The sequence below is a fragment of the Thermobia domestica genome, chromosome 1 (assembly GCF_964235325.1).
Source record: "Thermobia domestica chromosome 1, izTheDome1.hap1.1, whole genome shotgun sequence".
Classification (NCBI taxonomy): Eukaryota; Metazoa; Arthropoda; class Insecta; order Zygentoma; family Lepismatidae; genus Thermobia; species Thermobia domestica.
The window spans coordinates 117,636,351-117,780,529 of record NC_137454.1 but is presented as its reverse complement, the minus strand read 5'-3'; the positions used below and the strand labels follow the sequence as shown (position 1 = coordinate 117,780,529).

Genomic DNA, 144,179 nt, shown 5'->3' with positions numbered 1-144,179 from the left:
TTGTCGCATATCTATAATTGTCTTCTTGTAAAAATATATATTTGATAATGATTTGGCTGGGTACTTTTAATAGTAATACTATGTGTATAATCGGGAAATGTATATTTGTGGTAAATTTCATAGGAAAAGAATTATAAATACGAAAATTAGAATGAGTAAAACAAAATGTTGCTAAATGGGCAAGAAAGTTTTATTTTCTTTTTATTGTTCTTATTTACTGCTCTTTTGACATGAAATTTGCTACATACATGTCTTTGCCGATTATACACATACTAACATTATAAGAAATACCGGGCAAATTCGTTATCAAATTAAATTCCTACAACAAAATATTTATAGACATGCAACAATAATTTTGGATATGAGTGTACATATTTTACAACAGGAGATTCAGCGATAAATGCGAAGCTACCACAATTAACAGCGGATCACCGGACTTTTCCTCTGTCACAAACTGACTAACAGGTGCTCAAACAGTAATACACTTTAACCATATTCAACCACACCTCTTGAGAAGCGAAGACCTTCGATTGGAGAGTTACAGTGGCACATTCTCTTATTTTGCTGCTCCTAGCCAACTACACTCCAATATCACACTAGCGGATAATCTACGTCCTCTTTGTACCTTGATTGCCGTATGTACGGCGATACAAAGAACCTTCTTTATACTTCGTTATACGTATTTTGCAAACAACCACGTTCCTAGATCCTTTCCCTACTTCTTGCGGCGTTGTACACAATCGCAAGCCAAAACTAACAGTAAGATTGTAGGCATGCCCCTTACCCTTGTTACTCCCCGCGTGTTAATTCTAAACACTACCAGTGTTTTAATCCTCCTGCATGTTCGAATTCTCAGACGGATAGAACAATACTACGTCCATATTCCCATTCTATGTATTTTATGCAGTGCAGATTTCTACGTAGGTAGGTGACTTTACAAAATCATTCAGGGATGTATCCAGAGGGGAATCACAGGAAGTCTAATAAGAGGGAATCCATCTAATACTTTGCTTCTTGTCCATGTGATGTTTCTTTGGAGATCACCTGTCGCTGCACCTCTGTAGTATTGTTGTCTTGCCAGAACTCTTTTAGAAAGTTCATGTTTCCTCATCTTCCAAAGTGTCTACGTCCTTTTATGTTACATAACTATTTTGTTTGTTTCCATGTGTAATCACCTTCGAAATTTTGATCTCTTTTTTCCGCCATGGGAGGCACGGTATCTAAAATGTAGCATACCCAGAGCTGGTACACTGGGTCTGAAATTCGATTCAAAGCCAAATGAGTTTCTAGTAGACAACATATTGTCGATGGTTTTCTACATCGCTGAATAAAAATTAGTATCATGAATCAAACTAATAAAAATACGCACTTATATTTGTTATAAATATTGTAGAAACATTCATGTTATTACTAATATGAGTGACCATTAGGGTGCAGCGTTTTACCACTTTTTTTCGGAACAAAATGTAATACCTGGCAAAAGTGGCCCACCCACATGGACATTACAGGTATAGCTTTTTTTTAAATCGGATAATATTTTCTGTGAGAACTGTTGCCTCAAAGTTTCAAAATTTCACTGAAAATTAGAAAAAATACCAAAGTTCTTCATGAATTTTAGTTATGTTAAAGTAAACATTTTTTGGTTTAATACATGTCAATTGCTTAGAAAACTGATATTGAAGTATAAAAATGCTAGTTATGTGCCCTTGGGGGGATAGGGTTGCCTCCTCTAGGGCCAGAAAAGGGGGCAAATTCAGTACATTTAAGTGGTTGTGCAGGTCCTCGCTCAACTGACCATCCAAGCGTTCCAGAGTCTACCACGTGGAGGTGGCTGTACCTAGGGCTCCTAAGCCAGCCCTACCCAACCAACCAACCATATATAGGGACGGATGAACTAATCCAATTCGTCACTGTCAGGAAAAGTTGTCACAAATTGGGACTTTGATTGCAATTTAGACACAGCTTGCCTGGAAAGTAAGGTTGACCTGATCATCCCGTCCCTAGCATCACTGCCACATACTCGAGAGGCTGCTGCAGTGACTAATTTCACTATCCGTTCTCCTGCCATCGTGTGGCATGGATAGACGGTGGAGGACTATTCTGGCACAGTGTTGTCAGAAAGTGAAAGTTTGTTCATGAGCTATTTGTTTGATACCGTCCTCAGAACTGGTGATACAGTTATTGAAATATCAGTGCTTTCCCAAAAGATCATTTCAGTGTAATGTTTCGCCTCAAAATTCAGTCTGGGAATGATGTTATATCTAATAGTGTTACGAAGATTCTCTGCTTCGTGTTTTCGAGTACTAAGAATCTTATGTAATGCATCTTGTTGGACAGCAAGTAGACCATCAGTCATCATGGCGAAAAGAACATTCTCTGGGAGTGCGAGAATGCATTCGTCTGAATGGATGAACGGATTACAGCCTGGTATTCATTTTGTAAGTATCTAGACCTGTGAATGTTCTCAAAGACATGACGAGAACCATTAGCAATGGAAGATTTGAGATAAGTATCTCAGGTCTTTACTGAGTTTTCTGACTATGATGAGGTAAGTCACATTTTATTGGTTTGAATGACACCACTGGAAGCTTTTCACAGTCAGATAGTTTTGAACCTACGGGACCTGTGTAAGAATAGAGGCTTGATTAGCACCAATATGCGTGAAGAGACCTCGGAAAGGCAGTTCATTAAAATGCAAGAGACAAATGGCCTGTTAGTTGCTTTAATTTTCGACGAATACCTCCCTTCCAACCAGTGTTAGTGTTTGTTCCATCACACCCAAGAACCTCAACTTCATCAAAGCCACCTTCGATTTGGTTCATGATGTACTCGAAAATAGCCGTGGTCTCGTCATGGTCAGAGCCAGAGGATGGTGTCATGTCATCAACGTATTGAGAATTAGGTACAGCCACAAGTGATAAGTGTTCTTCTCTAACGATGCCTGCGTGTGTTTTAGCGTCTTCCCTTTGACCATTAAAGTATAGGCTTTTAATGGGATCATCATTTCTAGAACTTTCTTTTAAATTCCGAGCAACTTTAATTTTCGCACGCCTTATTTAATACACAATTAAAGTAGAAGTTATGTTGCTAGATTGTTGAGAAGTTATAATTCCAGCCTTTAAAGCTGCCTGAAGCACAGTTGATGTTATATATGCCGCAGCCCTTTCGCTTACATTGTATCTCTGAGCAATCATAGCAGTTTCAGTCAAATCTAGCTTCGGTTTAGATGTTCTGTCTCTGGGTTTGGTCTCTTCCTCAGAAAAGCTTTCCTCTGCTTTCTCTTCAAGGTTTGCTTCGTTGTCACTGAAGTCATTTTTTGTGATATAATAAATAATATTGACTTTTTTTTTAAAAAAATACAGAATTTTCTGTGAAAATAGTGTTTAGCAAACTATTACCTGTAACGGCCAATTCAAATAAGCTGAAGGCAACAGTAACCAAATATAGCGCTTGAGAAATGGCGCCCAAATTGAAGCGTATCCGGCTCGTTCCTGATAGTGACGCTGAGTTACGCAGATCAGGACAGGAGAAGGGCGTTGCAGTATTGTGAGGTGGAGGGGTGGGAGTGTCATGGTGAAAAATAACAATGCTCTGCTACCACTATGAATCACCAGTAGAAGGAAAAGGCAAGGACAAAAATAGCTGTAGAAACGCTTAATTGTACTGAATTTGCCCCCGTTGCCGGCCCCAGGGAAGGCACCCCTATCCCACCGCAGTGGCATATAATTGGCATTTTGAGACTTGAATGTCAGTTTTCATAGCATCTGGCATGTATAAATCCAAAAATATGTTTACTTTAACATAACTAAAAATAATGAACTTTTTTTTTTTTTTTGTAGTTTTGAAACTTTGAGGCAATAGTTCTCTGAGAAGATATTATCTGATTTGAAAAAAAAAATCTATACCTGTAATGTTCATGTGGATGGGCCACTTTTGCCAGGTATTACATTTCGTTCCGAAAACAAAGTGGCAAAACGACCCACCCTAGTGACCATCATAAAGACAAAAGTTAATCTGGGTTAACTTGAGCCACATTAGACAAACAAGGCTTAAGTGTTCTCTTTTCTACCTACAAGAAGCATAGTGAATGCAGGGTATTCGTAAAAGTTCAACATTTCGTAAGTGAATACAGGAACTGTTTATTTTCTTATATGAGTGAAACTTATAGAGAACAACTGTTTAAATTTGAGTTGGCGTTTATCATAATATTTTAGTATGCACGTCCTTGTTCACGTAGTACACACTCGGAGGTAAATAAAATTGCCATGGTCGACAAATTGTGTCCAGTGCACGTGTCATATGGTCACGAACATCTTGGAAGAAAATTTAGTAATGATAAACTGACACCCGAAAGCAGAAATCACATGCGGTGAGCACCAGTAGAATGCTGTTGCCATCACCTGTAGCAAATTGATCTAGAAATGACAATAGATGACCATTAACAAAATGGAGCAATTGATGTGTCTCAAATTAACTGCTCTTCCTAATGAAATATGTTACAACATACAAAGTAGCAAAATGCTGTTTTGTGCAGTTTTTATTCATTTTATTACTACTGTTTTGTGCTATGAATACCGTATACTACCACTACCAGTTTCATTTGCGATTCAAGTTTAATTAAGATTAACCCTAGCTTTGTAGCACACAATATTTTCAACCTCCTCTCATTGCATCCTCACTTTACCTCTCTCTGTCTCTTTCTGCGTTCTCTGCACTGAAATCATGTGAGTGAAGACAAGTTCGTGTTCTTTGAGGGGAAGAGCGCGGTGGCTCAGTGGTAGAGAGTTCACCTCCGGTGCTTGGGGTCTCTGGTTCGATGCCAGCTCGCGCCGTGGGGACTTTGTGGTGGACAAACACCGTGCTCGTGGGTTTTTTCTCGGGATTCTCCCATTTCCTCCCACTTTCTTCATTCCACCATTTCATTCATTTCTCATCATCACCGTCTCCTTTAGCCTAACCGGCATAACCGTGGGACATAAAACTCAAAGATTTCATTTCATTTTTCGTGTTCTTTGAAGCAAGAAGTATCTATATGCATATTAAGAAAATGTGCATTTATATTCGAAGATTTCAAAGATGTGAACACTTGATAGTAAGGGAAAGCACAGCTCATTCCTTGAAGATAGAATTTCCAAGTCTCATGTAATAAGTAAATGAGATATTCGTATTTTGAGCATTAAAAGGAAGTGGGGCAAGGGGAGCATTAAAAGGAAGTGGCGTTGTGGTAGTGTTCACCTCTGTGTAAGGGGTCATTCTTCTATTCCAAGCTATGTGAGCTTATGGTGGGCATCTTCGTGTGTAAGTTTTGTGTGTTTTCTCAAGTTTTCTAGTTTCCTCCCACATTGTCATTCCAGAAAATATTTCGCAACCATTTGATTTCATAATAACACGTCTCCTTTAGCCTATAAAGCATACGAGTGATATGTAAAACATTCAGAAGGGAGAAAATATGTTTTATGGTCCTTGAAGAAAGAGACTTTAAGATGTTTCGTGTGGAGTGTTGTACTCACATGTGTATTACTCATGTGTATTAATCAAAAGATATTAAAAAAGACTGGAGATTTTCACAATGTGGGTGTGGAAAAGAATGAAGAGAATTAGCTGGGTAGAATGGAAAACGAATGGTGAGAGAATGGTGAAGGAGAAAAACAATTTAGAAGTAATTGGAAAGAGAAAGAGAAATTGGTTGAGACATCGACCAAGAAGAAAGTTTGGAAGCAGTCAAAGTATTATGAGGTACAATAGAATGGAAGGTGACAGGAAGAAGAGAGATGTTATTAAAACAGAAAAATCGTACGTGAAGACGAGGAGGTTAGCTGAAGACCGAGGCGCATAGAAGCTTCTCAGTTGTAGCAAGAAAGCTGTCAATAATGTTGATGATAATTGGGAAATATTGATAATGATTATCCTTATTGTATGTTATTTCTTAGTATAACACAAATAGTACACTTATTTGCTTTCAGTATTCAGAAAGATAGTTCAACATAATAGGTAAGTACAGTCAGGGGCGGATCCAGGACGGACTTCTGGGGGGGCTGTGGGTTTTAATAGTGCTACTTAGAGCTACTTTTAAGAGCTCCAAACTCTTGGATAGGTTTTATTTATATATACTAAAATAAGAAAGTTTCCTCTCCTGGGGGGGGGGCGATTGCCACTAAGTACAGTATAGAGAACAAATCCCATATACGTGTGGTCAGGGCCGCTTTTAACCTCCTCGGCGCCCTAAGCACTTCAAATTGTTACGCCCCCCCCCCCCCACTATTTCACGAGCATCCAGGTCCAGCCGTGTGACCTTGACTGGGCGCAGCCATGAGGTTGCTAACAAACACTGACAATTGCTGCTTAATAAGCAAGTGACACGATAATCCCATGCATGTACAGGAGATTGGAATTTATTGAACGCGCTTTTAGTAATAATAAATTGAACTCATCAGAAGTATATTATAAAGGTAACCAAGAAAGTTCTGTCACTTTTTCACCCACCACGTTCGAACATCGATATGTCACCTAAGACGTAGCAGGAAGATCAAAAATAGTCCCCATCAGCATCAACGACTTTCTGCCAACGTTCTGCAAGGTCTTGGATTCCATCGTGGTGGAACTTGGTGGGCCGTGAAGCGAAGATGGTATCAAGTGCATTTTGCACCTCTACTAGGAATTTGAACTGACGTGATCTAAGGTGATTGTCCAAAAATTGGAACAGGTGTGGAACAGGTGATAATCAGATGGTGCAATATCCGGGGAGAATGGCGGATGCAATAGTGTTTCCCATCCAAAGCGTAGAATGGTGTCCCGAGTCATCCTGACCACATGGGGATTAGTGTTGTTCTGTAACAGGAGGACCCCTTTGCAATTCAGAATTTTTTTTTTTTTTTTAGTTTCTCTTGAACACTGCTCAACTCCTGACGGTACACAGTTGCATTGATGCTCTGACTAGCTGGTAGCAGTTCCCGATGCACGATGCCGCAAGCAAGTCACCAAACACACAGGAGGACTCCTTTCGGTGCAGTGCTGGTGTCGGCTGTTTTGGAACGGGTTCATGTAATGCTAACCAATAATGACGGCGCCGTAGAGTTTCGTACGGGGCCCACTTCTAATCACATGTCAACACCCTGTCCAGAAGTGACTCTTTCCTCAGACGAGACAGCAAAGAAACACAGGAGTCAAATCATGTGGGATCCATCGACCCAACTTGTTATGCTTCTCAAGTTGATGAAGGTGTTGTCGAATGGTTTCTCCACTTATACTGAATTGTAGTCCAAGTTCCTCACATGTCTGGCCACTGTTTCACACTCAATTGCTGCCTGAAGATCTTCATTTTGTACATGTGTTGGTCTTCCGGCACGTGGTGCGTCTTCGAATGTTTCATCACCGTCCTTAAACTTATTAAACCAACGCTGCACTGTCCGCGTAGTCACGACACCCCTCACCAAAGGCCTGGCATATCTTCCGTCCTGCTCCAGCTGCGTTTGACCCCAATTTGATCTCCTATATAATACACGCCCTTATGACACTCTGTGGAAATCCCATGTTCACTCTGTTCTTACAGAAGTTTACGATGTAACTGAACAGCCACAAGCAGGATATACCCATACCAACAACTGACCTTCACTTTATCTCCATTAGCATTCAACCCCCGGTGTGAGGTGTAAAGACCTAGTGCGTACGTTATTTAAATTTTGATATGCAAATGTCATATCAAAATTTTTGCATATCAAAATGGAAATTATATGTAAATATGTAACCACATATATTTTATATCAATCCATTTAAATATTTAATCATGCATAATTAGATGTTAAAAGCTAACAAGATGTAAATGCTTCGTAAAGAATTCACATCATTTTCATGGGAAGAGATGGAAGAACTTCGAGTACTAAGTTTTTTTTTTTTTCTGGAAGAGCATTTCAAAATTTTCAAACTGAAGTTCAGCAAACTCTTAGCCTCCAGCGGAACACACACGAACAGCAACTAAGATGGTACAACTGTTTCCAGCTTACTATGAGTTTCCAGACTAGATTTTGGACTATCCAGAGATAGTTGTACGCAGGACTACAGCTATATGTCAAGGACTAGTGGATGAGAGATGGGTTGGCTACTCTCCAATATAGCGCCGTTCAGTCGTGTACCTGGCTATTGTATACTAGTCACACAGCAATGTTGTTTTTTGGGAACAATAGGGTGCGAGAAACTCTCTTGATGACGTATTTTGTCACCTTACCCGCCCTGCCCGCCACGGCTCTAGGCCGGTAAAAACGAAGCTATCGCCAGCTTCAACGCGGAGTAATATGTTTTTAAAATTGTGATTTGGTTTTCGAAAATTCGTGCTTATTCAAACTTAAAAGGTTCTTGGATGCACCCGTTTATAAATTATGATTATTTAACACGGTATGTCACATGTCCGACAGTATCACGTACTCTTTCAGTACGTTTTAACAGTACTATTTACAGGCAGTTGTTTGAGCTCGTTGAGCGGTGTTCGTCTGCAAAGATGGAAGGGGTTTTCTGCCCACCAATGTATTCGGAAGACATATATATTAATTAACCACCCCTAAGGTAATGACAGTCATGTAATATAATGTAGGTATATAGTAAATTGTATAATGTTATTAATCTAAGGTTTGATTTTGCAGCATATTTGTTCAATAAGCAGGGATGAGTGAAATTCAGTAAAAGTTTGTATTGAGATTACACCCCGCTGCAGACTGTGTTTGTGTATAGATGTCACTACCTATCACGTGAGTTCTTGATGGAAGGGGGAACATGTATTTTTTCTAATATGTTTTGTTTTTCTAATTGTTTAAATAGTCTTCCGGTACATGACATGTGTTGTGTTATATATCAAAATATTCAGAGAAGATCAAGGAATCATGTAAAGTATGTCAAACTCACCAGAGATTGTATATAAATGTAATATTAGGGCATAACAGTGGTGACCTATTTAGGAATTTCGGTTGTCACCAAAAGAGAGAGAGAACGTTGACCATAAGAAAACCGGTAGACTGAAGGTGAGTCTAGGTTTTTCAAGTTCCAGCGAGCCTAATGACTAGGATCGCAGGAGAGGTCACGACACTTCGTTCCATGTCAGGAGACACTTCACGTCGCTCAGTGAGACTTTACTTCGTTTGAGTTCTTAGTGCATAGAACACTTCATTTAGTGATATAATATTACCATGTCTTTGCTAGTGTAATCGCAACTACTATGACATGTATCACATAATGCTTAGATAGCAAAAAGGGGAAATATCTTCTCTATATGACCCCATCGGGAGTGTTTTTTTTTTTAAGTAACTTGCTATAGTTACATATGCGTATATATAGTTAGGGGTGTTTCGTTGTACACCAAGACCAACTATTATCTAAGAACATGTACGTATTATAGAGAGATTAGTAACGAGTGTTGGTGGACTCACCGTGTGGCTCACATTTACCATGAGCACACTTCCAACCAGTTTGTTTTGTGTCTAATACACAAATATGTCAGACGATATGTCATCAGAAGAAACATTTATTTTTTTTTATTTTAACCTGTGCATAGCAAATTAGTGCACCACAAACATATTTTTTTTAACCTGTAAAAGTTAAATAGTGGGACTTTTAGCACCACAGAGCAACAAATACAGTAAGGCGTGACGAGCCTATGTCACCTTTACTGTAATAGTGATGACAGTTACTCTCAACTTGTAACAGAGAGATACCAATGCAGAGATCGACGAAGACAACGCGATCTTCAAGACGGATCATCAAAAACCGTAATATGTGGGATAAAATTACGTCACGCATATACGGAAGAATGCGTGCAGATGGGAGGATCCAGACAACAGTGAAGACTGGACTCATGCAGGACATATCTGTGAAAACTACAAATTAAATCACGCGTGGACTAGAACTATTGGTATAAGTAAGACATATTGGCCACTAAAACGAGTATCATTTTTTTTTCTTTCTTTTCGTGCACTAGTGTTGTTTGTGAAATCGAGTGTAAATAGTTCAAATTCAATTCCGCCGAGGATATATTAAATAGTTATGAAAATCTACTTATACGTCTGTTACATACTACCATTCCCGTACGAATCCTGAAGGTTTACTTGCTGCCTGGTGAGTACAAAAATATCTAAAATGTTTTGTAACTTCTGTTCTTTTCAGGTGGACTTCGTTCGGCGACTTCATGTAACTTACTGCTAATAGTACTCCTTGTTAATGTATTCTGTTGGTATAATTAGACTCAAGCTCAATGTTACATGAGTCGCTACTATTTCTGTAGCCCATGAGTCGCTTTGAGAGAGCGTACAATCAGGGTAGGGAAACATGAACTATGAGACCTGTGTAGATCTAAAAATCGGTTTTTTTCTGTTTAATTGTAAAAGTAGCATAGATCTACATAGGGGCAATTTTGATTATTCTATCAAAATTAAATTTTTGTTTTTTTTAAGAGTCTCAACATTTTTTTTTAACTCAGTCTCTACCGCAACCCAACAGTTCATAGTTCATGGAACCCACGAGGGCAGACAGTCTTCTCAGGTGCGACGTAAGACTGCTGTCAAATGTAGAGAGAGAGACACACCTCACCATCACTGGTACGCCTTCCTCTTCTCTCTACAGAGCCTCACGCAAATTTACATGCTAGACACTTCATGTCGTATGCAGATTTCAGCACACCTGTGCTTGGAAGGTAAATTCTTCATGTGTCACTGAGCCTGGGGCTCATCACACCTTATTCAATTGACTCCCAAGCGTGGGGATTGATGGACGTTTCCGTCCTTATACAACGTGGCGCCCAGCGTGGGGCTTGATGGACGTTTCCGTCCTTATACAACGTGGCGCCTGAGCTTTAGGGGCTAAGCATACGCTTGCAGCGTAAGCCGAAAAGGGTACCTACCTTGATACACCAACAGAAGTACAAGGGTAGAGCAGTAATTTTTCATTTTTTTTATTTATTATCTCTTATGCCGCGTGATAGTTTGAAACATAGTCCCCATGGTATCCAAGAACCTTATAACAGTGTCTTGTATTTGTTTTTAAGAGTGTGTATTATGAGTGAAAATTTTGTGTCATGTGTATTTGCATAAAATTAGGGGGGAAAGATTTTGTGTTTAATAACCATTAGGCAAATTAGAGTTTTGTTTTGTTTTTGATTAAATGCCGGTAACGAGAGCTCAGACGCGTAAGATGGAAGAGGAATTTAGATCTGACGTGTACGCTCAGCGTATTGAGCTGGATGAAGATATAGCTAGAAATAATGTTACCGTCAATAGCGTAGAGAATGTCAATGAACTAGAGAAAATGCATAGTGAAACAGGCGTAGAAAGAACCACTGAAGATGTAGTAGGTACAGGAACCGGTGACAGTCACGTACGTTACGGTGACATCACAGAGAGAGAAAACAGTGACCCAGCTGATGGACAGTGTGGCCAACCTGTCCAGGAAAACACAGCTGAGGCAACACCCAGGGAAAAGGATGTAGTAGCTACCGGAAGTCAAGTCGTAGAGACCGGAAGTGGGCAGTCTGGAGCTCAATTCGTCACGACCGCTGACTTATCGAGGCTGCTGAACGGGTTATTAGATTCTATTTCGGCTAAGATTGAGCAATCTAGTGCGTTAGTTGCTGAACAACATAGAGCTAGTAACCAGTCTGCGTGTGAAAAACTGGAGAAATCGTTTACGGCGAAAATAGACTCTTTTGTAATAGAGAATAATAAAAAAATTGAGCAATTGAACGAGTCAATTGCGTCAGTCAATCGGAGACTTGACACCTCCAATTTAGAGTTACAGACACAGCTCGTAAGTACTAGTCAAAGGATACAGGCTTCATTAGAGCAAGTTAACGACAGGGTACAATCTAATGAAGTCTCGATCGCATCATGTAGTGATGAGATCCGAAAAGTTGAACAGTCAGTGAAAGATGCTCAAAGTTCACTGACAGTTCAAATAAGCGATGTCGAGAATAGATCGAAGGACCTCAGTGATAGGTTAGGCGACCTCTCCGCCAAACAAACAGACATCGATCATGCAGTTGAAAGCATGCACTTGCGAATGGAGAGAGTCGATCGAAGTATAGATAACATTGTAGGCAGTCAGGCCGAAATCAGAGCTGAACTTCAGACAGTGCAGAGTGAATTTGCACTGAGATCTGAATCCACAGCACAGCTGGGAGACAAAATCAAGGATCTCCGAGACGAAATGTCTCGTGAGATACAGAAAGTAAAGCAAAGCTCACGACTAGAGATAGAGACACTACTAACTGCACGAGACGGGTTGTCGTCTCGTTCTAGCGAGAACGAGACACAACAAACAGAGGAGAGAGTAGTTGTCGACAGTGGTCCCAGCACGAGCTATTTGATAGCCCCGCCTGTACTGTTGTCGAGTAATAGTAGGGAACCTGTGCCATCAACATCGCGTGTGGGAGGACACGGAAGCGTTCACACAGTTCAAAGTAGTGGCGAAGCTGCCCAACTTGCCACTGCCATGAACTCGTTTTTGCACAGAGACCTGAAACTACCGACATACAATGGGAATGAGGACGAATCAGCTACCCATAATTATCTAGTAGATTTAGATAATTATTTCGAGTTAACTGGAGTAGCGCCAGAGCATAGACTGAGCTTCTTAACACGCTCGTTAAGAGGAATCAGTCTACAATGGTACAAAGTGATGCAACACAAGATCACCGACTATACTAGTTTCATAGAGGAATTTAAGAAAAACTACTTAAGCTCCGATCGTTTAGCGTCCTTGCGTGCAACCCTGCTCATGAGTCATTATGACCCTAGAATTTTCAGACAGCCTAGTGAGTACCTTCTCACTCAGCTGCAGAGAAATGCTGTTTTGGACCCTCCCTTGTCCGAGCAAAATCTTTTAAAGTTACTACCGAGACAGCTTCCTCAGTGGATCTGTAGGTGTTTGATTAGTGCTAAACCACAAAGCATCTCAGAGCTTCTCGCGTTAGTGAATGAAGTACAGTTAACGCACAGGGAGAACGGTAATAACCAGCAGCGTCGAAACATAAATATGATTGAAGTGACAGAAAACAATCAATCAGCAGGGGGGAACTTCAAACGTAACACGAGACGTAACAGGGCACAGCAGGGGCCGTATACTAGAAATAGTAGGGGCAGGATAGAACGATCTAATGAGAATAGAGAGCCTAGTAGTAATCCTCGAAATGAATCCCGACAGAATCGGTTCAGGGGGAATGGAACTAGTTCGTACCGAGGTACAAGAGGTAACAACAGAGGCAATAGGAATAGGCCTAACCATCAGATGAGAAATAGTAGAGATGAACAGATACAAGTTCTTGAAGTGTACGATACACGAGACGAGACTCGGGCAAGTACTTCGAGACAAGTACAGTCCGACAACAATGGGCGTGTCCTGAATGTATCTCGTAACTGAGGACATTCGGCACACATTTGGAATCCCATTAGCGTGGAATCTCAGGATAGCGATTACACCCCAATGAGGTCGGATAATGTAACTGAATGTGTGCTGGAAATTTCGAGAAATGAAATAGATGAAAATGAGACATTGGTCAAGGAAGTAAATGTAAATGCTAGTGATAATTGTAATCAGTGCCAGGAAATTATTGAGAAAAATCATTTTAAGGAAAATTCAGTAAAGTTTAATACAAATAGTGAGAAATTAGAATTAAAATTGAGAAATGGTAACGTAATACTGTTGAATCGAACAGAATATGATCAGGCAAATGCTATTTTTGATAATTTATTAGACACTAGTGATGACCTAGTTGTTAGAAATAATGTGATAACTTTACCTGAAATTGAAGTTATCGTATTCGCTCAGCCGGTACTTGGTTTGTTGGACTCAGGTTCGAGTATCAACGCGATCAGTAGTGAATTGTGGCAAACAGTACAAAATATTAACCCCAGACCTGCATTCCTTAGAACAAATAATATGAAAGTAACATCAGCATTCGGAAGTAGTGTGGCTAAGATTCTTGGTCAGATTTTATTGCAAGTAACTATCAATGGAGAAGAGTTTGAAACTGTGTCATTAGTAGTGCAAGGGTTGAATAGAAAGCTGATTCTTGGTTCTCAGTTCTTTGCTGAGACTGACGCTGTGTTAGACTATGGGAGAGGGGTGTTCAGTTTGAAGAAGCCAGTAGAAGTAGATGTAAGTTTCAAAGACGTCGAAATATCAAATGAAGATCTAGTGCTAAGAAATATTGAGGAGATTTTTAGTTTTGATGATCTCGAAGGCGGAGATCCAAGTAACGGTTATTCACTTGTAAGAGGTAGACAAGTTGGCAATCATGAGATGGGTACGGAGATAGGGAAGAATAGGCTAATTGAGAGCAACCCACCCGTAAAGTCGCAGGTTAGAGGATACCCGACGCCCACAGAATTGGCCAGAACCGTATTTTCACCAGAAGAGTGGAAAAATTTTCAAACGCGCGCGAGTGAGCGTGATATAAAAGAGCACGTAGATGGCTACACTGATCTCACTGATTCTCAGAGAGCAGAACTCACCTCCCTCCTCATAAGACATAAACAGCTGTTTGATGAGAGACCCGGTTGCATTAGTGGTTATGAACATGAGATACATCTAACCGACACAAAACCGATTCGTTCAAAAATGTTCCCGTTTGCACATTGTTATCAGAATCAGGTCAGGAATGAGATTAATCGTTTTCTAGCATGGGGAATAGTAAAAAAGGCTGCCACGCCTTATAGCAATTCACTAGTAGTAGTACCGAAGAAGAATGGGAAGTTACGCCTTTGTATCGACGGGCGCCCTCTTTCGCGGGTCACTTTGGCAGAAACAGACCAACCAATCCCCGCCATTGACGTTTTACAAGAGTTGAGCGACAAAAATATTTTTTCTGTTTTCGATGCAGTCGATTTTTTCTTTCAAGTACGTGTAAAAGAGGAATTTCAGAAGTATCTAGGATTTGTGCACGAAGGCATTTCATATTGCTTCGTCAGACTACCATTTGGGACAAAGACGTCTCTGTCTTCCTGTATAAGGGCACTTGATTTAGTACTAGGAGATGATGTAAAGAACTTTTGTCAAACATACGTCGATGACCTAGCGGTAGGCTCATACAATTTTACACAGCATTTAGACCATCTAGACCAAGTTTTCACTAGGCTGGAAACTGGCGGAATAACGCTCAGATTAAAGAAATGTGTTTTTGCACGCACACATGTCAAACTTTTAGGTTTTGAGTTGTCTGCTGAAGGAATCAGAAAAGACAGGGAAAAGATGGAGAAAGTAGTAAATTTTAGACCTCCAAAAACGGTGAAGGAAGTTAGACAGTTGATAGGTTTCCTCCAACATTATCGTCCCTTCAGTAATCGTTATTCTGAGGTACTAATTCCACTTTTTGATCTTCTGAAAAAGAATACGAAATTTAAATGGGAAAAAGTGCATGATGATGCCTTGGTAAAAATAAAAGAGATTTTTCAAGAAGAAATCGTTTTAAAGAAACCACTTCCTGATAAAGAATTCATTTTAGAAGTGGATGCAAGTGATAGGAGTTGTAATAGTATACTATATCAGACAGACGACAATGGTGAAGACAGAATCATTGGGATGTCTTCAAAAGTCTTCAATAGTGCGCAGAGGGCGTACTCGATTACTGAAAAGGAACTTTTGAGCTTAGTAGAGGGTGTCGCTAAATTCAAATATTATTTGATAGGAAGGAAATTTAGAGTTCGCAGCGATCACTTATCATTGAAGTTCATTTTACATTGTCGATTGACGAATCAACGTATCACACGTTGGGCCTTAGGGCTCGCGAATTTAGATTTTTCATTCGAATTTGTTCGATCAAGAGACAATAAAGCGGATTATCATTCACGCTACCCAGCGCAGACTAGTAACGTGACAAATTTTGACAGTAAGCCTGTGTTACGCGAGGCATTAATGTCATTGTTAGAGGAAGTTCCGTGTGAACTTCGGAAGTTAATTGCAGTGTTGCCAGAACTGCAATCGTCAGATGCCTTTTACGGTCCTCTGAAGAAGGCGACACAGAGTGCCGAAACGTCGAAGAAAATAAAAAGTCTGCATCACGAATATATTTTGTTTAGTGGAAGATTATGTAAAAGAGATAAGGATGGTGTAAAGATTTGTATACCAGAAGTTTTGGTTCGACCACTTCTGCAGTACCACCACGATGAAAGTGGGCACCTATCCGCTTCGAAGCTGATACCACAGCTCGTCGAAACATACACTTGGCCAAAAATGAGAGAGCAGATAAGGAAATACTGCGGGTCATGTGTCATTTGTCAGAAGGCTACTGCCCCACACACCTACATGTGTGGGCCACTAAACTCTATTATTCCTGAGAAGCCTGGTGTGTTCATCGCCGCAGATTTCTGTGGACCACTAGTGCGAGGTATAGGTGGTGTCCAATACATACTTGTATTTGTTGACATTTTCTCCAAATTAATTGGTCTTTTCGCATGTCGTCGCGCAACCACACACACAGCCTTACAGAAGTTGAAACAGTTTCTCAAACTGTGTCCGCGAGCTGAAATTCTATTGACGGACCACGGTTCTCAATTCTGTAGTAATCAGTGGAAGAGAGAGATTCAGGCTTTAGGACTGAAACATTACATGTCTACTGCCTATTACCCTCAAGCGGAACCTGCAGAGACAGTAGTGAAAAGTACAACCAGGATGTTGAGAAAGTATTGCCATAACAATCAACGTTATTGGCCAAGACATTTAAGTAAAGTAGAAAGATGCTTGAATAGTGCTAAACATCTTAGTACAGGGTTTTCAGCTTATGAGCTGCATCTGGGAGTTTCGTCCACAGCTGACGTTGCCAGAATATTTGAAATACCCGAAGTTGAACGGCCAGTAGATAAGGATTACTTCGTGGAAGTAGCACATAAGAACTTGAAGAAGAAGGCAGCAGCCAGGAAGAAATACTTCGATGCTCATCATACTTTAGTACAATATGATGTAGGACAGTTAGTGCTAGCACGTGTATTCCCGAAATCGGATGCTTTGGCCGGAATTTCGAAGAAAATATTACTGGTGTATTCTGGACCCTGGTTGATCCTCTCTAAAACTGACAAGAATGTGTATACTCTCGCTGACCCACAGACTAAAGTGGCAGTGATGAAAAGAAACGCTTACTTGCTTAAGCGGTATAGAGAAAGAGAACCTGAAAGTCAGAGAAAAATACCAGCAACTGAAGAAGAGATTGCTGAAACACCGAAGAAGAACTGAGCTCTTCGTGTTATAGTCATGTAAATATTTTGTTTTACGTGTAACATTAATAGTTTAAAGCTTTTGTGTATGTATTATGCCATTAGATTATTATGGGAACAAGTTTTCTTTCATGTTTTTATTATGTATTAATCAGTATTGTTGTGTTAAAGTATTTTCTATTACGTCCGCACTTATTGTATATACTTGTGTGTAATGATGTATTTCGATAAGCTTTGATAGCTAAAGTATCTTTACTCTCAAAACATATCGAAAGGGGGGAATTTGTAAAGACCTAGTGCGTACGTTATTTAAATTTTGATATGCAAATGTCATATCAAAATTTTTGCATATCAAAATGGAAATTATATGTAAATATGTAACCACATATATTTTATATCAATCCATTTAAATATTTAATCATGCATAATTAGATGTTAAAAGCTAACAAGATGTAAATGCTTCGTAAAGAATTCACATCATTTTCATGGGAAGAGATGGAAGAACTTCGAGTACTAAGTTTTTTTTTTCTGGAAGAGCATTTCAAAATTTTCAAACTGAAGTTCAGCAAACTCTTAGCCTCCAGCGGAACACACACGAACAGCAACTAAGATGGTACAACTGTTTCCAGCTTACTATGAGTTTCCAGACTAGATTTTGGACTATCCAGAGATAGTTGTACGCAGGACTACAGCTATATGTCAAGGACTAGTGGATGAGAGATGGGTTGGCTACTCTCCAATATAGCGCCGTTCAGTCGTGTACCTGGCTATTGTATAATAGTCACACAGCAGTGTTGTTTTTTGGGAACAATAGGGTGCGAGAAACTCTCTTGATGACGTATTTTGTCACCTTACCCGCCCTGCCCGCCACGGCTCTAGGCCGGTAAAAACGAAGCTATCGCCAGCTTCAACGCGGAGTAATATGTTTTTAAAATTGTGATTTGGTTTTCGAAAATTCGTGTTTATTCAAACTTAAAAGGTTCTTGGATGCACCCGTTTATAAATTATGATTATTTAACACGGTATGTCACATGTCCGACAGTATCACGTACTCTTTCAGTACGTTTTAACAGTACTATTTACAGGCAGTTGTTTGAGCTCGTTGAGCGGTGTTCGTCTGCAAAGATGGAAGGGGTTTTCTGCCCACCAATGTATTCGGAAGACATATATATTAATTAACCACCCCTAAGGTAATGACAGTCATGTAATATAATGTAGGTATATAGTAAATTGTATAATGTTATTAATCTAAGGTTTGATTTTGCAGCATATTTGTTCAATAAGCAGGGATGAGTGAAATTCAGTAAAAGTTTGTATTGAGATTACACCCCGCTGCAGACTGTGTTTGTGTATAGATGTCACTACCTATCACGTGAGTTCTTGATGGAAGGGGGAACATGTATTTTTTCTAATATGTTTTGTTTTTCTAATTGTTTAAATAGTCTTCCGGTACATGACATGTGTTGTGTTATATATCAAAATATTCAGAGAAGATCAAGGAATCATGTAAAGTATGTCAAACTCACCAGAGATTGTATATAAATGTAATATTAGGGCATAACAGTGGTGACCTATTTAGGAATTTCGGTTGTCACCAAAAGAGAGAGAGAACGTTGACCATAAGAAAACCGGTAGACTGAAGGTGAGTCTAGGTTTTTTCAAGTTCCAGCGAGCCTAATGACTAGGATCGCAGGAGAGGTCACGACACTTCGAGCCATGTCAGGAGACACTTCACGTCGCTCAGTGAGACTTTACTTCGTTTGAGTTCTTAGTGCATAGAACACTTCATTTAGTGATATAATATTACCATGTCTTTGCTAGTGTAATAGCAACTACTATGACATGTATCACATAATGCTTAGATAGCAAAAAGGGGAAATATCTTCTCTATATGACCCCATCGGGAGTGTTTTTTTTTAAGTAACTTGCTATAGTTACATATGCGTATATATAGTTAGGGGTGTTTCGTTGTACACCAAGACCAACTATTATCTAAGAACATGTACGTATTATAGAGAGATTAGTAACGAGTGTTGGTGGACTCACCGTGTGGCTCACATTTACCATGAGCACACTTCCAACCAGTTTGTTTTGTGTCTAATACACAAATATGTCAGACGATATGTCATCAGAAGAAACATTTATTTTTTTTTATTTTAACCTGTGCATAGCAAATTAGTGCACCACAAACATATTTTTTTTAACCTGTAAAAGTTAAATAGTGGGACTTTTAGCACCACAGAGCAACAAATACAGTAAGGCGTGACGAGCCTATGTCACCTTTACTGTAATAGTGATGACAGTTACTCTCAACTTGTAACAGAGAGATACCAATGCAGAGATCGACGAAGACAACGCGATCTTCAAGACGGATCATCAAAAACCGTAATATGTGGGATAAAATTACGTCACGCATATACGGAAGAATGCGTGCAGATGGGAGGATCCAGACAACAGTGAAGACTGGACTCATGCAGGACATATCTGTGAAAACTACAAATTAAATCACGCGTGGACTAGAACTATTGGTATAAGTAAGACATATTGGCCACTAAAACGAGTATCATTTTTTTTTCTTTCTTTTCGTGCACTAGTGTTGTTTGTGAAATCGAGTGTAAATAGTTCAAATTCAATTCCGCCGAGGATATATTAAATAGTTATGAAAATCTACTTATACGTCTGTTACATACTACCATTCCCGTACGAATCCTGAAGGTTTACTTGCTGCCTGGTGAGTACAAAAATATCTAAAATGTTTTGTAACTTCTGTTCTTTTCAGGTGGACTTCGTTCGGCGACTTCATGTAACTTACTGCTAATAGTACTCCTTGTTAATGTATTCTGTTGGTATAATTAGACTCAAGCTCAATGTTACATGAGTCGCTACTATTTCTGTAGCCCATGAGTCGCTTTGAGAGAGCGTACAATCAGGGTAGGGAAACATGAACTATGAGACCTGTGTAGATCTAAAAATCGGGTTTTTTCTGTTTAATTGTAAAAGTAGCATAGATCTACATAGGGGCAATTTTGATTATTCTATCAAAATTAAATTTTTGTTTTTTTTAAGAGTCTCAACATTTTTTTTTTAACTCAGTCTCTACCGCAACCCAACAGTTCATAGTTCATGGAACCCACGAGGGCAGACAGTCTTCTCAGGTGCGACGTAAGACTGCTGTCAAATGTAGAGAGAGAGACACACCTCACCATCACTGGTACGCCTTCCTCTTCTCTCTACAGAGCCTCACGCAAATTTACATGCTAGACACTTCATGTCGTATGCAGATTTCAGCACACCTGTGCTTGGAAGGTAAATTCTTCATGTGTCACTGAGCCTGGGGCTCATCACACCTTATTCAATTGACTCCCAAGCGTGGGGATTGATGGACGTTTCCGTCCTTATACAGAGGTCCAATTGAACACAGAACTCCACAAAAAGCGACAGAACTTTCTTGGTTATCTTTATATGATTTTTGTTTTCTTTCTTTTTTTTAATTCTTTCATGATGTTGATATTCAATTTATCATATTGAGTGACAAGCTAGTAGTTTTAAATGGACGGAGGTTGTATTTATAGGATTCTTGTTAATTTATTATAATTAAAAAATGCACAAGGAATCATTTCCACAGTCTCGGCTTTTGTCTGCTAATAGCAGAAAACACGTATTTTTTCACATATTAGTACAGTTACTAGTTTGTTTTCATCCCCCCATTTCAAGTTATCCTCAGACAACTGTTCTTAAGTAGGTCTATTCTTATTTATCAAGTAATATAAATCTCTATTTTCAATCAACAAAAGTAAAATTATACCTACCACATTTACATTAGCTGCGGAGACCTAGTATGTTTGTAACCAGGTAGCTCAACCGAAACGGAAATGACGTTTTCTGCAACAGCGTATTTTAATTTTTCTCTTTTTTCTCCCTCCAATTGTTTGCGCCAACAAATCTTTTGCGCCCTAGGCACGTGCCTTGTGAGCCTAAGCAGAAAGGCGTCCCTGCGTGTGGTGTCAGTTTTGATAAGTTTGCAAATTGTTAAGATTGATATAGAGTAATCCTTTAAATCTGAAGAAACACAAATGAGTAAGAAAGATTAGCTTTGCATTATTTTCTCATACAAATAATGTTTCTTTTTGCTAAATAAAATCCAGAAGTTTGGAGAATAGCTACGAGCAGCCGTCAGAGCACATAAACGTACAGTAGTCAAAGTATGGTGCTTATAACATTCATCGTATTCCTTCATAATCATAAGATTTTTCCCGTAATCAACGACGTAATAGCGAATAGAGACACGTTCTTCTATTATTGCTCGTGCTACCAAATAGAATAAGAAATATGGATATTCCAGAACTGAGTACAAGCATTAAATTTTGTCAGTGTTTGAAAAAAGAAATCCAAGACCTTCACAATTCTAAGGGCAGAGAACGGCCACTTTACCATACAATGATAAGATCAAGAATGGCATCGCCGATTTAAAGAGGGCCGATAATACATTGTCTATAATAAGGTATGTTCTGGACGATCTGGTCTATAAGAGACGAGGGAATCTAGGCCGGTGGCGCAATGCGTTCGCAAGAATCGTCGTCAAACTATTGAAAAGATTGCTAACAGTACACTGCTATCTCTGACACATACACACACACACATTTTGAGTGATATCAAGTTGTTTAAAAATGTATTGAGCCTTTGAAGTCAAAATTGTGAATGAAAATAACATTGTGAAACTACATATGCACCATTTTGATCGGTACTGTCATTTTTTCGAGAACAGGATAATTTCACCGCTACAGAATTTCTGTGGTTTTTGATCACAAAATTATGGCGCGTGGTTTTCACAAGCGTCTGTTTTGAAACCAACTTAGCAGCCTTCAGGAAGTTCTGCAAAGACCGAAACAAACGCTATTCTGACGGTCCAGAATATATGATGGATACATTAAGGCTCGGTTCAGACGTGCAGAAAAGTCTGTTGCGGGCCCGCAACAGACTCGCAGCAGACTCGTGCGGGCGTCAAAGATCAACCAGTTCAGACGTGCAGAAAAGTCTGCTGCGGGCCAGCAGCAGACTCGTGCGGGCATCTCAGCCCAACCACTTCACATAAACATAGAAAACAGCTCATTTTATTTTCAGCTGCAGTTGAATGAAGATGGAAATTGAAAAAAGAAAACGCTGTTTTTGTATGCTTAGCCAGTAAAATCCTAAGGAAGAAACAGAGACGATACTGGGTTCATCCGTACGTAAGCTCACGACTGCTTAAAGGTGAATTTTCTTCCATGTTTATTGATTTGCGCAATGACGAAGAAAAGACCTTTAATAATTTTCGCATGAGCATCACTACAGTTGATGAACTCTTATCGAAAATAGGTGATAAAATTAAAGCAGAAGATACTTTCATGAGACTTGCGATACCACCAATTGAAATGTTGGCTGTTACATTAATGAGTTGATTTTGAGTTTAACGTCACGTTCAGCAGCGGGACTATATGAGACGTGGACCTACTGATTAACGTGGAATCCGAACCACATGAGCTCCCGGCGAGAATCGAACCCGCGCCTCCCACGCCAAAGGCGGGTACACTAACCGCTTAGCCACGGAGGAACTCTGGCTGTACATTAAAGTAAGTTAATTATGTTAACTAATTATCGTTTGTAAGAGCACAGAAAGTTACACATTCGGGGACCTATTCATAGACAATTTCAGACGTTATTAGCGGCCACTGGCGTAGTTTAACAATCGCGTGATTAATTTCGATTTTTTGACATGGTGGCTTTAAATTAAAAATTAGACATTTTTTTAGACTTCCCGAATATCCCGCTCAAGAGGGGGCGTTTCAATAATACTAAAATTTCCCTTTATTTATTTACAAATTACCAAATGTGAGGATTTGCTTCAGTTAGAGATGTAAAATTCGGCATGTAAACTCATATTAAAAATAATGGAGCACAGGTTCCACCATTTCATTCATTTATCATCATCATCATTATTTCCTTTAGCCTACTCGGTATAATCGTGCGACGTAAAACTCAAGGATTTCATTTCATTCCTATAGTAGTGACATTTCCCGTTATATATTGGACTCGCTTAGATTGGAGATGTGAAATTCTTAACGTAAACTCTTAAATAAAAATAATGGATTTAGTGTTTCCGAATAATCCATTTCTAAGGTGAGGAAAAGGAAACATTTTTATAATTGTGGCATTTAACGATAGAAGGTTTTGAGGAAATCCCCAATACGTGTAGCACACAAAAAGGAGGCAACACAGCAAACGGAAGCAAAAACAGATGGGCTGATTATTTTGTAAGCGACATAGGTAGAGTTCTATGGCAAGATAACTTTGTTTAAATTGTTCTTTATGTAAGAAAACATTCAGTTGTTACCTCTGAATACGCGACAAAACGTACTAGCGACAAAACGTACCACCGACAAAACGTACCACTTACCCTGAGGGATGCTTATGAAGGGTTTTCTAAAAACACTTTAAATAATGACAAGCGACAAAACGTACCACTTGCCTGGAGGGCTACTTGCGAAGAGTCTTCCAATCAGTCATCAAATAATGACAGGCGACAAAACGTACAACTTGATAGGACAGCATATAAGTAAGTATATATATATATATATATATATATATGTATGTATGTATGTATGTATATCGGCCAAAATAAGGTTAAAAGTTGAACAGATTGGTGGTGAGAAAAGTACCATTGCAAGACCAAGACTACGACTAAGGCTAAGACTAAGACCATGCCTGCAAGATTCTCGCAACACCAAAACCATATGTGCTAGATTCTCGCCAGACCAGCAAGAATCTTGCATATGCAATATTTGAATATTTGCTGATTTCCACCACACTTTATCCAGGCTTTGGACCAGGGACGGATAGGTATTATTAGAGGGGCGCGGGCGCTTTCTCCCACAAGGGCCACCAGCATCTCAATGTCACAAATCAAGTTGCACAGTTTTCTTTCTACAGTAAGTCAATAGTATTAACAATTGACTATTAAAACCTGATATTCTTTCATCAGTATATTATTCTGAATTGTTCAAAATATTATATGAAGTTCAAGGAGAACGTATACTATATTACAAAATTAGCAGATGTTTTAGTGTGCTAGTTTTTGATGCTACTGTATCTATCACTTTTGTATTCGAAATATTTTTTAATAAATCTTTTTCAATAGACATCAACATAAATGCTTTCAAATGTTCCTGAGACATGGTACTCGTTAGCCTATTTTTAATGTATTTCAGTTTATTTAAGTTTTGAAAAAATTCTTTTACATGTTACCTGAGTTACGGGCAAAGTCAATAAAAATTTGTATGCTGGAAACCTGGATAAGTATTACTGCAAAATTTACAATTCTGCAAAATTAAAAAGCAGGACATTGGACAATTTTGCAACACGTTTTGCATTCGCTTTCCTTGTAAACAAATGTATTTTCTCCTAATTCTGAATCACTTGCACCATCAGGACAGTCATTTTTTCTCGGTTGTGCTCGTCATCAAGACTGACTTTCAAGGATATCCACGTCCTTCAAAAGTCCAAGAGAATACATTTATAGTATCCTTGGAAACTTCTTTACTGAAGTTTTTCAGAAAATATTTAAGTTTATCGAAAGGCACGTCTGGAAGTTCTGTTACTTGGTTGAAGTGTCTAGGGTCCAAATAATCCATAAAGTACATTGCTTCTTGAATCTTGAAGAAATGCTCGAAACTACCATGTCTAATATTGTGTTGAATGCTTCGATGCAATATCTGGTCATTGGATAGAAGCAGCTTCATCTTCATATTCACAGGAAAATCTTTGTCCATTTCTGAAGGCGAATTGTCGACAGGTCAATAGAAAAAAAAAATCACGTTCTAAGTCTTCAAATTTGTTATTGGCCCATTCTGCAAAGCTTAATGCTGCATTCTTAACGGATTTAAAATCATCTCTCTACTCTTTCACTTGGAACGGAGTAGTCTGCACCATCCAATAGGACTACACTAGCAGCACCCTCTATTTGTAGATAGTTTGACAGAGAGGTCGTCACTTGAAATATCTTAAGGAACATTTGTGCTGTCCGAGTTGTTTTGAACTTGAGAAGATCTTTTATATATCATTTCGCTTTACACCTAGCTTTTGGTTTGATATTTTCTGTAGAAGCAATTTTCTTTATTATGGTCAACTCTATATACAAAGCACTTTCTGGGTTCGAAAAATAACCAAACTTTTTCTGAAAAACAGTATGTTTTCTACCATCTTGTTTCCGCAATAACTGTAAGACGCCTTTGTTAACATTTGATCTTCCAATTGTCCATTCGCTGATAAGACTCTCGCATAAATATCGCACAGTCATTCAGCAGAACAATGACACAGAATCAATGCATTTTTTTGTCAGATCACTATGACATGATTGAGTATATGAGCGTAACACCACACGTGTAACTAGTTTCTTAGTGGTTAAGCGGTTAGCGTATGCGCCTTTTTCGTGGGAGACCTGGGTTCGATTCCTGGCGGGAGCTCATGTGCTTCGGATTTCCCGTAAATCAGTATGTCCCGTCTCATATAGCCTCGCTGCTAAAAGGGCCGTTAAACTCAACAACTGAATCACAGTGTAACTGATGATAGGTAAATTGAAAAAAATTCGAATATTGTCCTTGCATGTTACTTGAGCCATCGATTGAATTTCCAATACACTTCTTAATATCAAGGTTCAACTTCTGCAGAATTTCCAGCAGTAAACCGCAAGGACACTGGCCTGTGGTAGATATACATTTTACAATGACAACAATACTTCGTTTAACAACCATTTTAACAACATACCGTAAAACAACAGAGCACTGGCCTGAAACTACTATATCTTGAGTAGTGTCTAATAGAACAGAACATATTGAAGCTTGAGAGACTTCTTTCGAAATATCTTCTCTGATAAGTGTGTTGATAGCATTCAAAACAAAATTCACCGTGTTTAGTAAAAGTTATGCGACCACTATCCTGCTTACTTCCTCGTATATGACTCTTCTCGGTGACCTTATCTAAATTACTTTTCAGCGGAGGATCAAATTTGCTTAAGAAAGGAATAATACCCAAAAAGTTTCCATGATCTATAGCTGTGTCTTTCAGTTTATAGGCTGCTACATTTCCTCTGTAAATGAGCCCTCTTTTACCAATGAATTTCTACACTGACAACTCGATACATTACCTGTCTGTTCTTCTCAACCTTATACTGCCGTTGTTTTACCTGTTCATGAGGAAATAGTTTCTTAACATTATGTTCTCTTTTGTTAGATATGTAAGCACCCACATTGGTCTAATGTATTTTGGAAGACTCGTATTCTCTTACTCGCTGATAAACGTGTTTAATGTTACATTTGTCACGTACAGAGCCTTTAAGAGAAGTTTGTTCGATCTGGAGAATAATCTGTGAACACGCTGAAAAAAAAATACTTGAAGTGGTACGTTTTGTCGCGGATTAAATATCCGAAATGTTTTAATTAGTCCAAGACAGGTTGTAATTTATATAAGTGGTACGTTTTGTCGTGGAGTAAATATCAGAAATGCTTTAATTAATCCATGACAGGTTGTCATTTATGACAGGTTGTCAAAAGTGGTACGTTTTGTCGCGAAAATTCAAGTGGTATGTTTTGTCGCTGGTACGTTTTGTCGGGACACCGTTATCTCTAGAATAGCAACGACGTGCACAATATTATCAATTGCACGAGAAACAAAAATATTTCTGTTACATCTCGAGCATGTTTTTTTTTATTTTTTTAATCACATGAGTACCCTGATGTTCAACAATTTTCGTGTTAACTCTATTTTTTTTAAAAAAAATTAGTACATTAACAAATAAAGACAATTGTCAGCCGAAAAACGATGTTTTTTCTTTCTTTTCTGTTCTGCTATTATGTTGGTAGTTGTTTTGGACTTCAGCGTCCCTTTTGAGCACAGAAGCTATATAATACGTGACCTCGACCCAAGAGCACCCATGTTGTGGTTTTCAAGGGAGGGGGGGGCAAATATAAGCGACTTTTCAAATATAGTTTCATTTTTTGCTGCAACTAATGTAAAAATTCTATTGGGATTTCGATATTCCCAAGTACAATTTGCTCTTAGGGGGGGGGGGCGAACCCCCACCTTGCCCCCCTGATGGGCACCCTTGCCTCGACCTAAAGTATAATGCAACGTACGTTATAAACAGTCGGTTCATTCCGGAGTGAGTGGCAAGAAATCTCATCAAAGAAACTGCATTAACAACAAAGGCTTTTTCTCCAAGCGTATTTGTTGTCTATTGTTATCACAAAAAAGTATTCATAGCCTCTCTGCTGGAAAAGGACGCTAAACGAAAATCAAATGTAAACACTACATGAATATTAAATTTTTACATTGAAAAGTAATAATAATGCATACCAATGCTGCTTTTTTCCTCTTCTTTTTTTTTATTTAATTTCTCACATAAAGTTTCACACACCTTATTCCATGCATCCCGTTTTTTATTTCTATCTCTATACATTTCACACTTTAAATTCCATATCTCGTGATATTTTTGTATTTCGTTAATGAATAGTTCTTCATTCAGTTCTTCGCTTTCCATTTCTGCGGGCGCGGGAAAGTCTGCACGTGTGGCTTGCCTCATTGCCAGCAATAGTTTTCCGACCCGCAACACCTGTGCGGACTCGCTGCGAGCCAGCAGTCCCCGCAACTCAATTTTCGCCCGCTGCGGGCCCGCAGCAGAGTCGTGCGGGAAAGTCTGCACGTGTGGCATGAATGATAAGAACCAATGTATTTTTGGCTCGCGCGGGTCCGCAACAGAGTTTTCTGTTGCGGGCCCGCAACAGACTTTTCTGCACGTCTGAACCGAGACTAAGTCTCGGTTCAGACGTGCAGAAAAGTCTGTTGCGGACCCGCGCGAGCCGGAAATACATTGGTTCTTATCATTCATGCCACACGTGCAGACTTTCCCGCACGACTCTGCTGCGAGCCCGCAGCGGGCGAAAATTGAGTTGCGGGGACTGCTGGCTCGCAGCGAGTCTGCACAGGTGTTGCGGGTCGGAAAACCATTGCTGGCATTGAGGCAAGCCACACGTGCAGACTTTCCTGCGCCCGCAGAAATGGAAAGCGAAGAATTGAATGAAGAACTATTCATTAACGAAATACAAAAATATCACGAGATATGGAATTTAAAGTGCGAAATGTATAGAGATAGAAATAAAAAAAAAAAAAAAACGGGATGCATGGAATAGGGTATGTGAAACCTTATGTGAGAAATTTAATGAAAAAACAGAAGAAAAAAACAGCATTGGTATGTATTATTATTACTCTTCAATGTAAAAATCTAATATTCATGTAGTATTTACACTTGATTTTCGTCGAGCGTCCCTTTCCAGCAGCGAGGCTATGAATACTTTTTTTGTGATAACAATAAATAAATACGCTTGGAGAACAAGCCTTTATTGTTCTTCTTTCTTTACAGTTTATTTGATGAGATTTCTTGTCACTCACTCCGGAATGAACCGACTGTTTATAACATACGTTGCATTATACTTTAGGTCAAGGTCACGTATTATAAATAGCCTCTGTGCTCAAAAAGGACGCTGAAGTCCAAAACAACCATCAACATAATAGCAGAACAGAACAGAAAGAAAAAACATCGTTTTTCGGCTGACAATTGTTGTCTTTATTTGTTAATGTACTATTAAAAAAATAGAGTTAACACGAAAATTGTTCAACATCAGGGCACTCATGTGGTTAAAAAATAAAAAGCATGCTCGAGATGTAACAGAAATATTTGTGTTTCTCGTACAATTCATAATATTGTGCACGTCGTTGCTATTCTAGAGATAACAACTGAATATTTTTTTTTACATAAAGAACAACTTAAACAGAGTTATCTTGCCATAGAACTCTACCTATGTCGCTTACAAAATAATCAGCCCATCTGTTTCTGCTTCCGTTTGCTGCATTGCCTCCTTGTGGTGTGCTACACGTATTGGGGATTTCCTCAAAACCTTCTATCGTTAAATGTCACAATTATAAAAATGTTTCCTTTTTCTCACCTTAGAAATGGATTATTCGGAAACATTAAATCCATTATTTTTATTTAAGAGTTTACATTAAGAATTTCACATCTCCAATCTAAGCGAGTCCTCATATTAAACGCTTTCTCAATATATAACGGGAAATGTCACTACTATAGGAATGAAATGAAATCCTTGAGTTTTACGTCGCACGATTATACCGGGTAGGCTAAAGGAAATGATGATGATAAATGAATGAAATGGTGCAATGAATAAAGTGGAAGGAAACGGGAGAACTCCGAGAAAACTCACGCACACGGTGCTTCTCGCACCACAAAGCCCACTTGACGCAAGCTGGGATCGAACCAGAGGTGGACACTATCACTGAGCCACCAGACACCACAACTATAGAAATCCCTCATCTCCCCTTCAAGAGAAAATTTTCAAAGACGCTGAAATCTGTGCTCCATTATTTTTATTATGAGTTTACATGGCGAATTTTATATCTCTAACTCAAGCGAATCCTCACATTCGGTAATTTTTGAATAAATAATGGGAAATTTTACTATTATTGAAACGCCCCCTCTTGAGCGGGATATTCGGGAAGTCTAAAAATATGTCTAATTTTTAATTTAAAGCCACCAACTATGTCAAAAAATCTAAATTAGTCACGCAATTGTTAAACTATGCCAGTGGCCCATAATAACATTTGAACATGCCTATGAATAGGTCTCCGAATGTTTAACTTTCTGTGCTCTTACAAATGATAATTAGTTAACATAATTAACTTACCTTAATGTAACAGCCAGAGCTCCTTCGTGGCTAAGCGGTTAGCGTACACGCCTTTGGCGTGGGAGGTGCGGGTTCAATTCCCGTCGGGACCTCATATCGTTCGGATTCCACGTTAATCAGTAGGACCACGTCTCATATAGCCTCGCTGCTGAACGGAACGTTAAAATCAAAATCAACTCATTAATGTAACAGCCAATATTTCAATTGGTGGTATCGCTAGTCTCATGAAAGTATCTTCTGCTTTAATTTTATCACTTATTTTCGATAAAAGTTCATCAAATGAAGTGATGCTCATGCGAAAATAATTAAAGAACTTTTCTTCGTCATTGCGCAAGTCAATAAACATGGAAGAAAATTCACCTTTAAGCAGTCGTGAGCTTACGTACGGATGAACCCAATATCGTCTCTGTTTCTTCCTTAGGAGTTTACTGGCTAAGTGTACAAAAACAGCACGTTTTCTTCTTTCAATTTCTATCTTCATTTAACTGCAGCTGAAAATAAAATGAGCTGTTTTCTATGTCTATGTGAAGTGGTTGGGCTGAGACGCCCGCACGAGTCTGCTGCGGGCCCGCAGCAGACTTTTCTGCACGTCTGGACTGGTTGCTCTGTGACGCCCGCATGAGTCTGCTGCGAGTCTGTTGTCAGCGTGGATTACGACACCTTTTCTGTTGACCATTACTTTTGACATATAAGTTGCACTCGCGCTAATATCGGCTGTACAATTCAGAGTCTATTATTCTGCCTGGTGGCAGTAGACAGTGAGCAATTCCTCAAAACGCACAATATAACGATTATGTGGGATTTGTCACGTGAAGCTTTAATCACGATCTTTTTCGCACATTGTTGTAATGGGTTCATCAATTTTTATCACGCGTGATCATCCGCTTCAGAAATGACTCCATTTTGTTACCTTTTAATAGAGATTTGCAGGTAGAATCTCGATCAAGTAGACGTTTCTGAGTAAGATCATGTGGCGTCGAGCTTCTTTCTCTAATAGAGAAAATTTAATTGAATCGGTGAGTGGAAAAACACTACTAGTTCACAAAACGCATTTTGAGATATTTGAAGAAAGAACTTTCGTTTGTTAATGCAACAAATGTACAGTCGACATTATAGCATTCTGCTATAAAGTGCGAGGTCTTGCAAATTTTACTGCTCTTCATTACAACTTGTAGTTCTACATCTTTAGTGTTATTTTTGCTTTTACTTCAAAATGGCTTATTTTGCACTCACAGTTTTTCCAGTTGCCGATTCAATTCTAACGTTGAGTTATTTCCGAAAAATTCTTCTTTTTTATTTACATATGCACAACCAGAATTCTAAATACACATAAATTCACATGAATAAACACATAATACTTATTAATGGGAATTGAAAAAGTACACATTACGGGGCCTATCATGCGTACAAGATAGCCCCCAAATGTCATCCCCTCTTTCTCAAAAACTATCAGGGTACAAACAAAATTTTTTCGGTACATACGGTGTAAACGATTTGCTTTCGAATGGTGTTTTTCAATTTTTTGTGCTGTGATACGGGGGGGCTATGTTGGCCCCAAGATAGCCCCCCCCAGTTGACCTCTCAAGTAACCCTATAAGGAAAATGGTACAAACGAAAATATTTTAGGTACAAACGGTACAAACGTAGAACAAACGAATGACCTAGCCATTGTTTCAATTTTCTAAAGTGGGGGGCTATCTTGCCATACGTAAAATTTCAGGGTTTTTGTCCATTAGTTTAGAAGTTATAAGCGCGTATTAAGATAATGGTCCACCCTGTATATATATATATATATATATATATATATATATATATATATATATATATATATATATATATATATATATATATATTCATACGAGTATTTTTAAAAAGTAGAACTTTTGGACTCGGTTCATTCTTCGCTTTAAAAGTATTATTTATTTTATCTTACAAGTTATGCATACTTTAAGTTGGTTATTAATTTGACACTGATTATTTTATAAACATAATTAGAACTCCTAATCAACTATTTTAAAATACAGTAGAATTTTAGTAATTCGAGTTGGACGGGACCGAAGTTAATTGATTTGGAGTTTCGTTGCGTCTTGTTCAACACGGAGGTTACATGAAATGTGGACCTAGAGGTTAATGTGAGATTCAAACCACATGAGTCCCACTGGATATAGAACCAGGATGGGACGGAAACTAATTCAGATTATGAGAAACTCGGATTATGCAGGAACGAGACATGGTTTTTTGTACAATTTATGTATTTTGTAAAATTTAGTATAGTATGCTATAAATAAAAACTAAATTATTATACGACTAATTCATAACATAGCGTTATCAATTCCTTATTTTTTCAACTGGAGTTTGCAGGATTTTGCGGACAAATATCGTTATATTCATTCATATATGGCTGCTGTACTGGTTTTGATCATTTTTGGTACATGATTGGACCACAATATAAGCTAGGTTTCTGTAACGTTACAAAATTTATTTGAAAAGTTGAGTACCTCAAGACCCTGTCAACTTAGAAAGATGAAACTTCGTATTTATAAATTCTTTGTTAAATAAATGAATCCGTATCTCAGCGTTTTTGAAAATTCTCGTTTTCAGGAGAGCAACGGAAGCATCAATCAATATATATGTATATATATATGTATGTTTGTGTATATATTTCAGCATAACTCTGGAGCACTTGGAGAAATTTCAACTAAACTTGGAAAAAATAAGACTTAAAAATTTAAAAAAAAATACTTTGGGACTAAGACACCTCTAGCGGTAAAAGTAATCGAAAATAACTGATGTTAGTATCGAGTCCACAGTTTTTTTGGGGGGGAGGGGGATCGCTGATATGAATGTAGATACACTTTCAATGCATTGAAGTTCAAGTATACCTCCTTAGGGGCTGGAAAGGAAGTGATATTTAAAAATAATCAAAAACGGCAGATACTAGTGTTTAATCCATATTTTGTGGGGTTACTAGGGTGATTGGTGACAGTTCCGATGGTAAGAAGGGGCATATTAGGTGAATCTTCGCCATTTATTTATTTATTTCACTCGTATTGACAAGAGCAAAGTCGAAGGCGTGCCTCTTCGTTATATATTTGTTTTACTTATCTCTTTACTTTCAAGTGTAAATTTCTAGCACTTCCGGGCATTGTAGAGAGAGATTAGAATGAAGATGGAATGTATTCTTGCGATCCTTAATTGATCGCAAGGAAACATTTTTCTCGCTATCTATTACTGTTATTACTCTATAATGATTAATCTTAAAACCGAAAATGGTTGATTTCTACAATATCAAGTTTCAGCATCATCTCCATCAACGAACGCAAATTCTAAATTTTTGACCTACATCTTGCCAAAAATTGATGGTCATCCATCAAGTAGCTCTTGAGATACGTGTGTAATATTGAACTTGAAGGCATCATAAGAGAAAAACCATCGTTTTAGAACTGTGAAATGAGTTCAGAAGTTGTTACTTTCAAATACATTAATATTTATCTATATTATAAAAGAGAACGCACAAATCCTTTGTTAGCTCATCACGCTAATACGGCTGAACCAATTTCTTTTATTTTTGGGGGGTTATTAGGATTTGGACCCTAGATGGTTTTTATCATATCACTTTAATTTTTAATTACCAGTGTCTTGAGATAATTGACCATTCAAGTGTCCATACGTACAAATCCTTTGTTATTAGTTCATCATAGGTAAAAATAAACGTATTTATATGCAACCCGCATGACCGTGTCACTCGGCGGGTTAACATAAATGACAGGCGCTATAATGTTAACATTTACTGCAATTTGAAAGCGAAAAAGTAAAAATTATCTAAGTAACAAAGTTTATTGCGTTCCGGGGTGACCGCAGCGAAGCGGGGTGAACGCTGCTAGTATGTTAATATTGCAGAGCGCATCAGGAATTTTGACTCAGTGGTAGAGCGCTTACCTCTGATGCAAAACTTGCTAATTCAATGCTACGTGAGCTTGTAATGGTAATTTAATGTCTATGCTTTCTTTTAGAGATTCTTATGTTACTCTTATCTTATTATTATCAAATATTTCATCATCGAGTTTCTTCAGCCCACAGGTACAACAAGTAGTATATCATTTCATAATTTATTTATTACTTTCCACAGAGCATATCATTGTTCTTCGAAACCCATGGTTAACTCTATTTAATTATGATGTTAAGGTTGACTTAAAGCTAGTGCCCTTCTTTTATACGAAGCTTATTCAATTAATAACTTGAAAAGTATAAAAAATCTAAAATACTACCGTGATTGTCATGGGTTCGTTATTTTGTTGTGTCATCCTAGGGTCATTCATAGCTAGGACTGGCACTAACGCGCCGAGCACAGAATGCTAGGAAACAGATACACAAGATGACCATTACAGGATTGCTCGAAATCTGAAGCAGAGAAGTGTCGTTAGTTTTATGTTGAGTGAAGTTTTGAGACGTAAAGGAAATCACTGCCGAAAGACAGTTTTATGCGGTGACAAGTGTAAGAGTCGAAGTTTATAAGTTGGTTGAGGAATTCAAACAATGCATAACTAGTGTTGAAGTTTTACGTGCAGAATCCGTGTTCTTTTCAAGGGTTGAAGTATGTGTACTGAATTAGAGAACGACAATGTAGTCATTTCGGTGCTTGTAATATTCTCCAAAAACATATTTCCGATTATTCATTAAATAAGTCCTATATTTGGTCAATCTCAGATAGAATAACACGTAGTTAATACGATTCTGAAATCAAACACTTTATTATTTAGTCTTCACAGAAATTCATACATAGATATAGGCATCGCTAGAACTTTTCATATAGATGTGCACAACGGTAATTAAAGCAGAATTGTTCAAATGGATGTGTACAAAGGTAATTGAAGTAGAACTTTTCCTATGCGTGTGCCCAAAAGTAATTAAAACAGCATTCTCATATGGGTATGAACAAAGGTAACTAAAGCAGAATTATCATATGGATATGCACAAAGATAACTAAACCAGAACTTTTGATGTGGGTCAGCACAAAGGTAATTAAAGAAGAATGTTTCATATGAGTGTGTACAAAGGTAATAGCAGAATTTTAATATGGATTTGCTAAAAGGTAACTCAAGCAGAATTTTCATATGGGTGTGTACAAAAGTAACTAAAGCAAAATTTTCATAAGTGTGTGCACAAGGTAACTAAAGCAGAATTTTTATATGGGTGTCTACAATTGTAACTAAAGTAGAACTTTTATATGGGTGACCACAAAGGTAATTAATGCATAATTTTCATATGGATGTCTACTAAAACAGAATTTTTATATGGGTCTCTACAATGGTAACTAAAGTAGAACTTTTATATGGGTGACCACAAAGGTAATTAATGTATAATTTTCATATGGATGTCTACAAAGGTAATTGATATACTTTTCATATGGGTGTGCATAAAGATAATTAAATCTCACACACATCCTCAGTGTAACATTCTCACGTTCTCATTTTACTTAATTTTAAAATGTATTAAAAATCAGATAAAGTGTTATTTTTCATTAATTGAATCATTAAGATTACAGAAACAAAATTTTAGAATGCATGGCAATTGAAGAAAATAGAGAATCAAACAATTTAGGGTGTGCATAGCAATCTACGGCACATCCTACAGCTATGGCTATGCATATCATATTTCATTGTACTGTACGTAGCTTCAGAGGCATGTTATAAATTGCTTAAGCATATATATTCATTTCGAAGTTATGGTTTATACGGTTCGCAACCGTTCAAATTATTATTGATGCATCAAAATATTAAGATCTCTTGTCCTTGTTTACAAATATTTTCTTGCAGAATTTGAGCGTATATTAAGAGGACCGTACTTCAGCAGAGTAATTTCTAAGAAGGATACAATGGAGTATTACAGTGATAGAGCTCACCTCTGGTTTGATACCAGAACAGATGAGTTTTCTCAGGAGCTACCGCTTCCTCCCACACTATCATTCCACCAATTAATTCATAATTAGCCACTTACATTAATCATCCATCTCTCTCAGTCTAAAGGGGATAAGGATGAGAAGTAAAACTTGAAATTTCATTTAATTTCATTTAAAAGTATAAAACTTAGTGAATTTTTCACTGCGTGATTTCTTTAAGTATACATATATCAGTAATTAAAGTATTAAAGATACAATTACTCATACTACATATTTTTTTCTTTTAGGAAGAAAATTTAATACAAAACACATACGTCGAAACTTCAAAAGCAGTTAGAGGAAAGCGCATAAACCTGCTCCTTGAATTTGTTGCCATTTCAAAATATATTATTCAAAGAGAACCTCATACATTAGTTGAAACTTCCAGAATAACAGGTATCGCATTTATATTTAATATAAAGTTTATATTAAATATAGTAATAAGGTCTCGATGATGAATGAGTAAAATTTTGGATTTCCTGTATATCATTTATTATCTGTTACAGTAAGTATACCGTTTATAACTGGTTGGAAAACTTAAGATCATCTCTTATAAACTTTTCTGGGAATAATTTGTAAATGCCTTTCATGAAATTTTAATGCATATGGATTTGTTTGATAGAACTTTATCTTTTCTAAAGAACAATCTAATCACAAAGTTATAAATGTGTAACTTATGTCTAACTCTCATTTAAATAAATATATCTAACTTACAGAATATGTATAACTTATTCTGTAAGTTAGACATATTTATTTAAATAAAACCACTTTAAAAATACTCAGTTACGTCAATAATTTCTTCAGAGAATTCGCGTTAGTGTTAACCATTTGATTCAATTTTCAGAGTAGGTTGGTACATACACCAGGTTACTTAAAAAGCAGAAGCGGATTTAAAATACTTTCTAATGATCGACAATAGATAGAGACAAATACAATACATTATTGAATAGAGGTAAGTTCAAAGTTTTAAACCCCCTTCTACGCCTACAGTGGCGCTATGGTTTGTGTACGAGAAAATGACGACGCCCTAAGAGAAGTCGTTTTGTCTGCTGCAGTTTGCAAAGAACGAATTCATTGTTGTAGTACAAAGTGCATTTCGTTGTAAGTTCAACAAAGAGTGGCCTCGTCAAAACCAGATTTACAATTGGTACGAGAAATTTGTAGAGAATGGTTGCATGTGCAAAACAGAAAAAAAAAACATTGATCATCCTTGCACGTCAGATGAAACTGTTGACCGTATCCGAACTGCTTTTGAACGTAAACCTAGAATATCTACGAGCAGAGGAATCAGAGAACTTGGAATTCCACAACCAGTGGTATAGCTTATACTTCTGTATCGGAAGCCATATAAGTTGCAGTTAATCCAGGCATTGCATCCTGACGACCATGAGAGAAAATTAGAATTTTGCACTTCAATTTTGCAAGAAACTGAAGATAACACTTTTTGTATCTTCGGTAAAGTGAATCGCAACAATTTCGGAATTTAGGGAACTGAGAATCCTGTCGTAATCATCAAACATGAAAGAGACTCTCGAAAGTTCCAAAGTTGAATGTGTTTTGCGTCGCACATCAACAAAGTTTATGGCCCTTTCTTTTTTAAAGGACTGGAATTACATATCTAGTCATGCACCAAGACAGTTTCCACAAATTCAACAGAATTGGGACAGTTTTATCTTAATACAAGACGGCGCTTCATTTCGCTCCCACCACGAGGTACGGCAGTATCTGAATGAAAGAATTCCAGGACGATAGCTTGAAAGAAATGGGCAACATGATCTTGTTCTTGTTCATCTTAGGTGGTCTCCGAGATCACCAGATCTTACCAGTTGTAATTTTTATCTGTGCAAGTAGGAAAAGACTGTGTGTATATAGCCTACCACCTATGCCTGATACCCTTCAAGATCTACGAGATTGAATTGTGAGTTCAATAACCAGGGATCAGTAAATTCGTGTGTGACAAAAATAAAATTGACTACCAATTCGACGTTTGTCGCATATCAAATGGTGCTCATGTTGAATGCATAAAATAAGACTTTGAACCAGCCTGTTAATCTTGAATGCATAAAATAAAACTTTAAACTTTTCTCTATCCAGTGAAGTAAAGTCATCATCAATATCCTTGGTATTATTTATTACCGAGTAATTTGCCATCCGGTTAATTAAAAATGTAGTTTTTTTTTTTTTAAAAAAAAGGTAAGTCAGTTCTAAAGTCTCACTTGTTACCACCACTTTTCTAATGTATTTTTATAGACCAACAATATTCAAGTCGGGCTAATTCAAGAGTTTGATGTTGAAACCGCTCAAATAAATTCAATTAATAATAATTATCACAGGATTACCAGTAAAACAAAGCATTCGTGAATTATATCGTAACATGAGATACAATCTGTCACTTGCTAATACTTATTCCCTATTGTCTTTGTCATGGACTCTAATCAACTCATAATTCCTCTCACTCGAATCCGTTCCACGAGCCTCCTCTTTCCATATCAACAACCTGGTTCTCTTCTTTTCCCTAAATAGCAGTTTTAGTTTCTAGTTTTGAATCATATGGGACGACAAACATTTCTCCGACTCGGCAAAATCTGGGTATTATGGAATTTCCTAGCTAACGAAATGTAGAAATGTATTTTAAATTAGGGATTTGTGCGTGTATGCTCGTGTTATACTTGCAGAAGTTACGGAAGTTCATATGATTGACCTGAAGGACCACTTCACAACAAAGATTTATTATAAAATTGAAAATGAAAATATTTTACAAATCACTTTAAACATAACATATGAATAAATTTTACTCTGTGACAGACTTTCATCATGTTGCAATATTTATGTAGAGAAGTACAGTGAAACTTCAATGATCCTGACTGGTGGGTTTTGGACGTAATCCGAATATGAAAAAACCGGATAATTGGGACAATAATCAAGAAAATACTACGTAGTGAAATATTTTTTTTTTCTAAAATCGTTTGTAAAAGCGAATTCTTCGAATTTTCTTAAAATGTGAGAATAAAGAAATACACGTATCTCTCAAATTGATGAAATATCGACATAGAATTATCTAAATACATATATACTTCGAAAATTCCAATTAAAGATTTATTTTAGCATTCGTTTAAATAGGAATTTTCACGCAAAATTATATTTTTACAAAAGAATAAGTATAATCAGCATTTCAATAAGTTTTTAAACTATACTTTTTAATAATTTCTTGACATCAATCGGAATGACTGGAGTTCCAATAATTGGGGTTTTACTATATGGTTCCTTTGTTCATTGCTATTACAACAAAGCTAAATTTTTGGATTCAAATTTTATTTAGACTTTTGTAGTGTTTTAAAAATATACAATGGCATTTCTTCAGCATTTACAAATGAGATTTAGTTCCATGAATCATTTAAACTTATTTATAACATGTAGGGTTATGTTATGAACCAAGAAAAGCAAAGAATACACAACTTTTGTGGCTGGTTGTTCGTAGTTTGGGTAACATCGTTTTTAAGGTCAATGTAAGTGATAGCCAATCAGCAATAGATGTCATCACTTTTCCTTATCTATCCAAGTATCTTTTATAAAAATATATACAGTATACAAAGTTTATCAGTCAACTTTGAGAAATTCACGTTAAAACTTCTTCTAGAAACAAATAGAATCAATGATGATAGAGTATAATTCGTGGAATTGAAAAAAAGAATATTTCATCCTATGTTAAAACCTCTGCAACACAGTTCTAATCTTCCAATACAAACAATACAAATTAAATAAATAGTTTGGAAATTAACTCCTTATGGGTTGATTCCATTTGAGTAAAATTTCCAAATTCATTTTTTTAGTTCTTCGACGGGATGATGAACGCGAAGATAAATACTATATAACCTGAGATCTTTCCAGTAATATCAACAGAAGAAAGTCTAAACAATGTTATACGTTTATATTATGTAATATATATTACACAGAAAAGGTCAAAGGCGGTAGAAGATCGAGTTGTCAAAGAGGGCCGAGTTTCAGATGGTAAAGGAAGGAAATTTGAAAAAAGTCGGGCACAATACATAATGCAAAGAATATGAATGAAAACTATATGTTTATGGAGTGTGTAAATATACGTATAAAATAGTTCAAGAAAACGCTCTATAATGGATGCCAAAAATGAAACTGTGTTATATGCCAGTTCGTAGATTCTCATTCACTTCATAATTCTATAAATGTTACGAAGAAACTCAATCTGTTAAATTTAATGAATTATTATGAATAACATAACTTTGTAAAAATCAAAATATTGAAAAGATAAGAGGACGACTTTGATTTACCCTCCTTTACAGTCTCTTTGGAGAGAAGATAATGAATTTAGCTGAAAAAATAAATATTATAATCGAAATTAAAGAAAATTCAGAGCTGACTGATCACAGTGAAGAAAATATGGAACCTCTACATCATAAATATTATTATTATTGATTTTATCATCTACCTCACTAAACATTACTTCCTGTAGGTAGATTGAATTCGAACATCATTCTTCTTATCGCTTCCTCTAGAACAGTGGTTCTCAAACTTTTCGATAACGCGGACTCACTGTTCATTCGCAAAGTGATCCGCAGACCACCTTGCAATACTGTCTGAAATTTAACATGGTATTAAAAGATATACTGATTAGAATTACCACAGACAAGGGAAAGATCTGAAAAATAATGAAATAAGTAACTTATTCTAAAGATATACGATTGTTTCCTAGTAAACGAAATTTCAATTGAAAATACAGTAACTTTTTTTTTTTTTTTTTTTGAAAGGAAATCCACTTGATAAATAATATTCTCAAATATGGGATCACTAGTGTGAGGAATGAAATTCTTTCTGTTTTTCCATGATTGCATTGTAATCCAGAATAAGTTTTGTCACCGTCAGTCTTAGGTCCGATTCCACATTAAGACAATTTCGCTTTAAGGTTTTAATACTGCAAAGAACAGAAAAGGTCTGTTCACATAAGTAAGTGGTAGGGAAAGACATTATATGTTGGAATGTCTTTTTAGACAACTGTTCATACTCACAGGACAGAAATTTAGTAAAGTAGGAAAACATTTAAATTTACAAACGTGGGTATAATTTCTAATTGCTTTCTTTTTAGTAGTTGAAAAAATACTTCTTGCATAAGAACTGTGAGTTCCATTTTATTACAATACATTTCAATGTTTAGGCGTCGTTGACCCTCTGTTCTGCGGACCCCACTTTGAGAACTACTGCTCTAGAAGAAGCAACATCAGTTTAAAAAGCTGCCTCTCAATTATTTAACTATACCTAATTTAACTCAATCTAATCTAATTAGCTAAAATATACCAGCAAATATTAGCTGCACAGCAATGATTGATCAGATATAGTTTCGGGAAATTAAAATCCCCTGATCTTGCACAGATGTAAAAAACCTGAACCACTTTATTATGATTGCATGACATGTTATTTTCCATTGTTACTAACAGTGCTCAAAAGTGATCTGTGGAAAAGACTCTCCCTCGTTTTTCTCCCTTCCGTTAAACGATATTACGTCATACATTCTCATACATTATTCAACTCAGAATGCGCCCATAATTACTCCAGACTGCATTTGAGGCAGCAGCACATACATAGTGGACGAGGGCTAGCGACCCCAACTACCAATTCGCTGCTTTATACAAAGTTCTCTCTTCTGTAATTTGCTATATAACTAGACAAGAAACATACTGCAAATCACGAGAAGCACTTAACGTAGATCGAATCTCTTTCTCGTTACATTAAAAAACAGAGATTTTTGAAATGTATCATGCTGTAATTAACAACATATTCTTATAGGACGGATTTCAAAAACTGGAAAACATTTTAGGTAATGGATTTACTTCTTACTGCTTCTTAGCTACTTATTTGGATATGGTACAAGATTGTTCTCACAAATAGCCGCAATAAACTTCAAATGCCCAAATTTATGTAAAAATGTTTGCATAAATTTTTAATCTTGTTCGTTAAGTCTCGGTTTAGAACTTCTGCGTGACTAAATGGCAAGAATTTTTGTCTTTGTTGCTGGAGACCCGGCTCTGCTTTGCAATGGAAGTACACATTTCATAGTTCGAATCCACGTAATTGTAGGTTCTTATCTCACCGACGAAAAGAAACATTAATCTTAAAAATGAAACGAAAAAACTACATCTATTATATCCTTATATAAATTTATCGCAAAGACTTAATTCAATATTTATTTATTTATTTATTCAGTTAATTTTATTTCTCAATATTATTTCCTTATGCTAGTGGAGGCATGTTGTTTCTTCAGTGGGAATCAGTCGTGGGACTACATGCAAGAAATCACAAATTCGCTAGATACAAGGCACATTTTATATTTCGATATCAGGTTTATCTATACACAATTTTGAAGTCACTCCTATTTTATAAACTTTATGCTCATCAATGATTATTCCTGAAATCAATATATACGAAAATCATTTCATTTTCTATACAAAACTGTATCACAATTTTTGCATGAGTAGCTTTAACTTTTTATTGTGTTTCGTAAATAAGCAATTGGTTCCCTCCGCAAGATTGATATGAATGTAAATGTTAACTTAGTTTAACCCTATATTGGGCAGTGTTACTCTCAAACAACATTGCATTCTATTGCGTTATCCGCACGAATTATAACTTCAGTGATCATTTAATTGGCATTATTGCTTTCATATAATATTCATATACATGATTTGCGGGTCGCTTCTTTAGATACTTCTAATCTTCGTCAACAGGGGACAGTCAAATTTAGTATTGTAGAAGCTTGATCTCCTACATTCAGGGAAAGTTTTTTTTTATTTTTTTTATTTGTGGTTTCTAGCTCTGTAGGAAAATATGTCAACAAAACTGTTGGTAATTATTGAGTGTATTCATATTACCATAATAGGGCAATGCTGCTCAGTAAGACATGGCTCAGCCATAAAAGCAAACTAAATATTTTAATGATAATGCCCATTAAAGGGTTAACAATCTTCAACTGTGTTTCTTCTATTGGAGTCTTTTCTTCTAAGTTTTAATTTTAATAATACAGAGTTATGTTTCTATTTATAAGGTAAAATGCAGTGGTCAATATATCAAAAGATTAACAATATGTCAAAAGTTGTTGAATAATATTGTAATGCCAAATGAGAAAATAATTCTTAAAAACATAAATTCTCATCGAGATTATTTTTTATTTACAAAGTGAAAATTATATGTTTGCTTTGTAATTCTCTTAATGTTGAAACTTTAAAATAATTTTGAACGATTGGTTAGTGAAAAATATATTTATATTTTTATCATATATTCAATGAATATTTGTAATAAGTAAACTCGTCACAGGATATATATATATCCTGTAACGAGTTTACTTATTACAAATTTAATACCTTTGCTAAATGCCAGTTGTTAGTCAATAGTATCAAAGTTTATTAATAACTTTATTTCATATACTAAAAAAAGTAAACATCTTAGAATCCATGCAATTCAGTAAACGTTTCAATATAATTTGAAGCTTTATATGTAAAATTTTCCAGTGTCTATTGTTAATTAGTGACCCAAGAATTCAAACTCACTGCATGTCGGAACAATAGATTTTGTGAACATTAGAAATAAGGTATCATAGTAGAAAATAATTGTAAAGAAAATAGTCCCGTTCTCAATTCAGAGCACTATTCTGAGTTTTGCTTCATACGGTTAAAAAAAAAAAGCGGAAAAATCATTCAAATTGTAATTCCAACCCAGCACCTCCTGTATTTTCGATACGATTTTTTTTATTGTACTTCGATGTGTAACGCCATCACGGAACACTAATTACAATATTCATGAAAGTAACAAAGGTATTAATTGACATTTAAAATATTATTAAATCCAAAGCTGAAAAACAAAACAGCTTAATAACCAATCTACTACACCTGAAATAAATTAGCTACACATAATCAAATAAGATTTTATTTTATTTTCTCTTTCAGGTGTCTTCGAGTTCGGCATTATATTTAGACTATAAGAATTAATACTAGTACTTGGATATTATGATTAGCTATAGCTAATTATGTTCGATGTTCCGGTGAGTATATGCACAGTTGTCTATTTCTTTACTTCATTACTAATCTAATTATAACTTTCTTTTATAACTTAATATTTCATTTTATTTTTATTTCGCTATCGTAACATTATTTGCAATTCGAAATAAATAATCTTTCTTCTTACTAGCTGTTAAAATTAATTACTTATTCATGTTTTAATTATCTTCATATTTCATTATAACTATTCTTCATTAAGTTTATCGATTGAACATACTCATACCACAACCTTAGCATCAGCAAATCGTGATATCTAATCTCAGTACTAATATTAATGAAACAACATGTACCAGTGTCCATTTCTGTAAGTTAGAATATAACACATACATATTCCACTGTTAGTTAATAAGTAAATCTGGACATGAATGCTCATCTAAAACTTTCAATAATTTTCTTCTATAAAGGTAACCAAGAAAGTTCTGTCGCTTTCTCATCCACCAACTTCGAACATCGATATGTCACCCACGATGTACCTGGAAGATCAAAAGTAGTCCCCATCAACAATGACCACCTTCTGCCAACGTTCTGGAAGGCCATGGATTCAATCGCGGTAGAACTTGGTGGGCCGTGAAGAGAAGAAAGTATCAAGTGCATTTTAAGCCTCTACTAAGGATTTGAACTGGCGTACTCTAAGGTAATTGGCCTAGGAATGGAACAGGTGATAATCGGACGGTGCAGTGTCCGGGGAGTATGGCGATGCAATAATTTTTCCCATCCAAGACGTAGAATGGTGTCCGGGGTCATTCTAGCTACATGGGGCTTAGCATTGTATTGTAACAGGAGGACCCTCAGCGATTGAGAAGTGCTGGCTCTAAGTTTTGAGTTTTTCTTGCACACGGATAACTACTGACAGTATCTATCATTGACATTGATGCTTTGACCAGCATTGATGCTTTGACCAGCTGGTAGTAGTTTTTGATGCACGATGCCGTGAGCAGTCCAACAAACCCACAGGGGGACCTTCTTCTGTTGCAGTGCTGGTTTCGGCTGTTTTGGAACCGCTTCATGAAATGCTTAACCAATGATGACGGCGCCGTGGAGCTTCATATATAGGTTCCACTTCTCATCACATGTCAACACCCTGTCCAGAATTGGCTCCTTTCTCAGACCAGACAGCAAAGAAGCACAGGTGTTTGCTCGCGTTGCCTTCTGGCCCGTAATCAAATCATGTGGAGCCCATCAACCAAACTTGTAGTGCTTCCCAATTTGATGGAGGTGCTGCCGAATGGTTACTCCCATTAAATTGTAGTCTAAGTTCCGCATATGTCTGGCCACTGTTCGCCTCAATTGCTGCCTGAAGATCTTCATTTTGTACATATGTTGATATTCCGGCACTTGGTGCGTCTTCGAGTGTTTCGACACCGTCCTTAAACTTGTTAAACCACCGCTTCACTGTTTGCGTAGTCACGGCACCCTCACCAAAGACCTGGCATAACTTTCGCCCCGCTGCAGCGACGTTTGACCCCAGTTTGAACTCGTTGATTGATTTTCAATTTTCTAACGTCCCTTTCAGCAATGAGGCTATATGAGATGGGACCTACTGATTAACGTAGAATCCGAACCACATGAACTACCGCCGGAAATCGGACACGGGTCTCCCACGGCAAAGGTGCATACGCTAACGAAGTTACGAAGCTAGCCACGAAGGAGCTCCAGTTTGAACTCGCATAGCATACACGTCCTTATGATTCTCTGGATGTCCCATGTTCACTCTGTCCTTACACAAGTTCAAGGTGTAACTGAACTGCCACAACCAGTTAGTATTTTGGATATACCCACACCAATAACTGACCTTCGCCTTATCTCTATTCGCATTCAGACAAGCATTAAACAGCATACATAGAGATAATTCATAACATTTATTTGTAATTTTAATGTAGATGAAATCAGAATCAAAACATAATCTTAAAATCGGATGGGCTGGGGAGACCCCAGAGTGAATTTACTGGATTAGCCCTCTATATCTCTCGTTGTATTATCACAAAATAGCAATAACGAATGAAGGACTAACTTGATAGTGACATTTGTATTGATTAGATAAGTTACTTGCGCTGTCTTTTCCCTTTTCACTTTGTAATACACAGCAATTATCGAAGAACTTTCGAATTCCAATACTTTTCTTTATGAATTCAATTAGAAAATGTTTTATATGAAATTGGAAGTTTGTTTTAAACCTTAAATTTCAATACATTTTGTGTTTTGGGTAGAATTTTGTACTTTTTAAATTTTCTTTTTCTTCCTAAGAGTTTTGTTTTCAAACGTAGAAATTAAGATCTTTCTTGCAAATGAATCGAGTGTTTAATTGCATGTAGATCTAGAATATATCGCACGCAATAATGTTGTAAAATAAGTTCAGAATATGTAATGTAACTTCAGCATATGTCATAATAACATTAAATAACTGCTAATAACCAACGAATAACCAAGATAACTTACGACATAACCAAAGGTGGGGGACATTACAGTAGCTACGATTTAAACTTCAAGGAGTTATCAAGATCCAAATGCTGCTATAGATTATTTCCGAAAGATATCTCTAGAATTGAAGAACTTAAGTAAGGAAATTTTCATTTCTATGTTGTTCATGTATATAATTAAACATCCTACTCTGAAATTGACTAGGCCATGGATAAAGATTATTAAAAAATGTATTCGTTACAAATGTGAGAATGATGCTGCTAAAAAAAAACATTAAACCAGAGGACATATTAGTAGGAAATAAAATAGACAAATAGTTCCAGTAGTCATTTACTGTTCGATCCCGGTCGATGGTGGAAATTGTATCTTTCTCTCAGTATGAGATTGAGTGAGGATTGTTGTTCGAAAGTTTCACATTAAAGGTCATTGAATTTTAAACTATGTTTTCTGTAGTTATATCAAACACCGTAAAGACTACATATACTTAAACACTATATGATTGTGATTCAGTTCAATAATGTTCAGGCATGCAACCAGCCGTAAAAGTTTGGGGGCAAAAATCATTAAGAATTATAAACTGCTCCATATCAATAATTATTAAAATTTATTAGGTGTGGCAACCATAATTTTAATCATATACGTCCACTTAAACTACTTATTGTAATAATAATAATAATAATAATAATAATAATAATAATAATAATAATAATAATAATAATAATAATAATAATAATAATAATAACAACAACAACAAACGTTTATTAATCTGTACAAAAGGCTAACACTTCTGTTATGCATAAACTCCTGAGAGATTTCCTATAACGAAATTTTATTTATGGAACTATTAATTTTCTTTATCAATCTTTTAAGTTTTCTTTTTGCCACAATTGCTTCCACTCCAAATGTCCATTAACTGTTTTATCCTTAATTTGGGCATGGTAAATGTGGTTGGCTCTTAATACTACTCTTACTAATTTAATGACTTAAAATGGAGATTGATTATATTAGATTAAGCAAACAGTATACTTTTTACTATTTAAAACTATTTAATTAATGATATCCCAGAAATCTATTTAAAACACATATTTAAAGAGAAATGGAATAAACGATACGCATCGCACTAATCTCTCTCCTTTCCATTTATAAATCAAGTTAGTTATTACTAAAACGTTCTTTTATGAAATATTGACAAAATTATAATAGATATTTTGAGAAAACGTCGAAGAATCTAGTTCTTTTTGATTTTTCACTTGAAATTACATATATCATGTGTAGGGTTGCAATTTTGTTTGTTATAAAATATGGGTAAAATTGTCTTTTTTTTTTGTTTTTAGAAAATTGTCTAGAAGAATAAACGACTCCTTGTGGACATTTTCAGAAGAAACGACTTACAACATATTATAGGATTGTTTATGAAATATGAGGAAAATCGGCTAGGGAGTTTTTTGGAGAGGATCATTTGGAAACAAAATTTAGATTTGGAATTTTGAATTTAGGATCTCTTTCAGCATTAATGTTATATAAGACGTGAATCTACTGCTTAATGTAGGATCCAGACCACATGAGTTCCCGCCGGGAGTCGAACTAGGCGCCTAGGGAGACGTGGATGCCTTTGACGTGAGACCTGGTTTCGATTCTCGGCGGAAGCTCTTTTGACAAAACTTTCCCCCAAAACAAACTATCCGTTGTAAATATCTTAAGAAGAAACTGCTTACGTCACACCATGGGGTTGTTAGTGAAATATTTATGAAATTTGAACAAAATAGCTTGGGCAGTTTTTGATAAAGCCGTCTCAAGAAACTCATCCCAAACGTACACAACCCATTTCTTTTTCAAGAAGAAATAGTTTCAGAAGAATATGACAGTAAAGTTAATGTTTCTTCGAAATATGAACAAAACCTGTTGAACATGTTTTGAGAAAATCACATGATTAAAATTTACAAGAGTAAACTATCCCTTGACCTTTACAGAAAAAACGCCTTACGCCATGCTATAAAGTTGTTAATGAAATATATATTTATGAAACATGAACAATATTGCCAGATAATTTTTTTTTTTTTTTTTTTTTTAGGAAATCATTCGAAAAAATCTTACTTCCAAGAATAAACTAATCAAGAATAAATAACTTAGCGTCATTTCCATAGCTATATTTCATCTATGATACCAGTGAGGAATTGCTTTGTAACAAAATTGCTGAAAAGATTTGTGTCTCTATCATTTGTCCCAAACTATTTACATTTCTTCATCTCGTATCTTCATAGAGGGATTAAAATGCATTTAAAATAACCAGCTTTTATATATATCTAAATTGTATTTTTCTTTATGACATAACGATGCACTCTGGTCTGAGAGCAATGAGAATTTTAGGGGGACCTGGCCCCCCTAGCCATCCTGGTTGCGGGTCTGATAATGTTTAATGTTCGTTGAAGGAATGCCACACACCGAACATGCTAAAGACTAAAGCCAGGGATATGTGATTAAAATACAAATAAATTGCAAACTGGTATTTCGTTTACTTATTAGGTTGGAAATCCATATTCTTTCCAGAATTATTCATCATGTTTTCATGTATGCTTTATACAGGGAGTTTACAAGCAATTAACTTGTAAAATGTAACTAAGTGATGTCTCGTCACTTGTCCTAACGCTTGTTGCTACCTAAAATTATATGTGAATCTAATGTGAAGGTTGACCGCTCGTAGGGTGGCCCAATGATCTCACTACCGTTCATTACACGAAATGACAGCCAATCTATCTACGATCTCATTTCTCAGGGATGCTCGAATGAGATGGGATGTACTTGGTTGCATATGCGCGGAAAACTTTTGCGCAGTTACAGTTCTACAAGCAAAAACAAAACAGTTGCAAAAATGTGATTGGTAACAAGAAAAAAAGTTCCAAGTGATTTTTGCTTTGAAACCTATCATCGGTAAATTCTAATTATTTTATTTTACCTGTAATAACTAATCAACACATTCGGAAATGAGACTTCGAAGGATACTTGACAAATAGAAATAATTAACTATATAGCCGGGATTTTAAGTGTATCCGGTTTAATTTTATTGAGCAAAGAGCGCAGAAAACTGGTGGAGCTTACACGTGCTGTTTTACACGCTACAGAGACACAATTTAACAGCTACAAAATGAACCGGACTTTCTTTATACTATTTTTTGTTGGTAAGTGTCTAATTTTTTTATATATGTAATTAGAAACAAACAATAGTTGTTTATAGTTTTTGTTATAATATTGTAGCGTAGAATAAGTGTACAATTAAAAATAACAGTTTGGGACAGCGAAAACAAACTAATGCCTTTTTTTTGTAAATCCTTTTTTAATTTCATTATGAACAGAAATCAGCAATTTTTAATAGGATGAACAAAAAAAATATGCAAGTTTTGTCATGAGATGTATTAGAATTAAAATCTCCCAAACGATGTAAACCAGAAAATGAATAAAGTTACATGAAAAAGTGAAAGTTCCAAGAAAACAAAAACAACGACCGTAGAAATTTTAAAATATATATACGCAAATGTTAAAAGGAAAATAATATTAATTTTGAAAATGGTCATTACGAGTGGAAAACAACAGCATACAGTTTTGAAAAAAAAAAATAGTACAGTAAACTTTCTTTGCGATGACACTGATTTGTCTGTTAAAAATTTTGATAATATTAACTCAACTTAATAAAAAAGCAAATTATGAAATTAAATAAACTAACCTGTTACTTTATCACCTTAAATAAACCATATTTTCCATAACTCCTTAGGCAACATTGATGCTTCGATCATCACTACAACAGCTCATTTCCAGGCCACTTTACACAGTGGTTAGAAATACTGCTATATAAGAAATCTAAAACAATTGACTGTGTTTCTCTAAGATAAAAGGTCACTATTTCTCTTCGAAGCACAGTAGTTTGAAGTTCGATTTTTATTCTAATTGGCTGTAGGTGTCGGCAGCATTATCTTGATGGACCGCTTCCTCCCTTGTCCAAATGACCTTTAGCAGAGCCCTGCTAGCTCTCATGAATAGCATCGCATTGAATTAAAATGCAGGAAATACCATGTTTGTTTGGCCTTCAACTTTCATTTTCTAAATCGATACACCTTATTTCCTGTTTATTTTCAGTAATTTTCCTTCAAAACAAGCTAGTGATCCCTGTAATTTGGCTAAAATTTCTATAGGGTTGCCAAGTATTAGATTTTTCTTTGCTTCCAATTACAGTATGTTTCCAAAAGATTCTAAAATAGGTCGATCAATAAATACAGTGATATTTAGCTTATTAGCATACAAATTGTTATATACCGTATACGTTTATAGTAATGAGAACATTTTATAAATTGACTCGTTACTGCACTTTTAAAGTAAATACTACACTAATAACAGGTAAAGCTAATTCCATTATCTGAAAATTATAATACACTCTAAATCTAAAATTTCTGAATCTAATAAATGTAAACGTTAATTAAACAAATCATTAATTTTTCAGCGACTGGGTTTCAGTAAGAGAAAAGATTATAATGGAATTATATTGTCTTCGCTTCGAAACTAGGCATCAGTTTTGTTTATATATATATATATATATATCTGTGTGTGTGTGTGTATGTGTGTGTGTGTTCTTTTCTCGATTCGTTTTCTGAAACCAACTAAGGTGCTCCTAGAGGAAATCTCCAGATTTCAAAATTGTTGAAAATTTGGATTGGGGCACATGGGTGTAAATATTACTAATTGCAACTTATTCAGGTGATAGATTTGCTGCAAAATGCATACTTCTATACTAGGATGGTAAAACATGATAGAGGGTCTATGTAAATTTGTACTTACTAACTAATTAACTAATTCTATATCCTATGAAACTCGCAGGTTCAATACCGTGTTTACAATAGCTTTCCGTTGACTTTCGTGCTTAGCCCACTGGATCCAGTTTCTAATTTGTATTCATATTTCTGTAAGATCCATCTTCATATTATCCTCCCATCTGCGTCTAGGGTTTCCTAATGATCATTTTTCACTTGGATTTTCAAACTTTGAAAAAGTTCCTACTTTCATCCATTCTGTCTACATGATCTGCCCACCTGAGCCTCCTAGATTTGATGACTCTAAAATCGTTTGGTAAACGCTATAAATTATGCAGTTCCTGATTATGATGTTTTCGTTATTTTCTATTCCCGTTTCTGTTGGGTCTAAATATTCATCTTAGGATTTTATTGTCAAGTGCTTTCAGTTTCCGTTCTTCGCTCAAAGTAAGAGATTATGTTTTGCTACCATACAGCACGATAGGCATGATTGTGGTTTTATATATTTTCATCTTTAAATTTCTCGATAGAATTCACGACAACAAATGAATGTGAACCGAATAATAATTTCAATAACATGAATTTCCTGTTTTCAGTCGACATTTAATTTCTTCGTGAATATGGTTTTGGTCTGTTAACATTCATCCTAGATATTTGAAAGTACCTACTTTGTCGAAAGTACTATTTGATATTTTGACGCAATCATAATTTGTAATATTACGACCCTGGCGAACTTCCATATATTTAGTTCTTTCTTTATTTACTTCCAAATTTGTACACGTAAGCAAATTAACTTATGAATTACATTTATAGTCAGAATGGGGAAACATGGTACGTCTTTTAGGCCATTTTCTGACTTCTCGCACTAATGGTTGGTCACATGCTGGCCACATGGCCACATGAGAATTATGCTGGAAAATATTGATAATGGTCTAATTACAAATTCATTATTTAGGAGCATACACATAAACACCCACTCATCCATATATACCAGTATATATCTTATATATATATTGAATTTGAAGCTATATTAATAATACTTATTTTAAAAAGGAAGAAGAAGGCCATCCACCTGTCTTGCAAAGATTTGTACTTATAGCGACAGTTGGAATAAAGTTTGAAAGAAAATACTTAAAAATGAGAGAGAGTAAGAAAAATCTTTGACATTAATCTTTGAATGGATAATGATCGCACAATGCTTTTCAAAGGAGATAGATGGCTAGATGTTTTTAAAACATTATTCTACAATGAAGGCTTTAGACAATCATTTTCGCACCATATATAGTATATATAAAATTTATACGTATTATTTATGCTGTGTCATTTAATGTTTCACAAAAATAATGTCAATCGAAAATACTACAAACGTGTTTTCAGCCAATACACGTAGGAAAGCAGTAGCCAAACATTCTACAATTAAATTTCTCGATCACTGACAAAACAGCACTTCAAAATAGACCAGCTTTTTTTTTTTTTTAAAAAAAAAAAAAAAAGCGTTGTTGCTGTTCTCGCTAGTCTAGTATTAGCGAGTGGCGTAATCGTGGTCCCGGGTTCGATTTTCAGTCTGAAAGCACAACAAGTTTAATTTTACAATTATTTATTTTCATTAATGATCCGTCTTTATAAGGTATAACCATGGCAAACTAAACTCTAAAAAAAAGAAATTTCAATTTTTATTTAATGACTTTTTAATTACAATCATTACTGCAATCGCATTCACTTTTTGATTCAAGTAGTCGGCATTGTGTGAACGTTCAGTACAGTTACAAAATTTTATTTAATGAAAGTTGATTTTGATTCTGACAGAATATAAGCGTTCATATTTAAATAATTCTCTTAAAAGCTCTCAACAGAACTTTTCCTCCTATTTGAAACATACCTAAGAAATCACTTTTATTTTAATTAAATCAAATCAAGATACTTCTCCTTCATTGCTTGTTCTTTGTTTTTATTTCTTTTCTTTTCTTTTTTGATGGAACAAGTATTTACAGCGAAAAGTACGACAATAAATTGTTGGTCGACGAGTAATTAAAAGAAGTAGCAAGAGCAAAGCAAGTTCCTGAGCAACTTAATATTTCTGTAGAAGAAAATTTTTATTGAAAGGTGATTGACATTGCTGCGTAAACTGATTTTAATAATTCAAAATGTATACGCAATATAATTAATGGTCATGCAGGCCCGTAGGCAGACTGATTTCTTAGGGGCAGGGGGGGCAGAAATGAAGACTGAGGGGGCATTGACAAAGACATGAAAGAACACCATAAAATTGAACATTTATCTTTTACAGAATCTGTAATTTTTTTAAATTATCGAAACAGAAATTTTTGTTTCATTTTTGTGGGCTTAATACAAGCTATTTGCGAGGTACTTTGTTTCATATTAATAATTAAAATTGAAGTATTTATTTTTAAACATTAGAATAAAATTAAATTAGAGCAATTTTAGATTATATCAGTACAAAATAGGAGTATATGTTTTATTCAACGTTTGCACTCAATTTTCTACCTTCCAAAATATGCGAGACACTACAGTTTATTTATATTCACAAGTAACATTATGGACTATGATAAAGTTGTTTGGAAGTGCACCTGGTATTCTTGGATGTTTGTCATGGTTGCAATAATAGGGCACAGTTTGAAATTCTTGAAATGGATAAAGGCAATGGAAGATGTTTGGTGCCATCTAGCAAGGAACATAATTTTACACAGAAATGAGTAGAATTTGCAAAGTTGAAGTTAATTTGGTAAATATTATCACGAGAACATCGAGATTGATCGAAATTTTTATAATTTTGGGCATCCATTACAGGATTGCTCAGTATTATTTTTTTAAGTGGGGGAATATCACGAGAACATCGAGATTGATCGAAATTTTTATAATTTCGAAGATTATACATTGTATTATTAAAAGTGAATGTCACCCGGAAAAATACCAAAGTGTGAAAAATAAGTTATTATTGGTTTGGTTAAAAACAGGAAGAAGGACACCAGGAAACTGAATAATACCCATACGACAAAACAATTTCTTCAGTGAAAGTGTAAAAGCTGTGTTTTCTATGCATACGTCACAAAACTATTATTTCATAGTCTAGAATGTACTGGCCCGGAAGGACATGAGAAAGAAAAATAACAAATGAGGCAAATATAAAAACTCCTGGTTTCTAACCAGGTGTGCAGTTTCGGATGCAGGCTCGTTCAGTCACGTTCAGCCTTGTTCAGTCTTAGATCGAGTCTCGGTCGGTCTTGGCTCGCATCTGAAAACGCGGTTTAGTCTCGTCTCGAGTATACGTGAAAGTCTCGTATTAACGATTCTTGGTTAAGTCAACAGTATTGATGGACCAGAACATGTAAGTTGTGTATTTTATGGTTTTTCTTAATTTTACACATCAGTATGGTCAGGCAATGCAATTCTCACAGTCCTCGTAACCGTAGGTTATGATAAACCCGAGTAGTAGTATAATAACAGTAACAATCATAATAGTAACAGCGGTATTCTATTGTAATGCTATGCACTCTTGATTTGTTTGTCAATCCATGTATTGCTGATGGATAATCACGTCTGTTATTTAGAACATTGAGATAATGCTAATAATCTATTCACAAGTGGGTGACTCACATATTAATCCGTCATCATTATCGGGTCTAGAATAGCCCTGTAAGAGTCACACCCACATCTTGTATAGATAAGCTCACATAATAAAATGAGATAGCAAAAGGTAGATTACTGAGTAGTCATTGTTTCTCATAAATAACTATAACCCCATTCTCCTACGTCAGGTTGAGTGAGTATTAGTATTCACATAGTAAGTAAATACTATATGACCGAGGTAAGCACGAGTAAGTGATAGATATGGATGAATAGGTACTGAATAACCTTAATCATCAAGATAATTACCAATATAAATTATCACAATATCAGTGATATAATTTTGATATTATCTGTGATAATATAATTGCAAGAATTTCACTGGTTTTGAGTCAGTTTAAAAATTATCTTCAGCGTTATTTTTAGAGCGGGCAAAAAATAATTTATTGGGGCAGTGCCACCTCTAGCCCCTCTCTAGCTACGGGCCTGTGATTATGTGTACTTGTAATATAAAATTTGAAATTGTATTTAAGTTCTATCTATTCATTTATTTTTAAATATTACAATAAATTCCACATTCAGAGGGAAACATACACTGCTGTTTGCAAAAATTACGCCAAGAAGGAACAACAGCAATACGTATAAACTGACAGGGCGTACAAAAATGTATGATGTATAAATAACTACAATTTCAGAGAATGGCATATGTTTGCATTCTCTCTGTCTTATTATTCTTGCCTCGGGCCTGGAGAGTTCATGTAATGGAACTTAAATAAGAGATTCAGAAGAGTGAGAGCAAGCGTCACTGTACCAGTACCTTGCTGACGTCAAATGCTGCGTATGTTCAAGGAATGGGGAAAATACAACTATAAGCAACGACGACCGGTAGTGACCACACCACAGAATGACAGACATTCTGTCCGCATGGTAGTGACAGACCGTACAGTGTTATCTTTGTCTACAGTGTTAACTCGACGTTGAAGTACGATAGCGATGTGAATGTAGCTGTACGAATACTTCTGTGGCATGAACTCAGGGGTGGCTTTAGGATTTTAATTTTGGATAGGCCCGCTCCCTCGATTATGGATACATATATACATTTGATTGATTAATGACACTAGGAAATTACTTTTTACAGTAGTGGTTAATGCTATTTGTTAAATAATTATCTATCATTAGCATAAATAGTGGAAAATATATTTACTCTTTATTGTGTCTTTTAGCGTTTATATATTTTTCAAAATTTTTCGGTAGGCCCGTGTCTACCCCGCCTACCCGCTAAAGCCGCCACAGCCTGAACTGAGGGCTCACATCTCTCTGATTCGCCTTTCATTGACCCAACACCACAAACAACCGAGACTACACTGGGCGCGTGAACCCTGCTGCTGAGTGTCAGGCTTCTTGTTGTTGGATTAATCCCACCGCAAACCATCCTATAGTGACGCTATAATGATGAGCATAATCTGCTTGCATGCACTGTTAAATGTCCAAGCTGCCGAACAACAGATGTGATGGTGTTCATTAAGTTCATTTTCTTCTTGCAAGTAGTTGTGGATCTCATATTTCAGCAGGACACACAAGTAACGTGAATCTCGGAATGTACACGACTTCTTTCAGGAAGAATGAGTACCGAATCAAACTGCTTGCCTGGATTGCATTGTCTATCTAACGTATGTAGAATATATTACTCGGTACCTTGTGCACCACGATCTTGCAGCAGACATAGTCAGTGGTTTCGCATAAAAGTAGCGTGGCCTAATTGATTCGATGCTATCGCGTATAGTGTAAAGGCTCTGATTGTCGCACTTGGAGGGGGCAGATGGCTTAGTGGTAGAGCGTTCGCTTCCTGTGGAAGGATTCCTGGTCCAGTTTGAGGTAGACAACATCGTGTCCAAGGATTTTCTTGGAGCTCTTCCTTTCCTTCTTACTTTATGATTTCACCAGTTATTTCATAATTATTTACTTCCATTAATCGGCCGTCTCCTTTAGCCTAAAGTACATTCCGTAAAACATACTAGAAATTTAATTTAATTTAATTTAATTTGTGGCTCGTTGAGGTTTTACTCCATGCTGATTCGTCAAGGTTAATGGTGCTCTATAGTTCTGAAATTTAATAATTTTTGTATAGTCATGTAGGAAATCTATGTTATAAATTTCATTTCACTCATACGCGTTTTTCTTTGTGTTGTAATTTTCATAAACAGCAGTGTATAATGAAACAAACTTTTGTCGAAAGAAGACAAAATGATATTAAGATAGACAATTTGAAACTAATAAAATTTTCTTAACTTTGTTAGACATGATAGATTCATTTCAACGCTTCAAAATATAGATATATGCCTATTAATTGTTTATTATTTTCAAAAGCATAATCTGAATTCAATAGTCAAAGTATAGTGTAATAAAACATAGTAATACACATTGCAAACTGATGTATAAAGGATATTTCAGAAACATATACAAAATAAACTTTTATTTTTTAGTATTATTTGATTATGCTTTTCATCTGAATAACTGAACATTTGAATAATTCTACATCTCACTTTTAATGTAATTCTACATCTCACTATGTAAGTTCTAAAAGACGATTGCAGGTTTTAAGGGAATTGCAAGAATTCCTCCTCCCCTTTAGTCTTTTGCAGATGGTTCACCGTTTCTTAAATAGCGATTTTATTACGCATTTCTTCATACTTGGATAGTCTATGTGATGTTTATAATATAATATAGGAGGCTGCGGTGGCTCAGTAGTGGAGTTCTCACCTCTGGTGCGTGAGGCCCGTGGTTAGACCCTTCTGTTTCTAACCACCTTCTTCTGTTTCTTGCAAAAATTCCCAAAATATCATCTCTGTATGACTTACGGTTTCCGAGATATGGTTCCTTAAATCTCTCGAAATCGGAACTATTTTTCGACCAATATCTCTGGAACGGTATGTCATAGAGAGATAATATTGGTGTTAATACCTAAAAGAACAGTTTGGTACCAATATTAACTGGTGGCCACTGGCCACCGGTTACTATTTGGTACCAAAATGGTCATTCTTTTAGGTATTGGTCAACACCAATATATTTTCTCTATAACCTATTGCTCCCAAGCTTTGGCTCCTTAATTCTCCGGGAATGGGACGCTTTTTGGCCAATATCTGTGGAACGGTAAGAGTGACGCGAAAAATTCCATCACTTGCTCACATAGTTTTTGGTGCTCTATCGAATGGACAGCTGAAAAAATGAAAATAACAGACAGACTCACACACACACACATATATACACGTACACACACATACATACATACATAGAGAATACAGTTATGAAGTTTTTGAAGGTCATTGATGACGACCATGTAACTGGTAAAAAGTGCCTAAGTTTGGATGCATTTCTAATTGCGCTTTTCATACTAATTTAAGGAACTATTTTTAACATATCTGCCATAGGGTTGTGAGAATAATGACTTCAAAAGTGGTTATTTCAAGTACAGCTTATGTCAACAGTAAAAGTGACCACACCTCGATAGATTTCTAATTGCGTTTTTTATATTAATTTGAGTATCCTGAATCCAATGGAACTATTTTTTTTCAACATATCCGTTCGTGAAGTCAAGAGGAAACCTACCTCCAAGTTGGAATATTTATATTTAGAAAAATTTGAGATCACTTTTCTAAGCACCTCATGGACGCAGATGTTTAAAAGTGAGATCATTGCGTTCAACCTCATCAAAGTATTATAAAAACTGCAATTAGAATTTTTCAAGCGTGACACTTTTTAGTAGAGACATGATCGTTGCTTTTTTTAAAAAATAAAAGAGAAAGTAATAAGTTTAAAAGACATAAAAGAAGGAAAAGAAAAATCAGAAGACAGAATTCTTAATTATGATTTTAGTACATGTAATACATTAGAATAGGAAGATGATTAAAAAGTTAACTTTTCTTCATTTTATTATATATATACATATGCCGACTACTTGAACCAAAAATTGAATGCGATTGTAGTAATTATTATAAAATAAAAATAAATAAAAATTGAAATATTTTTTTTTAGTTTAGTATGCCTTGGTTATGCCCTATAGGTTCAGATGGATCACTAATGGAAGTAAATAATCGTGAAATTAAATTTGTTGTGCTCTCACATCGAGAATCGAACACGGGACAACGAGTACGACAGACACACGCGCTCCAACTAGACTAGCGAGGAGAGCAAAAACAAGAAAAGAGTTGGTCTATGTCGAAACGCTGTTTTGTCAGAGACAGATAAATTTAATCTGTAGAATGTTTGGCTACTGGTTTTCTACGTGTATTGGCTAAAAGCATGTTTGTAGTAATTTCGATTGACATTATTTTTATGGAAGATTAAATTTATTCTTTTCTTATTTTAAATTTTATTTATTTATTTATTGAACTTTAAGTTTTGTATATTTTGTATATTTTTTGAATGTTTTACTGCATTTAACTGCTTAATGGATCTTAAGAATGAGGCACGCAGATAGTAACTTGTAATAGCTTGTAATTTGTATATAGCTATCTCTGCGTAAAAAAAAAAAAAAAAAAAAAAAAAAAAAAAAAAAAAAACTAAACATTGGTAATAATTATGGAAAACACAAACATATGGAATTATTGAAACGAGCGTAACGAGTTTCTACCTTTCGACTCAATCGGCATTTTTTTTTTTTTTTTGTTATAAATAATCCTCGTAAAATATACCCGATTTTAATTAGTGGATTCTTCCAACTTTTCGAAATAACCCTCTTGTTTTTGCAATTCATCAAAAATAAAGAAATATATCTACCTCATGTTGTAAATTTGCACATACACATACAAAATAATTTTTTTAGCATAAACTTCGTAAAAAAATATTTGATTTTGATACAGTTTGGTGTATATTTTTCTATATGATTTTCCACATTATTCCTACTACTTAGGGTTGAAATGAGATTGTGCATTTACCCCTTCCAACCAGATTTCAAAAAGTATGTTCTGCGATCATTTCGTAAAACTTCTCCGATTTTTATGAAACAGTAAAATTGTTAAAGGATAAGGAGACGTAAACTCCGTTAAAAAATTAACAAAAACCTTTCGCTCGCTTCTGTGATGTATAGTGTCACTAGTTTACACTGTAAATGATGGATAAACTGAAGAATGAAATGTACTTGAATGATGCAACAGAAAGATGTGTTGATCTGAATGATTGTCATATGTGAGATAGTAAATTGTTATCAGATGTTGCACGGAATTTTAGAATTCATCACCTCTACAGATTTGCCTGATTACTATATTCTATCCTTGACATCTGCATTGCATGTATTTTAGCGCAAACGATTACATAATGTAATATATGTAATACAGCTGTCGCACAATTAAATCTAAGTAAACAAATAGCGTAAATGGAATTTGGAAATCGGTGCCCACCTAGCGTATTTACTTGAATAAAACTTTCATCTACCTAACAGACAACGTAACTGACTACGGATCTTCTCTCACAAAATATGTGGATAATTATTGATCCTTTTTAAAAGTGGTAAAAATAATTTAGTACCATTCGTAGTTGATGATAGTTAATTAGTTGTAGGGTTTTTCTAACTATATGAACATTCTATTATATGTGTTTGGAATAAATGCACAAAAATAAACTAATAACAAAAATAATTGCCTTTTTCTTCAGCGTTATTAATATATGAGAACTTGTGCGCCGTAGCGAGATGTCCCACATGTGGTTGCCAAATGGAGTTTGTTCCTGTTTGTGCTAAGAATGAATACAATACACAAAGATGGTTCGCCAGCAGATGCGTCTTGAATTGTGTCAACAAATGCAAAAGAAAAAGTGAGTAATAACACAGTTTCCCTTTGGGAATTCTCGGTAGTTTAGAAGTGTGTTTTGTTTTACAGAAGTACTTAGTATGAAGCTCGTTGTCATACTTTTCTTAAGAAGATACAGGTGTGCTATTTCCCAGAGCTATTACAAAGGCTACTAAATAAATAAATAATAATAGTTTGCGTAAGCGGCATTTGTATGGGTCTACAACTTTGGAAAATAAGTTCACTATTTGGAGCTGAAATTTATCAGTATTAAGAGGGTGAAATTCACTCTAGGTTTCAAGTTTGCACCTGTATATTTATATATACAGTATGTATAAAATCTGACAGAAATTTTGCAGTATAACATTCATAAAAGCTATTTAATTATGATACAATGTAGTTAGTATTGCTTTCTAAGATAAGCTGATGTAAGAGGATATATTTCCCCAAGTTCAAGTTTCACTATTTTCCAAGTACAAACGATACTATAAGAAAATAACTTTCAACACTACCTTTGTTCAAAATTATACGATGCAATATGATGTATATTCGTTTAGATTTTCCAATCATTCTCATAGCTTGGGGTTGAAATCTATTAGGAATGAAAAATTAGTTTCTCTTCATTTAATAAAATATGATCCGTGATAAATTTTGTTTATCAATACAATATTTTGAAACAATACAGTATTGTTTTCTAAAATAAGCGGATACAAGGGGATAAATTTCCCCAAGTTCAAGTTCCCTATTCCCCAAGTACAAATGATACGATAAGAAAATAAATAACTTTCCCCACTAGCCTTTTTCAAAATTATACAATTTTGATACAATATGATGTATATTCTTTCAGATTTTACAATCATTCTCATAGCTTGGTGTTGAAATCTATTAGAAATGAAAAATTAACTTTTCTCCATATAACAAAATATGATTCATGGTAATTTGCGTTGTAAAAAATTTATTTTGATGCAATCTTGCGCATATTTTCTTTTCATCTTCTAAATCATTCCTACTGTTAAGACTTCAAATCAAACAAGAATAGAGAATTAATCTACTCTCTTTCGATTTTTTTAAATCGACTTTGATACAAATATGTTGTAATGCTATTCGAGGATTTCTTACAATCCACACTGATTGAAGTTAAAACACATTGATCGCCAGATTATTATTATTATTATTATTATTATTATTATTATTATTATTATTATTATTATTATTATTATTATTATTATTATTAACAAATACCTATCAAAAATTTCTGAATAGCTCTTACAGGGGTCAATCCATCTGAAGCGATCCAAAGGTGTCGAAAATGTTTGCTCTACCAACTCCGAAAATTATAGAAATTGGAGTGTGATGAACATTAAGTATGACAAGGTCAATAACACTTTTCACGTTGTCGTATGTGCAAGTGTTCCTGAATGGCGGCCATCTTTGTTGTCAGTGAAGTGTCATTTTTTGCATTTGGAAGCGTTTACGAAAACTACGGTTGCTCAGGACGTACGTATCAGACAAACACCAAACAAAAATGAATGTTTAGAGGAGAGACTGAGGTACACGGAGAATATATATTCTTGTTTTTAAGTAAAAATGTAGGGTTGCAAACCAATACATGAAATCACTAGAAAAAGTACAGAAAATTACACTTTTAAAGGGGCTGTATTTTGGAGTGGCATAAAGTGGGGAGTTCATAAGTTATGTGCTGAATACTATTGTATCTAAAGAGTATGCAGAAATATCCACACATATGATACTACTGGCACCATAGATTTATGGGGGTTCGAATGTTGAAGTTTGTGATTTTGATGCCATGTTTGGGGCGTAATATCTTAGCAGGGCAAAGTGCTAAAAATTTCTGCTTAGGCCACAAAATAATTCTGTATGTGAATCAACTATTGCAAAAAAAATCATGACTGATATTACATGGAGAAAAAAGTAAGGCCATGGTAAAAAAAAAAAAACAAAGAAAGCAGGTGCGTGACGATGGTCATAGCCCGGAAAAACGTAAATGTACGGATATGCTTCATGCTAGATCTCAGAAACTAAGCATGATGCAGCAATTAGGCCCTCTTTTGTTTGTGTTCAGTCATGTAAAAGCTTGCGGGTGGCCTTTGTTCCATCTTATTAGCTCCATGATCATTGCCACATCTATATGATAAGGGAGTTATCTCCCCCTTGCACCCATGACACCCATCGTCGAACTGGACCGCGGTATTAAGGCACTTAATGGATCAGCTGAAATCCAATCGCAGTTGCGGAAGTTAATGTGTTCACAAGGTTTCGTTACACCTATGTATCCTATCCTGCTCAAAATGTAATATTTGCGGAAAATGTCTAAAATGATTGTTGTTTCCCTTCTCTTCTATAGCATTACAGCACTAACTTTTAGTAGGTGTAATTACAACAAGTTCTCGCAATTACACGATTTAAGCAGTGTTGCAAACCTCAACAATGTTTATCATATATCCGGAACGGTTTGAGATATCGAAGCACTGTAAACGGCAAAATATTTTACACATCTATTACAAACCACACATGCAACTAGATATGATACTTATTTTAACATTTTTCGAAATAAAGACTTTCAAAAAAATTAAAAGTTTCAAGCAATGATAACTTCGTTCCTATTCACTCGAAACAAGTCATACCATGACCATAATATCCAATACTAAAGTACTTCCGATATGCACTATCCTGTGCATCTCCGTTATGCTGTATTTGCGTTAGAGGCTTCTGAACTTTGGGTGTTTGTCATACTATAACGTCCTTAGTTTGCAACGAATAATAAAAGTGATATTTTAAGTTTACGTTTGACACGTTGATTTGAAATATATAATAATCTGTCGTAGTGCCATTTGAAAATATATAACTTTATATTGGGCTGACAACACTATTTGTAGGGCTTTCTATTTAATACATACATAGACGTCCTCCATTATAATTGCTTCGTGCAAAGTTTCGCTTTTTTCTCTTTTGGTTTGTCTGTTATAGCGGATGGTCAAGTGTCCACCCTGTAGACGTGGCAATGATCATGGAGGTAGAAAGACGGAACAAAGGTCACTCGCAAGCTTTTGCACAACTATACACAAACAAAAGCGGGCCTAATTGCTGCACCACGCGTAGTTTTTGAGATCTAGCATGAAACATATCAAAACATTTAAATTTTTCTGGGCTTGACCATCGTCACGCGCGTGCTTTCTTCGCGTTTTTACCATGTCCTCACTTTTTCTCCATGTAATACCAGTCATGATTTTTTTGCAATAGTTTATTCACATACGTAATTACTTTGTGGCCTAAGCAGCAATTTTTAGCACTTTACCCTCCTGAGATATTACGCCCCAAACATGGCATCAAAATCACCAACTTCAACTTTCGGACCCCCATAAATCTACGATGCCAGTAGTATCATAGGTATAGATATTTCTGCAGACTCTTTACATACAATAGTATTCAGCACAAAACTTTATACCCCCACTTTATGCCACTCCAAAATACAGCCCCTTTAAAAGTGTAATTTTCTGTACTTTTTCTAGTGATTTCATGTATTGGTTTGTAACACTACTTATTTATTTAGAAACAAGGTATATGTTGTCCGTGTAACTCAGTCTCTCGTCTAAACATTCGTTTTTGTTTGATGTTTGTCTGATACGTACGTTCTCAGCAACTGTAGTTTTCGTAAAAGTATGCAAATGCAAAAGATGCAAATACACTCCACTGACAACAAAGATGGCCGCCATTCAGGAACAGTTCTACATACGACAATGCGAATAGTGTTATTGACCTTCTCATACACAAGATTCGTCACACTCAAATTTTTATAATTTTCGGAGATGGTCGAGCAACCACCTCTGGGCCACTTCGTATGGATTGACCCATAGTTAAGACTTATTACGTAATTTGTGGCGATAGAAAAGAACTTTCGCTGTGTATCAGGAGGCGTGGGTCAAACACGGCGTGTGTATCACTCTTCCGATTATTATTATTATTATTATTAATACAAGTAATATACTGTCTAAGCTATCGTAAGCGGCATTTATATGTTTCTCCCTCTATTTCGTAAAATTTATCCGATTTGAATCAAACTTAATGTATACCTTCCTACAACTTCGGGAAATAATTTTATTATTTGGGGTTGAAATTATCAAATTTATATGTTTCACAATAACTTTCGTAAGATACAAATTCAATTTTGAAGCAAAATAACGCACAATTTCCCAAAATTACCAGTTCATCTTCATTACTTGGGTTAAAAATCAATCGGAAATGAGGGAGCGAGTTTACTATAATTCCTTGACTCTCGATTTATAAAAAGGGAATAAATTCCAAAGAACTTTGTTCTCAGACTTATTCAAATTTGATTCAGTATATCATATATCCTTTGAGGCTGCCCAGCAATTCATACTGCTTAGGGTTGAATTCAATCAAGAACAGGGATGAATTTATCGACCCCCGTCCTCGATTTGAAAAATTTCTTCCACAGTAATTCATAACAAAGAATTCAATTTTTGTGCAATATTGTGTACATTTTATTGAGGGTTCTCAATCATGCCCAATGATTAATGTTGAAGTCAGGCAATAATGAGGGAATTAATCTATTTGCCACGTCTGATATTAAAGAGTTATGTTTTGCGAAAGTTTCATAAAATCCGCGATTTTTATGGAACATATTTTCTATTTGTTTGAGATTATATCTTACTTCTATTGTTTAGGGTTGGAATAAGTCAGAAACAGCAACAAGAACTCATCTCATCTTATGACAGCATATTAATGTTAACTTTCCTCTAAAGCAGTGATCGCCAAACCGTCGATCGCGAGCTACTAGTAGCTCGCGGTTACATTTCGGTGGATTTCGTTAACGCTCTAGTTGGCTAACCTTGATTCCTCCACTGAGCTGACGCTAACGACAGGGGACGCTGACGACAACAACTGCTTGTTTCTCCCGTGCAACTGTCATTGTCAACCTCATCTCATATTGATTGTATACGCGAGGGGTTGTTCACCTTATGTTTTTCATGTGTATATTAGACATTTGCTAACTTGAGTAATTTGATTTCATGTTTACTAGGAATGTAAGTAGGCAATAAACAAATGTAAGATTTTTTTTTAAAAAAAAAGATGGTAGTTCTTTTGGTGGGTAGCTCACAGCACAGAAAAACGGTATCGTAGTTCAGAAGCTTGATGAGTTTACCGATCACTGTTCTAAAGTATTCAATTTTCACGACATATTGGGTTTACTTCCTTTACGACTTCTAAATGAGGCCTAGAAACCGACCTGGCTTACGCCGATCTGAACTCAGATCATGTAAGATTTCAAAGGTCGAACAGGACTATATGCTAAGTTCTTATGGTTGACATCACTTAAGAAAAAGAAGGAAAATATATCCAAAGTTTGGAAACGTATTTCAAGATAATACGTTTAAAAATCAATGAAACAAAAGGTTTATTATCTTGTAAGTTTATGAAGTGCTCCTATCGGTTGGGGTTGAAATTTTAAAGAGTAAAAAGATGAAATTCTTCAACTAAAAGAAACACTTTGGCTCATTTTTACACCACATACCATCACTCGTAATACGGTACTTGTGATTCCCAATTCTGAATCCATCAAATGATTCCCTTTTTAAAAAAGTCTGTAGGAGCTTGCAAATTACTGGTTCAAGAGAAGTGGTAACATTCTGAAGTCAGTCCATTTTAATAATAATAATAATAATAATAATAATAATAATAATAATAATAATAATAATAATAATAATAATAATAATAATAATAATACCTAACGCTAATGCTTATCCTATGATCATGTCGACTATATAAACTTTATTATTTATTATCCTGACATGTCTTAAAATGCAATCATCCATATGTCCAGTAGCAATATAAAGAGAATTAAGGGGGCTCAATGGTAGAGCGTTCACCTCTGGTGCATCGGGTCCCAGGTTCAAATTCTGCTCCCGCTTTCTGGTGGACAAACACCGTGTGCGTGGGTTTCCTCGGGGTTCTCCTGTTTCCTCCCACTTTCTTCGTTTCACCATTTCATTCATTCCTCATCATCCCCGTCTCCTTTAGCCTAACCGGCATGACCGTGGGACGTAAAACTCAAAAATTTCATTTTATTTTTCATAAAGAGAATCAACAAAACGTAACTAATACCCTTCATCAACTTTGAGTGTAGTTTGCTCCTAGAATTAACTTACGATTCTTTTCTGAATTTTCTGAACTTACAACTAGTTATGCGTGAAGAGTATGTATGTCACTATTAGGAAATGATAAACAACAAAATATTTGCTAACAGCGTTTTTTGCTACACATGTAGCACATAAATAAACAACAAATTCTTTTAGCAAAAGATAAAAACAGTCAATCATTAGTGGCAAGAAACGTTAGTTTTTTTTTCACGACTATCTCGAAAACCACATGTTACATTTTACCCTCAAGTATGGCTTGATGAGGTATTGATTGATGTATTCCTTATATTCAGACAATATTTTAGTCAAGTAGATATTAAACTTTAAAACTAATGAAATTTTAATCTATATCTAATTAGCCATACTATATACTTTCGACATGCAAGTATTATAATGAAAAGTTTATTAAGGGCATATTTCAGTGTCATTCTTTTTATCTAAATAAATGGCTTGGTTCTCGTGTATAATCACTTTTTAGGTTTACAAATTAATAGTTTTCTCTTGATTTTTCTCGGAAACTTTTACATAAATGATTATCATTGTGTTTAGCTTCATAAGATCTATCGATCGGTATGTGTTTCGCATTTGGACGTTTCATTCATCCATCAATTCCTAATGTTTGACCCTCTATATCCTAGACTATGCATGGAATAGTCCTTGAGATACTTTTGTCCCCCGGACGGACAGCGTGAAACTCGTTATATAAAGAAGGTTTGGTAAACAAACTCCTTAACAAAATACAATTTGAGAGTTAATTACATTTTTATGCTATACCTCATTAACGATAGTGTGCGTATGTGTACTGTAATCTTAAGAGGCCTAATCACTGCGAAATTAAAATACTTCAAATTTTACAGTAATTATGTGTTATCTTCAAATAGATAAAAAGATAATCGAAATGTGGAACATTGAGCGACCTGGACAATATTATTTTGCATGAGATACCGTTATCACGAGTCACCTAGTAGCTTTCCGTTTGCAGCCATTTAGAAACTCGAAAATAAATGCCGCTTTTCTAAATGGCTGAAAATCGAAAGCAGATAAGTGACTCGTGATAACGGTATCTCATGTAAAATAATATTGTCTAGGGCGCTCATGTTCCACATTTCGATTATCTTTTATTTATTTGAAAATATCCCATAATTACTGTAAAATTAGTGGTATTTTAATTTCGCCGCGATGGGGCCTCTTAATGGTGTCATAATCAAAGCCTTAACGGGTGTATATTTTAATACTGCATAATTCTCGGATACTATGAATGTTTGTTAACTGAAAACTGTTTTTTTTTTTTTTTTTTTTTTGTCGGTTTTCTTGAAAACTATGCTTTTGAGGAGTTACCCTCAAACATGTTATTTTCTTATTTAGTTGATAATGCCTCATCTTTGAATGTTTTTCTTAATTATTCACTGATAATATTGCAAAATATGCAAATTTTCCAAGTAATGTGTTTTCTTTTGTTTTCAGGCTATGTGTTCCAACACATGGGACGATGCAAGAATAAGCGAGATGTGGATCCTCGATTCATGCCTCGTGACGAAGATAATCTAGATTACAACTCCTGATATACTGTGTGTTGTTTTTGTAAATATGTTGATACAGTAAAATCTGTCGACTTGGCCGAAGGTCGAAATTGCACAGGGTTACAATAGAAAAAAGATTATCGCAATAATAATAATAATAATAATAATAGCATTTATTAGAGTATTATACTTTTTCTAAATTGAGGAACCCGCAAGAGGAATCCTATATTGAAATTTCAGCTTGTGAATATGTTAATGTGAATCTATTTCCTGGGAAAGAGAATTTTTTTTTTACCTTTAATTATAACACATGCGATATGATATACCTAAAGAGTACAGTTGTTATTTTATACATATTGTTATTTCCCCATAATAATAATATTGTATATTTTGAGCAGATATAAGAATAAAAAATATAATTTTCGTCCTAACTCCTTGAGTTGTTAGCATGAAAATTAGTCTTATATTTCTAGAGCGTTGTTCAAATAAAATAAGAACTATTGACTTGAAAGAGAAAATCCTTATCCATTGTATCTAACACTGTGCCCAATTTATTGAAAATTACAAATATAAAAATATCTTGGGTCACTAATTATCGATAATTCATATTAAGTTAAATTTTGTTGTGTATATTCCATAGTATTTCAATAACACACGTATTGGTGATTTATGTATTGGCTTAATATTGACAATATAATAACTACTAATCTAGCTAATTAAGTATACTATTTATATTTAGTATGAAAGAATCAACATTACTTTAAAATTTCGAACAACACAATGGTGATAAATTACTGCCTACCTGATTAATTAAATTCTCTAATATTGACAGAACATTGTTGACACTTACAATAGCGACAGGAGAAATCTTTGAGATAGACAAAGTTAAATCTAAGTATTCAGAGACTACAAACAAGTTTATATTTAGAACGCGGAGAACATTTACTTAAAAAAAATCTTGTCTCTCAACAAAAACTTAGCTTGAATATCTACGACTTGTACTGCAGTAAGTAAACTAAAATATAGAGTACTGAGTACAAATATTGACTTATTCATAGAATTATTTCATTTTTATTTTATCTTGATCTTCATATGTATGTACATCACGCTAACTGAACATTATCTTTTATGGTCTTCATGTATTCTTTTTGTACATGCATATATAAAATCTTCCTGTACTTTTTAGTGCTATTATTTGTTAAGTTAGGTCGTAGAACAGCCTTATGAATAAAGACATTTTCAGTTCAATTCAATTCAATATTGAATAAATGTAGGAAAATGCTTAAAAACATATAAATATATGAAAAATAACTCAAATTTGTGTTTTTTGATACGTAAAAATACAAATATGGAATTTGAATTTTCTGAATATATCAACAATGATAAGAAAAGATAAACAGGATTTGACTTTAATAAATGGATTATATTTTAAATCTTTTTAACATGACATATTGATGCAAATAACTTCAACTAGTAAAATTGATCTAGTAAAATTTTTAAGTATAAAATAATATTGCTAATTCGAATTTTGTAGACCTAAATTGTTGTGTTGCCCGTCACGTAATGGTCAGGGGGGACAGATTTTGCTGTTAAATAATTATAATAAGAATATTAATTTGTTATCGCACGAAAGTCCGATACATTTAGTTTCTGTAATATCAACAATATTCCTGGTAATTTAGTAAGTCACGTAAGTGAATATAAGATCTATTATGTTTCAGCAGGAATAAAAGTTGATAAAAATAAATTGTGTCTTTTAGCAACCGAACTATTCATTTTCATTTATTGCATGCACAATTTCCAAAATACTTGGTGAAAAATTATAATTCATGGTGATCTGTCCCTTGTAAGTTCGACTTGTGATTGTTTTGACTGTTGTTGACAATTCTTACTATTTTATTATGGTACCATCAACTTTACACACACACACACACACATATATATATATATATATATATATATATATATATATATATATATATATATATATATATATATATATATACACACCAATGTGTCATCAACGAATAGAGGACTCCTTCCCCTGATAGATATCTATTAATGACCGTGTTTATTATCATGACAAGTAGTTTTCGGCGGCAAAGAATACTGATTCATGAGCTTTTGCTGTATGTGTTTCAACTGAGACACACAGCCCAAGAAGCAGCACGAAACATCTGTGCGGCGAAAGGGCAACATGCAGTCAGTTACAACACAACAAAGGTGTGGGTTAAAAAAATTCAAAGAGGGTGACTATGTCTTATCAGGAAAAACGTCATGTAGGATGATCTGCTATCAATATGGAAGCCAAGAGGTAGAGGCGAATCCGAGCATCAGCACCCTTATATTGGATGCGATGCAAGTACCTCAAAATTAACCATACATGGCAATCGTTGGCAAGCTGTACGGACGATGTCGAATTATCCCGCACTATCTTACTCATGAGCACCCATAACAAAAGAGGGAAGTGTGCAAAGTTCTATTGAACAATCTCATGGATCAGCGTTTCATTAAACGAATTGAGACGTCAGATGAAAAGTTGGTTTACTATCGTACTCCAGACACCAGTAATCAATGGCTGGAACCAGGCTAGAACGCAGCATCCGTGGTGAAACAGTGGCTGTTTGAACACAAGGTGATGATTAATGTACGGTTAATTTTGAAGGTCCCGTGCACTGAGAACATGTACTTCATGGTAGTGCTGCGAACGTTGAGCTGTACTGTGAACAACTGGAACGAAAGTATCAAGTTGTATCACAAAATGCCTAAAGTTAATCATCTCAAACGTCTGCTAATGCAGCAGGACAATGCTTTCTGCCAAAGGTCTCTTGTCACTAAAGAAAAATTCCGTAATTTTGAAGATATTGAATTGTTGCCGAATCGTGCCTAAGTCCTGACTTAGCACCTCCATATCACTACTTGTACCGTGCAATGGGGCAAGTTTTGATAAACCAAAATCCTTAAAAATGCTGTTAATAACATTGTTCAATTTCCACAAATTTCATGTATTCTTGATTTTAAGTTTTATCGCATTATAAGATTTAATATATTCCATCTCACATACATATGTGACATCATCACAAATACTCTGCTGCAAATTTATCAGCTTTCATTACTACAGTTTTTAGAAAATATTTTATTCTCCTCTTTAAAATTGAAAATTATTAGTAGTCTTTTTCTTTCTCTGAATCTTTGACTTTCTATATACATACTAAGAAAGATATTGGCTACATTGACGTGCAGAAGTGTGTGCAGACAAGTTTGTGCGTCCGAATAATTCTGCTTTAATTATCTTTTTATACAAAGCATTTCAAAATGGTGTTGCTTTCAGTGCATAATACTTTCTAGAGGTCCTGCACAATGTTCTTAGTAAGAAATTTCTACAGCAAATAATGTCCAAACTAATTCCTTACTAACTATCTTCAGTATCATTCTTATCTTCCCATTTTTCTTAACAGTTTTCATTAGTTTCTCGATCCACGAGGCTAATGTATCCATATTCACATTTCAAATGTTTCAATTAATTTTTATAGCTCTCCCAAAGTTCATGTTTATACTTCCTAGAGCAATAATGGGCAAACTACGGCTTGGACCTAGACGTAGCTCCTGGAAGGTTTTGTTCTGCTTTGAACATCATTCCTAACCTAATGAATGAAAGGAAGAAGCATTAACGAAAATAAAAACATAAATTATATTGGTTCCACTAAAATGTATTTCTTTGTTCTTTTGTTCCGTTTTAAAAAAGTTTGCCCATCACTGTTCTAAAGTACAAAACTTCACACATAATTTCTTATTTAACAACGTACGTAATCCTTTCTTCTTTCCAAGCCTTATTTTGCAGTATTATTCCTTACCCTTATTTTCCTTTTGCATTTTACTGTATTGTACACTTACCTTCATTAATATGTTTATACTACCCACTTCTCTGATTAATATGCATATTTCTTTTACCTCTCGATTTCTCAAAATTTAGAAATGTTCTAAATGAAATTAGTGCATTTTCATATCATTACAAAACTAAGAATAAAGAAAATATTGTTGATAAAATTTCCTAGTGTTAGCAATAAAAATCAAAATAATATTTATGTAGTTTATGTTTTATTTTGTATATACTTAAGTAGCATATAAAACAATAATTTAAAATAAATAAATAAATAGATATACGATATCACAAGCAGCTGTTTTAATTAAATAACATCAAAAAGTTCAGGCGTAACTGATAAATTCTTTATTCTAGTTCCTAGGACGAATTCTTCTATTTCTTCTGGGAGATCGCAACGAATTCAAATACCTAAAAGAAAAATACTATTTACAACAACTTTGACTCACACAATAAAAAATAATATTTTAAAACAAAGAAAAACGAATAGAAAATTTGTAAAATGTACATTGACTTTCCTTATTGAGGTACACTGCAAAAATCATATTAAAGAAATCACAAACACCATGCAGTTTCACCCTTGCTTATCATATAGTAGTTACCGTACAAGAGTAGAATAGACCAGGTGCTCTTAATATTTTTCACTGACATATCACCATACTTAATACAGAAAATATTAATGTACCAAAATAGTGTTAAGTGAGCACAATTTTATTTTTTTGAAACGTTGGTATATATATATATTGAGAAATCAACCATTCTTTGAATCTACTCAATGATTTTTTTTATTAAAATATACTAGTTTTTCAAAATTAAAATAGTGTTAAGCGAGAAGTATATTTGTTTTTATTATGATATTACTGTAAGCAAAGAGTGTTAAAAAGAAATACTATTACAGAATTCGCGTCCTTTCTTCGAAGCTTGTGTTTGTTTAACTAAACGTTGATTCTTAATGTGCCCTTTCAATTGTCTTAACTAAAGTCTTAAGTTGGGTTTAACATTCAACTTATTTCTGTGCTTATTTTTGGCCTGCATAATAGAAGAAGAAAATCCACACTAATAAAGGTAAGTAGCAGCATACACTAACAGAAATTTTACAATTTTAACAGATGAAAAGGATGTCGAGAAAAAATCCTAGGCTGAATTTTCGACTCAGTCACTTTCCACTTTTTTTTTTTTTTTTTTCAGGAAGATAATATTTTCACACAACTTTATAGAAACCGTGCGCACCGCCCAGCAATGACTCGTGCACTAACAGTGGTACTTGTACCACAGGTTTGGAAACCATACAGTATACATTTCTTCTTTCTAAATGCTTCTTTCGTAATTCCTTTTCTTACTTTTTATTTCACGTTCGTCTTTCATGTCTTCATAATTAATACTTCCCAGATTCCGAAAACTAGTAATTTGTTCTACTTATTTCGTTCTTACTTGTACATTTGACGTCAACTGCTTCATTTTAACCATCATTCCTTTTATTTTTCTTATGTTTACTTTCATCCCATATTCTACGCAAATTTTCCTCATGTCTTCCAACTCTTTAATTTTCTTTACAGACTTCTCAGTAGCGCCATATCATCTTCAATTTGTATACACCTAATCCTTCTACTTCCTACGAAGACAATTCTTTACAGGTCCTTTTTAGCTTTCTCTTCTAGGTAGATGCTAAATAACATTAGTGTGAGGTAACATTGCTGTCGAACTCCCCTTCCAATTTCATTATTTTGTCTTTCTTCCTCTGTTCTAATCTTCTTGTTAGATTGTACAAGTTCCAATCCTCCCATTCCAACCCACCTTCTAGATAACTTCCATCAACAATTTACAATTCATCCGGTCGAAAGTCTTTTCTAGTTTAATAAACACAACACACACCTCTTACCTTTTTTTATTAAGAAAAAAATTCCATGCGGTATATATGTACGTGCATTATATTGAAGTACCTTCGTCCACTGAAAGGTAGATATGACCAATTAATAGATCTCAAATCTTTAATATGGAATGAAGGGGGAAATTTCACTCTCACACTATCCTTCAATTATGAAAATACTGTATGTTAAACTAGTTAAATTAACACAAACTATCTGATATCATTGTAAGGGAAGTAGGTGAATCTGAAAGAAGTTTTAAGTGGGTATTGAACTTGTAATATCGAACTGTAGATGGCACGCGAGAAACAAATATGAAATTAGTTGGCTTGGGGTTTAGGGTTCCTTTCAGAACTGAGGCTATATGAGACGTGGAACTTCAGCTAAAAGTGGAATCCGAACCACCGTAATGCGTTCAAGTTTGTAAGGACGAGTCTTCATCCTTACTATTGTTCTTTTTATTTTTTTTTAAATAAATTCGATTTAGTGGAACTTTCATATATTTAGCTTTAAACATTTTAAGTTTATTTTGTATACCTATTGTTTCCTTCCAGGTATGTGTATATATGTTTACCGGCGATATTAGGCGATTTTTCCAGGGGGGAAGAAAGTAAAAAAAAAAAACATTTAAATCAACTTGCTATAATCGTGTCAACCCTGTTGAGAACAACGATTAAACTTAACACACTTGCCTTAGGTTTGGGGGAAAGTATACCAATATTATATCATTTTTATCCTAACCTACAGCAGGAGATCTCACTAAAATTTCTTTCTCAAAAAACACATATGTGCAGCTCCCAACACATACCAATCCTAACCTTACCTAACCAAATTACTTTTTACAATGAATTTTCTATTAACAATTGTCAAACGGATTTACGTTTACCACACTCAATTGAAGAATTTGAATGATATAAGAAATATAACTGAAGGTAGGACGGGAAAGTAGCATCCCCCCTGGAATTTTCTCTGCCTTCCAGTCAAGGATAAAAGCTTTCCAGAGGGGAATTTTCCCCTCCATCTCTTGCCATAATTTGCACCCTGTTTACTGGTAACTGTGTCTTGTCTTCCTTTCCTGTTAGCTTCTCTTAACGTATATAGCATTGGAGTTGTTTTATATATATATATATATAGTTTTTTATAATGACTCGATGGAAAATTTCAGGAGCTTGGGACACGTTTTCTACTTCAAAAGACTTTTTTGCGGATTTTAAGCGAAAATAAAATTAGTAAACTTAAAAAAGAGAAGGGACTCTGACTATATAATAAGGAAGCCTCAGTGCTTTTTCTTTAGACGAATGGTGGGACTGCTACAGCCTCTTTGATGAATGTTGAAGGTTTACCTAGCTTTAGTGATTTTTTTTTATCTCGTAGTAGTCGATCTGAGTGATGATCAAAGATAGATAATAAGTGATTTCTCTGGAGCCAGACTTATGGCTATAGAATATTTCCTATTTCATATTACTCTAGGAAATAATTAAGGACTGGCCTCAGTGATGGCTAGAGTAAGACATAACTGATTTCATTGGGTCAGAGTGGAGACCAAGATAGTTGAAGTGAATTTGAAATTTAAGTTTAGCCAGGAATAAGCTTGAGTGATAGCTTACCAGGATGAGTGATTCCAATTTCTTCCAGATAGGATTGAAGTAGTTTTTTTTAAATATTTTTAACCCCAGAGGCAGATAATTCTTTTGTGAAACTCTTCTTAGATTTTTCTTGTTAGAACAGAGAAGTCAGAGTGATAATCTCTTTAGAGATAAAGTTAACCTTCTTTGATCTCAGTAGTGTCCATAGACAATTACTTTTTTTTTTTTTGACAGAAAGTTGTAGTTCTGATGGAAATAGATGTGGGACAAAACTGTGACGAAATGGTGGATCAATGAACTAGATTGAAGGAAACTATAGGAGTCTGTTGGGATCAATGATAAACAGAAGACATAAGGAATAGGGTTCCGAAGAGAAAGAGCTCCAGTATTGTTTTTTTTTTTTTTTTTTAAATAGGATTTCGTAGAATCACTTTTTTTAAACTCTTGAATAAAGATTACCCTTACCTTAGTCAGATTTTACGTTTTATTTGAGAATAAGGAAAACCGTTGTTTTTTCATGATATTTTTATACTTGTTTGTGGTTTATTTTGATTGGCTTACCCTAGACGAGTCAAATAATTTAGAGAGGGGAATGAACCACAAGTTTCAAGGGTCTCCCATAGGGAATTGGACCGGGACTCTGTAAGACCTGCGCTAAATATTACACCAGCGGTGAAGGCGAAATAAATATGAAGTTATACCCCCAAATAATGATATCTATCAAGGTTAAATATGGAAGTTGTATTCAGTTATGAAATTTCCTCTTTTGCACAAAGAAACGTGTTACATAAAAGGAAAAAAAATGTCAATGATTGCTCACAAAACGGAAGGTAACATTCACTTCGTTTGTTCAATAGAAGAAAATGAAACTGTATGTAAAGGCCCTCTACAAGAATAAAATGTTCATTTTATGTACTTAAAATCGCGCTCTTTTACTTTTATAAATTATGTAGTATAGGCACGCAAATTTTAAAAAGTTGACCCACTACTAGTTTCATAGTAATTCTGTGATTCGCCTTTGCTATACTAGGTTCATAGAGAGGTTGCTTTAAAAATTTCATTCATGCTTTTGCTTATTTCCGCCCATTCAATAGAGCATGCGATTCCTGGTATTGTGTCATTTGTACACACATTTATAAACATGAGTAGGAAAACTATAATTTGAAAGAATTTATATACATTGCTAGAGTACGTGAATGGCTAACCGGTTCTCTCAACCAAGGCATAAGTTTCACAAATTGATGAATAAAATGCACACAAATACTACTATCTACAACCTGGAATCAAGAATTTTACAATAAAGCTGAATTGGCAACAGAAAACAAAGCAGAAGTAAAATTTAAGAGGAAATACCCCATAGTCTACGTTTTAGGAGACTTTAAGATTATCTCATATTTATGAAACGATACAGATTCGTTTTTACACAGAATTGAAGTGTATTGCTTCGTTGTTGTTCCAGAGATTGCTGATCTCCAATACAGCACTGCGTAGGATGGAAATTTTAGAATTCCATAATTCAATCTCTGATCATGATTGATGACAATTAAAGAACTTTCACACAAATTGAACCTGAAATTCGTTTTTACTCGAAATAGAATAAAAATTCATATCGAACATCATGGTTTTAGCCTGATTATAGATTATTTGCTACTCGGTTTCGGGACAACTCCGACTTTCGAATTTGAAAAAAGAATTGACTCATGTTTATAAGGATTTTTTTCTTGTTTTAAGATTCCCTTCACTGTCGTATACTTGAAATTTTCTTCTTTTGCGATATCTAGAGATCAGAAATTACCTGTACACAGATGAATCAGCATTAAAGATCCTTTGCAAATGACACTGAAAGTCACATCCATCGTAATCTTTGCTGCTTCTCTCTATTCCATCGAGAATTGACCGAGCCAGATCATCTAGTTGTCGGTGTTTTCCATCTGCAAAGAAAGGATTTCAATTATAATTTTATAACTTCAAATGGAAATCAATTCAATATTATTGCAGTACACTTAATAGTGCCTATGCCAAGTGAAATGAATTGGTCTTCAAAGTAGATACTGTATCCATAGATCTAGCAGATTATAGCAGAAGGCGCAGATCATTGTGTAGATTAGAAACCATATGATCACTAATTACATATTATTTTGAGAAGAAAACCGAGAAGCATCTTTGTTTCAAAATTAATTCCTTTAGTGGAGTATGTTTCTACTGCTTTGAACAAAGTGGAAAAAAAAAATGCACTGGATCAGTGGAACTCAACGTGAGCTTTAACGCCCCCGAGGGGTATTCTCATTTTCAAAAGATGCGATGGAATAAAAAGGAGTGATTAGGGAGTGATAGAATATTTACGGGGCGTTTAAGATTTCATGATCTGTTAAATCTTTCTCTTATTATTGGACGAAACAACTATCCATTTTACAAACTATCAGAGGTTTACTTTTTTCCTTTTTTTCACATATAATGATAATCAAAGTCGTACGCAGAAGATGAATCCTAAGGGTTTGGACCCCTCGAAATCCCAGTTTTTCTGTAAATTTAGTGTAGTTTTAGGTGTGATTTTCCAAATTTTAATATAATCTACTTCATATTGAGTTTGGAACCCCTTAAAAGCTTTTCACCAGTCCCGAAAAAATTCCTGCGTACATTCCTGATAATAAGAACAACCAGTGTTTCTTCCAGACTTGTTTTTGATAGGCATTGCCCCCCGGAACTTTGGGAGTGCCCCCATAGGAGATCAAAATAATACGTCTATAATATTATAATAAATAGAATATACCGTGTGAAAATAATATGTGCCCCTTCGAATAATAGGTGCGCCTCGCGGGAACATCTTTTCTGAAAGAAACACTGATAACAACATATTTAGATTCCTTTAAAAGAGTCGGTCAAAGAAAGAGGATAGCCCTTTCTTTTGGAAAGTCAGGACAGCAAGCGTTTGTTTTTTAAAAGAAACGTATATATATATATATATGTGTGTGTGTGTTTTAATGTTGAATTTAAGAATTTAAGTCTTTTTCTGGTTCTTATATTGCTTAATCCAAATCTTACATTCAGCGTTGTTCATGGGTGGGTTGGATTAAGATGACGGAGACTGCGCGGAAGAATCACATTCATCTAAGGAGGAACTGGGCTAGATAACCACTATACTAGATGATAGAACCATGCCCCGCAAAGAGAGCATCTCTGGACACATTCTTCGTGAGCGGAGAAATACTTTTATTATTAAGCGCATTTGTAGCTCTCCCAGATTCAGCATCGTCTTCTATCAAGACTCCTCATTTTAAGGTGTTAACATTAAAATATATTCCATATGTAGATTTTACACTTCATTTACGTAATTGAAATTTAAGCAGTGTAATGTGTGACTGAAACCAGATTTAGGTAAGTGCATGTTTTGAATGATTTAAAAAAAAAAAGATTGTTCTTGTTAGGCTTTGAAATCCATTCAATTTCCAAAGACTTTTTGCAGATTTCATAGCATTGAAAAATATAATGAAATTAGTCTATATGAATATACTCGTACGTACAAGGACGCCATAAACTTAAAAAAATACGACAAATTTTGGGTATGGGTTCTTTACATGTAGATGAATTAGAAAACGCTTCAAATACTTATTTTAGAACTTTCGGCAATTCATAGCTCCGAAAGGGAACATTTCCAACCATTTATTACAACTTTGGTGTGTCTTTGTTTATATAAAGAATCACCTTTATAAATTTGATGGTATTGTTGACCCGTACCCACTCGTACTTTTCAATGTTTATTAAATATTAGCCACTTTATACTATAAGAAGTCAGAAATCCTTATATCGGAACAATATTAACAGACATATGTAGGTGACTAATTGTGTACAACAAACTCATTCTTACTTTATTATACATATACACACATCGTAACCCTAATTCTTAATCTGCCTAAACTCCAGCTCATTAATTCCTACATTTCCTTGTGAACCATAAGCGAAAGCAATTTTGTCACTCTACCCCCACTTTCACAAACATTCGTAGGACTTTTTCGAGAGGCGGGGAAGGCCAACACTAACGAAGTCGTGGGTATAAACACCTTGATGCATATGAATTTTATGTAAAACAATTATTATTTATGCACTTTACAGAACTCTATTAACTACAGTAACTACAGTACAATACTAAAGTGGATGAGTAAGCAAACTTAACACGTTTGGACTATATTTCGAAGAACCAAGCCCCTTTAAAAAATCCAGGAGGTCAATTGCCCTTCTCGGCCCCCGCTGTGGGCACCCATGCTTAATTTATTTGCTTAGTGGGCTCACTAATTACTTCGGGTAGGTGGGCTAAAACTTCCCTTTGGACAGAGTACTCATTCAAAATTAAAAGATATGGATCTCAGAGCAACAATAAACTATGAACGCTACATTATGAACGCTAGTGTCGAAACGCCACTTCCTTATGTTAAGAATTCCCTACACATGCAGCGGGTAAAAGAATAAGAAGAGGATGAAAGATTCAATCATCACATGTATGTCAAGACAGAAGGCGGAAAGAGAGCAGCTGAATCATATCACGAGTCCACTACATCCATATTTGATAAAGCAGTCGGACTACTTCGTGTATTAGCACACGAAAGGGTAAGAGAAAGAACAAAAAGTGTGTCTGTCTGTCACCAGTTGAGAAAATTGTTCTCTTAATGATCGTCTTATTATTTTGCGTTGATTGACACTCAAAATTGTCTTCTGCTGCAGTTTATCTTTTTTTAAAAGAAGTTTCTTCCTTAATTAAAAAGTATGTGGAAAATAAATTTGACTTGATAAATAATGAATGAAGATATTCAGTTCGGAAAAGTTTGGAGGAAACTTCTGTTCTCTAAAAAGAATATCTAATGACGGCCTGTTGTTTGTAATAGTCAGTGACAGCTATGAAAGAGGAAATATGTATTTTCTTAGATCCATTCATATAGATTTGTATATTAGATTTTAACCTTTTTAAAAGTCAGAAAGAAGAGACAGCATAATAATTTCTCTACAGAATAGAAACATGCTGTGTTCAGAAATATATACAGTACGTTCATCAAATTATTTTAACTTCATTTCTTTGAGGTTGAAAAATGATTTGAATAACTTACACGATAATTTACTTTGTAGAATGGCAATTCGTTTCGTAATAAATGATCCAGACATAATAAACGTTGAAAACTGAACTATTAAATTTGTTTCAAAATTATTTCAATGTGATTAATGTACCTAAAATTAAAAAAAATATTTCATTTTTTTAAAGTATGACAGGATTCTCGAGCCGTCTTTTAACATATGACAAACCAAGTTAATAATTTCAATTTGTCTAAATGTTGCCATGTTTTTCCTACAAAACGCACTTCATAAATTACAATAATTAAAAATAGTTATGTATACAGGTATTTTTACAATAGAAAAATTAAGCTGATCAATATTTTCTGGAGAATTTACACATAATGATTTATGTAGTAATGGTCTCAGTTTACAGATGCTGAAATTTAGCTGTATACACTTCTTAGCTAAATTCTGTTTACCTGATGACTGTTACTGATAATCTCTTACTCATACAAGAAAACCACAAACGTACAGAAAATGTTGTTAACATTGACTTAAACACTAAATATTTATATTGTCTCAGTTACGCAAATCCAAAGTTGAGGATTCATTGTTTTATCCCAACCATTTTTCTTTTTTAAATGGGGAATCTAATGAAAATCTTTTAATTTAAAATTTTATCTCAAAATACGTTGAGCGATTTGAAGTGTGGCCTATAGGCTTCTGCACAGATCAATGGACAAAATGAAACATGAACATTCAAAAATGATTTTTTCGGTAAGTAGGGAACATGAAAATAAATCTATAGAAATGCGACTTGCGACATTCGCATAGACTATCTTCACTACGATCGTTGCTAGAAAGTTAGAATATATCAACATCTGTAAAAATTTCATTCGAAATTATATATATTAATCTATTTGATGTGTTCAGTATCTTTTTTTTTTTTTAATCTTCTTAAGGAGAAGCCAAATTTTCAGTTTAACATCTCTATTCGCTGCAGACTGTCCTCAAGCGATGAATAGAAGGTGAACGAACAAACCAATGTAATTGTTTTGAATTTGTCTGCTTCCTTATTGGATAATCAAGCTCCAACAACTTTTCAGTCTATTATTTAAACTCAAAATGTACAATTTCCTTAGAAAGTTTCTATATGACACTTAAATAATATTTTATTTTAATTTTTAATTACTAATCTGGCAATCACAGTATTTAATATGCATAGGAGCTAGTAACATAGAAAAGTGAGAATAGTCTGGTGTTATTTCTTTATTTCTTTGCGAGAAAGTTAGTGCGTGCTAATAAAGTTTAGGCATCCTTATTACTAAAATATAAAGTTCTATTTTTAAAGTCAAGTATGAAGTACGGGATGTGTATCTGAAATCCCCACAGATGCTGGGCTTCCCTAGTCATTTAAAAATTCTAGCATATCTCCTATTATCGATTATCGTTGGCTATTTTCAATGGCCTTGTGAAAAGTCGTAATCTTGTAAGGCCCGCTCATTACTTTGAGAAAATATCCTGATGTTTTTCTTTTTAAATAAAATATCTGTACACCTATTTTAAATGACATATTTTGTGTGAGGGAACCGAATTTGATTCCCAACGGGACACTTCTCTTAAATCCAGATCTACATGTCATATGGGAGGCCCGTATATCTTGTGCACCCCTCTGCTCGAAATAATTTGCTGCTCCCCCCGCACAAACTTATGTCTCAAACCTTGATTTTGTAAACATACCACTTCAAGTTGAGTAGCAGTTAGATATTACAAGTTACAACGTAATTTTAAATGACCTAATTCTCTCAATGATGATTATGATATGATGTTCTGCCCGAAGGTAAGTGTTTGACCCGAAGATTCCTGGACAACGTGAACACATTGTAGTTTGCCATTGACTTCCATGGGATAATGATGATGTACTAAGGACGCGACCTACGGCTTAACTTGGGATCCGAACCACTTGTGTTCCCACAAGGAATCAAATCCAGGACCTCTTGATTACAAGGCAACGAGCTTAACAGCCATCCACTGGGGACACATTCTCTCAATACTGGCATGTAATTTATTCATGTAGGTTTTAATTTACTGTCCGGAGAATATGCATTCTATTAATTCTTAATCAACCGTTATGTCATTTTTATATTTCACTTGAATTATGATAAATTTCTTAAATATTTACATCTGAGCTGAGATAAGGAGTTGCAACGTCCCAACAAGAATTAATATGGGACATTTAAAAAATAATCGAAAATGACCAATATTAGAATTGAATTCATAGTTGTTGGGGTCACTGAGACGAATAGTGTAAGTTTTAATCCAATTCAACTTCAAGGTCATACTCCACTTCCCAGGGAGGGGGCGAGATTTTTAAAAGTAATAGAAAACGACAGACATTAGTGTTAATCTCATAGTTTTCGAGGTCATTGCGTTTAACGGTATCAGTTTTCATGATGATCAAGTTCATCTTCACCCCTTGGGATGGGCGTGCGAGAGAATGACTTTTTAAAAATAATCAGATAAGCTAGCTTATTAGTAACTACTATAATTAGAGCAAGTTTAACATTAACACATTTTCTCGCGCTTACTTGGGGCTCTGCTAGTTTTAAATATTACTTTATTATGAATCTTTTCAAAAATCTAAAATTTTGTCGCTCTCTAAATTCTGCCGCCCTGTGCTTGAGCACAGAATAGCACTTACCTAAATACGGGCCTGCATATAGGACGTTGCTGGAATTAGAGTCATTAGATTTTAAGTAACCAAATTAATGTGCGACTTCTATTCTGATTTTAGTTCCTTTCAATGAATAAATCACTATAACAGATTTTAGTTACATCTTTCTAAAAAATGAAACAAAATGTTAAGTGCCCTAACTGTTCTATAAGCGAGAAGAGATGGATTATAGATACAAACAAATTATGATATAAGAAATTATGGTATGGAGTATAATGAAAAAATTAGAGAACTCCGATAAAACATGGTTAGAATCGAACCACTGGACTTCCTACGACTGGTTATTCTGTCTTCTAAATTGTATGTACATGTTATATCATGACACAGTCTATTGGTTTTAAATTAAACACGACTCGTAAATTGTAAGCGTATTGAATAGGATTGGCAAATTGAACTGAATTACCAGATTAGCTAGTAATCCAAAGACGCCATTATTTGTGTAATTGCAGACAAAAATTTCAAACTGAAGGTTTGTTACCACTATCACTAACATCACTACTAGCCAAACATATACTGTACCTAACTATCTGAAAGTAACGCAGAACATTAGACGCTACAGACACTTAACTTATTATTCGTATTTTTCGTTCACTGCTAAGAAAGAGGCCTATTCTCTAGAACCGTTTTGTGAAAAAAAATTGATAGTTTATTGTCAAGTTTATCTGATCACAAATTTCGGTTATCATAAGTTTTGTTAACACTCTGTTTGTATCATCTGATTACAAAGCCTTCATTAACTATACACTCTTCGACATGTACATTACTGACTTGTATAGCGGGAGTATACTGTATTAATTTGTACAAGTTTGGTAAATCTGCTCTCTAAAAATAAAACATTCCATAATTTACAACAACTATTATAATTATCCTTTTATAGAGTGTTGATGTTATAGATTTCAAAACAGTAAACTTACTGTACAGTTTATTTCCAAGAATATTTATTTTACGTTTCAACCCCATCTCTATCAAATCATTAAATAAAACTTAAGTTTTATTGGTACCACAAGTAAAACAATTAAAGTGATTAAACTTAGCCTTTTGTTATATAAAAAATATGATTCTTGTAAGTAACCAATAGCAACCAAGTACAACATATATTATAAGACACAAATAGTCTTCTACATACACAAATAGCCTAGTCAATACATAATTAAAATTTAAGCCATAGAATTTGTTTGTTGGCCCGTAGATTCTTAGAATGTATTTTGAAGTTAAATACTCCGGGCAGTATCCGAAGATCTGGCAACTCTAATATAGAATAATTCGCTCTTTAAATTAATGCATCACGTAAACATATTGAAACCGATATTTGTTGCATTTTGTCTGCCTATAATACGTAAAAATTGAAAATTGTACTATTTATAATAACCTTACATTAGCTACTTTGTTACATTCTAGCTAGATTCTGAGTGTCTGTTTTATCTTTCGAATTTGCTAATACTGTGTATAGTACCTACTAATACTCTGGGATAGCAGATTTTTTTATTAATTTCTTTGTCTCAATTAAAGTGTATTCACGAAAATTTGTTCGCTAATTTCAAAATGTAAAAATTAACACTTACCTGGTAAATAACTGTCTGGACGTAGAAGAGGTAAATTGATTTTGACTTTGAGTGGGAAAGATAATATAACGTAAATAACAACAAAATATTTTATAAATGCAGCAAAAAATAATTTATAAAGTATGATTTTGGCAAAAGTTTTAAAAATAAGTGGCAGTTTAACACCAAAAAATTCAGCCTTGAGAGGATCTTTCAACAAAATATCGCTACTTTCTTTTTGCTCTTTTTTAACTTTAGTTACATCTTTGACATCTTTCGGAGGCTTCAGAAATTGAGGTAGAGGCTTTGGTGTTACTTTCTCAATTTGCTGATAAGTAGCGTTGGAGTAACTCTTGACTACGTTATTCATCGTTTGTCGCTCTATTAATTGTGGATAATATCTATTTGCACTGGCTACTGCAGACACTACAAGCGCATATGTGTAAAATATGTATAGTAGCATATTGCACATTCACTATGCTAAAGCCAGCATTAACAGTGAACTCCTGGCAGTTCGAGAAACTCAGAATGCCATGTAAATTCCTATTGTACGACAACTAATGTTGTCTAAAAAAAATAGTGTGTTTACGTGCCAGGATAATAACTAGAAAATAGGTTACGAGAACGGATTACTTATGAAAGGTACGAAAGAAGATCTGATAAAGAGGTCAATGGATTATTGGTATAACAATAACATTTTTATCCCCAATTTTTAAAATAATACATGGTAAATACATTGTTTTGTTCTTAAGTCTCAATTTAGGAAAATTCTTTGTAATAATATTTAGACTTAAGAAGGTTGGTGTTATGTGGAGTTGATAATATTACTTCACTTCCTTAGTATTCCTAATAAAACAGAAGATCAAACACGCCTATTTCGTTAAATAAACACTTACGAAACCTCAAAAATACGAAATTGAAAAAAAAAACTTAATAAACCAGGTATAAAAATACATTCTCCCTTAAAATAAACCTACTTTCTTGTTTAGCCTATATTATATAATGGTAGACTACTTAAATTACAACCTTTATAAAACTTTAGTAATATTTGATTTGAGATACACTAGCAAATTTGCCACTTTTTTAAAGGAAGATTCATCTTGATTTAAATATTTAAGTGCATTATTCCTCATTTCTTCTATGAGTTCAATACAAATGATTTTTAAATTCAATTACCTGGAGTTAATAATTTTGAATATTAACATTGCAGTAGTTTGGTATAAAATATCTACACTAACTTAAGCTTTCTAGACAGTAAATCCAATTTATGATCTTCGAAGTTCTAATCGAAATATTTGAGGTTACTTAGAAAAAATTAATAATTTAACATCAAATTTTATATACGCTTAGCAAGAGAAACAATTTTTAACTAGTATTTTGTACATCTTAAACACTTCTGTACTTCTTTTTGTTGTGTTATTAATTATCTAACTGAGTAAAAGTACAGTAATGTCTTTTATGAATTCCTATCATTTTTGTGAATGTTTATCTTATGTTGATAGATACTATGAAGAAGTCGGTTTACAAAATAAAACGTATCTTACAAAGTGCGCGAAACATTAATTCGAAATATAGTTTGGACATAAACAAAACTGGCTTTGTTTCCTTGAAGGTCGAAAAGTACGGTATGTTTATACAAGGGAATTGGAAAACATTTGACTCATTGACTATCCAAATGTGGACTTAATGCTTTCTTGACAGTTTTACCGCTGACAAGAAAACTCGATTTAGATCCAAATTTAGTATAATGTTCCTAAATATATTACTTAAAGACAAAAAGAAAACATCTTACCTTGACCACCTGATCCATAGAAATAGGTGAAAAATGGATATCGTTTCCAATATTTCCAAAACTTTGGGATGTATTTGAGGACAACAATAAGAACGTATACTTTAAAGACTCCCCATGCACCATTAAGTAGAAGTATAAGTTTCGGTATAGTATGAAGCATAAAATGCAAAAAGTGAATTCTAGCAAATTCTGGAGGCTCTTGTTTTAAAACTTCGCTAATAAGCCACAAGAGAGTCGTCTGCCCAGAAAAGTAAGTGCTTAATCCTGGTAATAAATTACTACTTAATCGGGGATGTTGTAACTCGTCAGTATTTCCGAATGGTAGCAAATTAAGCAAAACTAATAAAGTAATAACTGGAGTGCGTTGGCAACACATTGTCATGACTCAAGTGTAAACTCAGTTACAATAAAGTTTTCTTTCAACGTCTCTTTTTCTTTCTTTTTAAATTCTTTTAAATTGGTTCAAACCAAAGATTCATTAGCAATACATCGCCTCTACTGACATGCTCGAGATAATGAATTGAAAAAACTTATGCGAGAAATAACTCTTGTAAGAACGAGTGATTATTTTTAAGAAGATTATTTAAGCATTCCATATTACAGTACGTTAACGATATCGAAATCAAACTTTAAATAAACGCTGCACACTATTCCGCGTTTTGTTTTTAAACGTTCTGATTACTTAAAGTATGTGAAACAATGTTAATATCCGCAAAACATAGTGACCCACAAACTCCTTTTCATATGATTAATCTATTTCCTTTTACCAAGAATGCATTCTTTCTTTCCTATTTTCAACATTACTTCTTTCGTTGCTGCAAAAAGTAAAATATTGTATTTTCATTGATTGCACAAGACTTCGTATATTCTTCAGAATGTGTCCAAGTTTTGTTTTTAACTTTCTTCATTAAGATAAAAATGGCTGACTCAATAATTTTATTCTAGCTTCATAGAATTTTGAGTACTTTATCAAAAATAAACGTAAAATGAAGTAAGTCAAAATCGGAAGTACCATCAACTTCTTTACAGTATTATGTATAAATCACGATATTAAATAAAATTATTAATTGTATTTTCTTAAATGGAGAAATTTTACAGGTATTTTTTCAAACGTTATTCTGTAGAATATTTCTTATATTCCTTTTATGAAATGTTTTAAGGATCAAAAATGTTTTACCTGATAATTCGCACCTAATACAAACTCAAAAGCTTTATAGAATCAGGTACCATTTTACGTATAAATTTAGCGTTTCAAATAACATGGAATTACAAGACTAAAGTTGTACAAAGTGATTTCACAGTAGATATTGCGTTAATGCTATTCTTCAAAGACTATCAAAGAGTAGAAAAATTAAGCTTTGTAAAAATAGTATAGAATTCTAAAATAATATTAACAGAAACTTTAAACAATACTCCTAATCTTACCTCCAAATAAGTATTGGAAAATTGCATATTTGAGCCAATACTTCTTGTACTTTTGAACATAAAAAACTGCGTAAACAGTAAAAATAATTTTCTTTGCAGCTAACACAGCCAACCAGATAAACACAACAGTGGGCAAAACATAGAATACATAGTTTGGTTTGATGCGTCTTAATAATTTCAGAAACACTGGTTTGTGTTGAGCCACTTCTGAATAGATTCTTTCTATAATATTCCCATTATTAGAAGCTTCTGTTATATCAGTTTCGTAAGGTGCATGATGATAACGTTTCTTTGATTCAGTTAAATCAAAAAAAGCACAAAACAACAAAAGACTAGCACTAAATGTCAGAGAGGTAATACAAGACATGCTCTCACACTTTACAACATAAATCGAGTTGTATCATTCTACAGACAACAATTTAACGGAATGTTTTAAACAGGACGCTCTTTAAGATTTTACATGTTTGTTACTAAGGCGGTTGTTTTTTCGTATAACTTGTAGATAATCAATGATAACCATAGTGACTGACTGAACTTGTAACACCTGGAGTTCAAGGAGAAACAAATGCACAAAAAAAAAACATCTATACTAATTGTTAGCACTTTGTAAGTGCCTGCCAAGCCTTTGTGCTAATTAATTCATTAGTTCTCTGTTCTCGCAGTGGCTGTAGTTAATTTTGTTTTCATGCATATCCATAAACTTTGAAAGGTAGTTAACAAATCTAAAAATATGGAATATAAACTTGGTTTAAAGCATCAGATATTGTTGTACAACATCAATAAAAGCACAGTTTTCATTATCTAAAGTAAAGCTTGAAATACATATCTGCATTATTAGTCCGTTATTCTTTATCGAATTAGAATGACTTTCAATGGTTAGTGTTTTCACCTTTGGTGTGACAAACTTTGATTCAAATTAGGGTCGAAATTTCATGTTTTGAATCTTACGTTATTGTAGTTTCACGCCGAATATAATGGGCGATGGAAAGAGACTTAACTCCAATCAACTAATCAATTATGATCGTAAATTTCGCTCTCCGTAACTTTCAAAATACAGAAAAAATATTCAGACAACCTTAGGAACTACGTTTCAATGCTACAGGATCCTCAGCATAGAATTCTATGATGGTATGAAAGATGGAAACTCAGAATATCAGTCGTTGCACTCTTTAGATACTCACCTGCTAACAACGACGAGTATTATATTCATTTGATCGCGATTCATCGGATATCAGCTATTTCTTACATTCGATTTATTGTTAATGTATATGAAATTTTTATTATATTATTATTCGAATAGTGACTAATATTATACTACAGTTTAATTTACTGCCTATGAGAGTCACGGTACTGGAAAGCCCTTATCTTTTCAATACGGAAGCAACAAGAAATGAAAATTTGATTTTGAACGAATGTTCAGAAAACAAATCTAAAACAACCTAAAGGAATGTTCTTGTTAAAACTGTATGTAAATCATCAAGATTTAAACGAACCATGCTGAGAAACTCATCTCTGCAAGAATTCAAACATATTTTTGAAACAATATTGTTTTATACCCGAGTTGTATCCACATTAATATCAAGATTATGCAAATTCTTGTAAATAAAAGTTGGCTACACAGATGTATTTCCATCCGACATAGAAATTCACTGACACGCCCACTACTTGTAACATTCTGACATGCCTATGAATATTTCTTCAGACACAATAATGGAAAACAACACCAGACACCATATATTCGCTAGTACCTGTGAATTCAGTCTTTGATTTTTCAGTTTCTATAAGAGTGTAGTATTTTGAGACTCAAGACCTTCATATTTATCATATGCTATTGCCTGTCATTTTGACAGGATTTAAATAATACAATTTCAAGTTTTTAATTTAAAACTTCAATTGTATTTACATATCACAAATAAATAAATAAATTCAGACCCGAAACAAGCACATTTATACAATTGTTTGTGACACGTAATTTACTTATGAAATAGCCTTGATATCGAACTATAATCTGAAGATCAAATAGTTTGTGCTCTAGATCCAAAACTACTTTTTTTGCTATCTTTTTTTTATTTTCGCAACATAGTAGCCATACGCGTACACTTAATGTTCTTTCTTTCAAATCGTGAGGTTCCTGATTCTGACTCCATGTCATACTAACATATGTCCATTTATCCATAAAGGTGAATGTCATCATTCTTTTTTTAGATGCATAGGTCCTGTCTGACTCTTTTATAGAAAGAAATCCGTTCAATCCTACGGCCTCAAGTATTCTTTAAAGTACAAAATTTTGCTCCAGCTGGATCTAGCATTTTGTTAAATAAAGGAACAAATAAAAGTTCTGAACAAATTGTACACATTGAGAGTTAAATATTTAGTTTTGAAATACTGCGGGAGGTAATTCTTTGATACTGATTACTCATTTTTTATTAGTAAAGATGGGTAATACTGAAGATCAAGCTTTAATTGATAAGAACATTTTTGATTGAAAATAGCTGTGCTCCCTATTACCAGCGTTGTGTAAGTGTTTAGTACACTTTGTTGTTGTAGATACTATCAAAATATCAATTCCCAAGAAATTTCACCCTCAGTACACGAAACAATTAATTAAATAAAATGTTTGAACTCACCTTCATCTTCCCGTGGACGTGGACGACCGAGTCCAAGAACATTTAATAGAAAGCTAATAACTGTATATTTTTTATGGAAGTATTTTAAATAGAAAAGATATCCTACAAAATATTTGACTATGATAATTTTGATAATTTTCCATACAACCCATTTACCAAATACAACTGCCACCCCTACATATAATACATAAAGTGGAAATGTTATTTTGTGCCAAATTTTTGCATGTACTGGATGCCTTAATAATGGGTCGCCCTCCTCTACTTCGCCATCAGGAGGGATTTTTCTGGCTATTCGCTTCTGAGAAGCATTATGGTGTTCTAAAGAGGAGTGCATGTTTGGAATTGTGAAATTTACTCCGACTTCCATTTGTGAGTCTAAATAACATTGGATAGGTGACATCGTGATAGTAGACGCAGCAACGAATAACAATATTCCAGATGTAACTCGTGCTTCACTGGGCATGTTCCCGTTTCCGCTTTAAACTGTGAGCAATACGAAAGCGTATCCTTATTTGTCAAGTCTTGAACAAACTCTGTTGAAATTCGTTGTTTTAACATTCAAGCGCAGCAGTGATGCGTTAATAGTTTCAACACACATATACGTATATACACAATCATGTTAAACCTGGTTACACTCAAGTGGATTACATTAGACAACGGAATAAGGATTTCAAGAGAAAGTTATAATCAGTTCGACACACTTTGCTTTATATACTTTGTTGATGTAAATATTAGCCAGAATTAGAATTTAGGTCTTGTTCTGGTATATTATCCTACTTCTGAATGTAACTTAAGAATAGAGGAAAGAGTAAATGCAATGAATAAAAAATAATTCAAATATTTTATGCTACCATTCACTGAAAATGTTTATTGATTCTAATATTATGATTCGACATTAAGATAATCAGTTGATATACTTTTAATGAAAAATATGAGCATATTTTTAAAATGACATGAGTCGTTGTCACATTAATGTTTATTATATTAAAATATCCATAGAGGTATATTAAAATGAAACACGAGCATGTCATAAATGATTCGAATGATACAAAAATTTAAAAGGATCGTTTTACAAAATATATTTATAATTTAATGCTTCATCTTATATTTCGACTTTAGTGCAAATTATATTTTATTTCTCTAGTTTGATCTATACCAAGTACACACACTTAATGTAAATTTTTATTATTTCAGATAGTTTGTAACTATAAGTCAAACTATGTCAAAACTTCCCAATTATTCACATTACATAAGCTGACAAAATTTTATCCTCCAAATTAATATTCTTTTAAAAAATGTTAATTATGAATTCTAAACAAACGTTAATTAGTTCTCTCATGCACTTAGTTTCAAGTGAAAGGAAAAATAGTTTTAATCTATAAATAAGTAAATAAGAAACTAAATCACAATAATAATAATTATTAGGAACTATTAAGTTATATCGAACGAGATTTTTCCGTTTGACAGAATTGTATGGTATCACTTTTATTTCTTAAATGTATAAATTGATTTTTAATGTAAACCTTTTGGATCCTTCATTATAATTTATTTATAAGTAATAAAATTATATTTACATTTCATTTTCATTCTAGCACTTTATATATTAAATCGAGAATAGTATAGCAAAATATTTCTTATATTTCACAATGATAACATGATGACATTAAGTTAGGTGATCTCAAAAAATATATAACACTATATTATATAATTTATAAATATATACTGCGCACACTTATATTGTTATAAGCTTGTTTTGTTATGTATTAACAAGTATTTAATTCCCAAAACAACCAGGTGAATTGTTAATTATCATAGTGTACTTTGAAACTTCAAATTCGATTTTAAGTTAGAAACGCTAATGGTCGAATAATGTTATTTTTAGCTATTCTCAATAATAATGATTTGCTTTTTGAATAATCAAAAGAAAGTAAGAAACTAGGAAATTTAAATAGATGATTCTAATTCCTTTTATACTACTTGCTAATATTTCATGATTAATATTTAAAGCATGTAAACAATAACAGTAAGAGCTTACCTTCACCAGGAATTCCGATTATATTCGCAACGTAGCTGTAAAAGCCATATTTTTCATAAACATACTTCAAGTATGGAAGATATCCAAGAATGTATATTATAATAATAATTTTAACGATTTTCCATACAATCAGCTTCCCAATTCCAATCTTAATAGCAAGATAAATGGCATATTTGTATAATTTATGTTTATACAAATATTTCGAATAAAAGGGATTCTTTTCTTCAGGCTCAGCTTCAATTAGTTCTTCCTTATCCCTTTTTTCACTTGGGAACAATAATTCCTCTATAGATGGAAGTACTTCTTCTAATGCTGTATTATTACTGGTACTCGTTGGAATTAATATGTCTGATGTTTTGGCAACACTAGAAACAGAACAGATGGCCGCTAAAATAACTAACAGGCCTAGAGCAAATTGTAAATGTTTCATCGTAGATCAAAACAAGAATTTCTTCAGCTGAAGGACTTTTAAGAACTATTTCAGTTTTCATGAACGAAACAGAAGCCCGTCAGTGGCTGTGGATTTGTCTGTCAATGATCGAATGATTCTCGAACACTTTCTCAACATAACTCGTCGTCAATGGTACACATCAACAGAGAAAAATCTTAAAAACTCTCTCTCTCATTTACGAAGCTGTCAATTCGTGTGTAAACATTGAACTAGTTCTCGTGATCCTTTTTTCTCCAAAACTAATACAAACTTCACGATATATACTGTGTTTCCATATTTGTCTTTTTCATCAAATTTACGTTGACATACAGACCGATAATCAAATAAAGAGAGAAGAATGAAGTTTGAAACATGCACATTTACTATACTTCGTTATGTGTTCTTATTTCTTCTGAAAAGTGACACTAATTGAAAAAAGAAGTCGAACGTTAAATAGTAAAGAACTTGAATATTGTAAAAGAATAAAATCTAATTGGTTTAAACTAAACAAGAAAAAACTTTTGTCTTGTACCCAATTGTTTCATTATTATTTAGCTAGTTAAAATTAGTTCAATTCAAACTTTCTCACTTTCAAATTTCTGTAACCTAATTTCCTCAACAATATCAGGTAAAGTACATATTTTTAAAAAGATTTTTAGTAGTATGAACATACGATTTGTGACCCTGAAATTATTGACATTATGAAAACTTGAACTTTTTTTGCAACAAATTGGAGAAAAATCTGTTTTTTCCAATATTTGTTCTTCTTTTTTCATATAAAGTAAAAAGTACAGCTCACTAACGTGTTTGCACAGAAGCGTCATTTAGAGCTGCACGGGGAGGAATTTGCTCTTGCCCCGGAATTGATTTTCAGTTTAGTGTCCCGTTCAGCAGCGAGGCTATATGAAATGTGGATCTACTGTTTAATGTGGGATCCGAATCACATCAGCTCCCGCCGGAAATCGAACCCGGATTTCCCACGCAAAAGTGCACACGCTAACTGCTTAGCCACGAGGGAGTTATCCCTGAGTTTGAGATAAGCATTTTAACCAATCGTATAATAAATTAATGAAAAACGTTAAAATTCTACTTATACCGATGGAGATTCTTGTCCCACCTAAGCCAAAATGACGCTACTGACTTTGCTATCTTTCATAATTTCTAACTACTGATGCTGTCCCTAGTAGCAAGAAAGCTTTCGGCACGTTGGCGCTTGCTTGGCTTTGGTTTTCTACGCTTGCACTTGAAACGCATGCTTTCATACAATCTGCCTTTTGTTGTACTTGCAAGCGATATTTTAGACCGTTCGCAGAGCGTCATAGCATCATTGGCTGTTCATTGGCTATTCACTTGACTTGTGAAACGCTTGCGTCCAGCTAGAATGTAACACTGAATGCAGGTTGCCCCCATATAAAGTCGTTACTTGAATCCAGCTTGCGGCATGCTTGCAAGTTTTCCAATCAAGCTTATTGCAAGCTTGGCCGACGTGCAATTCAAGCTTACAGCAAGCGGTTTAAAAGGTTGTCTCTGCTACTAGGGTGTGTATACTATGAAAGAAAACGAATGATTATATTTAAATTATATAGGCACTTATAATTTTTCCCTTCACCAATTTCAATTTCAAGCAATAAAATTGATTATTAATCTTCAAGGAAAACACACATCACAACATAAAATAACATTTATGTCTGTTATTAGACTTTCGCATAGGTAAGATTCATCTAGAGTCACCAAATTTGGTACTCACATACAGTATATCTTCATCAAATCTATTTGCGTACGAAGCCATTTCTTAAATTTTTGGCTTGGGGGAAGATTGGGAGGAGGTCAAAATGTAGGCATATGCATAAAGAAGAGGATAAATACTCGGAATGACGGGTATTACTGAAGATGGATTGGAGCGTAGCGGCCCTTTCAGTAGTAAGGCTATTAGAGACATGGACTTATAGCTTAAATCGAGATCAGAACCGTGCTCCCGCCAAGAATTAAATGTGAGTCTCCCGTACCAAAGGCGCATACGCTAAGCATAGAGTCGTGAGGGAGCTCTGACGGATATATCCATAGTATTCGGAATTACTAAGATGACTAATAAGAATCCCGACGCCGTTGAAGTCCAAAGTTTAGCCCCAATGGTCATAGGGGATGGATGTCCAAAATGACCATATTAGTATCGACTCCATAATTCTTGGTACGGGTAAGCTGTTTGGTGGCAGTGCCGATAACATTTAGCCCCAAATTAATGATAGAAGAGACATGTCAGCTAGCCCAAAAATTAACAGGGGCAACCTTAAATGCGATACTCTTCCTTATTTATTTATTTATTTATCTCATTCCTTTACTGATATTTTCAATATTCGGCTTGGGCGGGATTGGCATGGAGAGGGGATCAAAATGTATCCATAAAAGGAGAAAATAAGTATATATATATATATATATATATATATATATATATATATATATATATATATATATATATATATATATATATATATATGGTGGCCCAAAAATAGGTATACAGTACTGTACAGCATTTTACATCATTTCTTATTGTTATCCATCAGGTATACTTAGTTTCTTTATTATTTATTCTTAATGTGTGTTTACTTATATCTTGAGCTCGGAAGAACCGAAGCAAATAAACTCGTAGACTAGAATGTTATACTTGATCAATGGAGGGGTGTACATCTACTTTTGGGTCTATAATACTTGGTATTGTTTTAAAACGCTCATTTACTTATGTTACTACTCAATTTTTTTATTGTTCAGTCGTACATGCATTACGAAACAGATCTCACGTGTTTTGAGAAGGAGCTCATTAAGTTGGTGAGGGGTGTAAAGTCATTCTTGAACTTACAGTCTTCAGAACTTATTTTGTTCTCTCGCAATTCTATCTAAAAGGTTTTATGGGATCCAGCCATATATGTCGTCAACATGACCATCAGACAAAGTACACGGTTTATGGCTTCTTTTGTATGTTAACACAAGGCCGATCTAGAGGGGCCTAAACTATTGGAAAAGGGATTTTTTTTAGAAAAAATCCCATTTCCCTCGAATTCCTCTTTTTCGGTGTATGATACTGACATGCAAATGGTACCGTTTAGAAGGTTGCTTTCTTCTGAAGAGAATAAGATACGAACCGAAATCCTAGGGTAAATAGTGATGATGCAGTAGCTGCTTTACTGAAAACCTAAAATTTATCTTTAAAATCCCAAAAGGTTAATATTTTCACTCTGGATGCCGTTCAATTCCTAATTTAGTCCCAATCGTCATGGAGGGAGGCTGAAATATAAGATATCCAAAATGGCCGATATTGGTATTGAATCCATAATTTTTCGGATAGCTAAAATGATTGGTGAGTTCCAATAATATTTGAGCCCTAGTTTAGACAAGAAGGGATATCAGCTGACCCAGGAGTTAACGCGTTTGTTACTCTTCATCAATGATTTATTTCACACATATTCATAGGAGCAACTCTGAATGTGTTGCTCTTCCTTACTTATCATACCTACTTCATTCATTTCTTTACTCTCAAATAATTTACATAGTCCTTATCCTTTCCTTATGAAGAACTGGCATTTCAAGATCTTTCATAAAAATCGATTTTTGTATGACATTAGAGCAAAACGTTTTCTTCTATTTGATGAGCTTTGATTATGGGAAAGTCTCAAAGAAGATACACACTGTATTTATCAAATTTGAACAATTTTACAAAAATTATCATGCAACATTATTTTCTAACATCAAAAAATACAAACTTCGCCCTCATTCTTTACAGGTCACAATATCAAGCATTTGATGATTGTATCGCCTCAGAGAAAATACCTATATGATTTATTGTACTAAATCAAACATATTTATAATAAACTTGTCTTGAGAGTGTTGAAAAGCAAAACTAGTTATATCTATAATCCAACTTGGAATTGAATTTTATCTAGTGGGTTCTATTAGCAGCTTTAGATCGCACATTGGTACCACTCTCAATAACTTACACAATTTTCTAACTTCATTAATCTTTTGTAAATTCTTAATCATACATAACTTCTTGACTTAATGATTTAACTCCATTCCACATTAATTACACTATAAACTTTATTCAAACACCAGCCACGGACATTAAATTACTAGTGCGAACAAAGTCATAACAAACTAATAAACAAATCAACAAACTCCTTAGTAACCAGTTTTTATATCTTCTATAAAATTCTAACATTGCCATTAACCGGAAGCTTTTATGGCAAATATAATTTCAATTCTTAAAGTTAACTTTCCAACATTCTTTTTTTTAATTGGGAATGTATTTTGCCTAGAACGCCATCGGTCTTGCTCTTGTCACCATCGGTCTTGTCCTTATCATCGGATCTTACTCCTACCACTATTGGTCTTGCCCTTTCGATTTTTCCTGACCCCAGTTCCTAATCTTGTCCATTGGCCATCATTCTTCTCTCTGGTTTTATCTTCTAAACACCATTTATAGCATCTCTCAACTCTGGTACTTATGGTTCTTCGTTCTGAAAGATAGCTGGCTGGATGGATGGATACTTCGTTCTACTAATTGTACCTACTTTCCCATATATATTTCTCCAATTCGGACATAACTTATCTAGCCAATTTCGTCCAATCATGGGAGTTTGAATTTTGTCTTTGACTACAATGATCGGTAAAGACAGCTTTCTTCTTACTGTCTCAACTTAGACCATATTTTTTCCCACAACACTGAATACTCTCCGATCCGAATAATATATTCTACAACGTGTTGTTTGCAGTTCCAAGTCCTTAAAATTCTTCTTGTATGTTCCATACGAAATGATTATAATGGTCGCACAAATATCCATTTCAAACTGCAATAACTTTCCACCTACATCAACCCATATCCAACAGTTCTCAGTCGGATTTCTACTACTATGGATTTAATAGAATACAACCCGTAAATATTTCAATGCTTCTTCTTTCTCCTCAGCCATACTTATAACATCCTGATTTTGCTCATACTCTCTCTCTCTCTCTCTCTCTCTCTCGGTTCTTCTTTGTTGTTTTTTCTTATATTTCTTCTTCTTTCCCTGAATTACTACCCTCGGTAGTCTTAATCCTTCTATACGCTTTGACTTCATTACTACCACTCTCTGTTGATGTATCGGTACAAATAACCTCTGTATCATCGGTACCACTACCTGAAGTACTCTGGAAAGTACACTTTTCTTTCTGATTTTTCTTTTTCTTTGCTTTTTCTAACTTACTTTGTCCAGTTGTTAAAACTCCATCAAAGTCATCCACTCTCACCGACGATTGCGTATACTTTCCATGGACTCCTTCAACTCCCAGTTTCTTTACTCTCCGAAGTCATTTTCTTGTGATATCTCGTCCTCTTGGTACACGACTTTGCAAAATGATAATATTTCTTGCAGCGATAACATTTAACATCATATTCTGGGCACTTATTCGGTTTGTGGTATTTATATCAATTCCTACATCTCTTATCTTCTTTTGTGGTAACTTATTCCTGTAATTTGCCCTTTTTGTCTTATTGACTTACTTCGCTATACTTTCTCCTTTGCCTCCTTTATAGAAAGTATAGCGCTATTTCCAATAGTTCCATTTGAACACAAATATCTTGAGCTTTTGCCAACGTAAATGACGACCTATATAGCATCTTTTTCCTCGTTGTTTCACAGGCAACTCCGATCACAAATTGATCTCTTACAGAGTCCTGCCACATATGTTTGTTTACGTTTTTACTACAACCAAAACGTCTTGGAACGATTGTCCTTTCTCTTTATGTAAGGAATGAAACTTATAACGTTCCACAATAAAGTTCGTGGCTTGGCTATATTGCTTTCTCATTAACTCCGCCAGTTCGGAATACTTCATATCTGGAATGTTTCTCGTTGCCACAATTTGTTTTAAACGTTTGTACAATCTGCGATCCATCACCGAAATTAACACTAACACTGGGGTCAATCCATGCCAAGTGATCGAGAAAAAAGAAAAATTCCCGTTCGACCTTATCAAAAAAATATTTTTTTTTTCATGATTGTTCACACTATATCAGGGTACTTCAAAACTATAATTAATTATTTTTCAAAACATCTCGTAGCGACGCACCGGCTGCCGCCATTTTGCGTTTTCTCGATTTCAGGCATTTACGTTGTTTGTAATATCTCAGCATGTAATTATCCCAGTAGATTGAAAATTGCTGGGCGTGTCCAACTTGTGCAGAGCTAAAACTTTGTTCTTTTAACATTTTTGCCTAAAACCTCTTGAATGGGGTGAAATCAGGGCCTACAGTAGCAACGTTTTTGGACATTGAAGATGTTTGGGAAAAGGAAGAAACTGACATAGAGATCTGAAGTTGTGTGTGCGTGTAGTCCGGGGTCATAAGTTTATACTCAAAAATTTGCAAACCTGTAGCTGCTCCCAAAGTCCTTGATCCTCCTCCTTGATCTACATTCCCTAGTTAGTGAGCACACTCGCTGTAAACATTGACTGGGGAATGTAAATTTAACGAAAGGACAACAGTTTCCTGTATGAGTTGATAGTTAAAACGATAACAGAATTGAATATCATTGAAATAGCAAGCAGCAAAGGAAATGAGTACTTACGGACTATTTTAGCAAGCATGCATTTTGAATTTTCTCTCCTGCTGATAGCGGCATTCTTCACCAGTGCTGCTGTGGGTAATAAGACACTGAGTCACAATTAACGGAAAGAAAGGAGCTTGAGAGCCTTAACTGAACTAGCCGTTCATCCGACTATATTTTACTTCACAACAAAGAATTTCCAGTTGAATTTGTAAACAAAACTCCTCCTAGAGTATGTCGTCATTCCTTAATACTTTGACCAACTTCTGCTCAAAAACACAAAAGGCGTTTTGTTGTGTGTTATGGTATACTAAAGGAGTAACTATTCCCAAAATTTCAGACTTTTTATTCAGGCCCATTGGAGATATTCGACAGTGAAATATGGCAAATTGGTATAATTCCCCAACTTTACGATATTTTTTCCAGGCCTTTGGGAGCAGCTACAGGTTTGCAAATTTTTGAGTATAAACTTATGACCACGTACTAGATGCACACAAAAATTCGGAGCTCTACGTCAGTTTTTCCCCTTTCCAAACATGTCTTCAGTGTCCAAAAATGTTGCTACTATAGGCCCAGATTTTATCCTTTTCAAGTGGTTTTAGGCAAAAATGTTAAGAGAACAAAGTTTTAGCTCTGCACAAGTTGGACATGCCCAGCAATTTTCAATTTGCTAGGATAAACACATGCTGAGATATTCAAAACAACATGAACTCCTGAAATCGAGAAAACGCAAAATGGCGACAGACGCTGCGTCGCTACGAGATATTTTAAAAAATAATTAATTGTGGTTTTGAAGTACCCTGATATAATATAAACATTCATGAAAAAATTAGATTTTTTGAAGATGGTCGAGCGGCACATGATTGATCACTTGGAATGGATTAAATCACTCTCTTTCTGTCTGGTATGTCATTCGCAGAACAATATTGTTCAAAGCACTCCAGATATGCTTCCATGTCATCTTCCTCTTTTTCAAATGGATTGAAATAATGCAGTTTCGGTATATTACCATTTTCTTCAGTCATTATGCTTAATTTTCCAGTAACCTCGTCGCTATTCGTTAAAAAGTAAAATTAATTATGTCTATCATCCAACTTGGATTTCAATTCTAACTAGTGGGTTCTATTAGCGGCTTTAGATCGCAATGGTACTACTTTCAATAAATTATACAATTTTCCTACTGCATTAGTCCTTTATAAACTCTTAATCACACAAAACTTCTTGACTTAATGTTTTAACTCCATTCCACATTAATTACACTACAAATTTTACTCAAACATCGGACACGAATATTAAACTACTAATACGAACAAACTAGTAAACAAATCAACAAATTCCATAGCTACCACTTTTTATATCTTCTATAAAATTCTAACATTGCCATGAACTGGATGCTTTTATGGCAATTGTCATTCTACATTCTTAAGTTTGCTTGCAACAGGAAGTAAATACATTCCATCATTCGTGACAGATTTCAATGTCAAATAGTTATTTTGGCTGGGTAGCTTCAGAATAAACATACATGATGTTACACTAAAATCAAAAATTTCGACAAAACTTCTTATTGGAACATATTTTTCAAAATGTAAATTAACCCTTCTTTCTTCATTTCAATTCCGAGTAATAAGGTTCCGGGAGGAACCTAAATAAGAGAGGTACCCTATTACATTAAAATCAAAAACAGGCTGTTTCAAAACACCAGCGAAGACGTTCGGGAGATGAAATCTGACACTTAGACAAGAAAAAAGTCCAAAAGGATCTATGCAGAAAAGTACTTAGTTTCACTACTAGGGCTGCCCAAAAGCATGGGAAAGTAAGATTGCAACACGCTATATATCGAACAAAGGAAATAAAGGTCAGAGGAGAAGAATACCAGATTGAAGTGTCGAATAGATTCTCAGTTTTTAGAAGGTTCGAAGTGTACTAATGTAGAGAATTATTAGGTTGAAATTAGGGATAGCATTAACATTTCAGCGAAAGAAGAATTGGGGTACGTAGAAATACATAGGAACAAACCACAGTTCTACCAGGAATGCACTAAAGGAGCAGAGAAGAGAAACAGGCAAAACTGCGATGGCTAGAAAATCCAAACGATACAACTACACAAAATGTCGTTGACATCAAGAGGGAAACTTCCAAAACTTTTAGAACAAAGAAACGCGATTTTTTGAAGGTTATAATTAATGAACTTGAAGGTAATAGTAAGAACAAAAACATTCGGAAAATGTACAAGAGAATCAACGAATTTAAGAAAGACGTTCAACCCCGCGCTTATATATTTAAGAAAAGCTGACAGAACAATTTTCACTGATAGAGACAGCATCTTGAGTAGATTGAAAGATTTCTTTGACGATTTACTTAGCACGAAAGTACTCATTAAGAAAAGATACTCATCCATAAAAATGAATGAAGGCATTGGTCTTTTTAATATTTTTTTGAACTTGCCATTCAAGCTGTCCAATTGAAACTAGAATAAAGGGTTAGAGATATGTGGCACTGTGATTATAAGTGTTATTTGTGTCCACCATCTGCACGGATAAGATAGACGCAGCCAAATTCGACCCACATTCTAACCAAGGTACTAACGTTAATAAAATTTACTGCTGAAATCCGTCTTAAACTTAGGTGAGATCCATAGATAGTGATGGCAAAGATCACTGTCCATGACGTATTAACACACAAAAAAGTCACAAGGAGTAATGCGTGGAGGTCTTGGAGGCCAGGAGTATGAGGCAGGGTGTCCAGGTTCAGTACACCTAACCTGCCTTTGTGATAGTGTGTCATTGAGGAAAGTGCGTACATACATATACTAGTGAGGAGAGGTCATCCTGCAAGAAAATATAATCAGCAGTCCTCCTGAAGTTGTGAAAATGTCAATATTGTAGCATAGCACACGTTACTCCTGTCGCTGTGCTGTCCGCAAAAAAGAATGGACCACAAATCTTTGAACGAGTCGTTGTACAAAAACTTACTTTTGATAAATGTCGTTCATGATATGATTTGCCGAGGATTACCCAGTTCCCATATGTGCATATTATGACGATTAACCAAACCTCTGACATGGAATGCCACCTCATTACTGAAATTCATTCGTAGTATATATATTTTTAAAAAACATAATCTCCCATGTCCTCTAACACAGCACTTCAGAACTGCACATGCTTCCTTTTAAAATCATCACCGTAAAGAGCTTGTACAATACGAAGCAAAAAACCTGCAACATGAAAGTTTAAGTTCATTGTGGAACTACGCCTAACAACATAGGCAACCAACCTAACGTCTTTGTGGCACTGATCACGCCAGGATAACCTTCGGCTTTGTCCCCCTGCACACTTCGTTTGGAGCAAGAAATGCATAGACCACGTGACTACGAACCACAAATTTCTCACAAGATGGTGTAATAGATTGAGGTTCTTCTCATTTCTTTTCTCATTTTACATCCTCAGTTTTAAAGAGAGAGAAAGAGAAAAAGGTCAACGGGATGAAAACTAAATAAAGAGGAAAATGCGAAATATAAAGGAAAAGAAAACGTGCGCATATATTGACAAATGACACATGTACTTCAAAGGAGACCACTACAAATTTTGTTATGAACCATATATAATAACTGTGAGAATCAGCAAACCACATATACATAATTACACACAGTAAGTGTTATATAACACATATTTATTTAGACAAATAAAAATGCTAGCAGAAAGCTGAAAATTTCTTTAAAATCTCAACCATAACTGAAAGAAGAGATTACTTCTCTATTGTTTTTCTTCGTAGCATCCATCTACATGGAGAAATGAGAAAGAGAGAACATCTTAAGAGATTCGCACGTATACAACATCGGAAACTGCTAAATGGAAAAAAAATACAGTCTTTGGATGGGATTCGAACGCGGAACCATAGCATTAGAAATCCCACACTCTACCGATGTAGCTAGTCTGACACTAATTCCCTATTCCTCCATCATTAGCTATGAAAGATGGAATGGAGTCTGCAGAAAACTACGTCTAACATGTCCATGACAGACCGCCTATAACCTATGTCTAATTGGTACTTTAACAAGCTAGCTATACACGTGCATAGAAAAGTAAAAGCAAATGAGTAGTTAGTACAGATCACTTTGTCTGTCTCACACTATCTCTGACTATAGAAATCGAGGAAGAAGAAAAAAGTATAGAGGTGAGAACACAGGAAGAACAAGCAAAAATAAAAGTTGCAGGAAACTGAATATCAAGGAGAGAGAGAGAGAGAGAGAGAGAGAGAGACATAGAGACAGAGAGAAAAATAGAGGGAACGGAGCAAATGATTTAATATACATCCGAAAAGAAGGTTCATAACTGTGCTATACATTTAATGTATTGAATACTCTGTTTCTTCTAAATTGCTTGCTAGTTGACAAATATTAATTTGTAAAAACGTAGCAAATGCCCGCGTTGTCTTGTTTTCTTACTGTTTCAGTAATAGTGAAAAATGTGGTTTATGCAAAATAATAAATTACTACTTTTCCCACAACAACCATGTAGTTGTTGTTGATGATTTTGAGTTTAACGTCCGTTCAGCAGCGACGCTATATGAGACGTGGACCTACTTATTAACGTGGAATCCGAACCATATGAGCTGTTGCCGGGAATCGAAGCAACCATGTAGTGTTGGTAAGAAATTTCGAAGCAAAAGAAAAAACTGATCAGCAAAATACATAAAACGATAGTCGTGCAAACTATTACTTAAAGAGAATTTATTGTAAAATCAATACATCCATGTGGCGGTATATAGTCGTAAAGTAATTAGAAAACTTAATATTAAACTGTCGATCACATCGTTTTACTTATTTGAATTCAATGTCGAATAGGTTAGGTTTTAGCTCTAGATTTCAGCGTTCTCACTTCGATTCTTAACTTGTTGGAAATATGCACTAATCGAAATTATAAACGTATACGAAATTTAACTAGCTAAAAAAAAGAGAATACCATAAAAATCCGGGTTAGAGTACAGTATTACAATAAACATGTGTATTTTGTTTAGGGTTTGCCAGTCATAGCTTATAGGAATTATAGAAAAAACGTTCGTTGTGAAAGCACAAGAAAAAAAACAAATAGAGAACAGAAACAAACCTCCGGAGGGTTTGAACACGAGAAGGCGGAGGTAGTAGACTACTGTACTAAACCGCTCGGCTATATCTTGATTCTCTAGTACGTTTTGATAAATATTGTCTAGATTATTTGCACTTTACTTGTTTCTGTTTTGTTGTTTGTCATATAATGTATACGAGTGGCGAATAATAGAATAGAACTGTTTTAGACGAGTATGAACAAATTCCCCGGATAAGTCGTAATCTTATATGTATCTAAATTGCACAAATAAATCAGATTAAATCTGTAAAGTGCTTCGGGGGTTTTGATGGAAGTAAACTGTTGCATAGTTACGAGTTTGTGTTTATGCTCACCACTCGATGGAAGTTATGTTCTTGAAAGATAGTAACTGCTACTATATTCTAATGTACTGGATTTTAAAACATTGGAAAATATTTTACTAACAGTGAGTGAGTATTTTTGCGTGCAAACGCCAGTCTATCGACTTTGTGATCTTCTGTCAATCTCTCCTTAACATCAGCCCGGAAGGATCTTAAGTCTGCGGCCCGAAGTCGCCGTCGGACTGTAGTTACATCACCTGGAAAGGCGGTAGACTGCTGCAGTTGTCGGGCACATGAAAGGCTGTCGACAGCATTGATCAACTAATCGTTGGTCTTGTGTCGTTGAGGATATAGGATATCCTTTATTCATTATCCTATGATCATATTGTGCATTATCCTATATTCAAAGATGTTCTAGCACTTTTACTTTGGTGTGTAAGAATGGCGCAATATGATCATTCTGTACGTGAGAGTGTTATCGCTCTTATTGAACATGCGGGATTGAGTGTTCCTGAAGCAGGCGCTCGATTAGGCGTACCATCGTGCAACAGCGTTCAGGTGGTGGAAAAAATATGAGGAAACTGGAAGTCTAACTCGAAAATCTGGAACAAATACCGTGCTCGTGGGTTTTCTCGGGGTTCTCCCGTTTCCTCCCACTTTCTTCATTCCACAATTTCACTCATCTCTCATCATCACCGTCTCCTTTAGCTTAACCGGCATAACCGTGGGACGTAAAACTCAAAGATTTCATTTCATTTTTTTCGACAATCTGGAAGTGGTCGGCCACGAGTGTCCTCAACGACACAAGACCAACGATTAGTTGATCAATGCTGTCGACAGCCTTTCATGTGCCCGACAACTGCAGCAGTCTACCGCCTTTCCAGGTGATGTAACTACAGTCCGACGGCGACTTCGGGCCGCAGACTTAAGATCCTTCCGGGCTGATGTTAAGGAGAGATTGACAGAAGATCACAAAGTCGATAGACTGGCGTTTGCACGCAAAAATACTCACTCACTGTTAGTAAAATATTTTCCAATGTTTTAAAATCCAGTACATTAGAATATAGTAGCAGTTACTATCTTTCAAGAACATAACTTCCATCGAGTGGTGAGCATAAACACAAACTCGTAACTATGCAACAGTTTACTTCCATCAAAACCCCCGAAGCACTTTACAGATTTAATCTGATTTACTTGTGCAATTTAGATACATATAAGATTACGACTTATCCGGGGAATTTGTTCATACTCGTCTAAAACAGTTCTATTCTATTATTCGCCACTCGTATACATTATATGACAAACAACAAAACAGAAACAAGTAAAGTGCAAATAATCTAGACAATATTTATCAAAACGTACTAGAGAATCTAGATATAGCCGAGCGGTTTAGTACAGTAGTCTACTACCTCCGCCTTCTCGTGTTCAAACCCTCCGGAGGTTTGTTTCTGTTCTCTATTTGTTTTTTTTCTTGTGCTTTCACAACGAACGTTTTTTCTATAATTCCTATAAGCTATGACTGGCAAACCCTAAACAAAATACACATGTTTATTGTAATACTGTACTCTAACCCGGATTTTTATGGTATTCTCTTTTTTTTAGCTAGTTAAATTTCGTATACGTTTATAATTTCGATTAGTGCATATTTCCAACAAGTTAAGAATCGAAGTGAGAACGCTGAAATCTAGAGCTAAAACCTAACCTATTCGACATTGAATTCAAATAAGTAAAACGATGTGATCGACAGTTTAATATTAAGTTTTCTAATTACTTTACGACTATATACCGCCACATGGATGTATTGATTTTACAATAAATTCTCTTTAAGTAATAGTTTGCTCGACTATCGTTTTATGTGTTTTGCTGATCAGTTTTTTCTTTTGCTTCGAAATTTCTTACCAACACTACATGGTTGCTTCGATTCCCGGCAACAGCTCATATGGTTCGGATTCCACGTTAATAAGTAGGTCCACGTCTCATATAGCGTCGCTGCTGAACGGACGTTAAACTCAAAATCATCAACAACAACTACATGGTTGTTGTGGGAAAAGTAGTAATTTATTATTTTGCATAAACCACATTTTTCACTATTACTGAAACAGTAAGAAAACAAGACAACGCGGGCATTTGCTACGTTTTTACAAATTAATATTTGTCAACTAGCAAGTAATTTAGAAGAAACAGAGTATTCAATACATTAAATGTATAGCACAGTTATGAACCTTCTTTTCGGATGTATATTAAATCATTTGCTCCGTTCCCTCTATTTTTCTCTCTGTCTCTATGTCTCTCTCTCTCTCTCTCTCTCTCTCTCTCTCTCTCTCTCTCCTTGATATTCAGTTTCCTGCAACTTTTATTTTTGCTTGTTCTTCCTGTGTTCTCACCTCTATACTTTTTTCTTCTTTTTGTGGTGGACAGACACCGTGTGCGTGGGTTTTCTCGGGGTTCTCCCGTTTCCTCCCACTTTCTTCATTCCACCATTTCATTCATTACTCATCATCACCGTCTCCTTTAGTCTAACCAGCATAACCGTGGGACGTAAAACTCAAAGATTTCATTTCATTTTTTTCTTCTTCCTCGATTTCTATAGTCAGAGATAGTGTGAGACAGACAAAGTGATCTGTACTAACTACTCATTTGCTTTTACTTTTCTATGCACGTGTATAGCTAGCTTGTTAAAGTACCAATTAGACATAGGTTATAGGCGGTCTGTCATGGACATGTTAGACGTAGTTTTCTGCAGACTCCATTCCATCTTTCATAGCTAATGATGGAGGAATAGGGAATTAGTGTCAGACTAGCTACATCGGTAGAGTGTGGGATTTCTAATGCTATGGTTCCGCGTTCGAATCCCATCCAAAGACTTATTTTTTTCCATTTAGCAGTTTCCGATGTTGTATACGTGCGAATCTCTTAAGATGTTCTCTCTTTCTCATTTCTCCATGTAGATGGATGCTACGAAGAAAAACAATAGAGAAGTAATCTCTTCTTTCAGTTATGGTTGAGATTTTAAAGAAATTTTCAGCTTTCTGCTAGCATTTTTATTTGTCTAAATAAATATGTGTTATATAACACTTACTGTGTGTAATTATGTATATGTGGTTTGCTGATTCTCACAGTTATTATATATGGTTCATAACAAAATTTGTAGTGGTCTCCTTTGAAGTACATGTGTCATTTGTCAATATATGCGCACGTTTTCTTTTCCTTTATATTTCGCATTTTCCTCTTTATTTAGTTTTCATCCCGTTGACCTTTTTCTCTTTCTCTCTCTTTAAAACTGAGGATGTAAAATGAGAAAAGAAATGAGAAGAACCTCAATCTATTACACCATCTTGTGAGAAATTTGTGGTTCGTAGTCACGTGGTCTATGCATTTCTTGCTCCAAACGAAGTGTGCAGGGGGACAAAGCCGAAGGTTATCCTGGCGTGATCAGTGCCACAAAGACGTTAGGTTGGTTGCCTATGTTGTTAGGCGTAGTTTCACAATGAACTTAAGCTTTCATGTTGCAGGTTTTTTGCTTCGTATTGTACAATTTGTAATCGGTATGGTTTGTAGATTAAACGCTGCATTGACACACGCCAGACAGTCGTATGAGGAATCGCAAATTCTTTGCTGGCACGGTGTGTCAATTTTGTCGGGCGACGCTCAAATGTTTGTTGAATTCGTTGCACACATTCATCCGAAATGGCCGGGTGACTATTGCCCTCATAAACATCTCGTTTCTCTTAAGTATACCAGGGATATCAAACTCGCGGCCATGGGCCTCATATGGTCCACGACTTATTTTTCTGCGGTCCTCGGTTCACCCGGAGAAAATAAAACATACATTTTAAAAATTCTAAAGGAAAAGATATACTAAATAAGAATGATCAGGGAAAAACACTGGGACATGAGTTACTACTCTGGTAGGAAAGCTAATAAGCGAGGACTTGGTACACTTCTCAACTTGTGTTAAGTACAAAACAAGTTGAAGGAAGTTTGTTTTGTATAAAACATATGTCGAGAAATTTTTGCGTATGAAGATTGAACGCCAAGAAAGATTCCACAATGCCATCTATCTATCGAAACTGAGCTCTCCCTGTTTTCTCCCCTTTTATCAACCGACATTGAGAAAGTGCCTCAAATTTGCATCGTACATGATTTCCATGTTCGATAGAATATGTCAGGTTTCTCACTTATGAAAATGAACAAGTCCCCAGTGAGATCTATATTAACAAATATTCATGTGACCTTGTTCCTGGTGTGAGAAGCATGTCTCCAGACATAGCAAGTTGGTTGCAGAAAAAAAGATGACCTTTGTTGGGAAAGAAACAATAGGTATCCATCTGCTATCCGAATGTCCTTATGTTCCTTCTATTTTTAAAGAACTACAGCATTAAGTAAGATATATATATATATATATATATATATATATATATATTTATAATTTATTTTATTTTTAATTATTTCTTTATTTTTATTTATTTTTTTATTTTTTATTTTATTCTATTTATTTATTTATTTATTTTTGCTTGTGCACCAAACTATTGCAGAATGGTGATTATTTAGTCTATTTTTAAGATACAGAGTTTGACATGCCTGATTTATATAAATGCAAAATGTTTATTAGCGACGGCGGAGCAATCCCAAAACATCGATGAAAATAACGTTGCACTGTGATCATTGACTCGGTCTTACTGAACTGCAGAATGCAAAACGCCTTTGTTGACCTAAAGCTATCGTCTCAACTGTTGCATTCATACCCGATTTCTTCATCCCTTACACGTTGAGAACTGTTTCGCGGCGATTCCCTAAGACCCTCATATGAAACTTTTGTACTTTGTAAGTATTCTGCACTTTGTTCTATTTTTTTTTTCATTAATGTCAGTAAGGTATCATTCGGTTCATTCTTTTTTAAATACGTATATTAATAGCACTGTTTGAAAATTAACCATTTTTCAAATGTTCAAAAACGCTTGTGTATGCTGGAAGGAAAAAGAGGGAAAGTACAAAAATATTACAATATATAGATGATATTAAAAATAGACTTACGTAAAGAGAAACAGGTTACTAAGGACCGATGTTGATTTAGAGCTTGCATTATTTCGTAATATGTGAGTTTGTTATGTAGCAAGAGTAGAAGAAAGGATTGTTTTGATACATATTCTCTTAATAACATTTGAAGGAGTTATTCTATAATATTTGCAGTTAAGGTTGGAATTCAATATTGAAAACAATGTAGATCTTGAGTTTCACTTCACACCAAAGAGTGATTATTTTATGTAAATATAACAATATTCCAGCAGACATTGAGTAAATTTAAATATATATATATACATATAAAGTGAATGGTTCATCAACATATGCAATAATTTGTTGTAATTACAGAAGTTTCCTCTAATCCAACCATGAAAAAAAGAAAGAAGTTTTGGGGTAGCACAGACAACAGTCTCACAAGTAAACCTTACGTTTGGGTGAATCGAGTTGCTGACTGAGACACATATGGGAAAGTAGTACTAAATGTGGTCAGTATTTCAGTGAAGTTTTAGGTGCGAAGCTCCAGGGGTTTAGGAGATACAGCTACCAGAACATCACATGGAAGTACAGAATAGTCTTCATACAGTTGGAGGTAAAAGCTCTGTAAGACCTCTTGTAACGACAAAAGGTGAATAACAAATATATGGGTACATATTGGGATTTGGGGGAAGTCATATAGTAAGGGTATACCTGACGGCGGCCATCTTGAAATCCGCCATTTTGAATTAAGGTTTTTAAAATAAAAATAGGGTCATGTGATACATGATTTAAGGCGCAAATTCATTCAGAAGAACAATGGTGACGTTAATTTTGATTTACGCGCAATTGGTAAAAAGTTACAGGGAATTAAATATTATTGCAGTATATGTATTAATCCTTTACCCCACCTTGTAAATTTTGTGTTAATGATAATAATTAAATAAAAAGCGGGTGGATAAATATTAGGTCTATGGTAAAAGTTGCCTTGATGGCGGCCATATTCAAATCCGCCATTTTGAATCAGACAAAAGTTTTAAACAAAACGCATAACAGTGACACCTTATTAATAGCAAATTTTACCATAACTCCAACGGTATAACCATTTTTGCTTTATCATTAACCAGCATTTGTTATCGCATAAACAAGTTGCTAATTTAAGGGAAAATGACCAAAGTGGAATTGAGTCATAATTGAACTTGGGTCTTTCTTCCAGAAAGTCCTCAATTAGTACAATCAGTATGTAGTTCAGAAAAGAGTGCATGACTTGCACAAATGCTCTGCTCACAGTAAGCACACCTGACAAAGGCAATCGAGTTACACTTGACACATTTGTCGTTAACAATTTCGTCAAAGCAGTAGTCGTAAGGAGCGATCCATTTAATTTTGTGCTGGTTAATGATAAAGCAAAAATGGTTATACCGTTGGAGTTATGGTAAAAATTTGCTATTAATAAGGTGTCACTGTTATGCGGTTGTTTAAAACTGTTGTCTGATTCAAAATGGCGGATTTGAATATGGTCGCCATCAAGGCAACTCTTACCATACACCTAATATTTATTCACCTGCTTTTTATTTAATTATTATCATTAACACAAAATTTACAAGGTGGGGTAAAGGACTAATACATATGCTGCAATAATATTTAATTTCCCTGTAACTTTTTACCAATTGTGCGTAAATCAAAATTAACGTCACCATTGTTCTTCTGATTGAATTTGCGCCTTAAATCATGTATCACATGACCCTATTCCTATTTTAAAAACTTAACCTTAATTCAAAATGGCGGATTTCAAGATGGCCGCCGTCAGGTATATCCTTACTATATGACTTCTCCCTAGTCCTAATATGTACCCATATATTTGTTATTCACCTTTTGTCGTTACAAGAGGTCTTACAGAGCTTTTACCTCCAACTGTATGAAGACTATTCTGTACTTCCATGTGATGTTCTGGTAGCTGTATCTCCTAAACCCCTGAAGCTTCGCACCTAAAACTTCACTGAAATACTGACCACATTTAGTACTACTTTCTCATATGTCTCTCAGTCAGCAACTCGATTCACCCAAACGTAAGGTTTACTTGTCAGATGAATAATTTGATACTTTGCAGAACTCCCCAACTCGTCGGACTTTCGGTTGAGAAGTTCCAAACTAATTTGATCTAGTTGAGTATAAAATGTGAATACATTAGTGCTTTTTTTTTCATGTTTGGCACAAATAATTATATGCTTTGCCCGAACTATTTAATTTTTTTTCCTTGCTTTAACCTGAATTCCATTATATTTATAAGAGTATGTTACATTCCTAGTTTGTAGTATTCCTTTTACATACTGGTGTAATCAATATACTTCTTGATTACGATATCTCACAACGTAAACATAAATGAATATGTAAACATTACTGTTTCCACTTCACCATTGCACTTTAGTATAAATAGAAACACAACTAGCATTAAAAATACCACTACTACGATGACCACAACAGATAATAATAATAATAATAATAATAATAATAATAATAATAATAATAATAATAATAATAATAATAATAATAATAATAAACTTACCTCCGCCTTGATTACCGAATCCGAATACATTAGTAAAAGCTGAGTAAAATCCATATCGATCGTACCAATATTTGAATTTTGGAAGATACGAGAAAACATAAATAAGTTTTATGATTTTAATAATGATAATCACAATTAATTTGGCAAGAACTATCTTGATGGCATAATATGCAGCAAGGATCGGAAGTTTAATTTTGAGCAAATACTTAGAATATACAGGATCCGCAAGCAAATCCAATTCTTGTTTATGTTTATCTTTGGAGTGTTTCTCTTTCACAAATTCCACTCTTTTAAATGCATAGTATGGTATCTTGTGGCCATGTTCAACTAATTTATGGCGCGCATAATTCTTTGCAGTATGAATTGCAACTCCCAATCCAATGATAAATGACGATAGACACACCATACACACAATATGTGACTTCATGGCTTGATTTCTTCTTTGTCGATTTCCAAGTGAAAAAAAGTCTTTTTGACCAGCAATCGTTCCTGAAGTTTGTTCTTAATGTGCGTATACAAAGTATTTCACACCAGTACGCGAAACATACATATCTTCTATTTACTCGGCTTGGATTTGCTTTGACAAGAAGAGAAAGAAAGGTCTTGAATTTTCATGAAATACTTTCTCATTTGTGGGTTCATTCAAGTGTACACATCAGACCCAGTTTCGAGTGTCACTGTCATACGTATAATAATAGTATAATGTGACGGTGTGTTTCCAAATTTCATGCACATACCTGGGTATAGTACTAATCAAAATGTAATTAATAAAAAGAAATGTTTGATCTACTGGGTCACCATTCAGATATTATTCATGAAGAGTTTAAGAAATTTAAAGACAAATCTGAATCAAAATAAAGATATTAAAGTCGCTATTCTATCTAATATTGCAAAACGACTACGTATCAGATCAAGTCTACACCTTCTATTTGTTTGGTAAAGAAAATAATTGGTACATTGTAATTATTTCAAAAGCCTGTCATCTGTTGTGGATGAGTTTAGAAAACTCAATTCACTTATTGATACGCACTTATTAAATATATTTTTCAGGTTTTTTCATGGCTACATAGTTAACATTTTTGCCTTCAATTAATGATACTTGGATTGTATGAATTTCACATAAAATTGTAGGTGCACGTCGTATATGTGAGCCGCAATGGCGAAGTCAGTACGACATCTAACCAACCAAATGGACCAGGTTCTGTCTCCAATGGTGTCGGCATTTGTCCTCTCCTTCTACCTTTGTCTAAATGTGACTTAGTAGTTTAATCAAATAGGTTCATCAGAAAACCTGTATGGTAATCGGGGCCGGAGCTTGGTACTGAACTCATCATTTCCACTATTAACCGAGATCATGGAAGTATTTAGCATTACTTTTACAACGACCGTAGACATGTACTAAATGGGACTGGGACACAATTTACATTTACACCCAACATATTAAAAACAATTGGTGCTCGCTGACAAGAAAGAAACACGTTAAACATTGTTACGAGTAATTTTATTTGAAAACAATAATTGTGAAGTCTAAAAGTGTAACAATTAGGGATTGTTACCAAGTTAACAGAAAATTTGCATTTTCTCAAAATAACTGGTTATGCTATTAAAAGTTAACACTCGTTTTCCAAGTTACTAAGATATAAATGGTCAAGTTTCCTCAGATGGGCGGGATTATGGAAATATTATATAATTCAGAGTTAACTAGCGAACATCTACGAAATATTTAACTTTCACATGGTAAATGTAATCTTTAATCAAGTCAAAACGACTGTTGTCACTATTTATAATTCGATTACATGATAGAAGAACATAATGGTAAAAAGGGACACTTTCCAGAAGCAACACACAAAGGAAGAAAACATAGTAAAGTTGAATCTTAACTTACCAATACTTTTTGCCTTACTGATTTTAGCTGGGCCAAGACCAATCAAAATTGAAAAGAAATTCAAAAATATATTTCGTTGAAAATAGTAGTTTAATTTCGGCAGAGCAGAAGTAAGATGAGCTACAATATAGCAAAGTTTGATGATCACAAATATTTTCCACATAATTAGTTTCACAAGAACACATTGAAACGCGAAAAATGCTGCAATAATTGGAAGTTTTACTTGGAAGTAGTACGGCGAGATAATTGGCTTTACAATTGATGCCAAATTCTGGGATCCACTTTGTTGTTTGACTGTTTTAGATACATTTGTTCCCCTTTCGACAATATTGTGATGATAATCATGAAGAATTTTGGAATGATAAATGACAGGTAAACTATGACAAGAATTACGTAAACTGCAAGCAAATACTAGGCACAACAAAACGTGTATTAATTTCATTCTTTGCGTATTTCTGATCACAGTCATATTTTAAATCTTCAGTTCTTTCCGAGTTAGTTTTCTAGAAAGAACTTTAGTAATAACTATAGAAAGAAATACTACATTTGTTTCCGTTTGTCAGATACTTAGAGAATGTTTGTTTGAAGACGAAAGCAATAATCAACATGAAACACTTTCTGGGTTCTTGAGTAAAAAGGGCCTAATTTACACTCGTGTATAAACAAAACATTTCATTTACATGTGTTTTGGTGTTACCATTGAACACTATGCGTTTCCTATGTTTATTTCTTTCTTCAGAAATGTGTGCCATAACACATGTTGGTAAACATACTGAACTTTCGTAAGCAAGACTGTATTAAAAAAGGATTTTTAAAAACTTTTTTTGATTAAACTTAGATAAATAAAAATAACACTACATAATGTAATATTTAACTATCAAGCTGTCCAAATGTAACTTGAGGGGTTTTATTTCTGTTAGCTAGTGATCTCAATTTCGTTAGCGCGAACTGAAGCCTGAAGTGTTGTTAACCGTTATTTTGCTAGAAAACATACTTTAATGCTTCTTGCACTTTTACATATCCGGCAACACTTTGATGTATGTTCCAAAATGTATTGCTAGAGTTAAATATTGTTGACAAATGATTTTTCTGTTAACAATTTTAAATAGTTAATAGTGGGCTGATAAACATTATTCTTGAAGCCAATTTATATTATATCTCTAAAATTGAAATCGTATCTAAACAAAATATCTAAACAAAGATGTATTATAGATTATAATTTTATCCTAACAGATTTAAAAATATATATTTTGAACCGTGTGTCTTTCAATTTTCAGTACAATCATATTACTAATTTTATTACTTTGGAATTTTATTTAAAACAGCAAAAATTCCGGTGTAGAATTGAAAGGTATTGAGTATACATATAGTAAAGAATTGATTTATGTGTTATTAAATCTGATTTAAGTCTACTGAAAGCAAAGCTTGTACACTAGAAAATATTATGTTATTAACTATAATATTTCCTTAAATATAACCGTGAATTTCCTAAATCTGTCAAATTTTAGCGTTATAGAATCTCAGATCTCTTACTCATTTTTTATAATTACTAATCTGAAATGAAAAAACTTCGCTGCAAATCAGACTAATGAGATAGATACTAAGCATATATTACTTTCAACTAAACAATACAAATTAATTGTAAATTCCATAATTCGAAATGATGTACTGTTCTGAATTTATAGATCTACTTTGAACATTCGAAAACTGAACGTTATTTGATAAAACACTTATCACTAAACGCTAACTTGGATAGAAATACGAAATAAGGAAGGAAATAAGTTAATAGAATTTATAATTGTATATTTGCTTCCAATTTTTAGTTTATTTACATTTAGTCTGATATATAGCAATTCTCAAATTTAAAAATAAAATTATATTGAAGTTATTACAAGTGTTAATGATACCGGACAGAGTAATTACTGTCCTCCATTTTCTTGCAGGAGAAGGATCTTTTGCATCATGTGCCCTGCACAAAATACAAGATAATCTATTAACTTATTTGAAAATATGTGTAAATAAATTATCTTGTCCAGGTAATTGCCTCGTAACAAATTAGATAATACTTAATTTGCGAATAGGTATATTTCATTTACGTAAGCATTTTCAATATAAACGCAAGAGTTGCTTGCCAAAAGGAAATATTAAACTATATCATGCAACTCACTTTACGCTAAATAATAGTATACTAAGTTTGAATGAATATCGTTCTAATATTGGTCAAAGCACAAAGCAATGAAAAATATAATAATAAGAACAACGCAATTTTCAATATCACTTACCTGGATCTTGTAGTCCAAATAGATTTAAAAAGAAGTGATAGATTATGTCATATTTTCCGAAATAAAGATACTTCAATTTTGGTATATAAAGGATAATATACTTGAGAATGATAATTTTAAATATTTTCCACACAAGAGCCTTGGCAAGTGCGTATGTTATTATAGTGTACGAGACATAAAAGGGCCACTTTTTATAATAATAGTAATATTTAGAATTAACTGGATTCTTGCTTGAAGAAGTAGTTTTCTTGTGTGAATCATCACGATGTTTTGTCTTTGACGAAGATATTCTTGTTTGAAACTCTTCTAGTGAAGAATCTTCATGACTGTTAAGCTTTGTAACGAGTATTGTGCTATTACTCTGACTAGAAACAATATCCACTAGTATTAAGATCACTACAAAATATAAAAGACGATAATATAACATCTTTTTCTTTTCTGTGCTGAAACTTTGAATACTCGTACAATGTAAAAACTACCATCCGGAATATTATTTTCGGTAAGATAGCTTAGTTGCACAGTTGTTCCAAGTTTGAACTCGAAAACATTGAGAAAGTATAAACACATGCTATACTGCAAAATCTTCCTACAAAGGCGTCAACTGAAGTGTAAACATCGCGCTCATTTCTCTGTGTCTTTCAATTAAATCAAGGAAAGAATTCATTAGAATGAAACACGTCTTTTAAGTGTTGCTAAATAGTAAACTTTTAAGTTACTTTCCAAGACGTTAAAGAAACTTCTCGAATATTTTGTTACTGAAAGTTAGATTTTTTTTAAACTGTTAGTCAAACAACAAATATAGTCAATATTAATGGTTCTTGAATTGCAGCCCATTCCCTGACAATTATCACGTAATTATATTCTAATAGAAATGTTCATACATACAGTAGATACAAACTGAATTGTTGAAATATTGAAGACATAATACAAATTTGAATCTTAACATAAGACATTGTTTTAAAAATAATTTGGAGGTATCCATCTAGAAATTGAGAAGAACCAGGCGCAATTCACGTAGAAAGAGCATCCTTTGTCCTCGGAGAAATCAGATTACAAAATTATGTAGAGTAGTGGTCTTAAACTCACCACTCTCGGCGTTAATTTCGCTATCCGCCAAACTTTAAAATGAAATAGGGGCCCGCGGTGGCTCAGTGATAGTGTGTTCACCTCTGGCGCATGGCATCCTTGGTTCGATCCCAACTCGTGCCAAGTGAACTTTGTGATGGACAAACACCGTGTGCATGGGTTTTCTCGGGATTCTCCCGTTTGCTCCCACTTTCTTCATTTCACCATTAAACCCATTTCTCATCATCACCATCTTCTTTAGCCTAGCCGTTGGACATGAAACTTAAAGATTTCATCTTTTTTTTTTCAAAATGAAATAAGTAAAAAAAAAAAATAGGAACCATCAACTGAGATTAATAGAATATTGTTAGTTAGACTGCAGTATTGGTAGAACTTACTGGATTTTGTAAACTGTTCAACTGTTGATTATAGCTTTGGAAATTCAATATTGCTAATAAAACTCTAACTGACCGAAACAATGTTTATATATATATATATATATATATGTGTGTGTGTGTGTGTGTGTGTGTGTGTGTGTTTATGTGTATGGTTTGGTCGTCGGAGTTTTATTAGCAACTTACTGGATACAGCTAAATAGAAAAAAATTAATAACGTGAACGTGTTGCAGTTTTACTCCAAATATATGAAAGCATCAGAATTCTCTGTTCTGAATCATGTCTTGTTCATTGTATGTATTAAGTAATAATACTTATAGAATGTCTGCAAATAGTTCTTTCCCAAAAAGCAATGTGAAATCAAAGTTGAGGAACTGACTGAAAGAAAGACACATATCTTATGAATTTGTAAATAGCATCTCCAACTTGGAAATAAATACTGATGTGTCAGTGAAGAAGAGCTATCACAGTACAGTTTTCACATTGAAGGACAATTTATGTATATTAATCATTAATTTTCTTTGAAAGAAATAACTCATAATATGTTCTCCATATGTTTAATAACGCTGCACTGTCTAACCTCAATTCAGTATTTGTAGTTAGCAGTGGTCTTCGAAATAGTAATCCTTGCTCATATAGAATTACATATTTATTTGGACAGACTGAAATTCTCAGACAAGGACCACATTCCAACATTTCATATAAAAGGCACCTCTGGATTCACACCATCATCATTCATTCGTTTGTCAACCTTACTTCGAGTGGTGAGTCACCATTTGTCTACCGTATCACAAATGTAAATCTCACTCCGCCTGTAGGAATGATAATAACATATATTAGGAAACTATAGCCTAAGTGCTTTTGCATACAGTTTAACCTTTTAAAATTGTTTTGATTACTATTTCTAACATTCAATCATAGTATTTTAGAATCATTATGTTGAAATTAGTTTGTTCTATTAGAATTTCATTAGCACTTAATTGTTCTCTTCACTACACTCTGTCTTTATCTTTGAAGATTCTCTGAGTAATTAAAATTCTGTGAGTAAAGCTACAATTACATTGTGAATATGATTGGCATAACGATTCCTTCAATTCCGTATACAGTAGAGTATGAAAATAGTTGGCAATAGAAAATAGTTGAAAAGCATTACCATAAATACTGATCTAGGAGAACTCATTTCCTCATTTCTATTTTCTGAATATACGTATATAAAGCAAACATCTTAGATTAATGTTTAAATATATCGTGTTCCGTGTACCGTAGGATCTCACCCATTAAACATAAAGTAGACTGGAACAATAGAAAAATAAATTCTTACTCCACTATCAATTTAAAAGAAAGAAAAAAACAGCACTTTATATCCCAATTTCCCGTTTTTCTATTATGTACGACTACAAACGAAAATTTGAAATTTTCTTACCTCTCGTGCTTCTTCGCCGCCTTCTTCGAAAATATTTCTTAAGATATTTGTATAACTTATATATGACAATTTTAGCTATTCCGATAACAATAAATTTTACTGTGACCGCTGCTACCAGTACCCACGCTATTGAATGCGTCTTGATAGCCCCTAGAGATGCCTGAATTGGCGTATGTTTTGTTATATCATTTTCGTAATATTCGTATTTACGTTCTTGAGAGTTGGCAACAGTAACTTCTGCAGAGGAAACATGTTGAATAATCGTTTCCGAACAAAGAAATTTGTAACAATGAACAGACAAGTAAAAAATCAAGATTAGTTTTAAGATATACATTGATATTTCGCAATTTTCGAAAGATTCATTAAACTAAATTGACTCACTGTGATAGAAAATGTTTTGCATTTAGTTCTAGGGAGTAGCCTACTTTGTGTAGCCTTATTTTTCTTTTTTCTTTTTACAGATTTTCCTTCTTGTTGTTAATTTACAAACAACCTCCTTCTGAAACCACTAAGCATCTTATTATATGTTGTTATCAACTGTATTGTTCCAGTAGCGTGTTATGTAACGTGATTTTGAGATTAGGAGAACACCCAGTTCTCGCAACCAGCGACACCAAATTCCACAGTATTTTCTTAGTGTTTAACGGGAAAAATGTCCAAATGTGAGACATACAAATACCATGTGTGTGGGTTTTCTTGTAGTTCTTCAGTTTCCCCCCACTTTCTTTATTACACTATTTCATTCATTTCTTATCATCATCGACTCCTTTACCTTAGCATAACCCGTGGGACGTAAAACTTAAAGATTTCATTTCATTTCTTACTTCAGACTTTGGAAATTTATCTTTTGTCTATAGTGTCTATAGTGTTCTTTTTTGGACAATTCGATTTCTGAAAATGCTTGCTATCATCGGATGCAGCACCCAAAGAAACCGAGACAAACAAGTTTTTAGCGGTAGACCGTAAACAGGGCCGGAGATAAAGGGGTTCAAAGTTCGAATACAAGACGCAGATAGTGCATATAAACATCATGTAATTTTGAAACGAGTGAAGGAATTGAGATAAAATTTGAGGTGTGTGTGTCGAGTGTGAAGCTCTTTGGGATAGGTATATTGCGCATCATGTCACCCATCTTAAAAGTCGCCATATTGGAGTTATCGAAAGTAAAGAAACGGAAAGGAATTCATGTGACATATCAATTTAGGCTAGCTTGTTCCCAGAAATTCAAGTATGAAGTTAGTTTTTACCAACCGTTATGTGTTGAGAAGTTACGGATTCCTGGAAATTTTGAACAGGCGAAATTAATGTCTTCTGTCATTTCTTGTTAAATACTTTGTAAAATACATAACCGACAGCATTCTCATGTCTTCGGACTTTAAAATCTGGCAGCAAGACAACTTTATTAACCTGCTACCACTCACCCACTTCCAGTTCACAGCCCCAAGATTCCAAGACATAAGATATACATTTTACAAATCTGGATATCTGGACGCACCTAAATAATTTCGGACTCCTGTCGACTACTGCTTCAATTTCAATACTGGTGAAAACTGTGGTTAACCTGATTGTTTATCTTTATCGTTTCTCAGATGTACTCACTGTTGTTCCCACTTTTGTATTAACCACACAATCATTCTTAAGGTACACAACAGATGCAACGAAACGTATATAAGATCTGTTGTCAATCCAAGATTAGTCTGCTTATTTCTGAACTTTTGACACCTTAAGGTTTTATATCGGTTGCTCCCATACACCTTTCAAGACTGCCTTAACAACATAATAGTTTCTTATCAACTGTAATAATTTTAGAACTGTTCTCAAGTACTATTTTGATCTTATTCTTGGTTTACGTTGAATCGACTGAAATGACAGAAGACACTACCATTAATTTCGGCTGTTCAAAATTTCCAGAATCCGTAACTACTCAGCACATAAGGGTTGGTAAAAACTAACTTCATATTTGAATTTCTAGGAACAAGCTAGCCTAAATTGATATGCCACATGATTTTCTTTCCGTTTCTTTATTTTCGATAACTCCAATATGGCGACTTTTAAGATGACCGACATGATGTTGGATATGCTCCTCAGAAATTGGAAGTCACGCTGCTTGTATGTGAGTCCTTAATACATCGTACTGTCTACTCTACAACTGTAGCGAACACGGAGCCAAACAACCATATCTTATATATATATTTTTATGGGCGACATATCAGGTGACTGTGCAGGCTAGTGGATTAACGGTACACATTGTTTGCACATTGGGAGGATATATTGCTCTTTTCAAATATGGCATTTGAAGTTGTCTCAAAGAAGAGTGAGACTCGGTCTTTAGAATTTCCTTGATGTAATGAAGAGATTGTCTTGAATGCATAGCGTACGTGATCGTAGGTTGCGCTTCAAATCATATTCTGGATGTTCGGTCGCTCTGACGCTTGACAATACACGCTGGTAAATTGCGACAAGCAGATATTGTCTGACGCGTATGCAGCCATCACTACAACAGTTTGAAGCGGGATCCAGCATGGAGCACAAAGTGTTTATATGCCCAATGTATAATGAGGTGTTTATGATTCTGGATCATGGAAGTTCACGCAAATTATGGGTGCTACTAGTTCAGCGTTCACTAGATACCGTCAAACTATCAATGGACACACGTCTGCACACATTGCTGTGCTCCACCTTCCGGTTATCAAGTTCTACTCCCCGTCACGGGCATATAGACAACATATATTCGTGTAGCTGAATGCAGTTCTCTTCTGTCTGTTTCTTCCGTATGAATGTATTACAATATTTTACATGTTATAATTATTTTTTTAAAAAAAGAATGATACTTCTTATGGATTATTAATGTTTGAATTCTTTGGAAATAATTTTGCTTCAGTTGAAAGCTCTGTGGCTTAGGAACAAAATTACTTCAGGTCGGTGCTGGAAAGACGTCTTGTAAATCGTTTCAGCTCTGAAATTACTTTGGTAGCAAGTACATATTGTATAAACACTTAGCAATGCATTCATCCTTCGATTTTACGGACCTCGATTGAACGGATTTCGGAAACAACGGGAAAATCTGTAGCAGCCGATTCAGCCTGAAATTTCCGTTTTAAAACTAAAAAATGTTGAATTTACTATATTGCATGAATATTTACAGGATAATATGAAGTGTTTTAGACTGTAAAATCGAATATTGTACTTGATTAAGAGTGCAGTACTGTATTTTTCCTCTTTCCATCGTAATGTGACTGTGGGCATTAGTCATTACAGACATAGTGTCGGAAATTACGGACAAACAGCAACATCGAAGTACTATTACCTATTTTTAGTCTGTTAGAAGAAGGGATGAGTGCATTCTCCGCTTCACTCTCGTACGAGAAAAGGGTCCTGATTTCTACTCTTTAGAAACCAAAGCTGAAAGATAACACATTAGGTGGAACATCAGGTATAAATATAATAAGAGCCTAACAGTTTGATGAGTCGTAAGTACACCTTGAAACCACAGAATTCCTACGTCTATTCTGTTGCAGGTCATTCTGTGAGAAAATCTGTGTCTTTATAATTGCGTAATCGTTGCGTGTATACAACTGCCAGGTGCACGGGTATTCGCCTTATCAGTCGCTCGCATCAGTAAATAACAGATTCTGTAAAGAATTCAACACTTAACGAATTAACGAACGCAAAGCTGTAAATCTCTCAATTCAAATAATGCACTAAATTATAACTTTATTCTAATAAGAAATCTTTGAATGAACTGTGCTTAAAACTAATATAATGTGGTTAAACTATTTGTTTCAACTCACTTTGTTTTCTTTTTTTAATATGAAACTTTATGATAAAATTGAACAATTACAAAACCTAATAAATAATCTTTAGCTTGATGTCAATCGACACAATGCGGCGCAACTGTGTTCCGAACAACCTTGATGCTTTTGTACAAATAATTAGTATAAACATGTGTGTGAATGATGGAAAAGTGCTACCACTTATGGGGTCATCACGGCAAGGAAGAATTACGCGACTCAGTCCAAGTCCTCTGTATGGATTATATTTAGCCGATTCTATATAAAACAAATTTGAGAGAGAAATTTATGAATGAAAGACAACGATGCTAACACTAGGTATATTGAATCAGTGTTTCACTTATGGTGATCCAACACTAGACCCTACTATTTACGAGGGTTGCGAACTATGTGGAACTTACTGCAATTTGCTGGTGCATATATATAGCGCAATACCTGAGGCTAAGATTAAACTTCAAATCAGACTTGCGATCAATAATTGGGAAGAACACACTGTTTATTTGTTTATCAATTTTTAGTGTCTCTTTTAAGTACCTAATTATCTACGACGTGGAATTATAGTTTAAAAGTGGAGAACAAACCAGCAAAATAACAATGTTGTCCTACTGGGAATCGAACTCGGGACCAGGTCCTCCAAAGGCATGCGTGCTAGCCATTAAACGTTGTAAATTTTGTATGTTTTAGTTCATTTGGAGAACCCGATAAAAGAAAGAAATTATAAAAATCTAAAAACCTAGATAAACAACAGTTTCCTGCAAACATTACTATAGTTTATTTTTCTGCTTCTAGATACGTTTGTAAGATTCAGTGCTCAGTATAACAATATTGTATTTTCCATTTCTCATCCTGAGGACGAAGAAACTATACAAGTACTATTTATATGCTTTGACGAAATTTTTCACTGTATTAAGATTTCAAATAGAAGCTCCTCTCCCCACGAACTCTAAAAAATAATGTTTACGTTTATATATTTATTGTAACAAAATAAAGTACTTCTTACCTTTATATGCCGAAAGTCCTATAGGTTTTCCACACATTCTTTGCTTTCTATCGTAACAAACAAGTACCCAACCTATGAATATTACTGCAACGATAATCTTTGCTATGTAATGAAGAACAGCTTTCGAGCTTAATTCAAATACTAATAAAAATTTCACGACAAAAAATGCCGATAAAAATGGTTTTAGCACTGTTGAAAACACAAACTCTCCAACTTGTATTAAATCATCAATAATATCAGTTTCGTTATATTTCACGACTTTTCTAATCAAATGCTGGTTAGAAATTCCAGTCAATTGCTCGTTGTCATAGTATATCCAGTCTCTGTAACAAGTAACTTTTACGAAGAAAACTGAAACTATAATCGAAATAGCATTAAGATTCATAATTGACTTCGGTAGTCCACTAACATTAAGGATGTTTATAATAAGAAAAACGTAGAATTACATCACTCATAACATATCAACCAATTATCTTCCGAATAAACTCACAGGCACAATATTAAAAGTGGGAAGACACTATAAACTTCACTACGTTAGTCAAATGTTCTGTGTGATTATTACCGTATTCATCCCCATAATCAAATACAAACGTCTATATATTTCAAATTAGTCTAAAGAAGGCAAAGACTTTTAATATTTCTCTCTTAAGAACGATTTTACTGTATTTAGTCTCGGAAAACAATGGATTTGTTAATTCCGATAATTAAATTTACACTTAAAGTAAAATACATTTAGAGAAAAATTACTAACTTGTTGTCATCTGTTTGGTAATGGAACAGGAATGCCAATTAAGAGCCTTTCGTAGATTTCGGAACATTCAAGAATGTTTTGTTAATTCCAATTAACTGATAATGATGACATGTTTTATTACACAGAGAAGTACATTCAATTTGTGTATTGCTGTTACACGTATTGCACTTTTGTCATTGTAATTGCGTTAATTAGAGTAAAGGATATGAAGAAACAAAGTAGAATCCAATTAAGATTTCAACTAATTAAGAAACAGAGCACTTCCATCAAATTGTATATGTAGTCAAACAGTTGTAGACACAAGTGTTGTACACCAATCTATAATCTAATAATTTTTTCATATATATATATATATATATATATATATATATATATATATATATATATATATATATATATATATATATATATATATATATATATATATATATATAGGGTGCCTCAAAAGTCCCCTGACATGGGGTAACTCTGTTACTATCAGAGTTATAACAAAATGTAAGATTGAAAACTGTCTCCAAATATGATGTTTTCAATCTAAAGTGAAAGAATTTTTTTTAATCGGTCGAGACGTTTGGACTTTTCACTCTTTATGTGACCAACGTTAAATGGAAATGCAACGTTGTCATTTACCTGGACCACAACATAAGTGAGTGAAGTTACTGTCTTTTCCGCTAACGTGTTGAAGGCCAGCTCCCACTTCAAACAGTAACTTCATTCACTTAGCCCAAACAGCTAGTTCGATTTATACAATTCCTTCACTTTAGATTCTTATAGAGACTCTCTTTATATATATATATATATATATATATATATATATATATATATATATATATATATATATATATGTGTGTGTGTGTGTGTGTGTGTGTGTGTGTGTGTGTGTGTGCTTATGCAAATGCATGTGCGATAGTGCAATTTAAAATTTCGGGAATACAGAGAACAACAGCAACACCGACCGATAACAGAATCATAATTACTGCTCCGAATAATAGGTTCGACTTTGTTCTCCGTGAATTTCGTGATGACGTAGCATGCACCACGGTAATGCATAGCTACAGACCTAGGTAGTCAGTTAGTAGTGAGAGTTCGCATGTTGAATAAGATTTATAAGGGTTTGACAAAGAACAAATTGTGTAGTCCCGAAGGAGTGAAGCTTTGAAACCGCAAACGACTGCATTAGTGCATGTTTGAGAGGACGAAGAGTGGTGTCAACAGAAACAAGTGCCAAACCGGCGAAAGATCCGGATGAGTGTCGCATTGAACGACTGATGCGGGTTCACGTGCGCAGTTAAATAGAGTAGCTAATGGAAACACGCATTCCATGTTCCCTTATTACCATGCTTCGTATATTGCCAGTATGGGCCACTCCCTTAGAATCCCTCATTATCACCATTTCTCACTGGTCTCAGCAACATCAACTATTTGTCTGGTGCAATGATGATCGAATTGTACAGTAGAAGAATGAGAAAGGTCTGCAGCTCTGATCAAGTCCGTGGGTGAGCATGTGTCTGTTAATCGGAAACGCAGTGAAGCGCTGGAGCAACGTCAACAGTGCCTTTTGGTGGCAGCTGGTATGGGTCATGTTTTCATGACAATATCTAAATTCTTTGACGGTTGTACATTAATGAACGACTGATGTCCGGTATCAGGGTTTCCTGGTAGACTGGCAAATCCCATTGCAGTTTTTAGACTATGGTACTTTCCAAGACAATAACATCTATCCTTGGGCACGCACTATATACTTCGAGGAACACAGTGACAATTTTCAGAATCTTTCATGTTAAGATAAATTTCACGGAAAGCAACTGTATAAGCACCTCAAGGACGCCATGGATCGCCACATTAAGACTCTGGAGACACCCTCCCTCTCCATCTTGATATTGAATACCAGAAAACTCTTCCTATTCCTGCCACGTCGTATTGCTGTATTACGAAAGATGAGGGGATAATTTACAAGTTATTAAGTAAATAAACACATGATTGGTGTCTGGTATTACGATCTTTTGGCAGATTGAGTAAATTGTACCATGTTGTACTTTTTCACCTATGACATATTCCAAGAATAACGTATTTAGCCATTACTCATGCATTGTACACATCGAAAAACGCAGTGTAACTCCCAGTATCTTCCAAACGTTCCTGATATTAATTCTATTAAGTACCTGCGTAATAACATGGAACTTATATCCAATCTCTTGAGTTAACTCTTCGCATCTCCATCTTAACATTCAAGGTCGCACTTCACACTGTTTGTTCATGCCAGGGCCGGCGCGAGAGGGGGTCGAGCCGTGCCACCGTTCAGGGTGGCAAGTCTAATGGGCGGCAAAATTTGAAAAAAGAAAATAATACTATCAAAATATAATGCTTCGTAACAGGCCCACATGGAAAATTAAAATTGTGTTCACCTAAGAATGTAAGCGAGCTTACTTCACTCACATACAGGATAATGCTCACTCAGCAAATTCAGAGTATTCCCCCTCATTTTAAATTATCAAACTACTAGCCACAGATATCTTGTTCAATATTTCCCTTGCAACGGCGTAGATAAGATTTTCAGCTAAGATGGATAAGATTATCAAGGCGTCTTTTATATTTTTTTCTATTCAGTAATGTTCTAACAGTCCACTACAAGTATGCAAAAGATACACTTCCACTTGAGAGAGGCCGTTCTAGCCTACAGCATCTAGAGACATTAGGTTAAATTCCGAAGCACAACATTGGAAGTACGTAATAGAACGACTAGCTGCAATAATACAGATTTTAGGTGAACTATATCTACCGTTACGCAGAACATCATATAAACTTTACACAAGTAATAATAATAATTTTCTGAAACTCGTAGAGTTCTTTGCAAAGTTTGACAGCGTCATGGCCGAATACGTTAAAACAACCATGAGAGGACAAAATAAATACCACCATTACTTAGGAAAAATATCCAAAATAAAATTATTCAAATTCTTAGTGATCAAATAAAAAGTAAAATACTATCTTTTGAGAGCTGCAAAATATTATAGTATAGTACTAGACTGTATGCCAGATATTTCTAGTACAGAGCAAATGACAATAATCGTTCGTTTTGTACAAACTACATACAGTAATGGAGAATGCCTTGTAAAAATTTGCGAACACTTTCTTGGTTTCGTACCGGTAACAGACATCACTGGTCTAGAACTGACAGAAGTTAAACAGCTAAAGGAAATTAACATTCCTATCGAATATATGAGGGTTCAAGGATACGACAAAGGTTCCAATATGAAAGGCAAACATTCAGGTATTCAGAAGAAAATTTTAGAAATAAATTCCCGAGCCTTTTGTGTTCCTTGCAGTAGTAATTCACTAAACCTTGTCGTTAACGATGCAGCCACAGCATCTTAGTACGACGTTTCATTTTTTTGTATAGTTAAAAAAGTCAGACTTTTTTCTGCGTCAGTTCAACGTTGGACCAACTTAAGGAACACACTAGTAGTACCACTTTAAAACCATTAAGCATCACAAGGTGGGAGAGCCAAATTGATCCTCTGACTCCATTTAAATATCAAATAAGGGAAGTTTATAATGCCTTATTTCAAATAAGTAACAACAATAGAACGGATAGAGTAGTCACCCACGATGCTCTGTGTATAGCAAACCAGCTGACTTTCCTTTCCTTTGCGCACTCGATAACTGGTATGACTTTTTACTCCATATACACATAGTATAGTAAGCAAAAGTCTCCAGAGCATTGATTCTCATATGTTGGATGCAGTCGAGTTTCTTGAAAATATATCTGAGTACATTGAGAGGAGCAGAAATGATGCAAAGCTTCAATCTTACTTAGTGGATGCGATGGAGTTTGCATCAGCATTAGATATGATATGGATGATCCACGAATAGGTAATACAGTGCAAGTTCAAAGTCGATATGTCACCTGAACTTTTGTCTAAAAAGTGTACTATACTTGCCAGCATTTTAACACAGGAAAAACCGAAGAATCGAATAATCAAACCCCAGTGATTTGAAAGACGAACTGAAAGTGTTATCCGTTATAATTAATCGTAAACGTTCACCAAAAGAGACTTTAAAATTAATTAAGGAACATGACTTTATTCACAATGTCAGTGTTGCACTTAGGATTTGTTAACTTTACCGGTAACAGTGGCAAGTGCAGAAAGAAGTTTTTCGAAACTTAAGCTTATTAAAATCTATCTACGTTCTTCCATGACTGAAATACTGTATGCGTGAATGGTCTAGCGATGATATCAACAGAACATGAATTCCATGGCTGAAACATTGGACTACGTGAATGTCATAAGGGAATTTGCTCATATTAAAACAAGAAAAGTTTCTTTCAATTAAGGTATGTTAAATTTATGTGTGGCCTATATTGTGTTTTAGCACACTATAAGGCTTAGGATAATCACTTAGTTTTGCCGTAATATCTGATTCCCTATATTATTTTCATGCTCCATACTCTATTGGAAATACCTTTCGATAAAAGAATAAGCTTAAAAATTAAAATTTTATTTGTGTATGCACTGCTGTATATCACAGATATACAGCGAAATCGTGCATGCTGAATATTGTGTCATGTATGCAATCGTTTAAATATTACGTAACCATTCCAGAGAGGTAGTTCAATTTTTTTTATTTTTTTTTTTTTTCATTTCGTGCGTTTTTAAACGGGGCATCTTACTTTTCCATGACACTTGAACGTCTGTCAAAATAAGGTTTGCGGATTAAAGGGGTGGCATGTGAAAGTATTGCCCAGGGCGGCAAAACTTCTAGCGCCGGCCCTGGTTCACGCCAGCGAATGACAGTCAATGTCACATTGCGTTCCTGTCATCTCGGATCGCTACTGTATGGAGGTCAAAAGAATGTTTACACGCTAGGTGGCTATAATACAGTGATCAGTCGGCGTGTAGCTATCTGGTGGTGCATGAATTTGCGTGATGAAGTTCGGAGAGTTTGTAATTTATTCCCATATGCACTTTTTTCTGTCTCATTCTCAAACTATTTCACACGAGCACATTTTGCTGGGAAAAACGCTTGTTTTCTAAGCTTTTTACTAAATTAACCCTCACTTTCATACAATTTTACTAGCGAGGAAGTGAAATAGATGGATATTCACTGGATAATGAAGATTTGAAACTAAAATGTATGAATATTTATTTGTGTGTAATCTTAATTCTTTAGAAATTCTTTCAGAACACCTTTTACTGTTGTTTTACTTCAGTAGATTAATAAACCAGAGGTCAATAAATCATGGGAAAAAGTTGTTTACTGGAAGCATCTTCTCCAAAAATACAGGAGACGATGGTACTGCTTGCTCTTTCTTGTCTTTTGACGATAAATATATGAATAATTGGCATCATTCGTATTCTACATTACATTTTGTAATGGAGTCCAAACGGATTTATTGAGCAATTGGTGGAATTTGTTTTTGTCACGTGTTCTAAGATTTCTGGGGGGGAGCTATTTGCAGGAAATGTATAACAAATAAGATTTGATTTGATTTGATTTTGAGTTTAACGTCCCTTTCAACAGCGAGGCTATATGAGACGTGGACCTACTGATTAACGTGGAATCCGAACCACATGAGCTCTCGCCGGGAATCGAACCCGGGCGTACGCTAACCGCTTAGCCACGGAGGAGCTCTATAACAAATAAGAATCAGCTTCATGTTGCAAAGTGTAGGGACGAAACAAAAAAATAACACAAGCAACATTTTCATATAGCTTGGTAATCAAAACCCACTGGTATATTTAATCTATCTGTTCGTGAATCAGAACTAAGGACACATTTAGAGTAGTGAAGCAGCTAGGAACGCTTCGAGCATTTCCTAGAAACTGCCAATTTGCGCGTGTTGTCATAGATGAAAGCAGGGGCGTCATTTCAGACTTTGCTTGAGGGGGGCAAGAGCACCACCGACATAAGATTTTCACGTTTTGTACGAGTATATTAGTAGACAATAGATTAAAGTATATGTATTCCTCAAACTCTTGGGGGGGCCATTGCCCCCTCCTGCCCCCCTAAATGACGCCCCTGGATGAAAGGAAGAATACAATAAAAATATACTTAGAGATTTGTAAATAATTAGAGTATTGAAATTACAGCATACCGGAAACTAAAATAGTTTATAGTTGCGTTGACGATTTACGTTCTTTTTCAGCACCGGCGGTATATAAAACGTGAACCTATGGGAATCCGAACTTCACGAGCTTCCATTGGGAATTGAACTCGGATTTCACACACTGAAAGCTCGTACGTTTATCATATTACGACCAATGACTTACAGTACATAAATATTTTTTACTACACCTTACTTATAAGGCACAAACCAATGCGTAGATAATAATTAGCTACTACATTAGAAATACGTTTGTTAAAATCAATAGTAGTTTTGACTAAAAATATATTTATTTTCTGTAAGATAGCCACGTATCTAAGGGACCACTTTTAAAAGAAACCGATGGTGGCCAACATACGCAGGTGTCACTATAACTTGATTATTTTTGTCACTTCCCCTTACCAACTTCGCATAAAAGTGTATTACCGTAGTTTTTGTTTGTTAATCCTCTCAGCAAATAGGGAAGAGTGGAGCTAGTTTGGTGAAAAGGTAAGTTCATACATGATACTTTGTTAAACATCCAGTAATAATAGCACATGTCAAACCATGTTATGCCATTTGCTATATGTCGTTGTAGCAATAATAGCACGCAGATACTAAAATTTATAGATGCGGGTCTCGCACCTTGCTTTACAAATGAAAAGGGGCCAGAATTTGGAACCACTCCTCTATGTAAACCCAAATAAAAAGAATTAACTAAAATGTGATCTATGCAACATGCCTTACCATATACTTTGCTACTCTGTATTACAAGACTAAAAACGTTTTACACCTGTCGTCAGTATTTTTTTTTTTTTTTTAATACTGACAGTACAGTGCAATTATACGAGATGCATCCAGAAATAAGTTTTGAAAGTACCCCGAGATCACACGAGTGATCAAAGCTGGACGTGGTTGTGCAGGAGCCGACGAACACATGGCCTAAACCTAGTTCGAGCACAACTGTGTGGTCTCAGTGATGAGAGGACTATGGTACATAAACATGCTGTGCTCATACAGTCTCCCATCAAGTGCGAGGTACGCGCAGTAATTTGGTTTCTCTACGCTATCAAACTGTCGATATCAGAGATAGGTTGGCAATTGTGTGATGTGTATGGACCGGATGTTATGAGTGAAGGTATAGTCAGAAAATTGTGTAGAAAATCCACAGCAGCCCGCAAAAATGTACACAACGAACACCACAGTGGCCGACCGTCCATGGTTGGCCTGAATTGGTGGCAAGTGTACAGCAACCAATTCTGCAGAACCGGCCGTTCACAACGTCCGAACTCTCATGTCAGTTTCTGTAAATCTTCCGTTTTCTGCTGCATGAGATCGTCACCCAGCAACTGCAGTTTCTTAAGTTGATACACGATTATTATATAAAAATTCACAATGGGGCACAGAAAGTAATGTCTAGCGTCGGCTTTGACCATTTCCTTCATCGCACCGTCACCCGGAATGAAACATGAGTGTCCTATTTGCCCACGCCTTATAGCCCAGGCCTCGTGCTCAGCACCTGTTACTCCACCTCAAGCAATTTTTGCCCGGTCCTTGGTGGCAGAATTCTTTGACACATGTATACAAAAGTTGCTGCTGCTTTACGATAAATGTCTCAAGAAGTCTGGTGGAATATGTTGAAGAATATATTATGTATGACTAACCTACAGCAATACAATATTTTTTATATTCGTCTTTCATTTTACAATCCATCAGAACTTATTTTCTCGATGCGCCTCGTGCTACGCATATGGTTTAGTATGATTGCTACACGTTCATGGAGATACAATGAATACTTTCTGGAAAGTGGTTATGTAGACTGTGTATTGTAAGTATTCTGATAACTATTAGTCTAAGCTCATCTAAGTATATTATCAGGAAACACTTATTTGTCTTCTGCATAACCTCGTACAAAATCACATTAGAATGGAGTTTCTAGGATTTACGAAGGAAATCCAAAGAGAATGATTTTACCGTTTATAATAGGCTTGTAACATCAGCATGAGATTTTCAAAGTTCCTCTTGATTAGTCCCTTTTCGCTATTTACGCAGTGTTCTAGGGTAGATAATTCTGTAAACTAGTTCCAAACATCTTAAACATCAAGAAATATCCTGGATATATGCTATCAATACATCCCGGTTTTCCTTTTTCTTATTATTTTTTAACCATGGTTATTGACCATGTGTGGATACTTGCAATAATGAGGAAGTCTCAGTTAGTAAGTCTGTTGCATGAAGCTCTGAAATTAATATTTATTATTAATAAAGTTACTGTTCTTATATTATGCTAAATTTGCATGTTTAAACAGAAACGAGTAAACAAACTAGTTAGGAAAGAAACTTACTTACCGATATTTACAACTGGATAAGAAGCAAAAGGTCTTTTGTATATTAAAAATCGAGGAACAAAATATACAATCCCAACAACAATAAACATCAATGCAATGCCAAGTTTAATGATGAAATACACTACGATATGAGCCACAATTTGAAGTGTAACGTAAGACTTAATGTTAAGGTAACTTTTTATTGGCTCGCTAATTTTGGCTTCCTCTTCATCACTAAGGTTGTTATCAGGTTGATTAAAAACAGTTTCGTGATTTCCTTTGTATATATTTTTGATTTCGGCAAAAACTTCACGAAGTATATCATATCCTTCTAAATATGGGCGTACAAACACGTTATCAATTTTGTTTTCAGCCAAACAGGTCACTTTTACCACAAAAATTGACGTTGCTAATGTTAAATAAAACCAGCAGTTCATTGTTGATGTTGAATTTTCACGGAAACAAGATTGTAAAACCGACTTCTTATTTAGAAACTCGTATGATGATCTTTCTTTATGTCAATTATATTTTTTTGCAACATCCTTAAGAAGAAGTATATTGAAAGTTGACTACTTCTTTCCGGAACTTAAAATAGAACAGTTTCAGATTAGCAATGTTATGTTATTTTCTCCAAAATAGAAACAACACTTACACGTGAATATTTTCTTTCAGAACGGTCTAGTTTTCTTTGTCTACTTACAGAAACACAAAAACAAGATATGCTTACCATTCGGTAATTAACACCTCAATTATCGAGATCCAACAGATTAAACTCCATACATTACGTCTTGTGTCTCTTATTTATAAACTCCAAATCTTATTACTACGAAAATACTGCAACTAGATTCTTAAGCCACAATCGATGTTGCATAATGACACGTTATGCCACAATTGGAAAGAGTTAGGTATACACAAATATGGGGATGTGGCCTTGAGAGGCAAAGCTAGTAGGTAAACGTAAAAGACTCAATTAAGAGACAGTCCTGCAAATTAGGGGCGCCATGTAGGAAGGGTAGGGGCAATTATCCCCCCCCCCCCCGAATTGGAGACTCACTTGCTTTTTAATAAATTGTATACTAATAAAAACGTGAAAATCTTGGTTGGTGGACAATCCAGCCCTCCTGGTACAAACATGAAATGACGCTACTGCTGCAAATGGCACTGTTTTAGCGACAACCAATTAGGGACACATTTTATTTTTCCAATATTAGCTTTGCTTGGAACTGTCTCTAGTCGAAATGCATTTAAAGTAGATCCCTGATTTCATTACTAATGGATAGGCCATGACATTGAAAATGGCTGAGTATTTTTGAATCAAAAGTAATTTTTGATTGATTATTTTTGTCCTCGACATAATTGATAGTTCCTCTCCCCAAATAGACTCTCCGGGTTTAAAAGCGGATTAAAAGCAAAAACTAGCATCTACACTGTTGCTAATTTGTGATACACAACAGAAAACAATCCTACCATAATCCATATGAACTTTCGTTTTCCTATAATCTGCATGTAAGACCAATCATCCAATGCACAATTATCCGATTTCATATTACTTTGTTTTCCTTGAGTAACAGTACAGATTACAAGAGAGATTTTTTTTCTTTTCTCCTCAAAGCCAGATAGAACGTAGTAATATAATGAGTTCTATAGTTTATATTGAAGAAGTATGATATATATTCCAGTACTTAAAAGTAAGAAGCAAATGAAGCATAAATAGTTTATTTACCTTTCACTAAGTATGGCGGTTTCATTGAATTTATTGTATATGAATATTCTTCATTTGTTTATAAGTGCTGCCATGTCAGAAAAGTAACTGTCTGAAATTTTATCCGACTGCGGAATCTTACTCGCCCTTACCTTATTCTAAACATCTTTAGTTCTTTGAAGCGCATAAGTGTAAAATTGATATGTAGAAAGAAAAAATAGAGATGTGAACTTGTAACCGTCCTCAGTTCGTGGTCCATGTTCGGGCAGCTATTTATTTGTAACCGTCAGTAGTTCGTTCTGTTCGCTGTCCTCGGCTCGTGGTATTACCAATAAGTATACTCCTGATACTTTAACTTACCTGGACAGGACGACGAAGACCTCTCCAAGAAAGGTTACAAACTGTTTCCCAAAAAGCTCGTCGGTCTCAATAATGAGATGAGCATTAGGCGCCGAGAGGTTCGGGTGTCTCGTCTCGAAAACCTCACGGACGATCAGACGGTCATCCAAACCATAACACACACAAACATCACTCATACACACAACGAAAACACACTGGATTAATTGACACTATACTTATTTATTGGAACACTATTTTGAAAAAAATAACGAAGAGAAATGAATACAACACTGGACACTAATAAATTTTGCCGCTGAAATTACGTTTTGCCCTATTCGGGAAATATAGCCCTTTCTATGTATATATGATTATAATTCAGGTATCACTATAAATACTTTTCTCACACCATGAACACACTTGGGGGATTCGCACCGGGGAAAAGTTGTCTGGATCGTCCCACGATGAACCCAGTTGTTACGCTGAACAGTCTTGCAGCGTAAAAGTAAATCTTGAGTAAATAAACGAAAAGAAGGTCTTCACAGTTGAATTCTGATATTGGAGGGCGCGTATATAACTTTTAAACGCACAAGGTCTGAGGACCTAGGATTTCACTGATTGGGGCTAGCCGTAAGTAATCGTCCTTCATCGGCTAAATAGCTTGTGCCCCTTAACACAACTTATGTTTGAAGTTCAACGCGAGATGCGTGGTTGCATCTTCCAGACCCGTAGTCAAACTCTCTGAGCGTCCAAGCTCAAGCTACGGATTGCAATGGTCAACAGAAAAGTGTTGGCAGTTCATTTCAAAAATTACTCAGTTAACTCACCTGTATGCACATACAAACAGAATACGGAAAACAATTTATGTTAATTTTAGCCAACTGCCTATAATGCACTAGACACGGCGATAACACTGGCGTGAGAAAGTACAGATAACGGGCTACGAAACAACACAGTTGGTGCCACTTTGGTTACTGAAACATCTGGTCAGCCCGTATTTCTCCAATCTATTATAATGTTTCCATAAGCGATTAAAGAAAACGCTTAATTCAGTTCCCATTAACTATAGAATATATACTATGCATATAATGAGTCAGGGAGAAACACTGAAATGGTTAGTCACTAACTGAAATGTTCTCAGCGAAAGCAACGTTTTAAATATATATATGAAAAAACGATGAAAGACTTCTTTGTCCAATTGTGTGGGAAAGAAGCAATTCCCACCAAAGAAAGAACTTATGTGCGTTGCAGAATAAAGTATAAATCGAAAATAATAATCACTGTCTTCACGAAATATACAGGGCGTCCACAAAAAATACTTCTATAACCTGGTGGCGGTTATAGATTGGTGTCCGAAAGTGGAACAACCTGTCAAGTGCACACGTAGACAGGTTGAGAACCCTTGGCCGTCTGACGAAGTATGAATAAAATTAGGTTTTTCACCTGAAAATTTAAAATAAGTTAGTTGGCAACACTGTCATATGGTGTGAGACTTACGTGCATAAACGATGAATGGTTGTTCACCTGAAAAAGGGCTATTTAAAATAATTAAGTAACTTGTTCACTCACTACAACATGATGAGGTTCCTGCATGAGCAATGTCCAATCCAAATGTTCCATGAAGTAATAAGATCCTCTTGAACAATTGGTGCAATTGGGTTTCCTTATCTTCCGTTTCCTCACATGTTGAAACCATGCTGTCTTCCTGTGTGAGTATCCTCCATGATTCTCCAACGATGAGTTGATGGGGGGAAAAAGGGGAGATTTTTTCTTTTTAACACTGGTGTGAGAAACGAGGTACGGTTGAAACACCTGTATGATAACTTTTTTTTTTTTTTTTTTAAAGTTCGCAGAAAGCGTTTATAGGGCTATTAAAATTCTTACCTTTTTTTTTTAACAGTAATATATATATATATATTTTTTTTTTAACACGCAAATACTTTTTGTAAAATGTCTAAGTGTTCCGTTTCGATCACTTTATTTGATATAATATGAAGTAAATACGTTATAGGGCTATTTAAGTGCTTTTTTTTTTTTTTTTTTTTTTTTTTAACACTAATAAATTCTTTTCGTAAAATGTTTAAGTGTTCCGTTTCGAGCACTTTATTTTGTATAATATGAAATGAATATACACAAACGATAACTATTCATGAAAACATCGACTTGAAGAATTATCAAATGTTTCAATAAAAATTAGTAAATATATTGATATCTGTATTTAAAATATCAAAATGTGAATGAATAAGCAAATAGCAAAACATGTTAAAGGTACTAAAATATTAAAATTATTGTTAAAGTTCCGAGTATTAATCACTCTAATATATTTGAAAAATATGAAAATCATTGAAAAAGTAAAATGAATGGAAATGTAAACACATGATAAACTGACAATATATAAACAAAATAAGATTTTCACCTGTATGTCTTTTTTTTTTTTTTTTTTTTTTTTAACTGTGCCTCGTGTTGTTTGGCAGAAAAGAACGAAAAATCGTTTTTCAAAAATAAAAAAAATTAACTTAAGTGTCAAAATTGACGTTCATAGTAATTCCAAGAAATAAGCATGATTCTGCATATCAAAGAAAAAGATTGTGATTTCGTTGACATGTATGAAGAAAATTTGGCACGCCATAAGATCAAATGCCATCTGCTCGTCGTGAAAATCGAGACTTTAATTCAATAATGCTCATTACAACAAATGGTTTCGTTCTGAAACAAAGTTATTATTAGCTTAGGCCTAGAATAATGGTCGTTGTTCACTTCCATAAACGTAAACATTGTAGGGTTACCAGAACATATGGGTATTATCTGCAAAAGAACTTATTAATGCAGCGTTGAAAACTATACGGTGTTGATCCAAGTTTCTCAAAGGTCTGAATCAAGGAAGTTGACTTACTAGTCCAAACATTCCTGAAAATTAATGGTCATTACGCCATGAATTGACCAAAACCATAGGTGGGAAAATGTGTAATACTACACGTACTTACACACAAAATATGCCATCGACACCTGCGAGACAAGACTAGAAACGAGCGTAGGCCTGCAACCATAGGCACTTACAAAATGTTTCTATACATAAGTGAAATATCAACACTAATATTCAGTAAAGTACACGTATGTTCCCTGGAACATAACGTACATCATCCACCTGGAAAAAATGTGTAAACACACAAAATACAAATGCTCTCCTAGCATCGTAAAGATATGTCTCTATAAGACAAAATACATGAGACCGGTGAAAAGAAAAACATGGGATACAAACAAAAATATAGTCAACGACATTACAACTTTCTGGTCAATCTAAAACATCAAGATTAAATTCCCTACAAAACAGCTGTAATAAGCTTCCTTAGGCATCTTCGCTACAAAATATTTAAAATGGTCTTATTGACATATTAAAATTCAAAGTCATCGAGCATACGAAATAATTAACAAAATAATTTTCAAAAATCGTTATGGCTTCATGCTGTTGGAAAGAAAATAAGTATATTTTTCGGGATCTATATCAATATCTCTAAGACGGCTGAAACCTCATAAATAATGGGCCATGTCGATTTTTGAAGAAAATCATCCGTCATTGGCAGTATGGCTGAAACCTAAAGATTTGTATTCCAAAACCTTTGGCCATGTTGATTTCTGAAAGAAATCCTCCATACTGTTTGTTATGGCTGAAACCTAAAGGTTTGTATTTCAAAACCTTTGGCCATGTTGATTTAAAAAATCCTCCATAACAAAAACAATTTTACTAATAAATTCCAAATAGTTTTGGGACATACTGTGACTAAAATATAACTTTCTCAGAATTAATGTATAAACTAAACATTATAATATATTAGCATACAAATACACAATATAGTTACGATTCATAAACATTAAAATACTCACTAGAATATTACTAGACAATAAAATATACTCAAAATATTTAACCTAAGAATACGCATACTTAGTTACGAATACCATAAAAGAAGAAGAGAAATGAAAAACTATATTTTGCGATTGATGGCGAAAATACAGTTAGCTATGGAATATCCAATGGATTAGCCACATCCATTTTTGCAACAGATCTGCAATTCCAGGAAAAATTGCCTCCCTGAAAAAAAAATATTTATATTTATCCCCATAAAATATCCTACCCGAAGAAGTTTCCCTACGGTCGTTCAGTGGTCTAGAGAAGACGAAAAAAAAATGTTAATTAGAAATTACAAGAAAATATAGAAGTTAAACATATTTCCGCATATATATTAATATGAGGGGAAAAACGACCGTTCACCATCAGAATATCTGTTCATATAGTTCCTTCTAAAATAAAAAGATTACTGCTTTCGTTCGAAGAATATACTATTCACACGACATTCCTACACACACTATTAGCTAGCAAGGAAATGTCTGTTTCACTCGTTTAAGGCTTAGCCTACTTTCCGTTCTAAACTTTTCTCTTCAAACAAAATATATCATGTCACATCCTGGAAATTCAAATAAGTCAAAATCGGGTAAATGACGTAAATGAGGTTCAATCAAATTACAGTAAACACTTCAAAATGAAAACGAAAATCTAAGATTAACACTGAAAAGAAATTTAACATTGATTATAAATGTAAAGTTTCATATTCTACGCATGATATTACATACTAAGTTTCATTTACAAATACAGAAATATATACGTAACTAACAACTAAAAATTTTCTTATCCTGGGCATCTCGATACATTTTTTTTTTCTAAAAGAAAATCAAACATTAATTCTAAATAACATGTAATAACATATTTAAGAATTTCGAAAGTGGGAAAGGATCCTAAAAAGGGATTTAAAATTTAAAACATTTAATAAAAATATGTTATAACGCCAAAACATCTTCCCACTAGCTGAGGTACGGATATCTCGCCAAGATATCAAACCGTTTTTGGATAAATACGGTCCCTCTACGTATGTGATTACATACTAAATTTTAATTATAAACATACAGCTATATACATATATATTAGTAACAACTAAAATATTCTGATCCTGCGCATCTGGATACATTCTTCTTCTTTTTTTCTAAAAGAAAATCAAATATTTATTGTAAATAACATGTAATAGCATATTTAAGAATTTCGAAAGTGGGAAGGGATCCTAAAAAGAGATTTAAAATTTAAAACATTTAATAAAAATATGTTATAACGCCAAAACATCTTCCCACTAGCTAGGAATACGGAACTGCGCCACTAGTTCAAATTGCTTTTGGATAAATGCAATCTCCCTACGTATTGGATACGTTAATTATTTACTAAAAAATCTAAATTCAAACATCTGAAATGAAAACAAGAAAAAATTAATGACATTAAACTAATAGTAAGTCAATGATAAGGTTTGCAACACTCATACACAGCTGACTGAGGTGTGAACTGCTACACGGAGCAAAGACAGAAAAATAAAAGAATGAATCAGCTGTATACCGTCCGTTATTCGTCGACATTAACAGGTGATCGAAAATGCAGCGATTATCTTATCAAAATAAAGAAAAACGTGTTATCTGCTCATTGCCGAACAGTTAAAAGCTGGAAGCAAAAAATGAGTTTAAAAGAAATGCGTAGTTCTTCTTTTCGTATCCAGGTGTTCTATCAAAAACTAAAAGCAAAAAGAAAGAAAATGAATACATGTTTATCGCTTAGAAATGCGTCGCTTTTCTGAAAGAAAAATTTGTATCAACACCCAAAGTCTTGGTTGCCCCTCTTTTTTTTCTTTTCCTATGATTACTGTTTCTACTTTGATAATTACGGTTTGTTCGTCTATTTCTACGATGGTTAGCTCTATGTACAAAAATACTGTTAATGTTCTCACACAAGTTGCGTTTCCTATCTCGTTTGTGATAACTCAGATTACGTGGCCGTGATTTACGACTCCTTCTGTTTCTGTTACTGCCTTTTCGAGTGCGGTCTTGGTTCTGATTCCCTTTAAATTTCGTATTGTTTACGCTCCGGTCTGCGTATCTTTGCCTATTGCTATAACTGTAATCTCGTTTGCGCCTTTTCTCTCTGTGGTTTGTGGTAGTTATTCTTGTGCGCTTACGACCTCTGTCGTGTACAATCATATGTTCGCAATTGTCACTACTACTACTATTAGCGGCGTCACTAGATTCTGAATAGATAAAATCGTTGCCAGATTTGTTACGAGGTTGGTTTAGACTACCTGTCTCTGGTTGGAGTTCAGATTCCTGCGTTTCCTTTTCATTAAGAATATTAGTCTCTAGCTCAGGTTTCAATTCCAATGTTTTGTTTACACTAGGAATATGAGTCACTAACTGAGGTTCAAATTCCGGTGTTTCGTATCCAGTGGGAACGTCTGACTGTAACTGGGGTTCGCATTCCGGTGTTTTGTTTCCAGCATTTTCCGTTTGCTGACTATTTTCACGAAACACGTCCCGTAAAGCGTCTATATTCTGACCTAATTCAACAAAATTTTCTTTATTCTCATCTACTTTTCGTTCTAATCTAGCTAGGTTTTCTTTATTCTCAGCACGGGACTCTTTACATTCTATTAAGTATCTCTCAAGTTCCTGTATAATATTTTCCCTTAATTTATCAAAATTTATATCTATCTTAGTAAGAAAATCTACTTCCTGCTCTGCCATCTTGGACAAAAATAAACTAGGCTATCACAAAAACATGATTAAAATCACCTGAAAGAGATTTTTTTTCAGATTACTGGTACTAAGCTGAAAGAGAAATCGTATATTAAAATATTGATCTTATAAGTATTCGAGCACCAACGGTCTCGATTCGGGTCGATAGTTCGGGCGTCATTTATATTTAACCAACTAAAGGTCGTGTCCCTGTTCGGGCGCCATTTATTTGTAACCGTCCTCAGTTCGTGGTCCATGTTCGGGCAGCTATTTATTTGTAACCGTCAGTAGTTCGTTCTGTTCGCTGTCCTCGGCTCGTGGTATTACCAATAAGTATACTCCTGATACTTTAACTTACCTGGACAGGACGACGAAGACCTCTCCAAGAAAGGTTACAAACTGTTTCCCAAAAAGCTCGTCGGTCTCAATAATGAGATGAGCATTAGGCGCCGAGAGGTTCGGGTGTCTCGTCTCGAAAACCTCACGGACGATCAGACGGTCATCCAAACCATAACACACACAAACATCACTCATACACACAACGAAAACACACTGGATTAATTGACACTATACTTATTTATTGGAACACTATTTTGAAAAAAATAACGAAGAGAAATGAATACAACACTGGACACTAATAAATTTTGCCGCTGAAATTACGTTTTGCCCTATTCGGGAAATATAGCCCTTTCTATGTATATATGATTATAATTCAGGTATCACTATAAATACTTTTCTCACACCATGAACACACTTGGGGGATTCGCACCGGGGAAAAGTTGTCTGGATCGTCCCACGATGAACCCAGTTGTTACGCTGAACAGTCTTGCAGCGTAAAAGTAAATCTTGAGTAAATAAACGAAAAGAAGGTCTTCACAGTTGAATTCTGATATTGGAGGGCGCGTATATAACTTTTAAACGCACAAGGTCTGAGGACCTAGGATTTCACTGATTGGGGCTAGCCGTAAGTAATCGTCCTTCATCGGCTAAATAGCTTGTGCCCCTTAACACAACTTATGTTTGAAGTTCAACGCGAGATGCGTGGTTGCATCTTCCAGACCCGTAGTCAAACTCTCTGAGCGTCCAAGCTCAAGCTACGGATTGCAATGGTCAACAGAAAAGTGTTGGCAGTTCATTTCAAAAATTACTCAGTTAACTCACCTGTATGCACATACAAACAGAATACGGAAAACAATTTATGTTAATTTTAGCCAACTGCCTATAATGCACTAGACACGGCGATAACACTGGCGTGAGAAAGTACAGATAACGGGCTACGAAACAACACAGTTGGTGCCACTTTGGTTACTGAAACATCTGGTCAGCCCGTATTTCTCCAATCTATTATAATGTTTCCATAAGCGATTAAAGAAAACGCTTAATTCAGTTCCCATTAACTATAGAATATATACTATGCATATAATGAGTCAGGGAGAAACACTGAAATGGTTAGTCACTAACTGAAATGTTCTCAGCGAAAGCAACGTTTTAAATATATATATGAAAAAACGATGAAAGACTTCTTTGTCCAATTGTGTGGGAAAGAAGCAATTCCCACCAAAGAAAGAACTTATGTGCGTTGCAGAATAAAGTATAAATCGAAAATAATAATCACTGTCTTCACGAAATATACAGGGCGTCCACAAAAAATACTTCTATAACCTGGTGGCGGTTATAAACTCGCTTGAAAAATACATAAAGATACGTCAATATTTCCGCAAATGAAACTTCAGGCATGTGTAAACACTGTGATTAACCGTAAATACAGGGTGAAACTGACCCA

At 34.7% G+C, this 144,179-nt stretch overlaps 1 protein-coding gene and 1 long non-coding RNA gene across 4 annotated transcripts; one reads left to right on the top strand and one right to left on the bottom strand.

The window, feature by feature from the left end:
- The first annotated feature begins 49,186 nt into the window (after positions 1 to 49,186).
- LOC145666524 (uncharacterized) lies at positions 49,187 to 70,173 on the top strand. Of its 2 annotated transcripts, none has more exons than XR_014127765.1 (3): positions 49,187 to 49,575; positions 60,430 to 60,588; positions 68,207 to 70,173. It is a non-coding gene; the product is annotated as an uncharacterized LOC145666524 (long non-coding RNA). The 2 variants fall into 2 exon arrangements; XR_014127769.1 differs by lacking the exon at positions 49,187 to 49,575 and adding an exon at positions 54,361 to 54,541.
- Positions 70,174 to 70,295: 122 nt separating this feature from the next.
- On the bottom strand, positions 70,296 to 113,164 carry LOC145666513 (uncharacterized). Of its 2 annotated transcripts, none has more exons than XM_081733812.1 (3): positions 112,758 to 113,164; positions 77,389 to 77,524; positions 70,296 to 72,553 (listed from the first exon to the last, which is right to left on the bottom strand). In XM_081733812.1, exons 1-3 carry the CDS (start codon positions 113,161 to 113,163, stop codon positions 72,496 to 72,498), a joined length of 600 nt encoding a protein of 199 aa, XP_081589938.1. In that variant the 5' UTR covers position 113,164; the 3' UTR covers positions 70,296 to 72,495. The 2 variants fall into 2 exon arrangements, with proteins under 2 accessions (XP_081589938.1, XP_081589930.1); XM_081733804.1 differs by lacking the exon at positions 112,758 to 113,164 and adding an exon at positions 92,788 to 93,333.
- Between the last annotated feature and the right edge of the window lie 31,015 nt (positions 113,165 to 144,179).

Coding starts and splice junctions, on each gene's coding strand:
- LOC145666513 (XM_081733804.1), bottom strand. CDS start 93,217: ATGAAACATTTACAATTTGCTCTAGGCCTGTTAGTTATTTTAGCGGCC. Junction 77,525..92,787: donor AATCGGAATTCCTGGTGAAG/GTAAGCTCTTAC, acceptor CTTTCTTTGCAG/ATGGAAAACACCGACAACTA. Junction 72,554..77,388: donor GCTGATTCATCTGTGTACAG/GTAATTTCTGAT, acceptor TTTTTCTTTTAG/GTATTTGAATTCGTTGCGAT.